The 144,179-nt window shown below is 40.8% G+C and overlaps 2 protein-coding genes across 6 annotated transcripts; both read right to left on the reverse strand.

Annotated features, from left to right (window-relative positions):
• Window positions 1-11,672: 11,672 nt before the first annotated feature.
• Window positions 11,673-90,173, reverse strand: LOC108117568 (homeotic protein antennapedia). Of its 5 annotated transcripts, none has more exons than XM_017230075.2 (6): window positions 90,087-90,173; window positions 25,739-25,977; window positions 24,893-25,674; window positions 24,352-24,390; window positions 23,991-24,216; window positions 11,673-13,410 (listed from the first exon to the last, which is right to left on the reverse strand). In XM_017230075.2, the coding sequence occupies exons 3-6, from the start codon at window positions 25,517-25,519 to the stop codon at window positions 13,160-13,162; spliced, it is 1,143 nt and encodes a 380-aa protein (XP_017085564.1). In that variant the 5' UTR covers window positions 25,520-25,674; window positions 25,739-25,977; window positions 90,087-90,173; the 3' UTR covers window positions 11,673-13,159. The 5 variants fall into 5 exon arrangements, with proteins under 5 accessions (XP_017085564.1, XP_041675368.1, XP_017085565.1 ...); XM_041819434.1 differs by lacking the exon at window positions 90,087-90,173 and adding an exon at window positions 47,974-48,289 and having other exon boundaries at window positions 24,003-24,216; XM_017230076.2 differs by lacking the exon at window positions 90,087-90,173 and adding an exon at window positions 47,974-48,289.
• LOC121530405 lies at window positions 76,328-76,478 on the reverse strand. Its single transcript, XM_041819437.1, has one exon. The coding sequence runs from the start codon at window positions 76,476-76,478 to the stop codon at window positions 76,380-76,382; it is 99 nt and encodes a 32-aa protein (XP_041675371.1). The 3' UTR covers window positions 76,328-76,379.
• Window positions 90,174-144,179: the final 54,006 nt, after the last annotated feature.

Genomic DNA, 144,179 nt, shown 5'->3' on the forward strand with positions numbered 1-144,179 from the left:
CAGCGAATAATTGGTTACATTCTGGCCATTCACCGACTCTGCAACATTAATGCAAATGGGGGGAGGGCTGGGGCTGCACTGGCTTCGTGCCGTACGAAATTGTTGCACATTTGCATAATTATGGCAATTATCAATATATATTCATTAGTGTGAGTCCGATGCTTAAATTTAATTCGCTTTTAATTAGCCCCATAACAATTACGCTCGACCAGTTTCGGGGCAACAAGTCGTTTCATTGTGTTTTTAAGTGCCTGCGTTTACATATAATTTGCAAAAACATTGATTATGTGAGAGAGCGAACGAGAAACACACTAATTTAAATTAATAATTAGGCAAGAAATGCTTACTAGAGGCAGCTTTAAAGTAAGTCTCCTGAATGAAGATTGATTAAACAAGTTTTCATGTACCCATAAGTCAAACTTACTTCTCAACTAGTTTATTAATGATAAATGAAATAAGTTAAGTTATATTTAAACTAACAAATGCTTGTCTAACTTCGACATAACTTGCTTTAACATTCATTTTAGTTACTCCTCACAAACTTAAATACTTTATTTAAATACCAAAAATGAAAAATGAAACAAGCGATCTACCTTATCTGACCAACTCAGTAGCCTTTGTTTTAGGCCACCGGGTAAATTCAAGATTTATTCATTTAGCTCTTATTCAAATCACCTGGATTTGTTTTGTAATTAAAATTAAAACGCAGTAGAAGGGCGGCGAGGCAGCCAGAGAACCCAAAATCAGCCATTGACCCCACGCAGCTGGGAAAAGGCGATGGGAAAACTGGTTTTCCAACTCATTTGAGCCTGCTCAGTCCGGCAGGCAGGCGATAAATTTTCTACCTGTCAATAGATGAGCGGCTACCTTAATGGCATCCCAGCGATAAACCGGCAGAGGCCTTTGATTGCGAGAGACCAGCTTTCTCCCTTCTCGCTCTTCCAAAATGGCTGGCCAGATGCACTTGCCGGCCGCCACTTAAAAGGCAGTTTTCCATAATCGCTGGAATTATTTAGCAACAAAAAAGGGAAAGAAGAGAAAATGACTTGGGCGAATTAGGGCCGAAAACACGCACTAAATGGGGAGTTGCATATCAAGTATGGCCTGTACAGTGGGTAATGGCTGTGTCAACAGGCAGCCGGACGGCCCCAAGCCTGCCAATGAAGTCATTAAAATTTCACCCTTATTATGGCTTTTAAAGTGATTGCAAAATGAGCTGGAGAGAGGTGGTTCGCCGATGAAACGTCTTCATTAAACATGCATCAAATTCGCGATTAAGTAAAAAGTGCACGCACATTTTCCGTATGAAATAATCAACCTTCCTCCCTTTCCCTATTTTTACTCTCATCAGCCCCGTCTACGGAAGGTGCAAGGAAGCAATTTCCTGTAATTGCCACCATTCTTGTTAATCACACTTGTATGAGACCATATATGTTGCAAGCAGCCCATCCAGAAGCCGGGGCATCCAAGTGCAACAGGCCAAATCGTTTTCTCTCCGCTGCCTTCTAAATTCGCGATGAAATATTTATGAGCTGCTCGAAATGCACACACCTGAGCTGGGGCTGGGGCTCTGAGAGTCAGTCCGAAAGACCGTAATTGGGGTCCTCCTTGGCCAGATCCCAATACTTCCGTTACGCGACTCAAAGCGATCGATTTAGCAGATCCAAATAGTATGGAATTAGTCCAAAGTGGGCCATCAAAAGCTCGCTCATCAGCATTGGGCCGTTTAACTTTTTTTGGCCGAAAATAACTTATACAATTTAGCCATAAATTGCTTAAAAAGTCTTCATATTTTTAGGCAAGTTATAATTTTAATAATTTATTGACAGCGAAAAGTGTTACAGTTGCAAGGCCTTCAGCCAAGTTTAACACAAAGTATATAGCAGAGTAAGTCTAAGAAAGAGAAGAAAAGGTAGTTTAACTTGTTTTAAATATTAATTAACAAAAAAGGAGTTAGCTCTTAAGCAATTAACGCCAAACACTTTAGTCGCAAAAGAAGGCCGAAATGTCTTTCCCCAAAAACCATTTTCCTCGAACATCTATCAAGTTGATGCTTCAACTTTTACCACAATTTGTCCATTTGGCAGACTCATAATCAAGCGACTTCCTTTGGTGGCGCTCAAAGGCGTCGCCATTAATTACTCCAATCAAAAGATTCCTTTTTCTCCACATCTACTGCCAAGTTAATCTGCGTTTTAGCTCAGTTTGGCCTTTTTGCATTCACAATTTCCCTCCGTAATTTGCCACAATTAACGACTGATCAGCAATTAAAGTTGCATTACCAGCGACGGGCTTTGGAGTCGCGAGAGAGCGGCACCTGCGGATTGGCTGGATGCGTGGATAATGTATGCCATGTCTCGGCCGATCCATCAGTTGGCCGGCCATATATGCGGTGGGTCGTGATTGCCTCTGATTGCCGCTGCAGCATCAAAAACGAGTTAAGGCCACCACCGCGGAGTATTTGGTATTTGGTGGACTTTTCGCAGTTTCTAATGATGATGACAGAGCCGCTGGCCTCGTCGGATGTCATCAAACTCGCAATCCACCAAATGACGGAGTGGAGGTCAAATCGAGGTCCATTCGGGCTAAAGATTGGGTTATCTTAAGGAGTGGCACTACTGTAGTAGTTAACAACTTTGCTAGCCTTTTGTTTACCTTTTGCAATATTTATTAAAAACTAAAGTAAAGTTTTTCGACTAACAAACTAGAAGAAGCCGTTTTAAAGAACCCAAATCTAAGTCCTAAAGACTTCTCTCAAGTTTAGTTTTCCATTGTGGCAACCACATGTTGCTGTCCCCACTTAGCATATTAAAAAGCAAGTTCACCCTGCTGCCAAATCCCGTATGCAACTCCTTCGCCGGCAGCCAAGATTTATGGAATTTAATTTCCTGAGCTGCCTTTCCTGCCCGGCCAGCCGTGGAAAGTGGAGTCTGGTGGGGCCTTGTACAGTGTTCAGAGGGTGTCAGCAGTGTAAACAAGGATGCAACGGATGCGTGGCCATGTGAAGAGTGACACGTAATATTCGCAGCAAGCCACAGGCTGCTGCTGCTGCTGCTGCTACTTTTGCAGCTACTTCTGCTGTCGGCACATCTGCAGTCGGAAAACTGAGGAAAACGGGAAAATGAGGAATGGCCCCGGGAGCAGGGACGACCCAATAACATTAGGCCAACGGCAGTAGCAATATTACCAACTGTTACCTAGGGCGGAGGCTCGGAAAGGGCCAAGGAGAGGGGAGGGGTTACCAGGAAGACAGTGAAAGTGAAAGTGCGCCTAGCCAGGTCGCGATGGCAGGCAAATTTCATGCACCATTGCGTGACAGGCAGCGACCCAGCGTGGGAGGGAAAAAGTGTGCCTGGAAGCGGCAGGACATCGTTTCTCCACCGCAGGAAAAGTTTGTCGTTTTTCGAGAATGTTTCGAATTGAATTTGCTGATATAAGGAAGGTAAGTACATTAAGAATTAAATTTACTTTAAATATTAACAAATTTTAAGACTATCTTTGTTAAAAGTATTTACTGAAGAGGCATCTGAGATCGATTAATATATTCATGGTTCTTTATGATCTGTTTCGAATCCTTCATAAATGTAACAGATACTTACAATCTTATAATAGATCTTTTCAAGATATTTGTTAATAAAAATAAACAATGCAATCTTCTTTTATGAACTCAAAACTCTTAACAATGAATTTAAAGTCATTTTATGACGAGACAAGTAATAGATTCAAGTTGGTTCCTCCGTTTTTTCTCCCTGCACCGCCCCTGCTACTGCCGTTGTCCTTGCTGTCGTCCTCTCCTCGTTAATGCCACACACGAAAGAAAAGGGGAAAGACTCGCGAGGAAGGGCAAAGGATGTGGGAAGGGCAGGGCAGGGAATAATATATGAGTGCACTCACTCAAACTGACTAAATTCCCTGTCCCACTCGCCTGGTTTTCCCTCGTTTCCCTCCCCCCACCTCACCAACCAGCCCCACCAAAAAATACGAAATAAAAAACCAAACCGAACTGAACTGAACCGAACCGAAAAATGTTTGCTCTTGATCGATTGCCGTTGAACCGTAGCGGAGGCAACGCACGCGTAACAAATGCAATCCTCCTTAAAAGCAGAAATGTGTCACACGTTGGCGATACACTCCGCCCAAGGAAGGGGGCCCTCCCCTCCTGTAATGGCTGAATCCTTTCATTGCAACTCCTCGACTCCTACTCCCACTCTGCCACCCCTTGCTCGGCTTTTTTCTCGCCCCATTGTCGCCGTTGTTGCTGATGTGTCCTGGCAGATCCTTTTGTTGCCCTTTTACTATAAACTTTTTGTCCCGAGCTTTTGTTCCAGTAGCTTTCTCTTCAGCTTCTTCTGCTTGTGCAGAAAACAAAGATAAATTGGTTAATTTCCCCCACCCCGCCCAGTCAGACATCAATCGATGTTCTCTCCCCATCTCCATCTCGCTACCATGGCTGCCATCTCCCTCGCTCTGGTAATGGACTTGGCTGAGCTTACGCATTATTCTATTTCCCAGGATGTTTTCGCAGTTTTTCCACAGTTTTTCTTCTAAGAGCTCTTGGGAGAGACTCTGCCCATTGGCAGTTCGATAAGCTAAGACAAAGATCTGTTTTTGAGATCGATAAAGGATCAACGCCTTTATGGGACTTACTCTTAAGGTGTACTTATCATCATAACCAAGAACAGAATATAAACTAAATACTTTATATAACATTATGCCTCAAATATAGCAGCAATGTCTACCTTTATTGTCCTCATTTCCTTAATTTTCCTGATAATAAGTTTACAGTCTAATCCCCTTAAGACTTTCTTTAATATTTCTCATGGAAAGATTCTTAATTATTATTAAGTCATCTTAATCGGTATCCAATAGTAAACGCTACCCCTTTCCCAAATTTCCTTTTAATAAAATGAGTACCAAGTCAGAAAAAGTCAAATCAGTTGTAATGAAAAGTCAATAACCCACTTCGAGATGGTACTTATCAATGAGCTGCAAGTTGCAAGATGTATTACAATCCATAATCGTTGCCAGTTACGATGGCAATCCGTCACTCTGTGGCAGAAGTGGCAGAAGGAAAACTCCGCAGAAAAGCAGAGTGTGTTCATCAGGGTCAAAGGTCAGCGGAATAATATGGATATCTCTCAGAATAGAGCAGCCAGGCACCTCGATTTCTGTATGGCCCTATATCCCTCACTAACCATAAATGAAGATTTCCCGAAATCAGCTACCGTTGCTCTTCCTGGTTCCTGGAACCCTCCCCCACATCTCCTCCATCTCCTTGATCCTACATTCCACCTCCTAGAACAAAAAGCGGGAAAAGGAAAAACACAGAAAGCGAAACGAAAACTGAAATACGGCTGCATCATTAAATTTAATATGATACTCATTTAATGAAATTGTTGCCGATTTGTTTTGAAAATACACGCGCTTGCTCCGCACTCCGCACTCCGCACTCCCGCTCCTTGCCCCCTTCTTCACCCAGCTCCTTGGGGCTTGATGCCTCCTTCGAAGAAACATAGTGAGGGCGTCAAGTCCGTGCCCCACTTTTCCCCTCCCAATCCTAAGGTCAGGCTTCAGCTTCAGCTTCAGCTCGAGAATCAGTTTCAGTTTTTGTTTTCGGTTCCACTGCTCGTGCCAAATGCGGGCGGCAGTCTCGGGGGCGTGGCCGGGAGAGTGCAATATTGCGAACATGGCCGGATAATGACGACAACGCCATAGCCATTGACGCCGACGTGGGTTCGGAAGGAAATATGCACTGGCCGCAGGCTGAGGACGAGTGAGAAAAGGCAGCACAGGGACAGGTACACTGCTAGTAAGAGGTTCTGTCATAAATATTGCTGAGCTAGACAAGTATTATAGGGTGAAAATATGTTAAATTAAATTAAAAACTTAAGTTTTTTATTCACAGAATGTATTTAAAATAGAAGAAGTTCAAGGAACCACCTTTTAACATCATTTTTTGGATGAAAGTATCAGTTAAGTTAATTTTATAATACAACTTTATATTCTGGAATTAGAAGGGTAAATTTTAAAAGCCAAAAGATAAAATGTAAGTATAGTTTAAGAAATAGTAATATTGTTTTGATATTTGAGCTTCTAGTAGGCTTCGTTGTCTTAACAAGATTCGGTTTTCAAAGGAATTTAATAGTAAAATATTCCAAGAACTTGGTTTCCTTTTTTTTATATAAATAATTATTTTATAACTATTATTAATTTGTTGAAAGAAAGCAAGTAGATGCTAGAAAACTACAATATTATTACCTATTCTTCGCCCAATTAATCCATTAACTCATAAACATTTATTAAACAATTATAAGGATAAAAACATTCTACATCACGTTGTCTTAGAAATTTCTCTACACATTTCCTTTCCAGTTCGACTTTCTTTCAGTGCCTTCTGGGATCGTAGTTAGTGGCAAAAATCATTCTAATGACAGCAAAACGTAAAAAGCTCTGAAAGTGTTAAGTGGTTCCTCATTAAACTTTATGTACTGCCCTGCTCTCCGCCGACCGTTCGGTTTGGTTCAGCTCAGTCCGCTCCTGGGCCGTTCCTCAAATTGTTTTTGTGTGCGGGGGAGGAGGTGGGACTGTGGGATGGGGCTTAAACGATTGCCCGACCAGCGTCATTAGCACTTTTAACCGCATATTAAATTTAGTAAAGCCTTGATTAATGGGTTCGCACTTCATTTTTGTGCATTTGACCAGCTCCAGGTTCCTGCTTCCGCATCTGAATCTGAAACTGTATCTGTATCTGTAGCTGGGGATATACCCAACCAGCTACCGAAAATCTTATCTTTCAATGAGTCGCCGAGACAAATGACACGTGATTTTATTTGATTTACTTACATCTGCAGCTCAATTTTCAGTTTGACTTCTGGCGAGTCGAGTGAGTGAGTCGAGTATCTCTTTCTCCGGCTTTTTGTCGCTGGCCTTTCTTATGGCCAACAGTTCCAGATACAGTTACAGATACAGTTGCCTGCTTCTTCATTCGGGCCATTATCCGAAATGATTCGATCATTAGCGACGTCGTTCCTGGTCGCAGTCGCAGTCGCAGTCGCAGTCGGGATTGCTGTGTTCTTTCGGCATTACGGGTAATTACTGGAATGTTGTGACAACATTTCCCTGCCTTGTCTTCAAATTACTTAATTTTAATGGCCAGCCATATCGCACGAAAAGATTGAGACGTATAGGGAAATTTATACACTCCGTTGTAGGCGGTAAGCTCTTTCCTTCCCCTCCTTCCTTTCATTTTATGAACTCAACAGTTGGTGGCGGTAATTGAAATCGAAAGCTCAATAAATTCTTTTCGGTTTTATGGGGAGATAGTATTTAGGATTGCTGTTCAGAATGAAAATAAGGAGAATGCCAAAAGGATCAGGGTGCTGCTCTAAGAATTCCTTTGATGGTTTTCAAGAAAAATAAAATATTTGTAAAATTAAACTGAAGACAATTTATTTCCGGAAATTCATTTTAAAGTATATGTAAGAAGAGCAAATATCTAATGTCTTTAACGCTTCAACTAAATCTAAACCTACATTTTATAACGAATTTATGTTTATCAACTTAAATTTGTACCCTTAGCCAGAATAATTAACTTAATAAATTTATATTTTAAAACCCAAATATTAAAAATGTTTATTCATATAAGAAATATATAAAAATCAGTATTCTGTAATCCTTGTAAAAGCTATTTTTGATAATAAGTGACTACCTAGAGCTGGCTTCGAAAATATTATTTCGGTTAATCACAGGTTAGACATGAATTTGCTCAGCTACTTTATTTGCAATTTCTAAGTTCCATTTGATTTATAAATAAAATATTTTCCAAGGAATATATTTTATTGTTTTCATCTTTCATTGATAAAAGACATTTAGTATTTGAATTTCAAAGAAAAAAATAGTTTTTTTATAATCAGTCTCAAAGCTGTGGTCTTAGGCAAACGCATACTAAAGGGCGTGCTTAGGCTAAAGTTCCTTGCATACCCTTCAACTTGCAAGCCTCGAATTTTTCTTTTTAAAAAATAAAAAAATAATAGAAATAAAATATTTTCATTTCGAATAGTAAATAAAAAAATTAACCCTCTGCCTTCACTTGTTTACTTTTCTGTCCGTTCCGCCGGCGGCAAGTGGACACCGACTCTTTCGGGTCGCCGGCAAATGGTTGCCCCTACACAAGCACATGGCACTCACACAGGCACACACGCTCCCATAACAACAGCAACAATAGGAGCTGTCAAAACGGCGGCCATATTGAAAGTCAGTCAAGTATTTCGAAACTCGGGGGCGGAGCCAATCGACGCGCAGGCGCATCGGGCAAGTGCGCGTGCGAGCGAGGCGACAAGTGTGTGCGTGCAGAGTGCGTCGCGTGTGGAGCGGCCATGCCACCGTTATTTCTGTATCGCTGTATTGCTGGCCAAGATGGTGTGGTGTGGAGCGGCTTGCCCATCGACGTCGCATGCGCATCGCACGGCAGAGAAGGAGGAACTGCCCAGGTCCGCTCGAGGGTCCGGGTTTCAGGTCCGGGTCGCGAGTTCTCGAACTCGAATTCGAACTCGAACCTTCGCTGGTGTGGGTGCGCTCTCTCTCAGGTAGATGTCAATGTAGTGGTGAGAGGTTACATTGGTATTAGTGCGATCTTCGAATTTTCGCAGTTCGAAATTGATTTCGAATTCGGCTCAAAACCGGACTTGGCTTCGACGCTCGGTCTTGGACCCATAACTGGTTTGCTCTGGGCCGCAGTTTACCTGCCTGCTGTTCGGGCATCTCTGGATCAGTGAGTGTGTGTGAGCGCGCTGCTGGGTCCAAAGGCGACTCCAATTTCCCCGGCATAACCACTGCATTCGGTTAGGCGGTTGCCCGAATCGCTTTTTGGGAGTTAATATTCTATTAGGAGCTCATTTGCCTGATTGCCAGCCAGGATGTGTAATGGCTTTTTTGCGCAATTGAATCCGGCACTGGGAACCGGGCAATTCGAGTTTGTTTTCCACTTCTAATTATCGATGGCCCTTGCCATGATTTATGTGCCTTGATGGACGGATCGATGGCTGGATCGATGGTAGATCGATTGATGGATTGTGTGAACCCTCGGAGACCAAGCACTTGTCCGCGCTGTCTTCATTATTAGCTCGAGTGGATTTCTGACATCTTGCTTTGTTTCCAACAAACTCTCAACCGGTCTCAATTTGCTTTCCGTAATTAATGATTTATCTCAGTTTTTTTGAAGTGTTGTCTTAATTCCAGCGAAGTGATTATTGATAGTTTCTCCATGGCACTCACTCGATCCGAGAGTGTGAGATGTCTCAAGTGACTTGGCATCCATCTCGGATTGGCCCTAGGCAGCTGGCTGGCTCGATCGCCGAATGTTGCACTTTCCTTGTTTACAGATGGCGGAGGTTACTGCCGGATTCAATTTCAGACATTTACATCATTCTTTTTGGCCACTTGCTACGGATCGTTTGAGTATTATTTTCTTACTTTGAAGACCTTGTTGATGGTCAAAGTAACCCGTGTTAATTAATTCAAACGTTTTTTAATAAAATCGCTTGATTGCCTTCTCTTTGGTAGCTTAATCATCTTCTTATGTACATATTTTAGCTTGGATGGTTTTATTTTCTAATATTGAAGGTTTTCTAACTTAAATTATTTTAGTAATTATATGTAAAAGTGCAAGCTAACTTGCTCTTCTGAAAAACTTTTGAGAAATCAAACATTTTTGTCGGGTACAAACATAAATTTATTGATACAAAATCCAATTAAAATAATAATGCAATTTCGTTATGTTGAAGGTTGTTGATATAAATTTATAAAAATCAAATAAAAATGTATCTTTAAACTACAATATTTTCCTTATGGGCTTATACTACGTAACATTATTAATCAATTTGTTAAAACAATTTATAAATTGAGTCTTATTCGTGTACAAAAACTTAAACTTAATAAATCAGTAGATTAATTTTGTGAACAAATTGCCTGATAATCTTTCAAAAATATTACAAAATGCTTGCTTTATTTCGCCAAACTTATATCTTTATCCCAACAGTATGGATAATTTAGTCGAAATTACAAAACAGTCCCTCGAAAATATCTCTGCAATAAGCCATTCAACTCATTATCACACCCCATCGAATATGAGACTCACAGCATAGGTATGTACACCATTCTGGCTATATATCTGAACGATCTGGGCACTAGGTTGGATTCATAATGAAAATTCTATTTGAGGCCAAGTAGGAACCATTTTAATTAACTTCAGCAGACCGAAAACCAAATAGGAACTCAAACTTGGCAGAAAATGTTGTGGGAATATGGAGAGAGGGAGATGCGTCCTCGCGATGTCGCTGGTTCGGCCGTGGAAAAGGAATTTTCACATTCGCATCCGTGAGTCCAAATTGGCAGCTGCTCAAATCTGGGGCTATTTATGTCAACTAGGGATGTGCCTCGTGATTGCGGCAAACACCTCGGCCTGGATGTTGACATCTACAGCAGCAGAAAACCCAATATTCTGAATCCGAATTACTCATGTGATTCTGTGACACAAACGTGACTGACCACATTCACTGCATTTCGCGCTTACAAATGGCCAGCGATTATGGCAACAATGAGTATTCAATTTGTTCGAGCTCCTGACTGGCCCAGAGATCGGCTTGAGCCGCGTTGAGGCCAGTTTATGCGGGTGGAGCAGCTGCTGATCGTGGTCTTTGGGTCCGGGGGTCTCAGGTGTCTGGCTTGGCCATTGGCCATTGGTCAGGGCTTTGTTAATGCCACTTGATTAATCGCTTATTATGATGTCAGATTAATAAGATCGTTTTCAAAAATGGTCCGTGTTCGAGGCCTGCGAAAAAAGCGAATGTTTAGTCAATGATTCCACGTGAAATTGTTATGTCAATGCAGTGCTCACCCTCTGACGTAATCAGTGGCCTCAGAAAGTCTCTTTGCGAAAGGGGAAGAACCTGAAAGTAAGTTAAGAAGATTAACTGAATGCTTAAATGAATATCTGAAGGAAAACTTACCTTGTTAGGTAGTAACTTGAGACATAGATGGCCCACTGCAAAGATCGCCCATCCCAGGAAAAACACTCGAAATTAAATTTTTAAATACTATATTTTTATTATAAATATTACAAATAAAAACAAAATCTCATTTGTAATTTAATTATAATTTTCTTTATGCTTTTCGCTTTGCCTGGCAGCCCCTCCACTGCCTCTCCTTCGTCTGTTTACACTAAAGTTTAAATTTTATTTACAACAAATTGTTTAGCTTCCACATTTCGTTTCGATTTCGCACAAATGTTTTTTCGAGTGTATTTAATGTTTTGTTTTGTTTTTCTCTCAAATATATATATATATACTTTTATCAACGCTTTCGAATTTTGTTTCTTGTGAATTTCTACATTCTATGTTTATGTTTTTTCCAATTTTCTTTTTGTTTTATAATTTTCCGAATCGAAACTTAAATAGTTAGTTTCTTACAGAATGAGGCCGAAAGTTACGTATCTGGATTGAGTTGAATTCCGCTCTCAAGGTTGTTTTAGCCAATTCTTGGTTAGGTTTTTCGTTTTCGATTTCTCTTGACTATTTTCTTCTATTGCAAATCACAAATCCTTTCACCTGGGATGGGGGAACGGGGAGGTTGGGTAGGGTTGGGTAGGGAATTTACAAACGAAACGCTCTATAAAGTTACATGCTTTATATTGGGCTGGTTTAATTATATATATCTACATATAAACATATGATGCCTTATAGTTCTGCTTCCCTCTCGTCCTGCTCTAGCTTTCTCCTTCGTTCCTTTGACTTTGGTATATGGATTTCCACGGACGGCGTGGAAATTGAGTTTGAGTTACGTACATACATTTATATAGTTAGTGTTAGGCGAATATTCATATAGAAATCGTTCGGTTCTGCGCTCAAAGGGGATTCCCCTCGCAGCATCCTCGTCTAATAATGCATTTCAATTTACTACTTTACAGGGTTTTATTCGATTTTCGATTCATTACTTTCTATACATATCTTTGTGTTGCTCTTTTAACAATTTAAACTCTCGCTCCTCACCTGCCAATTCATGTTTCGGTATACTTTATATCCTTTTCGACCTAACTTTACTTTTGCAAGAACCAAAAATTGCACAAGAAATTAAAAATAAAAGAAATAGTGGTTAACCCAAGTTGGTTGACCTTCTCTTAAGAGTTTTATAAAGTTTAATTTGCCGTCGAGTTTTACATCAATCCTCTGCGATTCCTTTCCGTTTATATTTAAGCTTCTGCCAGTTAATAGTTTTGTTTTCGTTTTTATTGTATGTTTACTTTAAGCAACGTTATTCCGTGGTTTTGGTATCTCTTTGTCTAAACTTGCGACACTCTCTTAGCAGCAAGGTTCTCTATTATCATTCGTGTTCAGTGTTATCTGGTATTTATGGTTTCTCGAACCAACATGCAATGGATTTTGACGCCACTTGGTGTTTTTTTTTTGGATTTTTATTTTATAGTTTTGCGCTAGGATTGCTACAAACATTGATTTAGTTTAGGTTTAGGGTTTAGGGGTATGCTGGGGTGTATATATAAGTTAATCGTACAGTACTTATGACGCGTAGAACTAATGTTATCGTGTATATAGTATATATGCTTCATATATATTTACTTTATATATACGCCTTGCCTTTAGCTTTACTTGGTATCATGTATAGTTAACCATATATTATGTATATATATGCGTTATAGTTAAATATAGCTTATTTAGATCTGAGGTCACATGAGTTGGTTTTGTTTGAGTTTTACGCTTTACTTGTATCTTTACCATTATCTTTATCGTATCTTTACCTTTATCTTTATCTTTATCTTTATCTTTATCTTTATCTTTACCGTACGTTTATCTTAGTTCGCCTTCTCCGCCGGCCTTTCGTGTACAATTAAATAATAAGTAGAAAATAATAACAATTAACTAAGTTGCAGGCAGAGTTCTCAGCTCCGCTCTTTGTTTAGTTTAGTTTAGTTTGAGTTTACTTTAGTCCACGCGAAGTTCAACGGATTGGATAGGTAATAGATTGGATAGTCCTCTGGGATCGAAGTAAATTCTTTGCGCTCTCCTCCGAACTAACGTAAATTGTATTTAGATAGAAATTTCATTTAACTGCTGCTGCTCCTGATCGGGCTGCTGATCCGGCACCTGATCTACTGCGGACTGTTGGGTGGCGTGATCTCGTCGCCCTCGCCTCCGGATCCCGGCTCGCCCTTCGTCTTGTTCTCCTTCTTCCACTTCATGCGGCGGTTCTGGAACCATATCTTTATCTGGCGCTCCGTGAGGCACAGGGCGTGGGCGATCTCGATCCTCCGCCGGCGGGTCAAGTAGCGATTGAAGTGGAACTCCTTCTCCAGCTCCAGGGTCTGGTACCGGGTGTACGTCTGCCTTCCGCGTTTGCGTTCTGTTGGGCCCAAAGAAAAGTACAAATTTTCACAATTAAAATCAATGCAACGCTTCACCTTCCACCAAATCAACAACAACAACAAGTTCTACTGTATCTACAGGTCCACTACAATGCATACAACAACAAGAGCTGGAATAAGAATATATATCTTGTATCTTTTTGTTCTTCTTCTCTCCACCCGGAGAATCCCGGATGAGGGATCGGGGATTGAGGAATTGAGGGAGTGGGGGAACTCAAAACCACATGAAGCAAGGCGCTGGGACTCTGAAACTGAGGCTGATTAAAAGACAACCTTACCGAATTCGGATATTTGTACTTGTCAAAAAAAGAGAAGAAACAGGGCCCACAACAGGTCTGTGACGAGGGGCGGCGGCCAAAGGGGTCTCTCCCTCCCTACTCGGTCGGCCATCCCGATAGGAACTCTGGGTTTAATTTTCAGGGTATACACTTTCTAAGGGGTCGAAAGACTTTGGGAGGGTCTTTAATGTAACGACTTTTGAAAGGATTTTAGAGGTGCATAAAATTACTCTTTCTAGTTTGGGTTCAAAGTCAAAGTAACAGTAGTGTGTATTTTAAGAGGACTTCTTAGGTTAAATCTTTTGAAACAACAAAATCTTTGTTTCCCTTTCGATCTTTGTACAGCATACAATTTTATAATATTTTAAATCTTTATAGTTTAGAAAAGGGTATCTAACTATCGACAATGTTCCTCATTTTTGTGTTCATTTGTGGATTAAACTCGGCGGAGATTTCATGGACATCAAGCGGCGAGCAGACAAGGTAACTAATTATGCCCCAATGCGGTCTGTCCGCTCTTCTGTCCGTCCGCTCGTCTGATTGTCCGTAAAGCGGAGAGGTATCATGCCCGTGATTCAGGCAAGTGCAGTTTCACCTTCGAGCCCCTCAGCCTATACGCCCCCCTTCGGTCGGTAGCTGGGCATAACTGTAAAATAATTCGGAATAATTACGAAGGCTGCCCCCGCCCCAGCCACCTCCACCGCCAAGCCACTCCATTTCGAAAGCAACCAACCAAATGAGTTCGGCGCCTAATGACACTTACTATAATTATAATTTCGGTAATGACAGCAGCAGAAAAAGAGCGGAGTGAAAATGCCGGGAAAAATATGTCAAATATAATACGCAGCAGCAAATATTGTAATTGTCGATGGCGAAGGTGGGCAATGGGTAATTGAAATGGGTTGGTAGCGTGAGAAGCCATTTTCGGGTGGAGTTTTCCCGGCCACGTCTTGAGTGCTTTTCTCTGTTGCCTATGTTTTATTTTAGGGTTTGGAAAATGTCCGGCCGGAAATTGGAAGGCGGCCACAGCAGCATTGGCATTGCGGTGGCTTTTGACCAACCACGCCAAGCGGCAATCAGTGGAAGTTCCCTCATACCTCGTTCCTCGCCTCAAAACCCCCCTCCCCCTTGAGGTGGGCAGTCTTAACTATTTTTTAATAACATCTTCAGCATTTGTCTTGCTCAACTCGCTCGTCCGATTTTTTCATTTTTAATATTTTATGTATTTTTTGTGTCTGCCATCTTTTGGCTCGAGGTCATTACATCATAAGCTCTTTTATGTATTTTTCCTCTTCGTTTTTTGTACTTTTTTTTGTATTTTGTGCGGCATCCATTAAGGCGCGCGAATCCAAATCGTATAGAACCGGAGGAGGGGGTGGTGGCTATGTGCTGGCTGTGAAGGGAAAGGGGAAGGGGAGGGAATGCCGCACAGCGGTGGTCAGAGCAGCTACCTTCTTTTAAATGACACGGCTGATGCCATGTCTATAACCCGAGGCGTTCGCATTTAATCATCATCAGTTAGACGAGTCGCTGTGCCGGCAAAAAATCTTGAAAGATTTGTGGCAAAAAGCGTGCGTGGTCATCCCCCTCTCTCTGGACCATCCTTCGCCAGTCTGCGAAGAATCCACGGGGGGAAGTCCAAAGAGTTGGGTATTAGGAGCGGATTAAGAGCGGAATAAATGGGCTGGACTTTCACCCGAGATGATGGATAACGAAGTGGGAGGGGAGTTCTATATCTTATTAATAACAGTTTGCAAGCTAAATGCAATCCATATAGAAGGGGTTTGAAGGGGTAAACAGTATTTCGCTTAATTAGCTTAATTAAATTCACATCGCACTAATTAAAAATCCTATATAAATAAAAGGCCAGTCATTATCACTCATTTCAAACAGACCAAAGGCCATTGTAATTCCAGTAGTTGCTCCCATTTGATTGCCATCTTGTTCCCTTTCTGGAACACTGTCCACACATTTCCATTTCCATTTGCATTTGCATTTACACTCCCCTTTGAAGTTTTGCTGATGATTAGCAGCACAAAGCTGTGTGTCTGCCCCTCATGCATTGCAAATAAATGATTATTTTAATTGATGAAAACACCTACAAGTAATGCATACGAGAGTGGGGTCTTTGGGGATGGGCAGGGGACGGGTTACGCTGAAAGAGGGGCGTGCATTGGCAATTTAAGAGCGGGCGCTCGCTGAAATTTGTTTTTAATGATGCCTTTGCACATTTCATGTTGCCATCACTCAGAAAACATAAAAAACCGGAGGCAAGAAGGAGAAGAAGTACTTGCTTGTCTTAGATACACTTTTTATGCGCGAGCGTTGATCAATTGGGGCGCCCTCTTCTGGACAGGAGCTTCGAATCGAGCGCTGGGAAATTATTATAAACGCATTAATGGCGCTCTGACGAGTAGAAGAGAGGGCGGGGCAGGGGGAAATGGGGCCCAAGGTATCAGCAACAGAAATATAATAAAGGTGAAACAATTAATATGAAAAAGAGTAGCGATACATGTGAAGTACCAAAGGCAAGACCTTTTCAGGTTCTCTCTTCACCGCTCCCCTGCCACGCCCCCACCCTGCTGCCCCTCTACCGGCCATACATCTAAAGTGGCTGAGTGGTTGACTGACGAACCGAGTGGACCGGGGGCATTAATGCTTTTTGATATGAAAGCGTATTGTAATTAAATTGCGATTAGGCCACCATTTTAACCATTTTACTCGTTTATTACACTGCTCCGGCTCCATAATGGATTTTATTTCATTTTCTTCCCCTATCAGCCCCCTCTCTCCGCCCCACCCCTTGCGGCACACACAATTACATTAGTGCTATTGGCTGTCCGTGTGCGAGAGTGTGTTGGTTAACGTTTAAAGGAAATCATTAAAATAATTGCCAACAACATTTTATGGAATTCGTTGAAGCAGGAAAAAATTAAAAATAAAAAGCATTATTTAATAGCTCGAAAAAATTCTATTTTATAATGCCCATAATGAATTATTATATTGGCAGAGATTGCTTCTCCATCGCACACGAGTCCCGTCGAGCGGAACTAAAACAATGGCCAGCATCGTGAGGGAAAGTTCAGAAAGTGCGAAATGAATTTCTAGAGGGAAGGTGGGGAAAATAATGGGACTCTAGGCCTGATGGCAAGCCAGTTTTGCTGTAATCAAATGATTAATTCATCTTTAAAGGGTAGGAAAATCTGTTTCATTAGCCTGGCTAAGCTACTAACCTTGTTTGCAGCATCAATATCTTAAACTCTAATCCATTTCCAATCGAATTACCATAGACATAGCCCTTTTCTTAGCAGTATCAAACTGACATCACTGCTTATGACCTCCAAAATTAGAAGACTTGGCCCCGGGTTAAGGCCGCAGCCATTCCCAACTGCAGCTGGGTGGTCGCTGCAGCCGTCGCAGTCTTCTTGGCCGAAAAGCCGCTCGTCATGCAACAAATACAAAAATGCATTTAGCCACAAACAAAACGAAACGTAAACAAGTACAAGCCGGCGAGCGGGCGAGCGGGCAAAAAAAAGCTCACATCAAATGCGAGTAAATGTTTTTTTAATTGCGGAAATTACAGACAAACGCAGGCCGCCGCAACAAAAGCTGGAAAATGATTATTATTTATGATCGTAAGTTGATAAATTTTTCATCCAGCTGAAGAGTGTTCGTGTGTGGCATTTAGTGCTGGAAAAAAGGCGGACAAACACCGCTGGTTGATGTCACTTCATTCTCTGCTAGCTCTCCGCTGTTCTGCTGCGAATCTGCCAACTCATTCGATGACTTTGTGCTAAATAAGCAGTGGGCTAAGAGAGAGGAAGGGTGGGTGCCGAAAAGTTTTCCTCCCATTTGATTGTTTTGCATATTTGACGTATTTTTGCCGTCACCAACTTTCCACTTGCTGTTTTCACAACCTTCGGGGAGTTGGCCAGAAAATGGAACGTCAAAAAATGTAACGGCAGAAGGGAGCAGGAATAAATATAGCCCGAAATCCTTCTGAGGTTTGATGTCTTTGACTGCCCCGCCAGCAATTTCTCTTTTTCCTCCCTTTTTTTTAATTAAGTCCAAGAATTTTGGTTTTTATTTCCGGAGGTAAGAGCCACAATTAAATATTGCCATTGACCATTTGATCATTTGTTGGCCTTCTTTTTTATAATTTTCATCTGGCTGCCCTTTTCCATCTGGCTGTAATCTCAGGAGACTTCAGAGCGTTTTTAATTTGGGACTTGTTAAGCACTTAAGAGGGTTAAAAATCGACAAAAGTTGACAAAAAAAAATGGAGCCCAAAAATCGGAGTGGAAAGAAGAGCGGAAAGCATCGCCAAGGAGTTGACTAGGGGCTTAAAAATGCATTCATTTTATGGCACCGAAAGGGGGGGGGAGGAGGGGACTTTAAACTTTATTTAGTTATCGCTTAAACAAAAGCAGAACGCGAACCGGAGGGGAAAACGAGGGAAACTATGCGCGCCATCTGATTGTTGTTGCGGGCTCTTCTTTCTTTCGGTCGCTCCGCTTTCTTACCACCGTTTCGGTGCTCTGCACTGGGAAAAACCTGATTACATAATTGAAAATATCAAGTATTAAAAAATAATAATCGGTAGTTACTTTTTGAAATGACTTTAAGCTGATAGAAACTTAAAAGAAATACCATTTTTAAGTTATTATCTAATGCTGATCTACAAGAGATTTTAATATTTAAATTTTACTTTATTTATTTTTAATATATAATAAATTTGAATGATTTTTCTTTTTTTTAATTAACGACCAAATATTAAGTAATTATGTTTTTCCCAGTGCCTGCCCTCCGTTCCCCCATTTTGGATGCTCACTGTGGCCATGGCTACCCATGTCAAAATATTTGACAGCTGACTAAAACACGCTATGCGAGGGACGCGAAAGAGAGAGCAGGCATTCAGTCAGGCTCATATCAAGTATCCCTGAGCAGCCGAAATGTCTCTCCCCGTCTCTCTCATGGCCTCTCTTTCCCGCTCTCCGTCTCGCTTTCTCCAATGGCCGCTGGCTGGCAGCCATTGAAACATGTGGCTGACATTGACGACGACGTCGACAGCGGCAGTGGGAGAGAGGGAAGACAGGAGAGAGAGCGATAGATGCTGGAGAGGAAGTCCTAGTCGAAGCTAAGTTGGTATGGGTAATGGCAACTATAATGAAAGCAAATTATGAAACACATCTCAAAAGGAAACTTAGTTAAAATTAAGTTGGATAAAAGTAATGCAAAGTTCATTTTAAAGTTTACAGTTTTTGATGTCTTAAGAAATAACATAACTGAAAACAGAAAAACATTCATTAAACCTTCATCTAAAGAAAACATAATATTACTTTAACTACTCAACTATGGATTGGCATTCTTCATTGCTATCAAAATATATATATATTTATATCGATTTTTTCTACAAATCCATAAACTAAACAATGAACATAAATGCTCCTTCCAAATAAATCCATACTTAGTGTTATCTTTGATGTAAATTCATCGAATTTAAAGCTTTTCATAGAATTACCTTTAAGGCAACCCTCCACCCTGCCAAAACTCTTTAAACTACCATTATCCCTAATTGATATTATTGCAGCAAGCCTATGAGAAGCAGCTCTCCTTTGCATAACCTCAAATTAATAATTCCTAACTAGTTTCGGATGTTCCTGCATTCCCCACTCGCCATCAGATACATTTTTAAAGGAATCCCAAACGCCGAAGCGCGGAGGAGGACCGCAGGAGGCCCGAAAGGTTGGCGCGGGACGACGAGAGCTTCCTCACTTCATTGCTGCATGAATAATATTCGTAATTTGTCAAAAGGTTGGCCAAATCCCAAAATACAAAAACAGCAGCGGCCCAAACAGAAGATGAACGAAAAAATGGAATCCGAAAACAGAGCTGCGATTGAGCCACAAGGCCCCCGGATGCCTCTCCCATGTCCAGAACTCCAGAACTGACCCATCTCCGAGTGCCGAGGCCCCCAAGGACCTTTGGCGAGCTGTTGCCATTATTTTGCGCTCCTCAGCTGGCCACAAGCCCAGGGGCGGAGGCGTGGAGAAAGGGGGGTGGCTCTGCCGAAATAAAAGCGAAATTTCCTCTTCGCATTTGCTGCGCTTTATTAAACTTTTCCACCCAACACCACAGAATGTTTGCGGGTGTGTGTGGTTGTGGGTTGGTGGGTGTGGGGCTGTGGGGCTGTGGAAATCCCCAAAGTTCCTGTGTCATTTTTTGTGCTTCACGTTGCTCAAATTTTTTGACAGACCCTGTCAGAGGGGTGAGTTTTCCTTACATATATATGTACGTTTTCGTATATATTTAGAAAAAATCTTCACGCATTTGGCAAATTATCTTTTGATCCGTCCGCTTAAATTGCCAGCAGCAAAAAAATCAAGAAAAAGTTGTGGTCCAGCGATTTGGACTTTCGAATACCTTGTACTCCTCCTTGTCAGACTTATTGGGGGATGTATATAGAAGATCGCATAGGGATGTGCGTTTCTATATATATTTATGAAGTGGTTTTACCCTAATATCTATATTTACAGGTAAAAGGTGGACTAACGTGCCAAAGAACATCAATAAACTTAAAAACTTACTGGAAAATTATACTTACTAACCGACCTATTCGATAAACATTCCAAATAAATGACTTAAACTTTCAAAGATTCCAAGTAAAAACCTTTTAAAAAATACAAAATAGCCCCTGAAACTCCACAAGTACGAATATAGGGTATGAGAATCCTGAGGAATGGCTGAGGAAAATACGTTAACACAATTTCACTTTGGGTGGACACATCTAAGCCGGGCCAATCGTCTGCCTAAGTAGTTGTCCTCCGCCCACCGCCCGCTGTCGCTCTTGTGCCATCGAAAAGTAGTTTGCGCGCAAATCCTCAAGTTAAGCAAAACTCTCCAGGACATTAAGTGCAGCGCCAACAGACAACAAAGTCCAAGGATGGCAAAGTTTCCTTCGAGCCCCTCGCTTTCCTCGGATCGCTGGAAACTGCCAAACGGATGATGGCCGGGATCAACGTTTTACCAAAGCCAGGGCAAAAGTTTTTCCAGCAGACAACGTGCAACTTTTTGGCCAGCGGGAAGTTCTTTTCATTGTCTTGAACCCCACTGACAGCTTCCAAGGGGCAGAGGAGTGGAAACTGTCGCTTATAATGCGCACAATGAAGTGCACTTTTCCTACTCCTGCCCAGCCCAGCCACTGGCTGCCCAGAATTGAAAAGTGCTCAGCTTTGGCTCCGCTGGCATAAATATTTCCATTTTATGTAAGCGAGAGATTTCCCAGGCAATCAGAGTGAATCACAATGAGCGGCCCTGACAGCGCCAATAAAAAATGCATTTATTCGGGTAAAACGAAACTGCAGTTTTGGTGGGCAAAGCAGGAAGTTTTCTAGTTTTGATAGGCAACCCGCTAATTTAACAACTAACATAAGCAAAAACCATTTTAAGAATGTGCTTAGCTTTTAATATCTGCAAATTATCACAAAAGCGAAGTACTCCATGTGGCATTCCTACTCCCTGCATAAGCCACCAACTTTGTGGGGCATTTGTTTTCCGTGTGTAAATGAGTACGGAGGAGGCCAGGCAAACACTTGTTGCAAGAATTTGTTGACTGTCGCTTAAATTTATGACCCCAAAACTCGAGGACCGCAAAAAGAGCCAGCAGCATCCGAAGGATTTGGCTTGGACTGCAAGTTTTCCTCCTCGCCCCACCAGCAAATTATCAAATGGCAGCCCGACAGCAAGGGGAAAGGCGAGGAAAGCGGCGGAAATCGAGTTGAACTTGGTAAATATCAAAACAACATTAAGGCAGGAGAGCCCAGCTGAAGGGCCAAAAAGGGGGCTCCAAGCCCCATTGTGCTGACTGCCATCCATGAGTTACAACTTAATTGAAACGGAGTTTCGTTTTCCCTGCACTTTTTTCTCCTTTTTCCAGCATCGAAAGAGACCCCGAAGTGACTCTTCTCGCCTTGCCCAGTCACGATCGGAACCTTTGTGGCACCTTTATCTTTTATTTGTTCGCCTTGGTTGTTGCCTAATGCACGCTTGAAAAATGTCCAGGCGTTAAGTAGTTGCAATCGAGTTACAGTGGACGAGTTGAGATATGGAAGGAGGTTTAGGCAGTCTGCGTAAATATTCAAATGGCATGTTTTAAAGATTTGGCTTTAGGAAAGTTTATACTTTGTAAATTAGTAGCATGATTTTTATGTTACTAAGCGCCACCTCCTTTTCCCGCTTTGTTTTAAACAAATGACTAAGTGGTACCTTTTAATCCTAGACCAAACCTGCTCTTGCCCATCCCTCAATGTAAACCTCTTCCATTTGGCAAACGCCTCAGGCCTTTGAGCAATTTTCGATTATTTGTCCCACTGTCTCCGACTATTTATGGGCTATGCAAAATGCAGAAGAGAGGACGGGCTGGGCAGGCCCAGGGAAAGACTAAAAAACCTAAGCAGAAATAAACTCGTATGCATTTAATCATCGTAACTTAAGCTCGGGGATCATGTTGTGGCACAGTGAGAATGCCGCAGTTGCCGCCGCGGGAGATGCGGACCGAGCTTTGGGCCAACTCCAGCTTTAATTCTGCTGCCAGCAGCCAGCAGCCAGCAGCCCAACCCCTCTGCTCATCCTCTCTGACCGCTTCATTTTTAATAAAGAAAAGAAGTAAAAAATCCAGCAGAAAATATATAATAAGAGAAAAGAGGGGAAAACTTCATGTCACCGTGGCCTGGCGGTTGCCTGGCTGCTCTTCATTTTTTAAGGCGCGTACTTTTTGCTTGAGTTTTTTTCTTCGGTTACTTTTTGCACCGCTGCAGAGGCGTAGAGGGAGGGGATTAAGACGACGGAGTGGCCACTGCGGAGTGGTGCTATGAATGGAGCCTCGGCGTGTTCTGGAGATTAATAAATTGATGGCATCCATTGCACATAACGTGTAACTAATGGCGCTCATCAATTCTGCTTTACATCTCAATCTGGCTTTGGCGAAAAAGCGAAAAAATACAGCCGGCAACAAACAAAAAACCACAACAGGATCGGGAGTTGGGGATATGGATGGGGAGAGCTGCTTGGATTTGGTAATGACCCAGGAGCAGGTCAGCTGGCGGATAGCGGATGGCTGATGGCGGAAGGTGGAAGGCGGATGGAATGAAAAGGACCAACCACTTGAGGCCAGCTCTCACTTTCTCCCGGGGAAAAGTGAAAGGCCAACGGAATTCTATATTTGGAAGGGCCTCGCCTCCGCATCCTTACAGCAATTTCCCTCGAAAGGCGGACGAAAACTAACCCCGCTTATGCAACATCCTTTGAGGCTAAAGCCGAACCACATGCAGTCTGTGTGTGCTCTACTTTCTAGCTCTCATTAGTTACGCCTCGGGTTTTTGGCAAACCTTTTCCTGACAGGATTCGGGTCTATTGTCAATTTGCATTAGCTGCCAGGACCGCCTTCTGTGCTGAGATCTCTTGGGCAAGCGGAACCCGAGGAGCACCTCTTCCGCCACCTCTTTCGTCTACCACCTTTCATCTGCCTGCATTCATCGATTTTGGGACTTGGGAAATTCGCAAATTTGAAAGAATGTCAGGTATCGGGATGTCTTTGCAGATGGATTACGGCTAATGTCGAGCAATTGGCCAAGGCAATAAAGTGAAATTGCCGGGACGTGTCAAGGTCGTCGTCGTGAGGCAAATGTCAACACGTTCAAAAATATTGTGCAGAAAGAGTTTAGGAATATTCAGAATTTTAAAATATATTCAAAAACTAAAAATAAAAACATCCCTCAATGAAATATTTTGATTTTATCTAGCAGTTTAAATATTATAAATAAAATATTTGTATATTCTATCATTTTACTGACTTTAAATATGTGATTACCTGTTATTTTTAATAAAAAATAAATAAATCAATTTAATTTTAATTTGTTAAATAAATTTTGTAAGACTTAAAGACTTGACTTGAAAAATTTTTAAATTAAAAGGACGGCTACTTTATCTCACTGCTTGTCGACTTTGCTCAGGCAACTGCTTGCTCGTCGATCTGTTAGTAAGCAGTAAACACATATACAAGCAGTTTTAACTGCTTGTGGACTGCTTCGATTTACGATATTCGCTGTAAAAGTTCTAAAAATAAAATCTAAAATAACAGCTCTTGCCGTTGTATGCACTCAATTACGTTTCTAATGGGAACTACGATCAACGCTTTACGGGGGACTAACTACAGCAACCCACTACGATAAGAAGAAGAAAAATTCCACTTAATACGTTTCGTGGAATTGTCGATCACTTTCCTTGACACTTACCAAACTGACTTCGCATCCAGGGATACAGTGGAGACGGCATCCCCGAGGACTGCGAGTTCGGGTTTTGGGAAGGGGGCGTGTGTTGGCCAGGATGTCCTTGGTGCATCTGGGGCGGGCCCTGGCCCTGGTGCATCATGCCTTGCGGTGGTGCTCCCACCGGCGGTACTCCCGTCTGCTGCTGGTACATGCCCATGTTGTGATGGTTCTGATGGACCTGTTAAGGGTTAATGCTCAGATTAGTTATATAATTTTATTAACAAGGGGAACTTCGAACCATCCACCACTGCGAGGGGGTTAGTCCTTGTGTCTTTGGGTGTTGGAGACAAGCGGAATGCGGACTTGATCTTACCTCTGTCACGTCGGGAACTCCCACGTCCGTGTAGCCCAACTGCGGGTGCGAGCAGCGAAAGCGAAGGTGAAAGAGATGGGAAAAGCGTTAAGTGGTTGGCGAAATATGCAGGTGGGTTAAGGAGTTCTAAGTACGGTTAACTTGAAGAAGTATATAAACTAATAAGGAATAGCTTAAAGTAAACTAATAAGAATGTATAAGAACTAGCAATGAAGGCTTGATAAAGAAAACTTTTAACTTAATAATAAAATTTCCTACTGTAATCTCTTGAGGTGTTAGCAAGGTGTGTTTAAAATAAACCTAAGTATCTATAAAAAGCTTAAATTTGGCTTATAATCATAGTAAGTATCTTTTAAAACCCTTTTTAAATAAATATTAAAACAGAAAGTATAAAGAATATATTGTTATCATAAACCATTATTTCTTATGATGGATGATGGTTATCCTTAAGCGTCAAAAGATGTTCATTCTACCAAAGCACTTTGCAACCTTGCCCCTTAACCTTACTACCAAAGCAACCATTAAAAGGATCCCTTCTCACCTGCGCCTGCGGATGACCCATGTGGTGGGGCAGCGACATCTGGGCGTTCATGTGGTGGCCGGACATTTGATCCACCAGCGGAGGCGATCCGCCCTCAGGAACCATGCCCAGACCGCCGACGGCCGCCTGCAACTTGCAGCTGGCGTAGACCACTGGCTGCTGCTGTTGCTGCTGCGGATGTGTCACCTGTTGCGTAACCTGCGGCAGCTGCTGCTGCAGTTGCTGTTGCGGGGCCTGCTGCGCCTGCTGCTGCTGCTGGTTCTGCGAGGGCTGTTGCTGCTGCTGCTGTTGCTGCTGGGGCACGCCCAACTGGCCGTTGGTCTGGGCCTGGGGCATGACCCCGCCCACCTGGCTGGAGGGGCTGTCCGGGCGGGAGTAGACCTGGTGCTGCTGCTGCTGCTGGTCCATTCCCTGGCCGTTGTAGTAGGGCATGCGGTCGTAGGGCGGGAAGCGCGGGTAGGGCATGTTGCCCTGGTGATTCGCGTTCTGGCTGTAGTGGTGCATCTGCTGGGCATCCAGGTCGGTGACCCCGTTGCCCGGGTAGTGGCCATGGTGCATGTCCGCCCCCATGTACGAGTTGGTGAAGTACGAGGTCATGCTCTCGCAGTTGTTTGTACTCATCGTCATCGTGGCAGCTTCCTCAGCGTCAGCTGATCCCGCCGCGAGTCCTGATCCTGGAGTGAACGTGATCGTGACTGTGACTCTGCTTAGTGGCTAGTGACTGTGGTGCTCCTGCCTCCTGTCTCCGTGCTTTTAGCTACTTTCCGTATATACAAAGTAAACTGGAATATAGAATGTAGTGATTATAGTTAATAAATCGGGGGATATATCTTACTCCTTACCCACCTAAATAACCTTTGAACCTTAAGTACAATGTACAGTTGCGTAGCCTAGTCTTAGTTAGTGTGTAGTCGTGGTGTGAGGTATAAAATGATTTCCGCTTTGCTGTTCCTCTGTTGCTGTCTTGGCCAAAAGTGACGAAATTAACCTTTTCGATTTGCTAGAAAATCCCTCTCCTTGGTGTGCTTTGATCCTTACGTAGCCTTATCCTCTAGTTGGTATTCCTCAATTTTGATTTTGAAACTCTGCAATGGGAATGGCGAAATTTCGGGTTATTGCTGGTCTTCTCAGCTCAAAGTTTGGGTTTAAAGTGACGTTTGTAGTGTCTGATTTCACATGTTCAGAGAGCTGGGAGCTGGGAACTGGGAGCTGGGAGCAACATGTGGAGTCCGGTGACAAATGGCTTATCGTATGCATGGCCAAGTTCTTAAAAATGTGCCAAGAAGTCGGATTTTGGGAATTGGGAGGGTTTGTGGGGTGATTCGATACGCATTTACTTTTAAGTTCGCCGACTATAGTCAAGATCAGTTTCCTATTATCATGTTATATAAGTTTTTTACATGCTATAAAGTATTTTATGCAAACCTGGCAACTCTTCCATAGCAGAAATTCCGCAAAGCCAAGCCAAGATGACAATGCCCCCCTGGTAACTTTCGTAATCCTCAAACCAAGGATCTTCCACTGGCATGCGAGTGAACCACCCTCCACCCCCCTTGACAAGTTGACAACATTCATTGAATTTATGAATATGAAATCAATTGTGTTATCCCCTTTTGACCTGACATCCTTCCGGTCAAAGTGATTTAATTTCCTGGCTCATTATCACGAGTCTCTGACCTCATAAATCACAAAATTTCCCTCTCCAGCGCCGCCTTGGATAATCCAGACGGACAGACACAGGCAGAGAGAGGGAGATGGCGACACACGTTCCCTGCCAAGCCATGCATATTCACATGTCTGTCCTGCTCTGGCCGAGCCAGAGTCTGTGGTGATGGTGACAACCCTGCCGAAAATCCCCAACTAACTAACGTTAACTTGCTGTCGGAAATGAAACTTCCCCGACTTGCACAAAGCATGAAACCCCAAACAACAACAACAACAACTACAACGAAAGAGGGAATAATAATAAAATAAACGGAACGGTAAACTTTAAAATATTTCTGTCTTGTCTCTCCCTCTCCCTCTCGCTCTCGCTTTGCATTGTGTTCGTCCTCCTGCCGCTCTTCCTCTTCTACCCCCACCACCAGCACTCTCCTGGCATTTCCCTCTTTTGTTAACGAAATAATTTTCTTGCCTCCGACGCTGCCAAAGCCAAAAGCTTCCCTTTCAATTACACATTTCCCAATGATGGCGATTGAGCGGGACTTTCGGGATGGGCAAAATGGCGCGAAAGGACAATGGCAGCGGCGGAAGGAAGCCTGCTTTCTCGTTTGCGTGTGTGTGTGTGTGTGTTGAGTGCTCTGTTGGTTAGTGTGTGCGTGTGTGTGCCAGTCGAGGGCCAAACGGATGCTGGCAAATCGCTGGACTGTGCCCCGATCTCTGCCTATATCAGACATGTGGGTGGCCATGGCCGTGGGCGGAAAAGCCAGTGAGTGCCAGTGCCTTGGGGTAGGCAAAGAAACCCACTCAAGCACAAGCGAGATGATAATAATGTCTGATGTGTGTTTTGTCTGTTCTTCCTGTTTTTGCCGCTGCCACTGCCTCTGCGGTTGCGGAGTGGGGCAAGTGCCTGCTCACTGTATGATTTATGTTCGTCTGATGTGATTTATTCAAGCGGAGAAATTGCTCAAATTTGATTTGCCATAACAGATTTAGCCGCACTTTAATTGCAAATGTCTTTGGAATCATATTATATTGATGTTAGCTTTGGTTCTTAATTTTCATTAAAACCCATAATAAGATATTAATGTGTGATATATCTTCTATCTAATAAATTTCTAATTTTTGTTCCTTTATAATATGCAATGCAATAAAACGCCACCTATCGCTAATTCAGGGAACTAACAGCACTACATGTCAAATGTCAAAAGTTCGTCAAATTTGACAGCCCAAAAGTATGCCATGAAATTAGATTATAGGCGGCGCCACCTTACAGAATATCAGCGAACTGTCAGTTGCGTCATTGAAGTTGACGGCTGGTCACAGTGGTGTCCAAATTATATATAAAAAATGATTTGATAGGCCTAATAAAATTTAAAAGTCTATGCAAAAGAAAAGAATAATACAACATTTGACTTAAAAATATATATTAGTAAAAAATAGTTTGGCTAAAATATGTTATGGAATAATATTTCGGATATTTTTTAGGTTTATCTTTTCAATAAATAAATATTTATAGTTTCACTGAATTTCTTTAGGATCGAATGGTTTTGCTTGAAAACAATAATCTCTCATAATAAACTCATCTAACATAGTATCTAAATTTATTTAAGCTCTTTTACCACGTTTCATCCCACTGTGCAATGGCATTTCCCATGCATTCAGGTTCAGCCAAGACATGAACCATAGTTTTAAGCCCAGCCCACTTAGCCACGCACACATTCGCACTGGACACACTCCCGCACGCACACACACACACACATAAAGTGCGCATGCCATATGGGCAGTCCCGTTACCAGTTTTAAGCCACACACCTCGACAGCTGATTGCACAACCGAAAACCGACCAAAAGCAGATCCGTCGGCGAAACAGAGGGCCATCGGACGGGTTATCCATCACTCAGTGCGGAGATTTTACCCAGAATACGGTTAATGAGCACATCAACACTTTCCCATCCCGCTCATCCACTCCCACGCATGCGCCGTCCCTGTCTAACCAACGGAAGAGGAATCGAAATGAACAAAAATGAAATGAAATGAATGACTTCTTTCTTCGGCCATCAACTTCAGCTTCAGCCATTTTGATTTACGACTTCGAGGGAAACTGCGACTGCTCTGCCGTCGCGTGGCTATACTTAGGGAAGAGAAACTAGAGATTTCGATATTTACGGAAATTTCCTAAATATCAAAAATACTTTTAGCCTAAACGGTGCTTTTTGAGATTATAAAAGAAAGCCCAAATATAAAAATAAATCTACACGTCTGCCTGCATGGAACTACCTCTTTATTATATTTTTAATATAAATTTCAAGTTTGAAAGGTTTAATATTTGCATTTAAGCAACTTGAAGGCTTTTAGTAAGTAACTGTTGCTAAGAAACCGAAGAGCTTAACTAGATTCTCAAAATACAGAAACTGAAAGACAGTTCTTAATAAATTTAAGAAGTTTAAGGTTTTTCTCTTTTTGAAATATTTCTTAACTCTGTCAAACTGTACTTAGTTATTGTTGTATTATTAGTATAGTCATTCAAATAATATTATATTTCGGTAAGTGCTGTCCTAAGACCTGTCCTAAGATACTAATTTACATTTTTTAGTTCCGTTATCTGAATACCTTTAAAATAAACCCAACCTACTCAAAATGAACTAAAATGGCAAATCTTTTACACTTTTTCTGCTACCATTTTCCTTTTAGTTAATTCTCAACCGTTAGACGAAGGCGTCGCCCGTCAACTGTCAGTTAATGTTCTCGTTCTGGTTGTTCCTGCTGCTGCCTCCGCTTCGGCTGCTCCCGTTGCCTCTGCCACAACCGCTGCCTGAGTTGCCATTGCTATTGTTGTCGGCATCATTTGAAGAAGGGCGTTCGAGAGGAAGCGGCAACGGTAAACTTATAGCCAGTTAGTGCGTCTCATCTTCAGGTGGGATCAGGAGGGGGAGGAGTGGGAGGTGCTGGGTGGATGTCTCTCAATTAAACCAAGTGGAGAGGAGCGTTCTGCTCGGCTGCGCCAACCTCTGCCGGGGGCTTAAATTGCTGCTTTGCATTTTATTTAAATAATAATTGGCTTGACTAAGTTTTCGCAGCGGTGAAAATGTGAAAATGTGTAGAAGGGGAAGCTGGTGGGAATGGGCGAAAGGTGGAACGCATATAGTTGGCCTTAAAAAGCCGTCAAGTTGTAAGAGAATCTTCACTCCAATTAGGAAAAATCACACCAGAAACTCTAAAGAATGTGCAAATTTAATTAGCTGCGCTCTTTAGAAATGAGGCCAGAATAAATCAAAGATACTATCAAATCCCATAACCAATTAGAGATGAAAATGATTGCCATGTTTTCCTCTATCACCATGGTTCAGAATATATGTTTTCCACTTTTCACCCAAACAAACATTTCCCAAATGACCTTGAAATCAGGCGTACTCAATCCGTCTTCTGCGTAGAATATATTTCAATATAATCACCTGAAGAGGAAGACCCGAAGCACGTGCTCTTTAGGGGGGGCCGAAAATGCCAGAAGAGTTTATTGTGCCATCAACTAAAAGAGCAAATAAAATTTTATTACCACTATAAATTTCAGGCACTTGAAGCGGCGCACCAAAAACAGAGGCAAGCGCAGAACAACAACAAGAGAAAAGCCTGAAAAAAACCCTACAAAAATGCTGCAGAGGCGCAGCTAACAAAATTTAAAGGGGCTATTAATAAGTATAAGTATGTGGTAACAGAAATATCTTCGATTCAGCTCTTAGGGGTTTTAAGGATCCTTAATTTATAAAGAAGATTGATAATCACTTCCCTCAGCCCCTCTTCTACGCCGCCTCTGCCTTGCAGGCCTTGGTCAGGTTCTGGCTCAGCCTGCAGGAGGATAAACCCACGCGATTTGGCGACGGCGGCCAGACAGAGACGCCAAGACCAAGAAGTAGAGGAAGGAAAGGAAACCGGCGACACGGATGAAGGGGGATTGGAGGAAGGGAGGGGGCCTTTAAGGAGCGGTGGCAATCGATGACGAGGGGGCTGCGAGGACGGAGGCCTGCATTTTTCTCACATTTATCTTACTGCGAGTGCTGCGTTTTATTGCGATTGGAAATTGAGCTTGTCAACGCGGCAGCGGGCAACGCTTGGCTAGTCATTGAAACCAGGGGAGTGGGAAGGGGTTCCTCGAGAGGGGTACGAGCTGAAGGGACAGCTGGTCGAGTTTTTGGGTTCCCGGTTCCCGGTTCTCAGTTCTCAGTTCCCAGAGATAATAATAAAAATGTCAGGCTTTGACGATTCTCCTTGTCTTTGCCGTCGGTCCATGAATACAGTGCTGCACTCGGAAAAGCGGAAGAAACTTGAGTTAATATAAGCAGCTAATAGAAAACTGTTAGATAAAACTTTAAATTGGGTTTCTTATGCATGAAATATAAGCACTTCCTCCTTGATAAACAAGGAACTACTTCTTAGAGAGCGCATTGAATACATCTTTATCTTTAAGATACATTTCTTCTGAAAGATATTTCTAAACTGAGAATATTAAGCCGAGAATGTATTCCTTAAACCATCTTTCTTGCAGTGCTGCTTCCACTCCTTTTCCTGACAGTTTTCGTTTTCCTTTTTTGTTGCATTTAAATTTTGGCCATGATCATGGCCAAGTGGCAGAATAAGGCATTTTCCTGGCCATTTAATTGGCGCATATTTAGCATTTACTAATGGACATGAGGCACAGTGTGAAGGCACCTGCCCCAAGTCAGCGACTCCCGGGGGAATAAGAAACCAAAGGGGGAGGGGCAGGAAGAGGTTCGGCCAGACAGTAAACACACACAGAAATGGACAATGACAAGAGCTGATAATAAATCTAATTGACACATTTGCAATGGTTGACTCCCCGTCTGCAAGTCCGCTGAGAGATCTGGCGAGGATCTGGATCCCAGATCCGAGATGCAATTAAAACTGCAACTGCATTGCTAATGATCGTGGCAACTCCAGCTCTCTTTCACCATCGCAATTGTGAATTGTTGTGTCGGAAAAAGCTGGAACAACAACTTGACAATCTACACGCACACACGAAATACATAAATTGCCGCGATCATATCGAATCATCGATCAATCGGGCGCTGCGGACGGCCATCGATGGTCCGTTCCTGCCGCGATAACGCCGCAGGACCTCAACCGCCGCTGTCTGCTGCTGTCCACACTCGGGCCACTCGGAGCACTCAGAGCTCTCAGGCCACTGAAAGCTCTCGAAGATTCGCTGCCACTGACATCCATCCATGTTGGACTTCATCTGTTGCCGTTGATTGGCAGCCAAACGGCGGAGAAAAAAGCTAGTGGAAATTGATTGGCAAAATGAAACATGGCCAACACATTGGGCTCATGTTTGCGATGGCAAAAATGCCTTCATTACAACGCGCAATGCGTAAAACGCAGGCCACGCATGCGCATTGCCTTCGCCTGCTTGGATGCTTGGAAACTTGGTTGCTCCGATGGTCTGATGCTCAGTTGCAGACTCCTCACGCAGATCCCGAGACACGCGATCCGATCCTTTGGACCCAATCCGCGGACTGCACTATCTCCGTTTGTCACCGGAGGAGCAGAGGCCCTCGTTAAGTGCAGTTGGCTTTGAAATATATTGTGGCCCAATTGAATTGTTAAGTGCCTGGCCTTCGGACCGGGTTGCGTGTGAAAATTATAATTTCCTGACCAGTTTCAGTTCCAGCTCCAGCTCCAGCAGCGGCTGACCCCGGCAAAAAGTACAACAAATAAACTACATTGTATGTAAGGAAAAACACAGAAAAACACAACAAAACTCAGAAAAACACAGAAAACCAGCACAGCAATGTTGTCAACAATTTGCAAAGGTTTTTTATGTGGCTGCGGTATCGCAATCAACCCCGCGTAGAAACATTTAAGTGGAAGGTAACTAAATTTCATTTTATGACCACTGCCCGAACCAAAACCAACAACGTTGCGCCACGAAAATAAATAGTTTTTAGCGCGGAAAGTGAAATTAGTTGGATCATAGCCAGGGGGAAAGAGTTGAAAAGGTTACCGAAATCGGTAGTTAGCAAGGCGCAAAATGCCGATTTCTCTCTCTGATTTCTCCTCGAATGTTTTCAGGGAAAACCTTCGGCCAGAACCTGTCCTAAGAGAGACCCTGCTGATTTTGGGTTCACGAAAGCCAGCGGGTGTCAAAGGTGAAAGTTGCAATTGTTGCATAAGGACTGCCGCAGATGATGCAACACACACACACACGGCAAGGTCCTTGGTCAGGTAATCGCCATAAAACCTACAGAGTTCCCAATCTCCCTGCCTTGAGCCCAGCAAAGAAAATAGAGCAATTAACCTGGCCTACGTGCTCGCCGTTTGGACCAGGCCAAGTCGCAGGCTAGTCCGCAATTTGCTTAATTGCCTGTTAGTGGCAGAGATTATCTGGACTTGGCTTTCTAGCAAAAATCAGGGACTTCCCTTCGATCAATTGCCTGGAAATGTCGCAAAGTCAACACGTAATTGTCCCGCCCTAATTGAGGCCAAAAAGCTTTAATTAATCAATTATCTGGCAATCTATGGAACGTAAAGTTCATTTGGTTGAGAGGTTGGTTGGTAATCTAACTTATCTATCTCGTCTATAGCATTTAGGTTCTTAGTTCTACAGTTCCTAGAACTATATATATGTATATCGAATCGAAATATAAAGTTTCTGATATCTTTCCCTTGCGGTCTTAACCTCCTTTCGATTATCTGCCGTCGCATTAGCAGTGTCATCTTCATCTGCTGCCATGTGCTCCCGTTTCATACTTTATTTACTTATTCAAATCGTTGAGACTTTCCCCCTCTGACCCAATCCCCTTTCCCTACTTCTCCTCTCTATCCCTAACCCAGCCCTCTGCCGGGGACACAGCATTCAACTTTGCCGCCTGACACTTTTCTGACAGCGACAAAAACTTTTGTTCTATTTTCCGCAACAGAAGCCGGCGACGAGAAAACCCTCGACAGCCAGGCAAAGCAGGCAACATTGCAAAAATGCTAAAACAAAAGGCTGGAAAAAATCTATATGTACGAGCATAAGACGTATCACCCCCCAACTCGTGGCGAATGTCATGACAGGCTCAGTGACTTCGGGACCGACCCGGCAACCAACTGAATTGCTGACTAACAGCCTGTCGCGAAATATGAGTCCATTTCAGCAAAAGAGATACCGCAGTGGAGTGTACTGGAAACTGGGTACTGGATACTGGATACGGTGGGTAATGGCTAAGAAGGTCGTCATTTATAGGGTCTTTATTTAAGTTTCGAGATCTTGAAAGTAAATGGATCTTCCACGCTGAAAATCAAGAAAACTCTTGAGGTACCTTAACTGTTACGACTTCATTCCGTATATCAAGAGGGACCTAAAAACTGTATATATTCTATATAGAAAACAATCCATTTTCTTAAAAACATTTCAAGAACTTTAACTAAGAATATCAGAAAGCAACTTGCCATTCTTAGTACGAGCAATACCGCCTTTGAAAGGGCTGCCTGGTGACAATCATGATGTTGCCCCAGAGTCTGTCCTGTAATCCTGTGCCTGCACGTGCTTAAATACTTTGGCATTACCCACCGCCCACTGTCAGTCCACCCTCAAGCGCCCCCCTTTACGCTCTCCGCCCATGGAAGTCTTCAGGATGTGACACAAAATGCCGCCATCGTCGCTGGCTGTCATCATTGTCTGCTTTAAAGATTACACAAAATATTTGTAAAAATACAAAACAGAACAAGCGGGGCCGCTGTCGAGGGGGCGGGCGGGAAAATAAACTCACAGCTTTACAAAAATAACAACTGCGGAGGCAGAGCCACCACAGCGGGAAAAAAGAAGAAAATCAAAGGAAAAACAACGCAGCAAAACGAAAACGAGGAATACACGAAAAAATTTACAAAATATTTTCCACTTCAACGAAATGGAAAACGCGACCGCCCCAGTAGCCGCCACCTTCTACTGCATAGCTTCTGCCTGCCTTGAGTTGACTTGGCTTTTGTCTGCCCATTCTACCATTTCCCATTTTCCATTTCCACATCTCCCATCCCCCTAATCCCTATCTCTCCACTGCTTTTTGGGATGTCTGGCAACGGCTCGTTGGCTCTTCTTTTTATCTGTAGTGATGGCATAACTCTGGACTCAAAAACTAGCTTAAAAGGCTATGAATTTTGTAAGAGTTACTTGGAAGTGGTTAATATTTACCGGGATTCGTGTTTTAGTAAGTCAATTGTTTGAAATTCAGACTTGCTTTTGATTTATACTTTGAGACTTACTCTATCTTATGGAAACTCTCTACTGTAATCAACATTATCTATGATTTTAGGCTTTAAAAAGTTACTCATTATATAATATATATTAATATATTTGTGTAATTATGGCGTCTTCTTTCTGTTCTTTCCTTCTTTTAAGTTTTTAATCAACTCAGAATGCAATTTATTAGAAAAGGAAACGATGGAGAACGATTTCCTTTTTTCATACCCCTTTTAAATGTTCTTCATAAATTCTTATCAAAAAGTTAAAATTAAATTTATATATTTTTTAAATCAATATTGTGCCTATAAAAAAGCCAACTAGCCAGCACTGTTTCTCACCGCTGCATCTTCAGTTTTGCCAGCGGCGCCGACTGCCAACGAGCGTGAAATGCCTTGGGAGCAGCGGCAGTAACAGCACCAGCAGCAGCAACAACAAGGCAGCTGCAGATGCACATAGCAACACTGAAGCAAGAAAAGCGATCCGGACAACAACAAATTGTTTAAGTGAACTTGACTGAGAAATCAGCGGGCAGGAAAAATGAGATGAGAAGGAAGACGACGATTTTCGCACAAAATGCGACAAAATGTCTACAGCAAACGAAAGTTGAGCGAATTATATAGATGAATAGCTATGGCACACATTCATATACATATATACAGATATAGATACTCGTATATAGATATATAGTCATACATATGTGACCACTCTTTTTCTCACTCTTAATTGGCAAACGAGTTTTAATTTATTTCCTTTGCGTGGTGCCTGACCCACAAAAGTGAAATCATAAACTGGGAACCTTAAGAGGGAAACGTAAAGTTTAAAATTATAAAGTTAAAGAAGATTTTGTTTCATTTTATATATTCTTCAAATAACAAAAGTTGGAAACGCCTTCGTCCTCCCACAAAAAGTCACCTAAAAAGCTAACCGAAAGTAGATAGTAATTTTCTGCCCACAGAAACTTAATGCTCATCCAGGGCTAATCCTTTTGGAGGCCACATATAAACCCCACTCATTGCCCTCGGGGGACTTTCCAACTCGTCCTCGAGTACGACTACCCATGATATGATAATTACATGGCGCCACAAAATAGAACCAAGGGAAAAGTGGAAGTGGAAATGGAAATGTGAAATTCATTTTCATTTAGCGCTGGCCGCAAACTTCAACGCGGCGGCCACTCAAAATATGAAATGGAAAATGTGTGAATATTTTATTTGCTTTCAGCCAAACTCCATTTTTGCCCTTCTCCCTCCCCCCCAGAAAGGGAGGCACATGTGGCAGCGGCAGCAGCAACAACAACTACCATGGGCCATGTCAATGTTAATTTAGTCAACGCCACAAAAAACGAAAAAAGAAGCCAAACAATTCCATTGGGCATTGTTAGCTAAGGCAACCAACCACCTACTCAACCGAAAACCAGCACCGCCACCGCCACCGGCACCGCCTGATTTCACATGTGGCTCTGTGTCAACTTTCATGAAATTAGTTGGCAACATGACGAGCTGCCAAGCAAATGTCGCCGTATCCGCCACGAACACGCCCATTCGAGGGGCGTGGCAGGGGGAGATGGCTTCCCCCCAGCACTGAGAAAATGAATAACCATTAATGGGAAAGAAGTTGGATGATTTGATGAAACTATCAAGTCTAAGCAAACATTTATATTAGTTAGAGTTAGTTAGTGAATCTTCTTAGAAACCATTTTTCTAATAATAAATGATTTAAATTAGTGGATTTTTCTCTCAGTGCTGTAGGCTGACTTTTGGCTAATGCGCAGCTGACATCGCGCCACCAACCAACACCTTGGAGCAAAGTAGTTTTCGTTGTTTGGGAACCGAAAACCAGACTGAGCCCCGGGGTCCATGGGGATTACATTCGTAACAGAGTGAGTGAGTGAGTGAGTGTTCATATAGCCATGTGCCGCACTGTACACGTGTTGCAGCAACACCGCAGCAACACGCAACTGAACGCACCGCAGCTACCAGGCTGACGGCCCTGCCTGCTAATTAAAAAAATTCCCTCACCTCGTCATAACCGCCCGCCCACGCCTCCTTCCATCACTGCTGCTGCCAGCCATTTAGTCTAATTATTACAAATGGCCGAGGGGGAAGGGCGCTATAAAAAAACAAAATTTGCACAGAGAGTTTTCACGAAAATGCACTCACAAATTCATTAAAGTAATTAAATGGCCACTCAAAGGGCGAGAAAACAACTCAGTTGTTGTTAAAACTTAATTTGGAAAACCTGTGAACAGTGGAGCAAGTTGATTCAGATAAAAACTAGAAAAATCTAACCAAATTACTTCTAAAATGCTGAAAATTTTATAGGTCTTAACCCCACAAATTGGAAAACCATACAAGTGGAACATTTTTAAAGAAAGTTTCCAGAATATATATTTGTTTATGGAAGAGTTTTTATAGTTTTGCAGGCCATAAAAGAAGCCAAGATCAGTTCCAGTTCCAACAACTTTCGACCCACTGTTCCACCGTTTGGTTCCATTGAACTTTGCCGTTGTCTCAGAAATCTGTTTTTCCTGCCTTTTAACTTTGGCGTGACAAACACTAACTACACCCTTGCCACCCCTCCTTCTCCCTCCCCCACCCACCAGGCAAACATGATTCTGTTTAATCGATAAAAGCATTTCAACTGCAATTTGGTTATCGCTTAGTGCGAACATTTAGCAGGAAGAATAAGTAGCCAAAGGGAGGGGGTGGTGGAAGTATCAGAAACTACTTCGCAGATACAATATGGCTGGCAAACAGCCCCCGCACACACAGATACAGCAGCTACAGATACAGATAGAGATAGAAATAACACAAGCTGAGATTTCAGTTCTCTCCTGTTGCCCCATGGGAAAATTCATCACCATTCGAAGGCCGAAAATGGTCTCTGGAAATGTATTTCTGTGCGTATGTGGCAGAATGAAGGTTCTAGAAACTCAAAAAGCTGAGGAAGTGATGGGAAAAAAGGAAATTTGAAGCTGACCTTATATATCTTATTAAATACTGAACTTCCCCTAACAATATTTCTCTCTGTGCAGCTAAGAATTCGTTGAGACCCATAACCAGAACTAAAACTGGCCGGGCGGCACTCGGCCGATAAGGTTAGTCCAGTTTCGGCTTGGTCCTGCTGCTGACCAGCTGCCATATGGATGAATACCAAATACTGCAGGCAGAAAAAAAAAGAACACACATTGGAGGAGGGGAAACGAAAATGGCATTAGAACATCGTAATCGCAGGCACCACAAAAACCGGGTGGATTTTTCCTCGATTTTTTCTTGTGCCATCATCCATGGCGTTTCAACGGGAAAAACAACCCCGACCAAAATGGGGTAACTCTATGCTTGTGTGTGTGTGTGATGTTGTAGGGTGGTTTTTGCTTGGCCAGGCCAAAGTTATCCCATCTCCCGGTTATTGAAGTTTTCCTTTCGCTTTTCCACACAGAGGCAGGGAAAATTGCACACGCATTTAATTACATTGTTCGGGGGTTAGGAAATGGGATTGAAAAGAGTTTACTTTACCATGAAGTGCTATTGAAAAGCCATCAGAAGGTTTACCTGGAAGAGAAGAAAGAGAAATGTTAAATTTAATCTTATTAAGTAGGGTTTAGTATATAATTTAAAGATAGTAGAGAAAACTGTAACAATTATCCGCTGCTTCAGGGTAATTTCAAGCTCAATTGGCTTTCGATTGGAGCCAATTAAATCATTGGCCAGCATTAATTAAGAACAGTCACTGGCAGACATTCGGCCAGAAACTAACTCAATTCCGATTCCAAGCTGGCCGCAACGTGTTGATTAAAAGACCATAAAAATAATAAGCAAGCGGGAAAAGAGCCGAGAAAAACACATCAGCAGCAGCAAAAGTCACAAGAGCGAAAAAAATTACTTAATTAGCTGGCCAGAAGAAGTCGAAAGGAGGCAGCGGTCCACGGCAAAAGTGTAAATTGAATGAAATATTCATGCGAAGGCCCAGACTCCTGCCTTCGGTCCCCACCAGCCAAAATTGGCAAGTGCGAATGCTGGGCCTGATGTTTTATTGAATTGAAAGTCTCATTATCACCTCGCTGCATTCTTTGAATGCATTCGCCGGGGGCCAGCGAGGGAAGGAAGCTGAGTTTCGGACCAGTCAGGCCAACGCATTTGGCAGATACTCGCAGCTAATTATCGTAATTATTGCAAATTTACAAATTGATATGAAATTGATTAGTGCCCCTTGGACGTGGATGCTGAACTGGCTGTTGGATGGCTGGATGCTGTATGTTGGATACAGGTGCTACAGGTTCCCCTTCCTTTGCAGCGAAACTGGTTTGTTATGGCCAAAAGTGTTGGCCTTAATGAAGATGCCAAAACGGGAGCTGAGAATGGGATCTGCTGGCAAATCTCTTCTAAAGTTTATGTGATATTTAGTTCATGTTGTTTGGTATTTTTTACTGTTTTCTATATAAAATATAATCCCAAGAAATCTGCAAAATCAAGTCTGAATCCCATATAACGGCACTGGGAAAATCGCTCAATTTGTCCATTCGACTGTCACATTGTTTGCCTCCATTGAGAGCCAACCGAGCCCAGTAAATTCTCATGGCGAGAACAAATTTTTCAATTAAGCCATTAATTCACTTCGCGCCACACTCACACAAACATACAGTCAGCACACAATCAAAGCCACACACACACATACACTCTATCATTCGCAGTGAGTTAAAGCTTTCATCATCGTCTTTGATCATCATGAACCGCATCCTCATCGCCGTCGTTCCTTCTGTCGCATTATTTTATTAAGCCAGCGGACCGCATATCTCGGTCTCTTTCGGTACATCTCATCCCAATTGAAATGCCGCCTCTTGCCACACCCCCCATGCCACCGCCTTTCCACTGCAAATGTTGCTTGTTGTCCACTTTTACGCAAATTTTATTCATGTTTGTCCGCCGTCTGTCCCACTGTCTCCCTCCTCGCTGCCCGCCCTTCTTGGCTTTGTCCTCTCAAGTTGGTTAAAAAGGAAAACAAATAAACAAGTTTTTGGTTTATTTTAAAATGAGAGAAGGAGAACAAGGCACAGGCACTTTTCAGAATTTTGATTTGTATTTTTATTGACGAGATTAAAGCTGTTGGTTAAAGATTTCAGCTGAGTGTGAGGAATAACTTTAATTTAAAAAGGGAAATCAAATTTTAATCATTTAATTTGAAGATATTTTGGACTGACTGCAGCTTGGATTGCATTATTGGATAATTTAAAGAAACTTTTAATAGGTGACCAGCAATAATTTAGAAAAGTTTTAAACAGCCGATCGAAAGTTTGGTTAATACTTATATTTCCAAGCTGGATGAATATTTGTTAACAGTTAGGAAGGAAAACTTTTTAGAAATACATAAAAAATAATATAAAATTAAACTTTATGAAACTGCTTTTTTTCCCAGTGTGATCATACAAATAATTCCCCAAATTTATTATATTTATAGAGATTTTTCCATCTTTTTTTAGCCCCGTTGCATTCATCATCCACCAATCGACCGCCGACCGTTACTAATTTTCAACACCTTTGCAACCAGCCGCTGCTGTTATCCCCATCTCTTTCCCTCCCCGTCCATCTATCTCCCTTGCTCTCCATATAGTCCTCTCTCTTTTCTGGCACCACTGCGGGTTGCCTTGGTTGTCGTCGTCATATCGTCATACGCCCCGTGGGTGTTCATGCAAATGGTTTACTTTTCACCTGCTTCCTTTTGGCCAAAATGCCCCGCCAGGAGAACTATATGTGTGCCTATGTATGGGTGTATATTCGGTAATACTAAGTGTGTGTGTGTGTGAGTATAGAATGGATATGCGTGCCGCTCGTTGTTGCTGTTGGTGGAAATTGCATGTTATTAGCCGCATACACGATCCCTTCCACTGATAACAAAACCATATTTTATTTATTCTGCCGATGTGGTTTACTTTGTATTTCTTTTTACTTTTTTAGTATACAAAATTTGCGCGCTTAGACATTTTATTTGCCAATAACCAGCGACCCACGAGCCACGCTCCACGTTCAAGGGGGCGGAGTTCGAGTTTCGGCCTGAACAGTGAACAGTGTCGCAGCATAATAAGAAGACATTATACCAACAACGGTGGCAGCAACAACGGTAGGAGAACAGGAGCGGCGGCAAGGCGGGGGGGGTTCTTTCAACTTTGCGTGCTAACATGCAATTTCAATGTAACCAACCGAAAATGCAAGGCGGAGAGGGCAGAGGGTGGCAGTGAGAAAGAGGCAGAGCTGTAACACGTCTATAAAGAATTGTGAATAAATTTCTGAATACTTGGCAACGGGATGTGGGGACAAACAGTGGTAAAAATTGGGAAAACTGAATGTTTTTAAGAAGTTGAAATGACTGAAAATGTTACGAGATTTAATATATATATCACATACTAAGAAAGCTTAATCAAATCTTACAAAGAGATATCCCATTCCTGCCCACTGTTCTGAGACGAAAGCAAATATTACGTATACGCCACGTGTAACGCAGACATATCAGCCAGTTGAACGGTTTTTTGTCTCGATTCCCTTGTATTTCAACGGAACCCTCTTCCCCATCCCCCATCAATATGCGTGGGTGGATAGCCTCTGGAAAATCCTAACCGTAGCCGGCAAAACTTTTCTGTTTGTTTATCATTAAGACATTTTGCACTTTACACGGTTGCCTTTATAATCTCCCCGCTGTCATATGTGGATACTATGTATATATAGAGGGGTATTTCTGTTTACATACATATCTCGGTGGGGTGTGTGTGTGTGTGTGTGCAGGATATTGGCGTCGCCTGTCGCCGTTGGCTGTTTGTGGAAAGGATTACAAGGCGGCCGCAAACAACTGCGACTGGTAGCTCGTAACTGGTAACAGGGCTAACCAAACTTCAGCCACTTCTGCTCTACACACACTCGTGTAAGTTTGGCTTCCCTCCTGCTCGCACACCTCCACCCTCTCGTTTGCTCGCTGGCTAATTACAATAATTTTTCTAATGTCGCTGCGGCATAAATTTGTAACATGACGTGGCGATAAGCATCTCTGCTCAGCGACGTAGCGGAGTTCGTCGGGCCACGAAACAACATGACAATTTCCAGAGCCTTGGAACACGAACATGGAAGACCAACATGGAGTTGGCCAACATGGACAAGGTGGCCATCAGCCGAAGAAGAAGAGCCACGGCTAGAAGCCGGGCCAGCAACAGAAACAGAGGGACAGAAACTAAAACACAGTCACAGTCGCAGAAACGTGTGCAGCGATAGACATCAGGCGGATCGCTCGGATCGTTGTCAATCAGAGGTCTCAGCGAGGCTTACACTTTCAGAAAAAGTTGGCGAAAACTGATAAGTTGACAAAGAAAGTTAACGAAAAAAACATGGCCAAGAAAAGTATATATTTTTGATGCTCATCCTCATCATGCACAACACCTTTGAGCTTTTGGTAAAAGGAAGTTAGTCGGATGAAATCGTGATCTTTAAGTTATTTAAGAAGTGGAGAAAGAATCGATATATTAAGATATGTATTATATATCTAATAAGAGTTTCCTTTTAGGCCTGTACATTTTCCCGCAGTGCTTGGCTTCATTGGAAATGCACAATAGACGCCGCTGTGGCCCAAAGACGACTATATGCAGACCGCTTGATCGGTCTACGGGCGTACCGCCCGGCTTCCCCGTCACCCGTACCGCCCGAAACGGCCGTGAGTGTTGGCAATGTGCGCCGCCGGTGGCATTTAACCGCTGTAAATGAGTTTATCTGGCGCAATCAGCAATTTTCGGTATCCGCTTTTGTGATGTCGCTGCGCATGTGCAGTTGAATGTTAATTAATTGAAATGTACTCGAACTTACAGCGAACAGCGGCGAAGAAGACAGCGCCACAACAATGCCCCTGCCCCTCCTTCCCCAACTGCCCCCCCTGAAAGCTCCCTATTGGCAATCGCGATCGCCGGGCGATAAGCAAATTGCAGGCGCTGCAGTTCAAAGGAAAACGACAATTATGCGCCGCACTCAGGTCTCGTTTTTTTTTTTGTATTTTTTGGTTGTTGTTTGTGTTTTGGTTTACTTTTTGTCGCGAATCGAAAACAAAAGCCTTGAATTGGGGCAGGAGAGTCCACGAGAAAATGGCGATCAGCTTGGGAAAGGGGAAAGAGTTCAGGGATGGCCAAATTAGCTACGAGTCAAGCCTCTCCAAAGCTCCTTCTATGAGTCACACTTCTTATTACGTTTTTATTACAGTTTATTCTTAATTAAGAGTATCAGATTAGAAAACACTTGAATCTATCTCTATTAGAATACGAAAAATCTATGACAATGTTTAAGCCCATAAACCCTCACATGTACTACTTAAATACTTCAAATGTTAATAAACTAATCATCTAAATTAACTTATTACCAATCCTAAAGCTATTTACATAAGCAATGATTGAAATTTTCCCATTTAAATCAACTTTCAGCTGGAGGAAAACTTTCAAAGAAGAAATATAAATATTCAGGGCTCAAACGGATTACATAATTCCCCTTAAGCCATGTCCTACTCCCACTTAACCCCATCCTGCCCGCAACAATAAAAACAACAACAGAAGCGGCCACATCATGGAGCCTACGTCCATTCCACGGCTAATTAAGTTATTGGCTGCACGTTGGCAACTTGTTGCGGCATTTGGTTGACATTCGAGTGCAATTGACTTAATCCCCAGTAAGCTGTTGCCCGATGTTGTTGCCGCCAGACTGCAGACTGCGGAGTGCAGCTGCAGCTGCCACTGCAACTGCCCCAAAGGTGCACTATTGTGCACTCGCCTTATTTGTACCGACAACACAACAGCAACAGCAGCAACATCCACCACAGCAAGAGCAACAACTGTTGCCACTGCAACGGCAACATGAGCCAGTGGATCCGCACTGCGTTGGCGGTTTCCCTCCGCCTTTCCCCACTCCTTGCCGGCCTTGTATGTTAATTTGTTTTGGGATCTCCTCGGCAGCGTCTAGTTGGGCGCGTGTCATCATTAACGTGGCCAAACATCCCCGCCATCTCCTCGGTGCTCCCTACTCTGGCCATTGTTGCCTGCCCTTTCACATTGTTCGTCGCCGTCGTCGTCGTCGTCGCCGACGCTTCTTGGCCAAAAGAGAGCCCAACAATGGCAGTCGATTTAATGGAAAGGCTAACACCCGCGGCAACAACAAATGCCAAAGAGATCAGGCAGCAGAGGAAACGACAGTTGCTACTGACCCAAAAATAATAGGGATACGTGTATAAAATTAAGGAGGGGCTGGCCAGGCTAAAATTGGCTAAGAAAAACTGGGAATTTGAGGAGAATCTCTTGTTACCAAATTAATAAATAAAGTGGAGTTAATTCCTACTTAACTGTGGCTTAGGAATAAATTTAAATACAGTGTTCCTTAATTAAAAATTGGGCTAATCCGCATTCAAGCTCCATTTAAATAATTATGCCAGCCCAAGAATGAGCTCTAATTTTTATACCGCACATCACCTCATCAGGGTTTACTTTTTGCTTTTTTAAGCAACCCGATCGGCCATAAAGCTGCCTCGAAACCTCTCCCACATTTGATAAATCTGCAAATCAAGAGCTTTAAATTAAGGCAAATTAATGGCAATTCGCGGGCAAGAGGAGTCGAAATCAATGGGAACTAGTTGGCCGAGTCGAAATCTGGGCCAGCCGGCAAAGAGGAGAAATAGCGAAATGTCGAACAGATCTTCCCAAGCTGCCGCCGGCGCTTTGATTAAGCGCTGTGACATTTCTATCGCTTGCTGCAGATAAACCGAGCAGAAAACACAGAAATTGAAATTGAAATTAATGCCAGATTGATGGCAATCGCCGGACGACAATCGCCTGTCTTTCCATATTAATGGACACCGAGATCTGTAGAGATTATCTGGCCATAGCCTTTGATCATTTTGGAAGCCATGCATTATTTGCATGGGACTTGGCAAAAGTGATTTTATCATAAAATAAAGTGAAGCGCATAAAATTTGTAAGCTAATTGCAATGCCAAAGTGCAGCTGACAACTGCAAATCTGAGTGCATCTGTGTGCGGCAGTTAGTTGGAGATTATCTGCGGACATGTGACAATGATAGCTTCATTAAAATGCAATTGGGGTATTAAAAAATGATTCTTCTTTCAAAATTAATCAGTTTTGTAAGGATTGCTTGGGCTTTACTCATCTTTAAAGTGTCTAAATGCATTTGCAAGATTGTAAACTAATTGCAATGCCAAACTGCAACTGACAAGTGCATGTCCCTCTCTCTCTGCATTTGGAAGATACTTTTGTTAGGGCGAGAGATTATCGGGCGACAGGTGACAATGACAGGTTCATTATAAAGCAATTAGTGGGGTTTATGGCAAAATTAATTTTTAATACAACGCGCAGCGAAAACTGCAAGTGACAGGAGTCACATGAGAGGACACAAAGGACACCCACATGGGACCCCCTTTCAAGCTCAACTTTAGCTGACAGCCTGCACTTGTCTGCCCCAGACTCTCAACTCCCTACTCAGGCATACATATAGATATATATATATATATATATCTGCCGTCTGAGTTGGAGTTGTTGGAGTGCGTGTGTTATTCAATATAACAGCATGTTGAACAGCACCAGCAACAAGCAACTGCAGCGACTCGAGAGCACGCTGCAAAATCTAACGAATATGTAAACGATATGCTAGAAAAATGTCAGTCAAACTGTCGCTTCCAACACACGCGCAGCAGCAGCAGCAACATCAGCAGCAACAACATTTAGTCACTTGATGCTTATATTGAAAATTGTTTTCTGCATTGCATTTTGCAGTAGTTGCATCCGACGTTTACTGCTACAGTGCAGTGAAAGAAAGTTGAGGAAATTCAAATGGAAATTCAATAAAATATTAAAACAAAAGTCTCGAAAAAGGGAATGTATATTGCAAGTTAGTTGGCCTTAGATGAACATACCAAAAAGTGTACTACAAAATACTTTTACTTTTTATAATCTATATTTCTATCAAAGTGGATATTATTCTACACCTTTTCCTTTCATTTTATTACAACTTGATTGTTTCATTTAATTTATTTACATTTTCCCGCAGTGCACTAATAGTTCACCTTAGTTTCGATCAGACTTACGGGCAGAACCAGCTGTAGTTGGAGCTCTGGGGCAGGCAGACGACGAGCAGAATGTAAAAAAATAACGAAAAAATAAACACATTTATGGAAATTTATTCATAGAACTTATGAAACCGATAGACAACAACAACAACAACAACAACAACTGGGGAAAAAAGCGGCTGTCTGACGGGGACCCACAAGCCGGCTTCCTCCGCCCCCTTCTCGACCCACAACTTTGCACCGTTGGTGGCTTGTGAGCCTGGTTTAGTTTCACCAAACAGTTGTCAGTTTTTTTCTTATTTTTCAGTGATTTTTTTGTCGTAGTTTTTGTAGTACTGTGTTCATGCCCCGCAGCCTTGGGCTTTCGGTTAGGGTGAGAGCTTTGTGCAACGGGAGGCGTTGAAATGATTGCCACAGCATGTTATATTTACTATATAAATATGCGCACGAGCAACAAAGAGATTGTTTTTTATCTGTCTCGGAATTGTTTGCTCAATGAAAGTGCCGGACAAATAAAGAGTGTGCTGGAAAATGCAATTTGTTGATGATTTCATAAAAGGGAAATGCAGCTAAAAAAAGGGTACACCGTTGTGGTAAATTGTTTAAGAGTATGTGAAAAGGCGTTGAATATTAACGATTCCGAGTTTATTTAATAAAGAAATTATATATCCATAATCTGAACGCCATCTAAGCTAACAAATAGATGCCAGAATAAGTTTTCAGCTCAACTACCAGCCAAATCTCAGCCCATAAGCATGACTCAGTAGTAATAAAAGCCAATTAAGTCAGTTATTAAGCTATGATTATTCCGCAAAATGTCTAAAAATATACGGCAATCGTTTAATCAAGCAGATCTTGGATTTGATAAGCTTCGGCTATGGATTTTCCGCCTCTCATTAAACGCTCGGAACATTGAAAAATTCTTGTAATTTTTCATGTTTTATTTGCACTGGCGATTAAATTAATTGTTACTTAAATACTTTGACGCCATTCAGCGGCACATCATCATTACACCACCACAAGCGAACGCTTCATTGTGCAGCTGTGAGTGTGTGTTAGTGTGTGTGTGGGGCGAACATATTCATATGCCAGTTGAGAGAAAACTAAAAAATATGCGCGAAAATATGAGCGAGAAATGATTTATGGCCATTGGCAATTGCAGTTGAGCGAGCGAGAGGGGGAGATAATGGGGGGATAAGGTCGAAAATTGGGGAATGGCAATCGCAGTCCATCTCACTCGCACTGTGTACAGCCTTCTCCGTCTGCTCTTGCTCTTTCTCTCTCTCTTATCTGCCATCGCAGACACTGCGTGCGCTAATTATTTCATATGTTTTACACATCCCTCGCTCTCGCTCTTACTGTGCTGCCCTCTCTGTTGCTCTGTAAATTAGGTGCAATTTTCATGACTTTCCCGGTTTCATTTTGTATTTTTGGCGTTTGGAGAACAACTTGTTTGATTATACGAAGCACTCGGACGGTTAAATCCGCGATTTCCGATTGCCAGGGGAACTAATTTGCTTTGTTAAACGACGACGAGCGAGCCGGGAAAGATTTATGAACTGCTTTAATGATCTAATTAAATTGCAACTAGCCGTGAATATCATTCGACGATCCCCATCCCCCTCCAGCTGCCATTATTTTCTGCCATTAATCATCTGACTGCAAGTGCCCGCTTCTATGGGAATTATTCCGATTCAGGTTCAGCCTTTGCGATTACATTGGCTTATCGACACGCGTTTATGCTAATTAATTTGATTATCAACTTCTATCTCCCCGACGTTTTGGCATATCATTGTTTTAGGCGCTTCGAAAGGGAACTTAATTGGTTTATACTGAATTCGATTTCATTAAAAGCGGTTTACTGAGTGAGGCAGTAAACTGGAATGTGGCGACAATTGAAATTATTTTGCAGTACTTAAAATAAGAGCTTTTAGGTATGCAAATTACTGATGTACTTAATTTATTCAAAAAGAGTAACAAACACAATGTTTTAAAATGTAATATTTTGTACAGAAATTCCATAAATTAAATCTGCATCAGAATGAAATCTTTCTTATATCTTAGGCTTCTATTTTAAGAATTATCAAAAGTATTTACCTTAGTTCTCTGTGATTGTTTTCGTGTCTTTTCTATCGATATATATAATTGTTGTTGTGTAAAAATCGGTGCCCAAAATATATATATATATTCATGTATATTAATATATTTATTCGTGTGTACTTCGCTCAGCTAAAATATTCATTGATGTTCCTCGCTCACTTCTCATATATATACACAATATTGTTGTTTTCCCTTCCGCTGATACTTTCCGTTAAATATATATAATATCACAATTTCTTTTTTAAAAACGTAGCCGTTTCGTGAGATTTACACTTAGATTATTTCTTAGATTTTAATATGTTGAATGCCGTTAAATATATATGTACAATCACAATTCAGGCGAACTAAGCATATTTGCGTGGAAACGATGCGAATGTTTGGAGATTGAGATTGAGTTAATATTTTTGTTTTTGTTTTTGTTTTTATTTGTTTTTTGGTTTCTGCACTCGTTTTTTGATTTTCTACTGCCGATGCTGATGCTGATGTCGATGCCGATGCCGATGCTGATGCTGATGCTGTTGCTGATGATGAACTTTTTGAACTTCTTGAGGTTTTGCAAACGATACAAAAGCAAAATTAATAGAAACCGCGCCACCACGATGGCAATCAGAACGATAAACGAAAGGACGAGAAGATGCAAACGCAAATAATTTCGATGTTGGCGCGACGCTCTGCGTTTTCTACCCATAAACCCAGAGGTATCCGTATCTCCGCTGGCTTTCATACAGGTCAAAATCGAATTCAATTTGCCGCGGACCGTCCTCCTGTCCTTATCAGCATGGGCTTCTTATCGCGGGAGACCAGGGATCCAACCCAGTACCCAGAAACCACAACCCAAGAACTCAAGACCCAGAATCAGTATCAGAATCCAAACGAAAATTGGCAATCTCGGGTGTCTCGGTGTCTCGGAGTCGTCTCCTTCGCAGCCGGAAAGTTCAATGTTGCTGCCGGGCTATCTGATAAGCCCTATTTATTGTGATAATGTGTGGGCCTGCCTGTATTATTATTGAAAAAATCAATTCTGTGCTTTATGATTGATGCTCTAGCAGCAGCATGCGCGATTTTCTGCGAATTTTCCATGTCATTTTCAGGCGGCTCCACCACGCGACACTTGGCGCCCGCTCATTTTGCGCCAAAATATTTGCGAAAAGGTCGCTTATGTCACTATTATCTGGTTCCTGTTCTTATTTGTTTTGGTTTTGGTTTTTCTTTCTCTGGCTTTGGGCTGACTCTCCTCGTCCTGAGCAGGGAGCAGCGAGAAAATAAACGGAAGAAACCGTCGACTTTACGAATTTATTTTTGTATTTCTTTGAGATTTCTTTATCTTATTTGTGTGCTGAACCGCTGGAGTGTATTTTTACGTCCGATTTTTTGGGAATTGGGGAATGAACCGAACGGAACTGAACGCGAGAAACGACGGCAGAACCGAGAACCAAGTGCGAATCGAGCGGCGGCGGCACGTCTATTTGGCACGTTCATTCATTCACAACTGAACCGCCAGTGAATCACAATGAGCCCGGCTCGTAAACATTCGACTGCCGCTGCTGTTGCCAGTTGCCTGCTCGCTGGCAACATGTTGCTGCTGTGCTTCCCGCCAGCAACACAACACCGCATCGCTGACGAATGAGCGTGCGAGGCGAGCAGAGCAGCAACATCAACAGCAGCAGCAGCAACACAGCCACCAACGAAAATGATAAATGGCGGCATTGTTATTGTGCAAACACACACACGCTCACGGCTGATGAAGGGGGGAACAGTGAAGGATGGTTGACTAGCAGCTTGTACACAACTTACTTTGTGATTTAAGGGGATCTGTCTGGTTTAGTTTATCCTGAGAGTTAGTAATGTACAAAATCAAATTAATTTATCTTCATAACTGAAGTATATTTTCAGATACTATTAATGGCGGAATGGTGCTTAGCAATTAGAAAATTATCCGCTTAGTGTAGTAATTGTTACTAAAACCATTTCTTTAAATATTTTCTTTTCGATATAAATTTATATTCAATTTCTTTAACATAGATTGTTTTAATTATTAGCTAAAAATAAATGAATTCATAAAATCATTTCGAACTATATATACCTATAAAAGAGTTTTGTTATATTGCTTACTAATAAGATTTCATTAAATTTAAAATCTATAAATCCTTTCCATCTTTATCGTATTTTTGTATTGACCTACTAAGTAATTGCTTCCAGCAAGAACCCAAAATGGTTCCTATTTACTTCCGCGTACTGTGTTCTTGGCAACTTCAGAATGTTGCTAGCGAAATGTTGCGCGCGCTTTGGCCAACTTGTTGGCCAAAATGTTGCCGGCGTGCAAATGAAGTAATAATCGAACAAATAATTACATTCAAATGGCAGAAGTTACAACTTGTGACTGGGCATTTATAAGCGAGCATAAATTAAATACACATTGAAAGCAATCAAGAAAAAATGTTTATAAATTAAAAAAAGTCGGCGGAATATAAATGATAACTAAATAATCGAGAGCTTTGCCGCTGGGAAACTCAATATATCAGATAGAAATAGAAATTCTGTGTCGTTTTTGGATTGGCGCTTTGATTTTATGCCGATAATTGCTGCCATGAATATATAATAATTCGGAGCCCACAAAGGGTGAGGAGTTGTGTTTGTTTAGTAGCCAGGAAACCCTTTTTTAGCTTTTTGTTTTTTATGGGAACAGGCTGAACTTGAATTCGTTTCTGTTGTTTTTTTCGGGCCAACATACAGCAACAACATAATCACAAAAATTACCGCCATGCATATGAAATACAAATATTCCCCCCTCTCGGAAATCCCCCTCAAAGAGCACGCACACAAAAACAACAACAATAATATATATGTAAAAAAGCGGAGAAAAAAGATTTATGGCTTTTGGCGGCGCAATTGTTGTTGCCGCTTCTATGTAGTAAAAAGTTGAGCCGCAATTGAAAGTGAAAAGCGTGGAAACGGGGAAGTCATCGAGAGTGTCGTCGTCGTCGTCGTCGTCGGTCAGTGAACGCCGTCGGCCAAGGACCTTCTCCTTACCCATTCTCCCTCTCCTTTTCCCTAGTCAGCGGTATATGGCTTCATTATGCCCGAAGGTCCTGTTTTCCGCCTGCATTCAAATCTATATCAGATTTTTCAATATCCCTTTGCATATATTTAAGCGCTAATTGCGTGAAGCCATAAATCTAAATTCTGTTTTTTACTCAGACAGAGATGGCACGACGACGACCAGGCCAGACAGAGAGGGCACGATCGTGTTGATAACTTCATTTAATGCATTTGCAACGCACCAACTAGCAACAGTTGTTGATGTCGTTCTTTTCTTGTTTTCCCTTCTTTTTTTTTTGGCTAGAAATCTTAGATCTGCCTGGAGGCTAAAGGTTCGTGCAGATGCCAGATAAAAGCGGTTAAGCTGGCCTACAGAGCGATTTATAAGGAACAATCTAGTAAACAAGCGTTTACAATACAAAGAGATAAAATGCAGTGAAAGTTATTACATATTATTAGTTTTATATTTAGTTGCTATTACGCCTTAAAGTTGGAATAGCGTTTATCTAAAAGCTTACATATTAGGAAGTACACTACTACTACTACCATATTCAATCTTATAAACTTAAGTACTATAAATCTGAAACAAAAACTATTAGAGCCTTCTTATTGATTCTCTATTGTGTTGTTAAAAGCTAATCCTGCTGTCCAATTTCCTCCTTTTCTCAACATTTTTTCATGCTCCTGTTTCACTCGCGCTAATTTAATTTATTTCGGCATCTGTTTCGAGCACATTTAACATCCATTAAGCGCGGCAATTCTCTTGATTGCACTCACATCCTTGTACACAGCCCATCCCTAATGCACTTCCCCCATCCCTATGGAAAGGGACACCCTCATGCCGCACACCATCCTGCCCCCTTTTTAGTGAATCGCCGTTCAATCAGGGCGACACTGAAGCGGGACGTCATTAGCCATATCCTGGATCCAGGAAGAAAACTGCCAGGGACAATGGCCAACAGCAACGACGTATCAAAAACAATTCTCGCCGCAAAATCCGTTGAATTGAAATTTCAACTTAGGAAAAGGGTCCACTCCCGGTGCCACCCTCTTCAAAATCCGCACACCCTCCGTCGACCCACTGATGTCAGGCCAAAAGCTGACAAAGACGAAAATCAAAATCGTTACGTGGTCCTGGCAGCTTCCACTCCAGGACTTGAAATTAGAGCCTCCCATGCAACTGCTAATGGGAGCACACAAACACTGCCTCCAACTAAGCACACGGACACATGGCCACTTTAACAGTCGGGGGGAGTTAAACAGGACACTTGAAAGTTATTACAATCTTAGTATTAAAAAAAAAATTAGATAATAATTACTTATACTTTTACATTATTTTATGAAGTACCATTTCTTCATAATCTTGAATAAAATTATTTTTAAGACTTATATAAATTTGATCATGAATCACAGTTTGGATTTCTAGTGAGCGTGCTCCTGCCTGTGGATATCCCGCATCCATATCCAGTCTAGCAGGAGGCTCAGAGCGAGAGCGAGAGGCAGGGAGCGACCGAGTTGACTGGCAAAAGATATTCCAAACTCCCATATCCGATCCACACACACACACACACTGGCACTGGCACACCCATACACCCATACAATCGCACATTCCGGCTCGCATTCGCATATGAGTATTGAACGACGAAATGAAACGCACATAAATCAAAATGGCCGGACAGCGGACCCAGCGACGGGTCGTCGGTCGACGGTCGACGGTCGTCGGTCGAGAAGGACGCTCGCTCTCCGTTTTAGACTGACAGGCGGACTCCGTTCCCGGGGTACAGGGGCGTTGGGAAAAGGGGGTGAAAACTCCAAGGGAAGGGGGAAACTTTGGGCGCACGGGAAATGAAACTGAAAAGGGAAAGGAAACGGCGTTTTGCTGTCGCTGTTCTGCCGCTGCTCTGCTAACGGTTTTTGGTGGCAAAGTGGCAAGAGGGGTGGGCTGCCAAAGGGGGTGGCGAACCGAGGGTGTGGGGCAGCAGGCGGGGGGTGGTGCGGGCATGGCTGAGTGCGCGCTGCTGAACAAATGAAATGACGACGGGTTGACTGCCTGTCAAAAGAACAAACATGGGCGCACAAGCCTCTGTCGCCGGCGCTGCCTCAGTCGGCATCGCTGCCTCGGCTAACGCCGCTGTCTTACACTGGAAAGTTAACTAGTTTTCAAATCTATATTCAATGGATCTTCTATCAATCAAATGTGACAAGAGAAATATTGTGTCAATAAATATTTGGAGGACCGCTTAAACTTTTTCGGTATCAGAAATCTGTCACTTAAAGAAGCTGTGATGTAGTTATGGGTATAAATGAATCCATTTTAAATTTAAAATTTAATAAATCTTACTTTAAAGTGCAATATAGGTTAAATAATGTACCATAATGTTATAATTTCGTTTGTTATATTTTCTTTAGTTTAATCTCACCAATAAATCTAGTAACAAAATTGAAGAAACTAAATAACTTCAATATACACCAACATTTATATGAAAACAATCATGATATTGTATATCAATAAAATATGATTGCAATATTCGTATTTCAAATATCTTTGGAGAGATGTAAATATTTTTGCAACAACTTTCCATGATAAGAACTTCTTAAAAATAACTTTTCATTAAAAAAAAAGATGACTTAATAAATGAATAGCATGTTTTGCCTAAAATTTCTCTAAGTGCAGTCGCCATAGGAAATCAAATGAAATGAAATGCACACATGACGAAACAAAAGCCAAAAAACAAAAAACACAAAACACAAAACACAAAACAGTAAACCGAAAACCGAAAAACGAAAACAGAAAACAACAGAAGCAGCAGAAGCAGCAGAATCGGCTGAAACAAAAAATTATCAACCCGAACGGCCGCTGGCAACAAACAACAACAAACAACGAAAGCAAAACAAAAGCTCGCAAATAAGCAAAAAGGAAGCCGGGAGAAGCCATCATTGTAATCATCACCAGCGGAGGGTTAAGGGTCCTGCAAGTGGGGGAGGATGTTGGGAGGCCAGCAGGAAGAGCTGGAAAGAAGAAGCAGCAGCAGCAGTAGCAGAGGCAGCAGCGGCAGCAACAGGAACTGAACAGCGGGCAGCCCCAATCCTGACAGTCCCTGTCTGTCGGTGTTTGTATCTGTGCCTGTGTGAGGGGGAGTGCGAGTTGGCGTAGGGGTTGGGAGAAGAAGTACCAGAAGAGGGAGGAAGGGGCAGAGGCCTTGTTTTGGTCACATTTGCGGCTTGGCCCTTTACCGGCTGAATATTAATTAACGCTAATAGAATTGTTAGCCATTAGAAAACATTGACTAAGCTCTAAAAGAATTTCCTCCACAACAAGGACTTCATTTTCATTATCAAAAATTGTGCACCTTTAGTTGATTTAAAAAGGAATAAATATGATTAAATTACACCCTTGATTGGTATATTTCCTAATCTTCTTAACATAACTTCTCCTAACTACAAAACACTTCCCTACCAATTTTAAAAACCAACCCGCAAGTGAGAACATAAGTCAACCGAGATGATTACATCGAATTACGAGCCGCACCTGTCATCGAATCGGCCACAAACTGCCCTACGAATAATTTCCACTGAAAAATTAAACAAATGACGGAGAAAGAATGAGAAAAACAAGCGGCGAACACGCCCCCAGTTTAAGGCTGCAAACATCAAGTGGAAATTGAAATGTTTCCATTGTAACGAATATCAATTTCGACATTTTCTAAGGACGGCGAGGAAAAAAAACAGACAAAAAGAACAGCCGAAGGACATGAGAAGCAGGGGCTGGACATGATGCCTTGTCCTGTCCCATTTCTCGTGCCTGTTCGGCCTGTTTCCCTGCTGGTGTTGGCAACGCACATGTTCCAATCTAGAGGCACAAAAACTGTACATGAAATGATTACCCCAACCGAACTGAACGGAACCGAGCCGAGCTGAACCGGGAAAAAATAGAATAGAATTTCAATTTTAGAAACGTGTTCCGGAGGGCGCAAAAAAGAAAAACTTCAAAACACGAAATGGAATTTGGTTTTCTTTTTTTCGAAACAAGGGAGCGGGCGACTTGACTTGTCTTTGCCGGATTTTTGGACACTTTCTAGTGCGTGTGTATCGGGAAATGCAAAAACAAAAAAAAAAAACACACCCCGAAAGGCCAGGAACTGAAACAGGGAAACATGGAAGCCCGGACACGGACAATGACGGATGAGTGCTGTCATTATGGCGGCGCAGCGACGAGGGCTGAAGTGTGTCTAAAATCGAGCTGACGAACTGTCACTCACTTGCTCACTCCCTTCGCCAGTCGGGAGAGATTTTGTGGCATCTGGAATGGCGTCTGTCCATCCACCAGAAAGCAGAAACCAGATACCAGATACCCAGATAGCAAATAGGGGGAGGATTTTCTTTCTCGCCTCAGATTGATTGCTCTCAAAATGGATAAGCCGAAGGCAACATGGACGCCTTAAGTTCAGCATCCCCGATTAATATTCATAAATACGGCGAGCTCGAAAGGTGCAAAACTGGCAACCGGAAAATGGAAAATGTTAATTGTGCGCCACGCACTCAAGTTGAAAGCCCAGGCAGTCGAAATGGAAGTAGAGTTTGGAGTTCTTTTTCGAAATGGAAATGGAAATGGAAATGCGTCTGCCTTAAAGTTTTCCCATTTGCTAGGCACACCAAAAAATTTACCAAATTCAAAATTTTATTCATGAGATATTCTCCGCCTCTTGGCCTGGGCTGGTCTGTTCTTTTCGGCCTTAAAACGAGGAGAACAAAAATAATTTAATTGGTTGCGCTTGAGAGACACTTGGATGGGTTGAGGTTGAACAATGCCTAATGGGTTACTCTTCTCATGGGAGTCGACTTCAGCACAGTTTTCGGGGAGATCTGATAATGTTAAAGTTATATTCAAGGAGAATATCAAGATCGAAATAGCTTACCATAACCAAAAATGGTCAAGGAAAATGTGTAGTACCTGAAATTAAAGAACAATAAATAGTTGGTTAGTTAAAGCTGATAAAAATGTGGCATTATATATATAGTATTTATTAGCAAGATGGCCGACTTTAAAACTCTTTCAAATCATCAAGAAGGAAAAGCTCTTAAATCACAGAAAATGCTTCTTAATTTGCACAAGCGAAATGCACTTAAAAATTCGTCACACGCTTACACGTGGCCCAAGGAAATTAAACAGAAAATCAAACCCCCTGAAAAACCTTTCAGAGCAACCCCTTAGCCATGTTCAGCCTAATGAATCAACGAACTGCCGAAAATCAGTTCAAGAAACTCCAACCCAAAATAGCGGGAAAAAACAACAACCGCCAAGCTGAAAATGGTCAACTTTCGGAGGAAAACTTTGGGTGGAGGAGGAGTCCTTCGTCCTTGGAGGTGGGGAATTGGCAGGAGCAGGGCCCGCGCCATACATGGGTTACAATATTTTTCAATTAGAAATTATTCTGTTGAAAGTAATTCGATTATTTTCACTCGGCAGGCGACACGACTGCCGACTGCGGACTGCCTTTGGCCGGTAGCTGTTGTCAGCATCCGTTGGGCGCAGGACTCAGGACCGAGGACTCACAGCACAGGACCTCCCCACAGAAGCGGGCAAGCGAAAAGGAAAAATATGCAGGCAAAAATGTTTGCAAACAATTTTCGATTGGCGCCGCCGGCAAAGGTAAGGGAAATATATATATTTTTCTGTTGAGTTTTCAATTTCTTTTCATTTCCCCGCTCTCTCAAAATGAATTATTTTCCCCGAAAATGGAAAATCTGCTGCTGACAAAGTTAACAGTTGCCGGATAATAATGATTTCTGCCGTCGTTTAAAAAATATACTTAAACTTGTTAAAGAGTGAGTTATGAACACTTAATCAGGCATTCCCTTCCAGGATCATACAAGGGAATCCCTCCTTGAAGTGCCTTCAATCGTAATCGCTGAACGTTGATCGCTGATCGTTCATTCGATACAAATGTCTCTGGCACTTCATAAAACAAATTTATGAACTCGGCGCTCTCGATCATTGATCTCGACATCTTCATCTTCATCTTCATCTTCATCAGGTGATCCGGATTCAGCATGAATGTGTCCCAGAAGGAAAACACTTGAAGAAAAAAAGCTAAGCTAGTTGAGAAAACTCCTCAAAATAAAACCCTTTTTGAGGCTTTTTCTTTTATTAATATTAGAAATGCAAATCATGTTAATTTTATTTCGAAATAGAAGTCTCTTAAAAGCAGGTTGTTAACTTGGAACATCTTTTCTACATATTCAAATTAATGTTATCAAAAAAATGTTATTCTTTAACAAGTCTCATATTATCTCTTAAGAAAAATCTTTAATATATATTAGATGTCTGAAATCTTTAGCAAATTATTAACCTAAAACCCTTTTCCTTCCATTACAGACTTATTTCTTCCGAGTGCACGTCTTGTTATAACTCAATTGTTTGATCCAAATTCCATGCAATTGCTCCCCTGGTTACCCATTGTATCCGCTCCTTACGTTCCCTGCCACATTCGTTGGCCAAGAGCTCCTTCGCCAACTGCCAAAGTCGGACTCTGGGCTAATGAATTTAATGCAACATTCAGCCGCCTCTGGTAGCTGTGTTTCTGTTTCTGTTTCTGTTACTTGGTTTTTGCCGACTTTTCTTAGCCATTTGTGTCTGACGTTTTTGCGCACGAGTTATGCGTATTTATGATATACGGAGTACGTTTTTCTGGGTCCACGTCTGAGAAGTCGAAGGCCTGAGGTCTGGGATCTGGGATCTGCGCATGCACAAGATGCCAACGACTATGTTGGTTAACCTGTTGCGTTGTTGTCGGTCTTTTTTGCGCCTCATTGTTAGCCGAGCCTGCCGTTGGGGACCGGTTTGTGACATTTTCTTGTAAGCCACGCACCTACAAGTCAAATTTATCTCGCTCACTGCGGAATGAAGTTGTTACAGTTTTTCCCTCCGATCTGATTCGGCTTGAGTTGATTTTTGATTTTTGATTGTCACACAATTGTGACATGAAATGACGCAATGCCCGAGTTATGCCTCCCCTCACCAATATACCATTTATGTCCCGATCTGAGATAATCAAGATTGGGTCTGGCCCGAAGGCTTATCGGATATTCTGCAAGACAAGTTCAGTCGCTGGGTTTTACAGGAATCTGTATGTATCTTTGTATCTAAATATCTTAAACATTTCATATTAAGTAGCCAACTCTGACTCATCAAACAATTTCCCATTCATAACTTGGAAGTTACCCTGAATCCTTCCTCCTTCCCTCCTAATTTGTATGAATTGCAATCCTCAAAATTGACCCCTGGCCCTCGGCCATGACCAACATGGTAATCCAATTTGGCCTGCAACTTCCTGGAACCTCGCTCTGTCCGCTCCCATTTCGAGTTCAAATCGATTCATTAAAATTGTGGCAAGGGATCGATTTTGGGCCGTGGCCAAGAGACACTCAAGACAGAAAAAAAGAGAATAAAAGAGCTGACCAGACACAAACGCCAACCCATAATCAAATCGCTGGCACATACACACAGAGTGGGTCCGAGAAGTTCGCAGCTTGTGGTAATTTTGTGGGCGTTTTTACTTAGATTAGGTCAGGGGACGTGCTTTGAATAGAGGCCCCAAACTCGGTTCTAAGACATCTAAGCCGTATCAGAATCAGAATCAGAATCTGAATCAGAATCGATGTTGTTGTCCTTCCTGTGTGCGTGCGAATCAGTTAAGCTCGTTTTATGGCCAAAAAGGGGGCAGAAGGGGCTTGGGAAGGGGCTCCAGTCGGACACATGGCCATCTCCTGTTGGCCCAATATATGCATGCGGCGCACATAAATCACTGTCAACCATAATCATTTAAAATCAATCAAAATGCGAACGCTTTGACTGCAGAATTGCCGGGAATTGGTCGAACGTGGCCAAGTCCCAGCCAGCTCGAGGTTTCAGCCAGAGTCCAGCTCCGGCTCTGGCCAACATCTCTCCTCTCATCGGACAACACACATGTGCATTAGCACCCCTGGCCCCACCATTAGCCTCCTGGTAACCCCCTCTTTGGCTCCTCCTGAAACCCCCTTTTAACCTCCTATCAAACGTCTATGATCTCGTGCAGTTGGTCAGTTCTGGCTGTCTGGTCTTCTGGTCGAGGGTTGCCTGAAGTTGAAGCGATTAGTGGCACAATCTCTCTCTCTGTCTCTCTCCATCTAGCTCCCTCTATCCCTCTCTCTCTATACCTATCCTTATCGCTCACCCACTCTTGGCAATCTTTTTCCTTTGCCCGCCCGTCAATTTTGTGCAGTTTTTACGCGTGTGTCTCAACCTGTCCGAAACGGCCTCAGCTTTTGTGAACGGCGAATGTTAGAAAATCACACACACACTCCGAGGCATTAGCATATCGAAGGCCCCCCGATAAGCCCCTCTCTGTAAGCTCCTCTCTCCAAACTGTATTCAGCCGGGGGTCCTGCTCACCCCTTTCCTGATGCCTGATGTGGCTGGTTGTTTACTGGTGTCTGGAACTGACTTTGGCCCAAACTGTGCGTCATGCATCCATCTAATGACAGGACGGCACAGTGGGGTCTAAAGGTATATATAGAAGTTAAAATTCTTTTAGAAATCCCACATATCATGAAATCACTGTGGCACAACCCTCATCTGATTTCAGTATCTAACAATACAAATCCTTTGCAATATAATTTTCAACCATAATTTTGCAATATTGACAATAGTTTTCCACCGTTCTTTGGCTTAAAATTTGCCCTCTCTTGACAGCACCAACAGCTCTCAGACTTCAAAACTCTGATGCAGTGGCGTTGCAGTCATAGACCGATCAATTTTGGGTGGGCTGCACGAAATCGCCTTATCGAGTCGATGACGCCAATCGAAGCTTAGCCAATCGCAAAATTCTTGCGATAGCAACAACGAGGCGTAAATTGCACTACAAATTATCGATAGATGGGCGATAGGCCTGAGGCAAATTAGCGGGCTAGTAAAACGCGGCGGAACGCTTATGTAAGTGCTTATCGATCCCATCTGGAGGTGTTCGCTGAGGTCGTATCTTTCCGTTTTTTTCCCCCAAGCAGATGCCAGTCAATGTTCAATGCCTTGGCACCTGTCAGTTGGAGTGTGTGAGTGGCCGAGTATCTGTGTGTCTTTCTGCCAGTGTGGGTGTGTATATATATATACATATATATTCAAAGATACATATAGCATATCGTGTGAACTGCTGCATATGTTAATGTTCCCCTGGCTGGTCGCCATCTTCCACTATTTGGTTCGCCCCTCTTTAATTTGTTTTTGTTTTTCTTGCCGGTTTCTTTGACCGAAAAGTTTTGGCCACAGTCTTAGAAAATTACAGTGGAGACTACACACAAGTTCCTATTTAATACTCCATTTTATTTTTTTGGTTTTTTGAATAATTTAACTCTAAGAAATTCTTCGAGTTTACCTTCTCGCCTTTACCTTTGTGGCTTTGCCTTTGGTTTCCCTGGCCGTGGTTTCATTTCCAGCTCCGGCGGCTTTCATAATAATAATGGCGATAAATCATAAAAATTGCACCTTTCATTCAACTCGTAGCTGGAGTCGGGGCTTTTCGGCCCTTTTCGGCCCTTTTTGGGCTCCCAGACTGAGTCTTTTCCCTCTTCCTGTCTGAGAGTCTAATGATAACTTGCCGCTAAATGTACAGGCGGCTAAGAAGGTTCATAGTCAAATTTAAAATGGTTTAAAAATAAGAACTATTAGCAGTAAAGCTATGCTAAATGAATGAGGAATTAGGAAGTACACTGTTAAATAAAGCAAAATATGTTTTAAATACAAAGAAAATGTTAAGTTTGAGTTGCAAGAAGTTGATAGAAGAAGATACAAGACCTAACCTATAACCTATCCTATACTCGTATGTTAATAAGATTGTTACCCACTTTTTATGATTTGTTAAATGCTATTTATAGATCTAGAGAAATCCATCCATCCATTTCTATAGGGAATCCAATTCAAAAGGCGACTTATTTTTAGACCTCTTCTTATCATGGCGCCTAAAGCGTGTCGGGAACTATTCCTTTTCGGGATGGCCCACAACTTTTGGGTGTTCGAAACGAAGCCGCTGGGCCAAAATTTTGGTTAACGTGTGTTCCGTGTTGTTGGTGTTCTTTCTGGCTTTTGAGTTTTGCGTGTTTTGAATAAATTTTATGCGTTTGCAGTTGACATGACATGTGCGTGCAAACATTTTTCATTCGCCCATTTTGTATGCCACGCTAGTACGTATTTCAAAATATATTCGTAATTAAATACAAAACAAAGCCGAGAGAGTCGAGAAATATTATGCTCCAAATTGGGTTTTATTGTGGCTCATATGTTGGCACACCGAAGGATAACGATCTGACGGCGGGCTCATTGCTCTAATTACAGGACTCGCGGCTCGTTCATAATCCCAGATACTGCCTGGATTCCTGTTTAGCATTGCGTGCCGGAATGTCCTTTTTATGTGTATGTATTCCTAATTGAGCGGCAATTAAGATTGTAGTGGGCGATGAGTAAGTTTAAATGCTGATTCTAAGCGGGATTAACACAAAGACTAAAAGTTAATACAATGTACTAGAGATGAGGAAGATCGTTGCATATAATCATTCCCTTTAAAATGTATTTCTCAGCCAATTTAAATAAAGTCTTCATAAATAATCGCCACCCGCTATTATTTGTCAGAATTCGCTTTCAGCCAATATACTAGAGCCGCTTCAGATTTATTATCCCGAAAACAAAGTGCCAAATCAGCCATCAACGCTGGCTGCCAAATGGATTTTCTCGGCCATGACAAGAATTTGTTTAAACAAAAACAGCCAGCAGGGAATTAGGCACTAGAAATCGTGTTTGTGTTTTAATTATGACAGAGCGGGTAAGTTGACAGTTTTAGCGTTTGGCAAGTGTCAGACTCGGGAAAGAAACTGATGTCTGTTGTTTAGAGGAAATATTTATATATGAGAAATAAACGAAATATTTTAAGTGTTTTGCAACATGTTTACGAGACAGCCGGATCGGGATACGTATTTATAAAGATTTCTCGAAAAGCTTCCCCCGAAAATAAACACAGACATTTTGAAAGGGACCGGGATTGATTTATGGCCCCAAATTGAGGAGATTCCTCCCCTCCGACGCGGCCTGGAATTATTGGAAAGGTATCAAAGTTTGGGGTCCAAGAGCCTGCCAGTTGATTTCCATTCATGGACAGCTGCAGGAAACACATGGAACTAATTTTTAATAATTATTAAAATTGCCTCAAACGCCCGCTTAACCCTCCACTGCCCCCGCTAGCTGTGCACAGAACCTTGAAATATTTATCTTGCTCTCCTTTCTTTTTCTACACAAATATTTTATGAATTCATTAAACTTTTTTTGTTTTTTGTATTCCCTTCACGTTTTTCTGTGACCTTACCTCCCCCTAGAAAATATGAAAAACCACCTGAGTTTTCCCTCAACTGTATTATTGTTTTCCGCGCTAATTAGTTGAAGTTTTCATTGTAGCTAATTAATTGTGTGACACGCTTATCTGGACTCTGAAATAAAAAGCCTGGCTCTCGGCGGAAGTGGCTTGGGATGGGGCAACCTTTTCGCTTCCGACTCTTGAACTGGCCACACCTCCGACCAGCCATCCACTTGGCCATAACAATTAAAATCCAATAAGCAGCCAATCCATGTAATTCACTTAACCAAGCTCGGAGCGCAGTTCTAAGGCCATAAAATCCGCTTTACTGCCGCCCAAGAACCTTTCGTGGAGTGCAGGGGGAGGAGGAGGGGGAGCAGGGGCCGGGCCACACATTTTATGGGCTACTGCCAGCTGCGGTCTTTGCGGCAAATGGCGAAATGATTGCTTTTTATGACCTCATAAAATTAGATACAAATCGCTTTGTCGACGTTTATCTTTTGCTCTCTATCTCCATCTCTTTCTGCCTCCTGGTTCTTCTGATTTCCCCCCTCTTCTTCCCCTTTCTTTGCCACACTTCTCTGGATAAAATGTGTGCCAAATGTTTGCTGGGTTTTCGTTTGGCCAACTGGTTAAGTAAATCATTTAACGCTTTTCCACTTTTTATGTCGATGTGAGAGGCAATTATCAAGTGCTCACTGTGGTTAGTTTTACGACCTTGACGGCTTTTCAATTTCTAAGGGATTTTTCTTTTCATTCGATTAACGATTGGGGTTTTATGACCTTATGCTTACTGGGGGTTGTGGTGATTTGAGATGATTTTAAGGATAATCTGTGGAGTTGTTACCAAAGCCTTGTAATGGAGTCATAAAAATGCAATATTTTGGTTATTGAGGATGAAAGGATGTAAGAAAAATAAATGAGAATGTGTGAATATGTCATATGTTAACCAATCATTATTATAGATAATCAAAAGCGGAAATATTTTTTGCAGATTTTGGTAAGTAGGTAAGTCAAGTAGAAGTCTTTCTACATTCTTTTATAAGGCATTTTTTTTATATATTTAAAAAGCATTACACATATGTAAAATAACGTAATTAAATGATTTTCCTAAATATATTGTTTTAAAAAGATTTTATATAAGCAGGAAAATCCAGTTTGTTACTGAAAATTAAATTATAATTTGAATCTTCTATTGCCCATTTTTGCATACTTCCCTGAGCATTCCCTTCTTACAAAAGGTCTTTATTTCAGCAGAACTTTAATTGAATTCATTACACTTAAAAAAATATCTGCATTATTAAAATGGGAAAGCCAAAAGGGAACAAACAAAAAAAAAAAGGGAAAAGAGACCGACAGCATGAGAGGGGGGACTCAAAAATAATAATAAACCGCCGCTTGAATTCGATGCAGACACGGGCGGATATTTTTTGACGTTGCCCAAGGAGAAGACATGCTGTGTGATCCCCCCTCGCTGCTACCCCTGCCACTGCCCCAACCAACCCCCGCAGTCGAGGGGCGTAAATGGTTTCGAGGCCGAAATCAACTGAAAAGGGCAGCCAGCAAAAAACGAAAGAAGGAAACCCGAAATTCTCTGACGCAGCTGGAGGGCAGAAGCAGAGAAGCAGTAACAGGAACAGGAAAAGGATGAGCATGAGGATGAGGCTGCCGGCGAGCACGAGGACGAGGACGGGCACCAGCGACACATCCTTTGTGCCAAAAGGTAGCCGCAAAACAACGGCAACAACAACAATGGTGGTTGCAATTTCCAAATGAAAACTTTTTCACTTTTTTTTTGCATACCAAAAATATGGAATAAATTGAAGAAAAATAATCCAACTCATCGCGAATTCTTGGCCAATCCGTAAGGGATTTTCGCACATTTTTCCACGGTTTTTGGTTAAAGGTGTCACAACTTTAATTTCCGCCATGGCTTCGAGGACGACAACTCTTGCCACCAGGAGAGAGATCGCACGACGACGGCAACAACAAATAAAAAACCCTTGCGACATGTTCACTTTGTATGTAAATCATCCGAGAGAGCAACAAGAACAGGATGCTGGGCGAAAGGGATGCTAACGGGGGGCAGGATGAGGAGGGGGGTGGCTTCCAGGATGCGCCGTAGGTGGCCAGCGGTATGCAGCGACCGCAGAGGGCGCCGTAAAAGCTTTTTGTGTCAACGCCATCAACGCTGAAATCAATTCAACCGCCGTCGCCAGAGGACCGAATCCACAAAAACCCTTGCTAGAAGGCACTACAAAAATTAAATAAAACTTTAAAAATTTCAATTTAATAATAAATATATATAGTTTGTTAGATCCATGAATATATTTTATAATTTGTGGTTGTTTTCGGTGTGAAAAAGAAAGCTAAAAAACCAAACAACTTAAAGAATTTTAAAAAATCATTTATCAAATTTCTAAAAATTTGTAAATTATTTTAAGGAAGAATATTGATCGGTCTAAAGTACTTTTATTTTCAATCTTTTCTGAACTCAAAGAGATACTTTTCTTTCTCACAGTGCAGCCATACCCACTGGACCATCGTCTGCTTCTGGCATTGTTGATGATGCCAAGCTGAGGTCCTGTGGACACCAACGACAACGACAACGAGCAACGGAGGACACTGTTGTGCATCTTCTCCCACCAGCCGAAGTGAACTTTCACCTACGCGTTTGACTGCACAGCAGGGGGCACCGAGCGAAAGAGATGGAGCCAAGGGCAGAGACAAAGACAGAGGCAGAGACGGACGAAAGGAAAGAGATGCCATCAGCAAGTGTCAATAGCAAAAGCGTCGGGGGAATTATGAAATATTTTATTAAAACCGAAAGGCAAATGAAAGAGGAGGATGGGAAATTGTCTGGAGAGCTCGAAGGACCGCCTAGCAAGGGTGGAAATTTTTGGTGGTAATTGTTTCTAAATGAAAGCACAAATGAAAGATGGAAAGTGGGAAGATGCTTAAATTGAAGTTATTTAATATATAAAATGGTTTCTCTTTTTAAATCAGCAATTTCCTTCTAGCTAAACTAAGTTAATGTTCTATGTGGCAACATCCTTCCCTTGGTAAGGATTTTCAAACTCGAAAGATTTGTTGTAAGTACTCCCTAAACATTACTTTAAAAGAACGAATATTTAAAGTCGCAATTTCCATTTATCAAATGAGTTTTCCTTGTCAGCAAACACAGCCATAAGCCCCGACAAATCAATAGCCATCACCAAATTAATGCCCATCCACCGAGAATCATTCAAATTGCAAACAAAATGACCAGCAAATCCCGAACTGGAAAATGTCAACGCCAATTCCAAAATGCAAAACAAACTGTCAGAGGGAAAGGATAGGGAAGAAGGACATTCAGGGGGGAGCATATAATTTATTGCTGCCATTTTCAATTATTTAATCAATAATATTAATTTTCGTATCATATTTTGTCACGGCCAATAAATGGGAAATTTGTAAAACAGAAGCCACAGGACGGACAACGACATTTCACTCATGCAACGCACACACACACACACAGGCAAGGAGAACTGCATTCATGTTCACACATTCGCACATGGAAAACCAATTGTCCTGGAACAACAGCACCCCCTCCCCATCACCCCCCACACGTTGCACATTTCATTTGCATTTTGTGCAGCGGCTGCAATTTCATTTGTCATTCCTGTCCCCCCAAACCCCTGGAAATTCCTGGGTAACCCCCAGTGAAATTAGCCACTTAAATACGCCGCCCACTCCCATTTTTCATTAGCAACAATTACTCAGAGCCCGAATGGATGGTTTGGTTGGCAATCCGCTGGACTTTTCCATCGCATCGCAAATTAAATTCAGGACGAAACTTTCACTTTAATGTTGAATGCTGAATGCCGAATGGGAAGTGTAAATGCATCCTGGCTGTATGCATTTTTCCGCTCGCTACTCGTTTTTAATCAAATTGTCAATCGCTGTCGCTCGTTGTCCTCGCCCGACTTGTAGTCCGAGTGTCCTTTGAGCCTCGAAGCGTCGATGGGGGCTCTCTGGCCCCTTATTTATGGCCAATAAACTTCAAACGTTGCATTGGAATTTTTTCATTTTCATTGCCTGCCAAGACCCACCCACCACCCCCCTTGAGTTGGGTTTGTGTTGTCTTTTCCGCCTCGAGGACAGTGTGAATTTAATTTTGTGTAAATTGCAGCAGCAGAATGAAACTGACAAAATACTTCGCAGGACTTTCAGGGCATTGGCAGGGGATGGCTGGCCAGAAGGAATTTAATCTAATTCGAGAGAAGGGAAATTACTCGAATTTACATACAGATTAGGTTTGAAATTTCTGATGAGAGTGGCTTTAATGAAAATGGAAATGGAAATGAAGGAAATGCGGGGTGTCTTCAAATCATAGTTTATATATTCTCTTTATTATTATTTTTTCTAAAATTTCCAAAAACTGAAAATATTTAAAAATATTTCCTGGCATCTGCAAGCCAAATGAAAATAAAGCCAGAAAAAATATAAATTACAAATTTCCGGACACGTTTATGCCCAAAAATTATAAACAACTTAGGAGGTCGTAAAAATTATCATTAACTTAATGACCATGGCAGTAATGAGGACACAGCCATTGACCTTGCTACAGTTAGCTGACCACACGCCTGCTTCCCACACCACTCGATCTCAGGCGAAGGAGGATTAGGGATCGGTGGTCATAAAACCCATGAACAACTTGCCCTTTCCGCTGACCTTCGCGTGGTGCCCTCTGCCCTGAATTGCATAAGATTACGCTGGGCCCGAAACTAAGGACCAAAGTCAGGCAAACTGCAGGCGTGTCCTTGCCATTTGTCCTTGCTCTGTGAGGCACCGCTGTGAAACTGTAACTGCAGCGAAGCGATTGCATAAGTTCCATTCTCTCGGCCAGTCAATGTTTTGCCTATTGATATTTTGCGAATATCCCTAAAGGACAATGCCAACTTTCTCTTTTTTTGTCCGGTCTCTAATCCGAGCTGGCCTTTTGTCCCGAACACTTTCGCCTCCAAAGGAGTTGATCCTTTGTGCCGGCGAACAAACAGGTTGCCTGTCGTTCAAAATAGGGATAGGAAGAAAGGAAGCGAGCGAGCAGGAGAAAGGCTGAGCTGCACTTGGGAAAATAAAGTACAACGTTTGGGAAATTTGAAATATTTGTCATTTGCTTACATCAAAGTAAAGGTTGTGATAGTAAAGCTAAGTTAAGCGAGTGGAAAACCCTTTCTGACTCTCAGAAATACCTTTCATCAGGATTTAAGGAATCTAATTTTCTTTTTCTAACATTCACGACATTTCTTCGAGTGCACAAATTGAGACAGATCTCAGTGTGGCTCAGTCAGCGGTCCAACGAAGATGGATTGTGTGTGAAAATCCTTTCAAATGATTTGTTTACCAACAGAGCCGCGGCTGCCTCAGCCAGTGAACCTACTCTGGAAAATCTTCCTCGGCCACTTTTCCTTCTTATTCCGGCACTGGCACTTGCACGTTCAATTTTCCACATCCACAACTCCTGCCGACTGCCTGCTGCCTGCTGCTGCCTGCTGGTGTGCCTGAGCGTTCTTATCCAGCTCTGGCAGCTGTTGCATTTTCCACGCATTTATCAGTCGATGCCATGTCCATGTCCTCCGCATCCACATCCACATCCACATCCTCATCAGCTCTCTCTGGGGCCGTGGACAACACATATTTCAATGTTCGTGACTCGATTTTTCCGCTTACGTTTTCATTTCGACCCGTCTTCGCTCTAGCTCCCCACTCTTTCGCTCTCCCCTCTAACTTGAGCGTTTTTATATTGTGCGATTTAATTTTTATTATATGCGCCTTGGTCAATCGCACACCTCTCCCCACCTCGCCTTCCCCCATCACCTTCGCCTTGGTTTATCGACAAACACTTTAGCAACGAAGCCATCATGGAATGGCAGTCTTAGATGGCCTTCCAGGGGCGTGCCAAAAGGGGGTTGGATGGAAAACGAATGCGTAGTTAAGCAGAAGGAAGTTTAGTTTGATTTTTCTTTCACCTTTTCTAGAAGTTGAAGAGTTTTTTCGGTTGATAAATAAAAGGTTAAATTTCAAACTTTTACCATTAATTGCCAGAACAATTAGTACGAAACCCCCTCTAAGCACGCCCCTGTTCCCATCTGGTGGCATTTAGATTGCCTCGTGTGTGTGTGTTTTTCTCCTTTATTTTCTCATTTTGGCAAGCTTTCGTCCGGGAAGTGAAAACATGTTTGTGCCAGGTCTGGATGTGAGCCTTCAACCCGATTCGGCGGCTATCCGTTAGGTTTCCCCCAACCTGGCATATTGCCGGGAGTTCTCCTGCAGATCGGACTGGTTTCTGGTGGACTCCTTGACCAAGAGGCTCAGTCACCATTTGTGGTGCTTGACCAAGCGAACTGTTTTAACGATGTTCACCTGCCTGTCGCGGCTTATTAAAGCCAAAAAGAACAACAAGAAATACACCCATAGTCCCGACCTAATCGCACTTGTCACTTGTGTCCACGTTTTGTCCGCCACGCCCCCTCCCAGGCCCCTTAAGTGGTCATAGCTCATAAATGCCGGCCGGGGCAATCTTCAATTCATTTACATTTTTATTCACGCAGATTAGGAGTATCGGTTAGTGTCATCTGCTTTTTGGCCCAGCAGCGTCTTTGTACGCTAAGAGCTGCCAATAAGGCAGGGGCATGCCAACAGGGGGCTTCGAGGGGGATCAGGGGCGGCATCACCTCCGACGGGCTCGCACGTTCGCCAAACTGTTGCAATGTCGCAAATTTTTATCGCACGTCTACAAGAAATTCAACGCGTGCACATTCCGCATTCAAGATGCTCACACAGCATCCAGAAAAAAGCTCGAAACAGTGGGGCTGATTAGGGAATTATGGCACAAAAATGTTAAGTAAAGAAGGAGATTAAAGTAGAAATGTTGTCTAAGGAAATCTAGCCTTAAATTGTATTCCAAAAACTAAATGTATCTCCCAACTAACTTGCTTTTGGAACTCCTTTTAAACGCCTGCATCTTTCAGATACTTTTGAACCCAAAACTGCAGCTGCCTGGCCCACGGTAAGCCCATCTCTTCAGCACGATGGTCCTCCAGCACTTTGGCAGCCTGGCTGCTCGCACTCGGCTACATCTGTCTGTCTATTTGCTGGTCCTGGTATTGGCCGAGAATCGAGAATCGAGTCTTTTGGCCAGACTGAGTTGGCAGGCTGCCTGCCTGGGAGATGATGGTCTGGATGCTGGCTGTTGGCTGTTGGATGCTGGCCTCGAGAAGGAATCGACATGGCTACAATTGACTAGCGCTTGTTTGATTGCATTCGAGCAGCAGTCGAAGAAGTCGAGGAAATCGCACCTTGGTCCGGGTCTTAGTACCATCTGTGTCTGGCAGTGCCAATGCCAATGCCAAAGCCAATACCATTGCCATTGCCATTGCCATTGCCTTGGCCATTGGCAGTGCGATTGCGATTGCCTGGAAGACGTCGGTCTGTCGGTCTGTGTCTCTGCCATTTCGCAGAAATAAAGATGTTAAACGTTTTGCTGATTCGTGTTTTATGAACTCAATTTCAATTTATAATCTCTGTTGCCACTCACTGGCTCTTTCTGCAACCAGTTTTTCGGGGCGTTTTAGCCATTGTGTTATCGCCTAGGACTACACTTGGCCAATTGGCCAAGCCCTCCTCTCTCTCTACCCCAAAAACAGCCCCCCACATTATTCTGTATCCTGTCACTCTATCTTTGGGTTACTTAGTTCGGTTCGGTTCGGTTTTCGGTTTTGGTTTTGGTTTTGGTTCTTTTGTCCGTTGCATTGTCAGGTCTGCAATTTTAATGTTGACAGAAATCAGATATAGCCAACTGCTGGAATGCTGCCTGCGCATTTAAGGTATTTGAAATGTATCCCATTCAGCTACCCATCCCAGACTCCCCCCTCTTCAAGTCCCCCCTTTGGCCTATATGTGGCTTACTTGGCGGAGGAGACAGAGATGGCATCGCCGGCTAGTCTGTCCCTGTCTTTTGGCGGGCTGGAAAGTGGTTGCGTGCTTACCTGCAATGACAAAGAGGCGAGCATAGGAAATTAGTTCAATTTGTTAGATGCATAACTGAGAGATCATATTGGGAGTGGGCGATAAGGAGTGGTTATGATGGATGGAGTGGTCTCTGGTGTCAAAGGAGGATTAAATTTTATGGTTGGACAAAGGGAGATCGGGAGATAACCGCTAGAAATATAGATTATATATATATAGCTAACAGTTGTTAGAATAAAGATTGAAACCAAAGTGAATATAAAGTAATATAATCTAAATCTATAAATGAGAAAGTCCACCATAACCAACTTGAGTTTCCTCCAATTAAACCTCAAAAATTCCCTCCCCAAATATGGAATTCCGAATGTGCCTTAACCAGAACCAAACACCCAGATATACTCCCCTTTCAAAATCGGGGAACCATCGAGAAGTCATATTTCACAGACGAAATCATTCCAATTAAGTGCAACATGTATTTTAGTGGCGCCACCGATGCCCTCGGGGGACCTTTGACATACATGGCTACCCAATGCCTCCTAGCCCCTGCCTTCCCCGGCTGCTTCTCGGGAAAACTGTGTGAAAGATGCTGCAGTTGCCAGGCAGTTGTGAAGATCTAATTTCCCCACAAGCTGCTTGTAATATCCTCTTTGGCTTGGGCCGCAAGGAAGTGCAAATACTCGCAAGGACATCATATTTACATGTGTGTGAGTGCGAGTGTGTGTGTGTGTGTGTGCGTCTTCTCCTTTGACACTTTGAAACAATTTCGTTATTTCATATTTGCTGACATCATCTAGTTGTAATGCAAAAAGCCAACTTCCCTCGTCAGAAAACGGGGATTTGAGTCCTTTGGGGTTGGGGGCGTGGCATCAGTTCGGGGGTGGTTTCCATCGCTAGTGCTTTCCCGCTCGCACTTAACTATTGACGCCGTTGACGTTGACAGTTACATTGATTTATGGTCCCGCTTGGACCTCTTTTTCGTTTTTCCTTATTTTTTTTTGGTCCTACGATAACTGAAATCTTATCCATCAGGCTGGTTTTCCCACTGCCCCTGCCCCAAAGTCCCCGCTGGCCAGGGCTTTTCCTCTAATGAATATCATTTGAGGACAATTAGTTAATTGAGTGGCTTATCCAGCCTTATCCTTTTTTTCCTTGTTTTCCCTTCTTTTTTCTAGGTGCGTATGTCTTATCAACGGGACTCCTGCCTCTCGTGTGTGTTAGCTTTTCTCGCTAACTGACCGATCCTGCGTTTTCCCTTTCCCCTCTTCCACTCCCAGGAGCATGGGGAAAATGGCCGTCGATTGCGGTAAATGCAGCACTTCCGATGCCAGCTGATGGCTGAAGGAAAAGCGCGGAAGGGGGAAAAAGGAGGCGAAAAAGTGTGTAATGAATTATTACCCTCCGATAAAAGTGCGCGTCGAGCTGTTGTTTTCTGTTGTTTTTTTTGCTGGCTGGTTTTCCACTCCCCGACTGATGCCGTTTGTCGAACGTGAAAAGCCAGCTTTGAAATGGCGTTAAAAAATATTAAAGTTGGTTAGGTAAAAGTAAAAAGGGATGCATTCCAGCTGACAAGCGATTTATATGAATTAGAAATTCAAAAGGTTCGACGGGAGAGTATTTAAATATTTGTATAATAAATAAATTTGTTATTTTCCTTGAAAGAGTTGAAGGAAGGATGTGTGATAGCGAAAGGATTAACTGATGAGTTATAAAGTGAAGTTATAAACCCGTTTTTGGAGCTCTTTCTTAAATGATTCTTCTCATAAAGAAAGTTTGCAAATGCCTTAATATAGAGTAAGTACATATAGTCAGAGACCTCCATCTCATCATAGTCCTCCTATTAACCATATTTAAATATCTACCTACGAGTATACGAGCTCAACCATAATCCTCCCCAGGGATCCCCAAAGTCCACCCATCTTCCGTTTCGGATCGTTTAACAAGCCCAGCTCCCAGCTCGAACTTACTCCTCTGCCTGCCATTTGCTAATCACTTGCAACATTCACCGCTCCAGGGTCTAGACAAACACTTCAATTAGAAAAGGCCGCTCCGGCCTCCCCCTCAGAATGGCGAGTGCCCCTCCTTGCCCCACGGCAAGAGCTCTGAGAGCTCACAAATGAATTCATTTTGTTTCGGATTCGATGAATCAGTTGGCAACATTTTTCGGTTATTTTTTTTTGCTATTGCCAATGCCTGGCCTCCACGAATCGGTGGGCGTGGCTGGAAAAAATACAAGAGAGGGCGGCAGACGATTTGCGGATGTTAAATAAAAATGTGAAATGAACAAAATACGAAACGCAGCCAAAGCATCAGAAACAAATGGACAAACGGTGCTGCACCTTTCTAGATGAAGCTGCACTTCGAGATGGTGTGCAGAGGGAGAAATATTTAGTTAGTTTTTGATTAATTTTCAGTTTTGATTAACTTTCTTTAATATACAAATTCTGAAAAATAAAACATTCAAGCAACTTTAACAATTATTTCTTCAAGTGTCCGAGGAGGGCAAGGGAAACCGGCTGAGCTAGCTGGCTGGGATTAAGTTGTGAATCGTGATCTCGGCGAGCAGCGCTGGGCAAGTGGATGGGACTGAGCTTCGGCCGCAGACTTCCAGCTGCAGTTGCAGATGAAGTTGGAGTGGGAGTTCGAGTCGAAGTCGAAGTCGAAGTCGAAGTCGGGCTTTGCGGGCTGCAACCAAAAGAGCCTTGGAGTCTGGGGCTTGCCCTGCCCGCGGTGATTAATCCACAGACCCCGCTCCACTCCTCATCCTTGAGCACTCCATGGAGGTGGAAGATTCTCAACTCTAGATACTTTCGGGGTTAAGAAGGCTGTGGACTGCGAGCAGCTGGCCCTGGCTTTGGCGATATTTAACCCGTGATTACAATGTTTGTAAATTTTTGCCTGCCTCGACTTGGCTGGCTCTTCTTCAAGATTTTTAGTTTATTTTAGTTTAGTTTCTTTTTAGCCTTCTTTTACTTTCAGCTTGCTGGCCAATTTGTTCGGGGGACTGGCGAGAGTCTGGCAAAATGAAGCTAAATTGCTGCAACATGCGGAGTGGTGCAGGGGCAGGACTTATGCTCCTGGTAGTTGAGCAATTTATTATGGCCGCAAATTGATTTTTATCTACGCTTAATCGATTGTTCCTAGGAGTGACTGGGAAATGTGCAGCGGGAAATTATTTATGTTAGTTCACACGTTGTTTTACACGTAATTTATTAACTCGCTTTTCTAGTGCAAGCTCTCTGAACTTGGGGGCCGTGTTGGGAAATCGGTTTTCCACCCCCGCCCCTTGCTTTTGGTGTGAAGGTGATTTACAATTTATTCTGCCACCCCTCCCCTCTCAAGCGACGACCATGCATGATGCGATAATTTGCGCCAGCCTGAAGTTGGCCAAAAAGATATTTATGACAGAGAAATGAGCGCCAATTGCAGCAATTACCAGCGCGTGTTTGGCCGTCGGCAATGGCAGGCCCAAACGAGTTTAGATTTAGTTAGATAGATTTAGTGCGGAGACAGGGATCTATTTGGTTGGTGTAGGGGTTTGGGGGCTAAGAGTGGTAGATGGAGTTGATTCGTTGAGAATTTGGGCCTTTGCCGTGGAGAAATTCCTTAGAAACGGGGCTTCTAGGAAGCATTTAAAGTCTCTTGATCAAGTGCAGAGGGAAGTAACTTATAAGAGGCGATAAAGTAGTATAGCTTAGACCGTTTTTCAACCGTATTTCAACCTTTTTAGGTGATTTTAATTACTTGTTAAGCTCAACCTCTGTTGAAGAAACTCCTTACCAACGGGACTTCTAGGTGGCCTTTTGAGTCTCTTGATCAAGTGCAGAAAGATGTAACTTATAGCAGGAGATTAAGTTTAAATAATACACATTACTTAGTATAGCTTAGACCACTTTTTAAACATATTTCAACCTTTTTATAAGCATTTTAATCCCTTGTTAAGCTCAACCTCTCCTTTCATTGATTCCCACAAAAGTTCTTTTTTCGAATTAAAAATTGTTATTGAAAATGTTGCTCCTGACAAGTTCAGACTCGGCCAACAAATCGATACATTTTCAATATCCGCAATTGTAACATGTAAATTCGCCGAGGGGGGTTATGTAAGTTTGGGTCTGGGTTTGGGGAGAGGGAGAGATGAGAGATGGGAGAACCGCAGAAAAGCCAGACCGCATCGTTGTGTTTTATATATTAATTTGCGAACAATCGAAAATCGACATGTGACACGCGTTCACTTGCATTTCCCCCGCCCTACAACCCCTCTTGCCCACCGCCACCGCCACTGTCTCATTTTTTCTTTTTAAATTTATGCGTTACGAATTGCATTTGCAGTTTTTTGTCCCCCTCATTGTTGTTTTGCGGCTGCTCTTGTTGTTGTAAATGCAACATCGATGAATGCGAAATGAGGCAGGCTGGAGGGATATATCCGATCGGGCGAGCGAGGGAGGGAGAGGGAAGAGAGGGATCTTCCCTTTCCCTCCGTTTGCCACAAATAATAATAATAATAATCGAGGCAATGAGGGACCCCGAGAATCGTTCCTGTAAATGTACGGACATATATACTCGTATTCCGATATACATCCATGTAACCGACCTGCATCTGTCTTTATGTCCGTCTCTGCCTCTGTCTCGTTTCCCCTCCCTCTCTACCATCCGCTCTCTGCCCGGGACATATCAAAAACAATTCCAGCTCATCAGCATCATCGTTGTCAGCCCCTTTTCCCCTATATATATATCCATATATACGTTTTTTTGCCTCCCCGACATTCGCACACGCCATAAATCAATGTTCGATTTTCCCAACAACAGCGGTGGAGGGGAAATTCGCAAGGAAAGAGAGGGAAGACGGAAGAGCGAGACGGCGACAGGCAAGGACACAGGACATTATGTTCGCGCCATGTTTAAAATTCCTTTTTTCCCGGTCTGCAGTTTTGCTTCCTTTATTTTTTTGCTTTGCTTTTCGCTTGCCTGATTTTCAATTCTCGTTTTTCAGTTTTTCAGTTTTTCAGTTTTTTTGTTATTTTCCTTTCTGCCCTCAGCGCGTGTTGCATTTCATTTCATCTCATGCGTTACACACATTTCATTGTTGTTGCATTGCTCAATTCCATTTTCGATGTGGCAGCCGCGGTGGAAATGCATTACATTTCCCTTTTTTTCGGTGACATGCGGGGCGCCACGAACAACAACGGAAAAAGCGCCGGGATGAGGGGAGCGGAAAATGCGGAGGCCAGGTATTCCTATACGGCCAGGCCAAGGAATATTTGTGGTAAATTGAACAGATTTCAGCTGTGCAAGACGCTCAATGGGAAATAGTTCTGGAAATAGCTCAGCGAAAGCGGAAAAGTGAATGGAAAATGGGAAGGAAAAACAGAAAGAAAGTTTAGCCAAGCAAGTTTACATTTTGGTTTTTAAATGACAAGTTTTGGGTATGTTTTAGTTTAAGTTTTTAGCTTTGTAAATGGTAATATTACTTTAGAAAATCTGTAAAATTGTGTAAGGTTAACTTTGGTTAAATATTAAGAAACATAAGGTGGAATGCAGCGAATCATCCAACATGATCCCCATCCATATATATATTTCTTTTTATACCCAAGTTACTTATTTGAAAATTCCCATTTAAACACAAAATACTAATTCCCAAGGCCACTTCCTAAAAACAAAAACCAGAAACGTAAACAACTTTCCCCGGGCAGCTCATCAAAATAATGCACTTCGACCCCAAAGCAAAGCGAACTGCATGAAGCCGCAGAAATTATTTATACAAAGCATTTTCGACACTTGCCGAGCGGGAAAACTTTCGCCCCAGCAGATGTTTCGAAACTTTATAGAACTTTTAATAGACCCGAAATAAAAATAAACAAAAACAGAAAAAGAAACAGAAACTAAGGAAGGGAGATTACCTGCAGTGGATTGAGCGACACTTTCCGTCGAACAGAAACCTCCGGAAAATTGATGAGTTTTTGGGAGGAAATAGAGAAATATTTTCGGCTATTTGCGATACTTTTTCCGCTTCGCCGACTTGCGCCGTAGTTTTCGCTTTTCGAGGATAATCGTGGACAGTAGCTCAACGGGAGTTATGGGGCACATGTTCGCTCGATACGGCCGAAGGGGATTGTTGACGCGGAGGGGGGCGGGCAAGGACTCAGATCCATTGGCCGTGTCAGCCGCACATTTGGCCAAAATCAATCGAACACTCTGTTTATGCTAATTCTCGTACAGGGCATCAGTGAAAACCCATTTGCCGACGGAAAATCATACGGATGATACTGAGTTATTGCTTTAACGCTTTTCCTTGCCACGTTTTTCTCCGGGAAAATTATTGCGCTCGAATCTCTCTCGACTCGACGCTGCGAAATTGCCAACTAGAGATGCCTCCAGTTTCGTTGGCCGCCTTAGGAGCCAAAACACAAAAGTATTTTCCGTATTTTCCACATTTTCCGCATTTTCTGCTCTCCTCCAAAATGGCTTCTTCCTCTTATTTGGGAGCGTTTTGGCTGGCGCTCGAAAATGCTTAACAAAAGCCCCCCAACGAAGTGACAACAACAAGGGGGCGGGCCAGTAGGGGGGTCAAATCAAGGCGTAATAAATTATATTACTTAAGAGAACGGCCCACTGGGTCAAGAGAATGAGATAAAGAGCCGGCAGTAGCCTTCCACACACATAATAATAACGCAATTTGCAACTAGCCATAAACTTTGGGTAAATGACTTCATTGCTGTGGCAACTATAACTTTATGGCTCTTTGATAGCTCTGCATGGGTGTCCAATACCAGATTCTCTTAGAGATTCTCGACATGCGCATTCGGTGGGAGTCTCTCTCCCTCCGTCTCACTTTCTCTCTTAACACCCCCTACTGAAATGCCAACAGCCTCAGCCATTTCCCGGCTGTCGAAAAGTGGAGGGATCCGCCAAAAGCAAAAACAATCACGACCAGAAGAATAACAACCCGTACTATGGAAGCCAATGGGGTGTCGAGTGGGAAAACGTTTGAGTTATAGGGGAAATATTATAGGTTTGAGATTTTGGGATATAAGAAAGATCTTCTCATAGGAATCTTATGGAAAATATATAATTAAATAAACTATCTTGGAAAGTAAGATAAGTCCTAAAATGTAAGTATAAACGAAAGGAGAGACAAACTTTCCATTTCTTCAGCTCGTTAATCGTTCTCAGGGAACATTTCTAGTGCCTCCTAATCTCTATTAAGATGATAGAAGATATATCCATTAAATGAAAATAATTTCCCAGCAATCACTTCCTGTTGGCCATCTGAAGTGCTCTTAAAAAGCCATTTGATCCCATTGTCGCTTTCAGAGATTGTCATCGGCGTCGCCAGGGCCATCATCATCTGCACATCCATTCGGCCTGGGAGTGTGCTGCATGTAGAGGCAGCTAATAAAATTAAAATGCCATATTTCAGCCGTTGATAACAATAAGTGCGCTCAAGTTGCCCCTCAGATGGGAACTCTCCTTGGTTTCAGCTTCGCCACTGCGTCTGGCGGCGAGTAGGAAATTATTTTTTGGCACGAACGCACGAACGTGCGGCCTTGCCACAAAATATTGGAGTCCTCCAGAGGGGAGGGACACGGGGCATGCAGCGTCTGTTGATATGACAAAGCAGTTGAGCTAAGAAGAAAAATACCTGTGGAAAAACAAAGCCTGCAAGGAATTTTCGTTGATATTGATTTTGGTGTCAACGCCGACGGCGCAATTCTCTCAACCGAAAATTATGAAAATTGAAAATGTGGATTTCTGGAAGGGGCTCTCTCCTCTGCTCTGCTGAAGTTTTCCTAATTTCCCAGACAAGAGCGATAGGCATCTAGCTAGACAGCAGGAAATGATTTATGCGGATCTGATTTTTATTATTGATTATTAACAAAGTGCTGGGGGGACTGCACTGGAAATGTTAACAACTTTAAGGAAAATGTTTACAGGTGGGAAATAAATTTTGATGTAAATTAGGAAAGTTAAGTTGGTTTTAGATATTTTCTTCTCTTAGTAACCTGAGTAAAATCAGTTTAATTTTCACTTTTCTTACTAATCAATATCTTTTTTTCCTGTGCATTTTCCATATCTTTGGCAGGCTAATCTATTACTTTCCTATTTATTGTTTTAAATTGAAAATATGAGAACGTCTCCTCCCATACCCCATACTCCCCCTTCACTCTTGGCTTGTAATTAAATTAAAATTCCTTTAACATGACAAGCCCGGAAAACAGACACTGGCAGAAAAGGAGTCAACAACAGGCGTCCATGTCCTGGTAATGGAAAAGCCATGTGCCTGTGTATGTGTGTGTGTTGACTGCATCTCTTGAGCTCGTTTTGTGCAAACTAAGACACGTTGTCAGCATTCATGTCACTGAAAGAGAGTGAAAGAGAGGGGCCGAGTGTGGGAGGGAAAGAGACGGGGCAGCAGAGCCCTTTCAAGTGGCTTTTGCATGCTGGCCAAAAGATTTTTCATTAAAATTTTCCCTTCCATCGCTTAATAGTTTTTCTTTAGCCAGAGAAATTCTGCATTGTAAGTGAAAAAAATGTAACATTTTCCATTTTTCGGTTTTAGGGGATGTGGATGTCAAATTTTGGAAGAGGAAAAGCTTTAAATTTTTTGATTTTTTGAAGTCTTGGGGAAACTCTAAGATTTCCTTAAAAGTGCCACAGGAAGTTAAACAGTTTGTGAAGATGTTTTGCAAGTAAAATTGAAATAAACTAAAGATGAGCAGGAAATAATCTTGCAGTTAGTTTGTAAACACAAAATATCCCTTTGTACGTTTCCCAATTTTATAAATACTTCCTGAAGGTATCCATATTGAAGCAAATCTCTTTTCAAGTCGAGTGAAACAACCCAAATTTGTAACATTTAATTAAAATTTTCCCATTTCATTGGCAACTTTTTCCAATCTAAAGTCGCACGCGTTGAAATTTCATTCCCATTCCAAAAAATATTCGTAATGGACTTCGCAGCGTTTGGACAGCGTTTAAAGATCGCACTCGCCTTTATCGTTGAGGGCGAAAGCTCCATGATGAGGCTTCAATCCGGCCAGACGCCACCCCCATCAAGGCAGGGGGCGGTGTGGTGCAGGGGGTTAGCCGGTCCGGGGGGAAACACAAAAATCTTTTTACGTCAGTTCTGCTTGTCTTGTTGCCTGGCATTTTCTTGCGTTGTTACCTTCGGAGCGGGAACAGTGCGAAATGCTTGGTTGCGTTGTTGCCCCGAACCACCCGCTCCGCCACAGCCCCTCCCTGCCGCAATTCACAACCGCCCTCTGCCGCCACTCCTTCAAGAGCTGTCACGTTGGCTAATTTCAAGCCAAGTTTTGGGTGTACTAATAAGGAATATCCAAATTTAAAGGTAACTTTTTAGATTTATTAATATTAACCAAAAGTTAGGGTAAGAAAGCCATTGAAGATTTTCAAATTTACAATTTATTATTATGGGTATTCATTAAATATAATATTCATAGAAAATCATCATTTTAATAAGCATAAATAAATGTGTTATGAGATCAAGGATACACCTATAACCATCCTAATCTTGTCATATTTACCCGAATGAGTATGAATATCTTTAAGACGTTTATCCTAAACCTTTATTTATATATAATTTAATCTCCCCAATACCAAGATATTTTTATTACACATTGATTTAGCTATATTTTGTAATTTATTGTTAACAACACTGCCTCCGTTCCGTCTGTGACTCGCCGGCAATTTCCTTTAGCGCAGAATATACAACGAAAGCGGAGCGAAAAGTTTTTGCGAAAAACGTTAAACGCAATTGTCCGTCCGTCCGTCCGCCCCTTTGTGTCTGTCCGTCTCTGTCTCGCTCCCGGTCTCTCTCCCTCTCTCTTTCTTTCTGTCTCTGTCTGTCTGTCTGTCTGGCCTGGTTCATCCTTCCGCTTACCGCCGTCCGTCCGCTTTAGGCCCCCCTTCCAATGCCCGCCCCTCGGGCAGTTTAGTGTATAACAAGTCAGCGTCAGCTGCTCCTTTCCGTTCCGATCCGCCCGCTAGAGTTCCTATGAGCATGGCCATAGCTGTAGCCATAGCTACTGCTGCCACTTTGTCGGCTGCCTCGAATACTTCCATGTTCATTTTACAAGTAAAACGGAAATGACAGTTCCGCAGCGACTCGAACATCTTTCGCTCCTCCGCTTCTCCCCCGTCTGGTTTCTCCGGTTCTCCGCTTCTCGGGTTCCCCGATTCTCTGCTTCCCGTTTATATTCCCTTTCTCCTTTCCCTACTCCCTAGATTCTCTGCTCTACAGCCATGGAAAGTGAAAGAAACCTTTCTCGCATAATAGTCTGTCAAAGTGCCGGAGTTGCTCCTGTGACGCGTAGCTCGCCACTTTCGAGCACTTAGCACTTGACAATCCGCAGAAGGAATGGAGTGAGTTACGGAAATATATATAGAAAAATTCAAAGATATATACACAGATAAATCAAGGATCAACCGGATGCCTAAAGGATAGGATCTGCTTGTCATATAAGGTTCATAAATCATATACTTCAAGCCTACACCTTCTTGAAACCATTATTAAGCAGTCCTAAACGCTTTTATTATGTCTTTTTAAGTTTAAACAACTTTTTGATGATTGTAATGTTCAAAGGCATATTTTATTTAGCTGTATCGCAAATTTCTTATAGAACGGTCGAGTATATTGCTCACAAGATTGATTTTAGTTTGTGTTTGTAAAATTTACCAGAATTTGGCGCCAGAAAGTATGCAATAATTTTAAACAACTATTCAACTTTTAACACCCAGAAAGTACAAGCTTGCTTAAAGTTAGGGTAAGGTAACCTTTTCCCTCTGTCCTCCCCCCCATCATCAGCATTACTTGAACTAATTTTCTAATTATGAGTCCAGAAATCATGTCAGACATCCTCCGCTGCTCTCTCAATCTCCATCTCGCTCTCGCTTAGATGCTGAGTGATTTATGGCTGCTGCTGGAAAAATGTCAAAATATTTGTTGGCCAGTCTCGGAGAGCCGCGTTCCCCCGATGATTTTCCCCCGCCAGTTTATTGACTTGCCTACGCAATATCGAACTTATCCAAATCACTTGGCAAACTTTGCCCTCTCTTGGCCTCTTTTTGTGCCCCTTCAGCGGCTGCTCCTCCTTCATATTCTCGTTCTTATTCTTATTCTTATTCTTATTCTTGTTTTTCCTATTGTTTGTTGGGAATTTGATTTATTTATTTATTGTTGGCTCTCCGGTTTGTATTTGTATTCGCTAATCGCCAGTGGAGCGACTGATTAGCGTAATTTTCCGGCTGCTGAGCGTTTGGATTGCTGCCTTCGATATTAATGCCAAAGTTTGGGGCTCTTTTTTGTGCATTATTATTCTGAAAACTTTGCTGATGTCGAATATAATTTCCGGATACTTTTGTATTTATAAAGTGTGGAAGGGGAGACTAGAGGGCTGTGTTACGACTTCTAAAAAGTTCAATCCAGTTAATAGGTTTCTGCAAACCATAACTTTAAATCGAATGAACACTGTTAAGTTATCCCTTATCTCTCCCCGCCACTGTGAGACACCCACACATGTTGCTCCACTTAGCTAAGCCGCTTCTCTGTGCAAGAGAGACAGCAAGCGAGTGAGTGAGACGAGAGATGAGCTAGTAAGCATTCCATGTTCATATGCTAAGCATTTCCCAGAGGCCGAACCAAAAAAAAATACACATAAGGGCAACCTCCGTTGCGATGTCAACTTCCAAGTAATTTGCAAGAGCCTGACACTTTTTCTGTTTCTGTAGTTTTGCGACTTTGATTTATGGGCCGTCGTCAAAATACAAATACTAAGAGGGCGGATATGTGACTAAGTTCTGTTCCGAATAGTAGGCGTGGCACCTCATCAGAGTGTGAAGGTCAAACTTGTTACCCGCCGAGAAAACAATTTTCTATTTCCGCAGTTTCAGTTTTCTGACACATGAAAAAGCTAACCAAAAAAAAAAAAATGAAAAAACAAAAGGTGACAAGCCAAAAGCTCCACAAAACTATGAATAAAGTGACAAACACACACACTTATACACACACGAATAAAAGTGCAAAAGAAAACGGGGAAGCGGAGATGAAACAAAAGTCCATGTTATTCTACCGAAAAAGTCAAAAAGTCAACTTCACATGCCCGAAAAAGTCCCACAAAAATAATCCCAAAAAAGTTTTTGCGCTCAAAAACATGAAAACGTTCAACACAATGACAGTGGTGGCGGAGGCGGGCGGTGGCTCAGAGGGGGCGGCTTAGTGGGAATGAGTGAAAGAGAGCGCCGACGTTGATCACAAAAAGGGAAATGTCAAAGTTCTCCTTCTGCAGTCTCCGAGGTTCTTTAAATGTTCTCGGTAACAATTTCTGTTCACTTCCTTCGACTTCTGTTTGTTGTTTTTTTTTTGGGGTTTTGTTTTTTATTCTTGGAAGCAGCGGCAAGGGAATTCCGCTCAGAAGAACGCTACTCGTTTTTAGGGATTTCTTAACTTCAGGGGATTTTTAAATACATGTCCGTTTCAGAAGGAAAGTTTCTTGCAATGATAATCCCTTATTATTATTAATTATTAATCCATCACTCCCCTTTTTTGGTTTGATTTCACAAAGAAATGTTTTGAAAATTGTAAATATAATGACCATTTGATACTAACTATCATAATCATCATAATATATTATTTTATATCTTTAATCTTTAATTTATATCTAAGTGCATAACCATACTTAGATTTCTAAAAGTAAATAAAGTCAACACCACATTGATTTTGCCTGAATTACATACTAGTCAGGGCCACTTTCCAGTAAATCCGCTCATCTTTCCACCATTTTTGTCCAACTTTTACTAAGCTTTAGTTCGAACTACTTACTGCCCTACCCAATATTCACATATTCCTACTTCTTGTCACGCTTCTGTTAACATGAAAAGGAAGTGCACGTCAAAGCTCAGACACAAACCACGAAGCGTAAAGGTGCAAGTGAAGCCAAAATAACAACATTCACTGCAATTGCCACCCAGCGCTATACAAAAACAAAAAACAACTACCACAGAGTGGAAAACGCGGCGAACAGTAATAACAATGGATTAAAGGGCATCCGAAGCCAGCAATGCGTGCCAGCGAGAATTTGTTGAACAATTTCGCCAGGGGAAACCGAACGAGAGAAAAAACCCAGCCCGGCTTGCATAAATGAATAAATGACGACTGGCAAACGGGCAAACTGGCAAACGGGCAAATGAAAAGGGAAAACTAAGTGGAAAGCGCAGAGGGGGGCTGGTGGGTGGACTTTCCGAACGCGAAAGCACAAATTACTAACAATTAAATGGCGAACAAAGTAAGCCAAGCTGAGCCAAGCCGCAATTATCACATCACTGGCTAACTGAAGACCCCAATGGAAATCCCCCCTCGGAAAGGCATGGAGAAGGAGGGAAAAAGAGGCAAGCCAACTCTAATTTATGAACTGAAGGCGCTGCACAGTGGAATTTTCGGTATTCCACAGCTCTTTTTTCTTAGACACTCTCCGGTCTTTTCACTTTACTTTCGAACCGTCTTCAAGGCGAACAGCGATTTGTAAAGATGCAGCGATAAACAGGTAATGAAAAAAAACAAAAACAAGGGGAGGAAGCCGGAATGGCCATAAAAAAGTTGTAGGCCTAAACAGGTGCTAACTGTCCGCGCGGCAAATTTTCAGCAGGCTAGCAAAGTAATAACCATAATAACCGGAGGTCTTTTTTCCGTTCTCCCTCTAAGCCACCCCTTTCCCAGGAACAGTTTTTCCCAAACAAATTGACAACGATCCAATTTCATAATGAAAATTTCTGCCGCTGTCAGCCTTCAATTGAATTGGATATAAGAAGAAAATACAGTAAAAAAAAATGAACAACAAGAGGCGGCAAAAGTTTTGCAGGCAAAAATAGTCTGGGGAGGAATATCTATATATATATACGTATAACCCCCATGAAGAAATCCAGCTGACAGGCCGTAGAAAGAGATAGCGCCAAAGAGTGAGCGAGTTCGATGGAGTTTCTCCCCCATCTGTGTTTGTTTTTGTTCCTCTTTTTCCCCTCCTTTTTTGTATAGTTATATCGAGTAAACGAAAAACAAAAACTTTTTTCCACTTGAGTAACTTAAGTGCCAATTCCATCCAAAAAGAAAAGAAAAAAAGAGAAGAGAAGAGGAGAAGAGAATATCTGAGAGACAGCAACGAAAACCAAAGCCAGCTAAAAGTTGAATTAAAGAAGCGCAAGAACAATATTTGGCAATTGAGGAATAGCGGGAACGGGGGAGTGGGCATGGGTTGAACTCGGCAGCGTAGGGTGTCCATTAAATTGATGTGAGAATCGATTGAGAGCCAACTGAAAGGCTGCTTAATGAATCTCATTGGGGGGAATTAATGGGTAGCAGTTGGAAGTGTTTAAAAGTGCATAAAGAATTACGGGGTTATAGGTAAAATATATAAAAGTATATTTTTAAGATATGAAAAAGCATTTAAAATGAGCGGTTGGTGAAAAGGTAAATAAATCTGTTGATGCTTCTTAAAATCTAAAAATTATTCATATTTTTATAATCTAAGTTATGCAATCTTTAATCTCTGTAAATTGTTTCCTTTTAACATTTAGCTTTAATGTTTTCATATTTGTATAATCAACTTTGTTAAGTTTAACAAATATTTAAAGAGGAAATTCTTGTTTTAGTTTAACTTGTGATATATTAAGTTGAAAGCATTGTAAATCAGCTATACCACATTGTTAATGTTAAAAGAGATAAATAAATTATAATAGTTAAGTTAATTTTCACGACATTTACAAAAACTCAATCGCTTTTTAATCTCTTTATAAAAACAAAATTTATAATGATTAATAACTAAAACTGAGGTCGTACCTCTGATAATTTTTGAAGTGACTCATTCTCATTTTTAAGTCATTTTCAATTAAAAATTTATGTGCAATTTAGCTAGCATCATAAAGGTTTCTTTCAAACATTATAAGAAATTTAAAATTATTTAGATTTTTATTTAAACCCACATTTACCTATCTACAAAAATGAAAGCAACTTAATTTTTCTCACAAGCTATTTTATATCCTGCTTTGCCGTCGGCAAGTTCATAAGACTTTAGTGCAAAAGCAAGTTAATAACAACACAAAACTAAACAAAATACCAAAACAAAACACCGATCGAACTTAAAAGGTGGTAAATAAATTATGTCATCGATGAGCTTGAGAGCTTTTAGCGACCTTTAATAGTTTTTCAAAGGAAAAGATGAATAATGGCCGCGAGAATCAATTTGCAAAACGAAAAAAATAACCAAAAAAGGGAGGCACACACACTCAGGCACTCAAAAACACACAGTGACACACAAACACACCACAAATACAACAATAAAGAGCGGTGAAACGGGAAGTCGGCCATGATTTGCCGTCGGCAATTTCCAAAAATCCTCGATTTCAACCATTGCGGAGCGGAGTTGCCAGTGAAGAGTGAAGAATTCGAGTGGCGGCTGCCAAATGGCAAAGACCAGAGAGAATCATTCAAACTCAAAACCAATCGAAAGAAGAGAGAATGTAATCTCTTTGAGAACAACCCCCTCTCCACAAGCAAATTGGAACAACAGCTGCTCTAAGAGAGTCCTCTCTTATCCTGTTCTTCTCTTAAGTTCAGCACACAGCTGTTGCAGCAATTTGGCGCCAAAAATATATATCCTCTCCCTGGAAGTGGAGGGCAAGCAAAAGCACCGACTGGAAATGCCTTTGACTTTCAGTCAGGACAAAACACTTTGCCTTTAGTTTTGTTTTCCTCCTCCTACCCTTTGGTTCTTTTTTCTATTTATTTTTAATCGAAATTTAATTCCATTGCCAAATCGAACGATACCGATAACTGCCCTCGCATATTGATGGCTCGCATATTGATCGAGTATTTAGACGCGATATTAACATAAATTCTTCGCTGCCGTATTTGTGGCACGCAACATAAAACTTTCGATCATTTAAGGCAACAACCGACAAGAATTAGATTTGGCTTTGGTTATTTTCGTCGTTTTGGCCCATTCGCACGTTTGACCCCCTTCAAGGCAATCGCTTTTGGCCAAACAATAGTAACGGGGTTGGGACAAAAAAGCAAATGATTTTCGCAACACTGCGAGAAATTTATTGATACTTAAAAGGGTTTGAGTTAAGAAATAAAAATCTATAATATTATAAAAATTGTTAAAATCTATAATATATATATTTATATATTTTTAAAAGAATTATAAAATTTCATTAAAAGTTCTGGACAAAATATTTTGGTCTGCGGAAATACGTATATTTATCCTTTGATAAACCTGCAGTCTTTATATTCTTAAAAAAGTATAAGAAGGCTAATATAAAACTGTCACATCAAAGTTACCTTGGGTTGAAATGTGTTTACTTCTTTTGAGGAAAATAAACTTCATAGAAAACATTGTTAAATCCAATACAACTTTGCAAAAACCGCCTGACTCACTCCTCCTAATCCTACCCAAAACAAATTGTAGAAAACCCTTTCAAGCCAATTCCCAATCAAAACGAATCCGTGAAACCTCTCAAATCAAGAGCCATAACGAAGACCTTCGCATTCCTACGCATCCGCTCCAGTATCTCGGTTTCTGTTGCTGTTTCTGTCCCCTGTCAGTTGGTTAAGATATCGATATATGTATATATATATATATCCCCATTCCCATATCGATTTCAAATTGGAAGTCCCAACTCGCTCGGCTGGCGAAACAGAAACAGAAAATAATTAAGTTCTCAAAAGATAAAAATCATGTTAGCCGCAGATCAATTAGTTGATTTTTACCATAACCCAGGCATATATCAATTTTTCGCTTGCCACAGCCTCTTCCTCGTCCTCTTCTTCTTCTTCTACGACTACGTGTTGTGCCCGAAGTGACGCCCCCACCGCCCACCTCACTCAACCCCCTCAGCTCCCTTTGGAAAAAAGTGGTCCGCTTAGTGCATAAATTTACATATGAGAATGTCTGGAAATGCTTTTTGAAGGCTGTTGAAATGTTGCTACAGCGGGGGCTCAAGGGGGTTCAGTGGGCTTAGGGGGGTTGTGGTGGCGGTGGGGGAGGGTGTCGGAGGTTTCTCCTTGGATGTAGCACCTGCTTTTTGGCCTGGAGCAAGACACTCGAGTGGCCAAGAAGGAGCCTCGAATGGAGCCTGATACTGGACATGCACATGCTCGGACGTCAGTAACTCATTTATCGCTTAACTGGAGTTGCCCCTCTGAACGCCTTTTTGGCCAGATCCAACTCTTGCAGAGAGAGAAATATAAGTAAGTCAGTTTAAGTAACTTCTTATTAAGAAATCACTAAAATAACCCTTCGTCACTATAAACCAATTTGCCATAATTTACAAGAGCAAGTTCACACTAACATTCAAGCTGATTTGCCCTGTCTTTCAAGAGCAAGGTCACACTCCCTTTTCCATGAGTTGTTAAACATCAGTTAATAAATTATTCTATTTTAATTAATACCCCACTTAATAACTTATTTTCTCGCTGTGTGCTATCAGTTTCTGTTTCGATTTCACTGGTCTTATTTTATTTTATTTTGACAACGAATTTGCATGCGCTGGAAATTGTGTTTTGAGGCTTGTTAATTTTGACTAAAGTCGCTGCAGTTACGTGCTGCGTTCGGTTCGGTTCTGTTCCCAATCCAAAATCCCCCAATCCCAGCTCCCACAGATCCCAGAGTCGGCGGCCCATTGCGTGACTGACCCAACCTGAGAGACTTACGCATGCGCGCGCTTACAAACGCCAAACTGAGTTTCACAAAAACAAAAACACGAAGTCAGTTTAAAAAACAAAACAAGAAAACTGGCAAAAAAAACAGCGAATAAAAAACCACTGGCCAGGAAAAACAAGTTAAATGTGAAACAAGAACCAAAACAAAGTGTTCGATGTTTCCGTTTCAAATTCTGTGGAAGAAGACATTTGCCAGGGCCCCAAAGTCTCGGGGTCTGTTCCATTGTGGGACCAAAACCCCGAACCCGAATCCAAGCCCCAAACTCAGGGGGCTGGGACAGTGGGACCTCGGGACGTAGACAATTGGCGCGCAAACAATTGTTCGGTTCGTTCTTTGGTTTGGCTTGGTTGGCTTTTGCTCGTTGGACATACGAAAAAATAAGAACAAGTTCGGTATTTTGCTTTAAAGCACAGCTAAGCTTAGCAGAACCTACAGACAGTGGAGTTGGTCTAGACAGTGGGTTGGATTACGGTTGCAGAAGCTAACACTTTTAGATTTTGTATCTATTTGAGAAAATTACATATATTTTCAGGAATTTATATACATATATATACATTATTTTTAAATAATCGTTTCGTGAGTAATCGTTTCTAATTTCTGGAAGTGCTTCGTTGAGTTTTGAGATCATTTTAGCTTAACATTGAAAACTTATTCATTGTTAAATGTTGAGATTTTTAAGCAATTAGTAAGTCTGTATTCAAAAAATGTGGGTTGAAACTTAATTTTAAGGTTTTTTTCAAACAATTACTAAGAAAAGCTAAAAGAAGGCTTAAGCAAGAGTTCAAGTATTGCTTTAATTATAGTTTTGATGGAAGATATAAAATAAAAAACCTATCGAATAAAATGTTTAGTTAATAAATAACTAAAGATCTATTATGTAAGCAATTATATTCATAAATCTTCTATTAATATTAAGAAAGTCAATGAATATTATATTTTTAAAACAAATTCCAACCATTAAAATCCTTGCCACTCCCATTGTACCCCTCCCAAAGCGCGATTGTGGCGCAGATAAAAGAAAGGCACTTGAGCATTACATCGGCGAAGGCAGGCAGAAGAGCATTCTCTCCTCTAAAAAGCCAAGATTTCGTTTTGGCCAGCAGAATGGGAAGAAAAAAAATCGTCGGAAAAAGTGCAAGGGAATTAACAATTCATTTTATTGTTAAGTATGCGGTAAGCCAGACCCACAAATGGGGAGTCCCAGCCTCTTTTTTAGACCAGCTTGTTAGGCCCTGTCTGCAGACTCTGTGCTGCCTTTTCCATCTCACTCTCTCCTCTATCTCTCTCCTACCAGCTGGAGCATCCTTCCTCATAGTTAATAATGCGATAATTTCATTTTCATTCAAAGCAAATCGAAGGCAGCAACAACAAAGGGGCAAGAAAAGCAAGAACAGCTACCGGATTACGAGCCATAAAAAATGGGAATAAAAGGAGGCAGCTTGTTGCTGGACTTCTTGGCGTGTTGCGACAACATGTTGCTCAGGTTTTTTCTGTTTTTTTTTTCGGGAGACATGGAGAAAAAAACCTGATGCATGCGCAAAATTTAAATTATGTTGTTTTGTCGCATGTTTGCCTCTTCTTCTTTTGGCTGCGCTTTGTCGTTGTTATTTCTTGTTGTTGTTGTTGTTTCTGTTCTTTAAGCATTATCAATGAATAAATGAAAATGTCTTTTGTCGCGGGGAAAATTGTTGTTGCCGCAGATGTTGGCATGCAACTTGCAGAACGCTTAACATCTTCTTTAAGCCGCTGTTTTATGTCACAGCCAACTGTCATTTGTACATTGAATCGGCTGAATCGCAGAGTCACAGAGTCGCAGAATCGCGGTCTCTGTCTTTTCTTCGTTGCCCGGCGATATGTTCGATTTGCATAAAATCACAGGAAGCACTTAGGATTAATAGCTAGTGGCCCGGGTGTCGTGGGTTAAACATTTGTGTAACGAAAATTGATTCAATTTGGTTCTTACCTTTTTCGATCTGCGGCTAAATTCTCGTAATCCATGTAAGTAATCCACCTTTGTTGTCCATTTACAGCTGGGTTAATCCACAATTGCCCTGCAAAAGGAGAGAAAATGCTATTTAAATTGTTGTTTGAATTCTTTTCGAGGGAAATTAACGCCTCGCTTTTTTTGACTGGCGCCATATGTGGGCGAGTAGCTGAAGCTCGCGTGTAAAATGCTAATCAATGAAAATCTTTGAAGAGTCTTTATTTCTTCTATAAATACATTTATTTCTTTTCAAAAATGTTTTCATTTTCTCTAGCTAACAAACAAAATGTATTTTATTTTCCTAAAAATACAACAAAAATTAGAGGGAATACTTATCCCACAGCAATTATTTCGAGCAACAGCTGGACGACAAAAGTATCTTTCGTTCCGTTTGGCAACTTTTGACATTTTCCCACCTTTTAATGTCACCGAGTCTGTTCGGCATACAGAACCCAGGAAAAAAGGAACGATCGGCGGCCCAAAGATCACTAACAGCCAAAGTGCCAAAGAGCCAAGAAGAACAAGGAAGCTGGCCATGGCCAAAAGAACCAAAACAGCCAAAAGAGCCAAAGACCAAGTGGCAGACTGTCAGGTTCAGTTTCAGTTAAAGTTTAAGTTTAAGTTTGGGTTCCAGGTTCTGTGATTCAGGCTCGACTTCGACTTCGGCTTCGAAGCTGCTGTCATATCCTTTTGCGGTAAGCGACTGAGAAAAAAAGCTAAGAGGTGGCAAAAAGGGGAGAGAGGGGATATTTGAGCCCGCTTCTCATTCATTTGCGCCAAATGTCATTATTGTTGCTCGTTTGTTGTTGCCCCTTTTGTGGCCGCTGCTGCTGCTGCTGTTGCTGCTGCTGCTGCTGCCTCTTTTTGTGGCATCTTCGGGTCTTTTGTAAAACTCCCTCGTTAAACAGATTATTTTCACACCCGACTTCGGTGCCTGGTTGCTGCCAATTTGGTAAGTGAATTGAATGGAATGGCCCAGAGTCTCGGCCCAGAGCAGTCTACTCCTTGCAGGCGTTAATAATGCGATTTCAATGCAGTTGAATGCACTGCGAAGAAAGCTAAGTAGACTTGCATAATCTAAGCTTAATGTTCAATTAATATGTGGGAATATTTAAGATGGGGAAAGGCTGTTTGATTTGAAGAACTTTTAAAGATGACACTAAGTTTACACATTTTGTTACCAAATATTATTACCACATATTTCCGAATATATTTACTTAGTTGAACAAAACTTTTTCCCTCTGTAAACAAAATTCAAAGACCCTCAAAGTGCGAAATGTTTTCCTTTTTGTATTTATTTGGGGAGACCTTATGAAAGCGACAGAAGGAGTGACACATGTATGCACCTGGTTTAGAAGGTTGCGGTGCCAACAATGGGCAGGCTTCGATTTGGATTCGAACCCGCTGATTGTTAATTGCGAGAGGTATGAGAAGAATTACCAGAGCTTCGGCTGCAGTTTTCCTTTTGGCCAAGTGAGATTCAGGGAACGATGGGGGAGATTAGATTAAAGATGATTATTTTTGCCAAGCTTAAAAGTAGAGATATGCAAAAAGGAAGATCTAACTTTAAAGTTGTGGCTTCTGAAAATGAAAAAAGATTTCCTGCCATTTGGGCTTAAGCCAACTTTCCCTTGAGATAACCCATAATAAAGCTGCTCCCTCTCAATCAACATAATCATCGCCTGAAGAAAGTGAACGCTGGTAAAATTTCAAGGGGTTTCCCTCCCCCAATCATTTGGCACCCAAGACCCGAAGGTATTTTGTCGCAAATCGTTTGAAATGATTTTTGCGGACACGCTCTGCCGCACGTAGCACGGCGATGAAGAGGCAAATAAACCCTTGGAATTCAAAATCATTTTATGGCATTAGAGGGGCGGAAAAAAAGACCACCTAGGCGTAACTGTGGCCAAATTCATATGCATATTTTTTGCGCTATTTGCTATTTGCGCCGTTTGTTTTGATCGCGAAAATATTTTTGCGATCGCTGCGTAATTGTTGAAAGTCAGGGAAGGCAGGGCCACCAGCTTGGGGGTTAAAGATATTTAAGGGGGAGGGGGCTGGAGGGAGTGACACGTGAATGACAGATCAGACAACCAGCTCACGCCCAACATCAGAAAACATCCATAAATATTTTTGTCATTTAGGCCCCCGGCAGCGGCACTCGCTGCGATTTATGGCCGAGAGTCGTAAAAAACCGTAAAGAGCCTTCCCCTAGCCGAGAGCATCGTAAAATTAAACAGCGAAAATAGTTTTTGGCCGCATAAGTCGTCGATTGCGATCGAAATATTTAATTAATTGGTCGATCGATGGATCGCTGGACTTGATCGTGGGTGGCCCACCCATCCCCAAATCGGAGTGCGTTCGTTTGATTTATGCAGTCAACGCGGACACATTTAATGAGCGGCATTTGAATGCGCCGTCGATGGCGAATACCGAAAACCAAATTCTGCACTTGTCGCTAAAAATAAATTGGGGGGAATCATTATTGCACAGGCTACACTTCGAGAAATAAAAGTGATTCAGAAAATGCAAGCGCCAGTCTTTGTCAATAGGTCTCAAAGTAGGCAAAAATGTTTGACTGTTAGTGACATGCCAGAAGTGTAAGCGCCATCTGACGTACGGTGGCTGAACTATGGTGAAAGCTCAGGAAGAAGGATATTTTTTATTGGTTTGCGACCCAGCTAAAGGATATAGGTCAAGCGCGTATAGGATTTTTGTCCCAGCTGAAGGATATTTGCGAAAAGCTGGGAGGATTTTTGTCTCGGCTAAAGGATATTTGGGGTTATGGGGTAAGGAAAATTGAAAAAGCCGGGAAATTGTTTGAAACGCCACCTATTCGCATGTTTCCAAAAGGCAACACTGGTTTTCCAGCGCTTTCTCTAAGGCTCTTCTAGTCCTAGTCCTGATACAGTTCTTTGCTTTGAAGGGGTTTTCCTGAAAAAGGGCCAACTTGTCGGTTTGACTAGATGCACTTTTCAAAGGATTATTCCACCAACGGCAATCCCTGGCATCATGAAGTGAACTCATACGATGTTGTTTTAAAAATAATACTAAAAATAAAGAGGGAAATGCTTTTTTTCTTTCAAAGCTAATGACAAAAAGATATACAAAACTAGAACCAAAAATATAAAATTCTTTTATGAGAGAATAAGCTGACAGTTACTAATAACATTTTCAAAGTTAAATTAATAGAACTTTCTAAAAAAATACAATAAGTAACTTTATTTCTATACATTTTTCACCCTCTTTAAGCCACACATTTCTCCTTAACTCAGCTAGCTTAAGCAATTAAAAAATAATAAATAAAAAATGCAAAGAGCTCCATAAAAATTCAAAGCGAACAAGTTGCTTTGAGCAAGTCACTTAGCCATCATCGCCATGCAAGTCAACAGTCTTCTGGCTAATAAAAATATATTAAAGATGTACAAAGGCTTGTAAATAATAATTTTTTAGACAAAAACGAACAGAACCAAATACAGGGGACCACACACAGCCACGAGATACAGACTCGGTGACGGCAGGAAAATAATAATAAATATAAAAAACAAAAAAAAAAAAAAACGAAAACAAAACAAGCAAAAACGTAAGGCAATAAAGAGTAAAGTTCCTTTTAATTTTATGACAGGGCCGACACTTAATAAACAATAATCATCATCTCAAGGGGAGATGATCTTGATCTCCGAGTGGAACTAACTCCTCGACTTCACTATATATATTTTCCATATATATATGTTTATTTTTTTGAACAAAAATAACGAGTAAATCCCAGGCGTTTATCCCATATCATACTTTTTGCTGTCGGTCTTGTGGCAACGAGATTTGCATTTTGATGAATTGCAGGCGAAAGATGGAGAGCTGAGCTGAAGTAACCTGTAAGTCATTTTCGTGACACTATCTGCTGAAATGGCAATGATGGAAATCGAGGGTAGAACTAGAGGGGGATTTCAGGGGGACAAAGTGCCAGGGCAACTTCTGGTCTCTTGTGTGACTTGAAATTTAAATTAACCTTTTGGTTGTTTCTGTTTTTTTTTTGGTTGCCTCTCCAGCTTGGGTAATTATTTTTTTCATTTTGCCAAAAAAAAAGAGGAGAAGAGAAGACCGAGTTAGCTTTGGTTGGATGTGAGTTATTGTGCAAATTAAAATGAACGATGTGTCGGTAAGGTCGCCTTTTGTTGTCGTAGCGCCAACGACACGATAAAGTTCCCCGCTCACCAGACCCTGAACCTAAACCGCAGCAAGTACTATATACCCAATGTTTCTGGCATTTTTTCTATATTTTTCGCTGTCCAAGTTTTTTGTGTTTTTCTATATCTTGTTTGGCTGTCTAGCGCGTACATGATGTGACTATGATTCGTGTTGTTCGCTCCACGCCATGAATTTGCCCTGTCCATTTGTCCATTTGTCCATTGCGGTCGTAGGCGATAAGAATCTCTCCCGGAGTTCCCAGTTCGGACCGCCGCCGCGGCGGTCCAGATGAAAAGCTTGCCCCAGCGAAATATTGACTAAATGTCCGCGGAGCTGGAGGACAGTGGGGCCAGTGTCCAACTTGACAGCGGTAAGTGATTAACTTTTTACATGACTCCGTCTTCATGGTCAGCGCTTTCTGATTCAATCTAAATTCATAAGACAAAAGCGGCAATTTCGGCGGCGCTCTTTTTTCTGGTTAGTGAGTCAGCTTAGAGAGTGCCGTTATGTGGCTGAACTAGTTGCCATTTAATCGCAGGTCGGCCATCTTGATTTATTAATTGGCCGAGTGATTGAAGGGTTAAGGGTTGCTAGGCAGAGGAACTCAGATGGGTGGAGAGTGAAGTTTAAGTTTTAAATTTGGTTTAAAATTAACCAAAAGTTTGTTAAATTTGAAAAAAAATCGCAGATGTTTAAAAAACAAATATGAATATTGTTAATTTATATAAATTTTCCTTGTTTTAAAGTTGTTCCTAATTTTCTTTTTAACTTTTCATTCCTGATTAAGAGAGAAAATTCAATCATTTCCTAGTTTTAGACATAAAAATCCATATTAAATTTCCTGAACTTGATTCTCCAAAGTTCATAGTGCCAACTTCCTCTAGCATTTCTTAGTTTTCCCTGTTCACTTTTAGTTCAACTCGAAGGTTGGCCTCTGAATTTCCATTTTCCCTGCTCTCTTTTCATTTCTCTATTTCTCCAGCTCTCAGCTCTCGGACTCAGTCTCAGTCTCACTTCAATTTCCATTTTGGGAACCAATTGAGACTTGGAATTCGCCATAAATTGCATGTGCGACAACTGTTCCTCTGACTCTGTGTGTGTGTGTGAGCCTGCCTCCTTGTGGGGGTGATGGTGTAGGTGTAGGTATGATTGAGATTGTGTGGGTGGAGTAGAGTGGAGGGGGTGGAGGGGCAGCTTGTAGAGGATACAAGCTGGAAATGCTTCTCAATGAAGTCAGTTCATTTAAGTTCAACTTATGATGCGGCAGAAATTTGCAGACAATGTTGGAAATATTTCAAACTCAATTTCGAAAGGGCGACCCCAAATGCCTCAGTGTGGGTGTTTCTCTCTATCTGTATAGGTGTACAGATGTATCTGTGTGTGAAGCTGGAAAATATGCAAACTTGGTTTGAATTTTGAATGACCTTGGCATAGAGGAAATGGCAAAAAGCATTATTTAAACTTAACAAGGCGACAACTGGGGATAACCTCACACAGATACGCACACACAGGAGGCTATTGCATGTGTATTGGTGTGTGGGAGGGAGAGGAATATATACATGTTGGCAGGGTTGATGGTTTCGGTTGAGTAGCAATTTGTGCCGAACTCAATCAGAGCACACGGCAACCCATTAGTCTCCCCACTCCCGCGGGATATTCAGCCCGAAGAAGGAGGTGTGGCTTCACACACGCATACAGCACGGGTTAAGATAATAGCAACGGAAGTTTAAAATGAACTTTCCCGTTTAAAAGTAACCAAATTAGACTATACCAATAATACAAAATAATAAAAATATTATAGATTGAAAACATTTTCTAAGGCGAATTTAAGTTTAAACTTTAAGACAAACTTTTAAAATTACAAAAAGTCTGAATTCCCTTACTTTTTACTTAAATATTTTCCTTTTTTAATCAGAAATATTTAAGATTTATTCAGCTTAATATTATCTATTAACTCAACCGCCTTAGTAAATACATTTCCTCATGTACCGGCCTCTGTCTCTGCGTGTATTTTGCTAATTTACTAGACAGAAATACGCCTTTAACCCACCTAGCTCATTCATTATATAAAACACGACGGCCAAAGGGAGTCACAGGGTGCCGTGAGAGGGTTAAGGGTAGGGGGTGGCAGGAGACAAAGGACAGGGCGACAGGTTAACTGGCAAGGCAGCTGCTGAGCCTGATTGCAGTCCTTGGCAGGAAAGGAAGTCGAAAAAGCCGCAGGACTCATCGGCGTCATCGTTGCGTCGTCCTCCCTTTGGGCTTTTGAACCCTTTTTTTTGGCTCAGCTTTTGCTGCTTCTTTCTACATACATATATATATATATATATATATGTGTGTGTGTGTGTGTATACATGTATACATGTGTGCTTCGAGGGTAGCAAAGTGGAAAAATCGTGTTAATTTCGGAAGGCACTGTGGAGACGGAGATTTCGGTGTACCCATTTTATATGAGTTTTTAATTACAGAAATTAGTTGGCTTCCGTTTGTCGCGCCCCTTTATGTTTCTCATTTTTCCCCTGTTTCCCTGTTTTCCCTGAAACTGAGGGGATTCTTTTGATATATGGCTATAAATTTGGAAACTCATATTTTAATAGCTTTTGGATTAATGAAAGAAAGAAAAGGATATTGCTGAGAGTACACAAATACAGAATTTAACAAAAGCCTTTTAGCTGTCCAATTTCTAAAGCTAACTTGACTCTTCCTCTTAGAAGAAAATACCTCTCCTATTACAGTTTTGATAAAAGTAAAAATCAGTTTTCATTATCTAACAGCTGCTACTCCAAAAGTTAAACCAAATCCCTGCAAAATGTTATATTTTTCTAGCACAACTGTTAAATTCCATTCCATTCCACTCACATATTTAAATTCAATCATAAATCGCCGAAAATTATGAAATATTTAAATGCAATTATCAGGCTCCAGCAGACACGAAACCGGAGCTTCGAAAATATGCAAAGCGCGAATGCAGTCAGAAGAGGAAAAAAAGTTTTGTCAAATCAACTTCCTTCCGTTCTCGTTGCGCAGAAAATGAAAAATATCATATGAAATTAACCCTGCCGCGGGCAGGAAAGCCACCCCAACCCCCTTGGTGAACCACCCCTGATGAAAAAAGGGTAGCTCGAAGGGCAAAGGGATGGCAGCAGGGTGGGGCGAAATGCGATGGCCGAGGCAGACAATGTGGCAACAAATTTGTATGTAAATGTATGCAAAAGTAATTAATCATAGTCGCACATGCACGCACACTCTCACACCGAGGCACTTGGCCACTGCGGACTTTACACAGACAAGCAAACTAAGAAAGAAACACACACACACACACACACACAAATGGAGATTTATACATGTGTGTATGTTTGTGAGGATGGAAATCCTGGCCGTTGGCTGAGGTGCAACTTGTTTAAAGGTTAACTTCATTTTTATTATATTATGACAGAACGGGGCGGGATTTCGGTCTGGATTTGGGTGCGAGGGAAAGTCGTACGAGCAGGGATGCCGATTGGGGGTGAATTAAAGCGGGTTAGGCGCGGAACTAACATGGTTAACCAAAGCGAATAGAATTCAATGACAAAGAGTATTAGTAGAAAGAGGGGATAGTAAATTGTGTGCTCTTTAAAAACCAACTTTCGAGGCTTAAACTAAACTAAATTAAATAAAAACTAAATATTTCTTCATATTGAGAATAGAAGTATAGTGCGTAATACAAAGTGTAAGTTAACATTAGCGAAAATCAAGCAAAATCATTTCATAGGCCTCAAATTATTAATTTTTTATGACAACTCGTTCTTCAGGTCCACAAAACATTGCATACTTTCTGGCGCTCACTTTCGGCAGATGCATCTCGGACTCTCTTGTAAGACCTTATCACTTTTCCCCTCAAAAAACAATTAAAATATATATAAAATAATAAGAAAGTACAAATAATGAAGAGCCAACCATCAAGTTTATATCTCTTTGGCTTAACATCTTCTGAATATCAATATTCTCATACGAATTCTTTTTCTATCCCCAAAACTAACTTAATTTAACTTAAATCATTTAAAAACTTTTTTTTTTATTACCCATTTCTTTTAACAAACATATTTATTTAGCAATCCATTTGCTGTTTATAGTTTAAACCCCAAATTGGAACCACTGAGACAAATGATTTGTGAAACCCGCATTTAAAAATCGTTTAGCCAGCCCAACTTGAGTTTCATCTTTCGGAAGATATCCTGGCCATACCCCCAGCCCATTTCCCTTATCCTTTTCCACTAAAAGGGTCTCAAGTGTAGTTGTGCACGTGTGTGAGTGTCTGTGTGTCCGTGGGCGATATTGAAATTTGAGACCGCAGAGGTCGACAAATCCTTTGGCCCATCGCATAACAACATGTGGCGTTGCAGGAGCATCAGCAGCCGCAGCAGCCATTCGCCTCACTCCTCCTGTGCTCCTGTGTTGGTGACTATGTCTGTGTGAGTCGTCTGTGGGGTTGGTTATATAACGATAACAGCGGCGGCCATGATACCGCCGCCGCCTGATTTTGATGCTGCCGTCGCTTAGTGCAACCCAAGCGATACCGAGCAGACAATGGCGGTGGTGGAAAATTCGAGCCAGCGACACATGTGCTTGGCTTCCATGGAGGGCAAAGGGGGATTTCAAGGGGCTGAAGTGGCACAGAGAGGTTCGTAGAGGGGAGATTCAGTGGCAAGCTGGCGTTGGCGTGGCCGCTGTGTTTTGACTTTTTTCCCTGCGCCCGTCTCTTTTTTTTGCGGCTCATAAATCATCGCTGAGACGACTCCGTGTTAAATTGGAACTTTTCCCATACTTGAATGGAATTGGGTGAAAATGTGAAATATATGTAGTTGAATGCATATTGAAAATAAGGTTTAGTAGTAAAGATTTGGAATATATTTCTAGCAGAAAGTAGGGAAAATAAGTAGGGAAAAATTCAGTTTAACTCTCAGAAAGTTAAATTAAAAGGGAGATAGATCACCTTTTTTTAAGATAATGATGTAAGTGAAAGGTTTATGATTTAAATATATGAAAAATACTGTATTTTCATATGGCAACATTGTAAAATTAAATAAAAATAATACAAAATTCACATTCAGAGCAAGGTTCTTGAGATATCTTCGGTCTTCTGTGGCGACCACAGCAAAAAGATATAATTTTCAGCATTTAATTTAAGCATGTGCGGAGCATGCAACATTTCCACTCACATGCATGCAAATCAAACACAAGCAAGCCACCAATTCCCACATTCCCCTCACCACCCTCCCTGCCCCATTGACCAACCAACGCTCCGCACAAGCCGAAAAAGCCATAATTTTCCAATTAAGCGAAAATGAGCGATTTATTTGCCATGAAATCAGTGAGAATCGCCGATAAAAATCTCTTCATTCTGTTGCACAGTTGCTCTGGCCAGCGGCCATTTGTGGGGGTGGCGAGGGTGGTTGGGGGAGAAGTGGGCAGTACCCAGCAGACGAAAGCGGAAGGCGGCGGGTGCTGCTGTGTGCAATTGTTGTTGCCTTTTTCGCTTTGGTTGCAGAAAGTGCAACGCGAAATGTTTGCCGCCGTTGCAATTATTTATTATGCCCAGAGTTCGAGGGAGCCGGAGATGTGGAATTTTCAGGGGGAAAAGGTGTCGGAATAAAGACAGGGACGTAGGAAGGGGCATATAGTTTTCGAAAGGTCAGCAATGCTGAGTGATGGTCAAAGTAATGTGAAAACAATTATCAATACATGGCATTTGTTAAGCAGTCCCCTTTTAAAATCTCCTGCCTACGCCCCTGTTCAAGTGGGTGTTTTTGCAGCAGCAGCTGCTGTGGGTGGGTTCGAACTGTTGACGCTGTGGCTGCGGATGACGATGTGGATGTGGATGTGAATGTGGTTGTAGATGTGCCTGTGTCTGAGCCACTTAACCCCAAAAGGGGTCGGATGAGCAGGGGACCAGCAACATTGTCTACTTTTTATCCGCCACCCCCCCACCTTTCTTTCAACCCAGAATTGCAAGTCTGTGGCTCTGATATTGCAGTGCTTTTTTCCGACACGTTTTCAGTTGCATCTTTTTATATGCGTCTGCAATTTGAAGTGGAAAATTGCTGAATATGCGACAGACTATATGAAAATACGCAAAAAAGTTGAAGGAATAAATAACAAAAAAGCATTGCATACTTTGCGGGAAAGCCAGAACGAGCAAAAAGTTTAAGTTTTCCTTTAAAAAAACAATAAAAAACATTCAATTAACTACAGAAATATATGAATTTAAAATCAAGCTATAACGTGTTCTAAGGAGTAAATAATTTACCAGAATTACATAGAAATATTTCAGATTAGATCCATTAACACCCCCATTTAAGGCCTGGCCTGCAACACCTCGAAAAATGCTTTGGCAACAATCTGCAACCTGAAGTTGCATGTCCGAAAAGGGACATGGCTATTTAGCACCTGTGAGCCGCACTTAATTAAAAATGCAATATTTGTGTTGCTTTTTTTCGGCCACACGCCAACACCTTGAAACAAGCCGAGACTTTGATGTGGCGTAGCGTGTCCATAGACCTTGCCTCGTTTTGTTGCACTCACTGTATTTAGCATTTTGCTCAACTGACTAATTCAATTGTGCGAGCAAGCCAGACCCTCTATTCCCCTCCACTCCCCTCCCTCTGTATTCCAATTTAACCCATGGAATTGCTTCGTTTATCAACAACTTTTCACTCGCTCACTCGTCTGCCACTTCCGCTTTTTTCTTCCTCCTCTTTTTTTCGGTGGTGGCAAGGGGCAAACGAAAGGGGTGGCCCAGGTGCCAAATGCAATTTGTGTTGCATTTTTAATTCATGGGTAATTTCCCCACAAAACTAGTCTGGAAAATATGTTCAACTTGCTGAAGTTCAAGTTGCTCGTTGTGGTTGGTGTTGAGTGTTATGAAGGGCAGGGATGTGGGTTTATATAAGATATCTATATAATAATTATATGATTATATCAGCAAAAATATCTTTATTATTTTGATTTACACTTAAATCGAAGCTTAAACTTTGACACTCTCCCTGTAGATACTTTGAAACCCTAAACCCTCCCATATAGTACGTATTTCTTGTAAAATATCTACCAAAAACTTAGCAAAAATATTGTTCACTATGAAAAAGAATTTATCTTATTCACTGGAATGTCAAAAAAGGTCACTGCTCCCAGCCGGGAATGCCCTCCGTTCTGCGATTGCAGCCTGAGAGTGCATTTGCATTGGCGCCAGTTGCAAAAAATATATGGACCGGGATTGCTTTCTGGGGCTGGGGGATCGACAATTTTTCGGACACACGCATTTCGCAGAGTGGAGTCTACAGGTTCGAGTCCTCGAACCAGGACCAGGCCATAAATTAAACGCATTTTCCACACAAACACACACAGACCCACGGCTGAAAGAGCGGGAAATGCAGGGCGGCGTGAAGTGAACTCCACAAAATTTCCATTTTCGTTTTATTTTCTGTTAATTTGCCCAGGGCAAAAATATAAAAAAAAAAGAAGAAATGAGGAAATGCAGAGCGCCAAATGCAGAAATTTATGAAAAATTAATTTTGAAAATCGTTAATTGAGTGTTTATGGCGCTGCACAGACACAGAGATATGCTGGGGATATGATAGGGAATTTTTAAGCGCATAAATATGCAAGCAAATTAAATGTGAGAGATTTATGATTGGCCTTAAATTATTTTTAAAAATATAATTACTAAGCTTTGGTGTTTGCTTCGAAGAGAGAGAAGGGGAAAAGCCCAACGAAATCCAAGCCCAAACAATAAAGTGCTCAAATCAAATGTCAGTCAGCCAGCCGAGTTCAATTTGCATAGGCAGCTAAATCATTTTGTCGTGTCTTTCGAGTGTTAGTGAGCAGTGAATGTGCGCCGAACAAGAGCAAACAATATTTCTCACATAAATTCACACTTTAACCAATTTGCATGCAATCTGCGGGGGTGCAACAACTTTTGCCCAACTGTCTGGGGGTGGGGGCGGGTGGAAAACTCTCTGCATTTTGCGCATGATTGCCGAGGCAATGGGGGAGAAATGGGGGAGAAACTGCGGGGGTTGCCTCACTCATTTCTACTGCATTCAGTGCGAACTTTTTGCATATTTAAATGGCTTTGGTCTGGCAGCCAGCAAACTGCACGAGTGACTGAATGAGTTTGAATGAACTCCCTGTACGAGTACAGTAAAAAAAAATACAAACAAACAAACAAACACAACAGAAACCAAAACAAAACAAAACAAAACTCTTTGGCTGTGCCCCACGTTGCGGCAGAGTTTTTCACTTCCCGGTTCTCTGGACATCGTCACCAGCAACAAAATCGAGAACATTTCAACGCAACCGAAAAGGGGGTTTTCTTTTTTTGGAAAGGGGGCGGGCTAGTCGGCGAAATGGGGTAACAAACTGGGGGATATATGCTTGGGTGTATTTCAGGAAATGTATATGCAACCGAATGGAAGGAAACAGAGAGGTACAGTGGTTGGAAAAATGGTTTTAAGGTTTTGGAAAAAGGAATAAAAGCATTCTTAAAATAAGAAATGAGAGCCTATATCTTAACTATACTTTTTGAGATAGTCCCATTACCGTTTTTAACCTACTTTTTAATACTAATAAAGTAAAAAAAGCGAATAAACGAGTGAAGTTAAAGTTAGTAGAAGTTAGGTCCACTAAATATGGTGGATAAATTGAAGCTTTAAGGAAATAATTCCTAAAGTATATTCAAGTATGACAAATCATAGAATAACATAGAAATATCGATTTAGTTGGCAATGGTAACTTTTCTAGAAACAGATAGGTATACCAGTTTAAAAATGGATCAAAAGTACAACATTTCAGTATTTCTTCCTTTTGTGAAAATATTGGTGTTAAAGTGTAAGAAGTTCAACGTTTCTACTTTCATATACCGTTGTTTCATTTCCATTTGTACTAGAGAGAGAGGTGGGACCTCTGTTTTACTCTCATACTAAGTTCACTGTCCCGCAAGTCACCAAAAAAAAAAATAATTCCTATAAAGATATATAAATCAACTTTCGAACTACTGTTCCTGCCAAAGGCAAGGGCATTGCATTCGCCCGCTGGCTCGAGGGCTTCACTGTTGTACTATACGAGTACGCAGACATATATCCTTTTCAGGCAGGACAACCTACTAACCAGGCTAAAGTACCCACCACCCACCACCCTACATCCTTTTAGGCCTTCCCCTTGCCGGTTCAGCTGCACTTTGCCATTGTACGAACTTAAATCAAAAGGTGACTAAACGAGAATTTCCTTTTTAAATTAATAAACTCGGCCAGTCGGCTGACGTTTGCCTTTGCTGGCCTAAGTAGAAGTTGGTTTGGCTTAGTTTGGCACTGGCTTTTGGCTTCTGGCTTCTGCCCAGTTGCTGCTGCTTTTGGGCCCAAAGGCGTCTCAAACTTACCCGTTAACTGCACTCATAAATTCAGTTTTTGGTGGCAAAGTTTTCTGACATTCCGCTTTAGTTTTTTTGTTGTTGCTGGCCAAAAACTTTTTCAGTTTGCATTGGTTTTTAAAAATAAATATATAAAAATATATATTTTTTATTTTTATATTTTTTATTTGATAATTAGTTGACAAATCATTAGGTGCAGATACTTGCGAACGGAACTCACCTGAAACGAGGGCAGATAAAGGCAATGATTTATTAATTATAATTTTTAAACAAACTATTGATTTATGCTGAATTAATGAACTAACTAATTTATGACTCTGGCTGGTCAATTATTCAAATACAATCGATGGGTAATTAAGAACGGGCCAATATTAAGACGACTATGAATCGAATATGATTATTAATAGGGTCTGAATCAGAGTTTACATCGGGAAAAAGGAAGAAAAACTGTTTTAAAATTGTTTAAAAATCCTTTAAATTAGTTTTTAGCCCCGCAGTTCTTTAGTTTTTGCAGCTTTCTTCTTAATGCATACTTTCTTACTCTTAGCTCGGCCTTTCTTACATAATTTTAATTGCAAAATAATGCAAAAACTATCTTTGGAACACATTTTCCTTCTGCATTTCCCATCGACGAGAATGAACTCACAATTTATTCCTTGACTGTCGGCGGAACATTTGCAGTTCAACTACCCCCAATCAGATGGCCGTAGATTGTTGGCCAGGATACGGGTAGGCAGGACCACACACTGGCCCGCCAGCTGATAAATATCACCCTCCTCGCACGAGAAAGAGATGGCCAGATGGGGGGGCCAGAAAGAGAGAGGGCGATTCCAAGGAATGCCAAACGGAATGCTGCCCGAAGCCAGGCCAAAGGGCAGCGCACATGTCCTGGGCCCAAAGTGTTTTAATTATAAAAATGAGATATCGCCGAGCTGGTGCGCAGACATATCTTCGATATATACCCATATAGCTGGGTGTCCTCCAACCCTTCGGATAGTTGGCCAAACTATGCGAAACGCGTGGCAGTTGCACGAGCCTTCTGTTTGCCCACAAGGGAAACGGCAACAACAGCGGGGAAAACAAACGGAAGGAAGCGCATGTTGACTGAGTCCTAGTCCTGCGTCCTCGTCCTCATTCTTATACTCGTTACCATTCCCATTCCCATTCCCATTTCCATTCCCATTCCCGGACTTATCGGACCCAAATGCAGCGTATCTTATCACAGACAATTTAAATGCGAGGAGGGTTAGGGTTAGGGTTGCACGTCGAAGGACTGGCCAAGGAACTGCTAACTCCAGCCAACATTTGGTATTTACTCATTCATGCGTGGAACTAGCTTTGGCTCTTTGATAAGGAGTCTTAGATAGCGTTACACTCAAAGAAATGGTGGAGTAATTAGTCATGTACGCCCTTAAATCCTTCAAGTTAATGAAAACATAAAAGTTCTTGAGAATCATCTTAGTTTTCCTATTAAAAGAACTCCCCCCCCGACTAGTTTTCCTTTCAGCTGGCCATTCATTTTCCCTCTCACAAAAGATCTCATCTCGGCAGCCTTATTAGTTTCAGACCAAGAACTCATCGCATTGTAAACTAAAATTAATTCTCGAAGAAAATAAATTTAAATGAAGTTGCCAAGTTTTCCCTGACACCATTTGAATAATGACGAAAATCACAAAAGTTGAATCGCAGGACTCGGGCGAAAAGTCACCGAAAAGTAGGCAAAACGGAAGCCATAAATGAAATTAAAACAAAAGAGAGAGGGGAGAGGGGGAGTGGAGAGGAATCAGGGTGGACCCAGAGTTCAGGGTGGATCCAGGCTGGATATGGCCATGGCCATGGTATTTTCTGGTCCTCTAAGGACTGAAAATTAGGGTCACTGGGTGTGTGTCGCTCTTTTTTTTCATTTTCATTCTTTCCAAGAAGGTTTTTCGGGAAAACATTGCGTAACAGAAGCGGACAAAAGATAGCAACGGGAAGGGGGAGATAGAGATAGGGAAAAGCCAAAATATCTAGACCGAAAATTTGTTACCAAGTGGAAAATGTTGCTTCGCTTGTTGGCTTTCTTGCCTTGTTTTTGTTTTGCGGCGCCCATTTTTTTCCATTTCCAACGCCGCGGCGTTGACCAAAAAAAAGTTGGAAAAAAGGAGGAAACTTTTGCCGGTTGGCTATATATATATATATGCTTTGTTCGGACTCATTCCTTATATATATATATATATATACGATTATATATATTTGTTTTTCTGTGAGAAACTTTTGTTGTTTGTTTTTGTTTTATTCGACTGCCCGCTGTTTTTGCCATTTTTTATATTACCACGCCATTTATCATTTCCCTCTGCCAAAACACACTTCCCCAAAGCAAATGTCCCGCTCTCACACTTCGCCCCTCTCTCTCTCTCTCTTTTTATATATTTGCATATTTGGAACATTTTCGGCATTATTTACCCAGACTTCAGCAGGTAAATAAGACGATTGTCATGCGGCTTTAATTTAATTTATTAAAAAAAAGAAGCGAAAAACTCAACTCTGGCAGCAATTTTCCTGGTGATTTTCCTGGTGGGTGGTGCGTGCTTTCTTTCAGTTTGCCACTCCCCCTTCTGCCTAGCTAATGGAAATTCTAGCTGCCACTGAAATGAAAACGAAACGGGCAAAATGCCTCGAGACTGCGTTTTGTTTTCGTGTTGGGTTAACTCCGCTCTTGACATTTCCTGCTGCCAGAATCGGGCCTCCCGACTCCGGATCCGGCTCTGATTCCTGGCCTTCCTTGGGCTCCGCTCTGCGTGTTTGCATTTGACACATTTAATTCCTGACCCCCCTTTCCCCACTCCACAGCTCACTCCGCTCCCCTTTTACTTTGCGCCTGACGCTGACATGATTTATTAATTATGGGCCGAAACATGAAACGAACTTGAGTTCTTAATTTTCGACCTTTAAGAGAAGGTTTTTGGTCTGAAACTCTAATTTTTGGTTAAAAGAAAGCTTATGAAGATAAAGAAAATGCTTTCCAGAACTCAAAAGTAGATATTTATAAACTTAATTTATATTTTAAACAATAATTTCTAACAATAAGTTTATGGCGAATACAAATCTCTCTATTAGAAAACGTTTTTGTAATCAAAATACCAAAGAATCAAATCGAAATCCATTAGACTTTAGACATTAGACACAGGCTAAGCAAACACACGTGTGTTTTTCTTCTTCACATTTTCACCGACTAATGAAAAACAACGGAACCGACGGCCAACTATAGAGGCCGAAAGGAAAACAGCCAGACGACGAAGAAGAATGTTTTATTTTCGAAAAATTACATTTTGTAGAAAAACAACAAAGAGACAAGGGAAAATGCAAGGGGGTGGGGTGGGGGATGATAAAAGTGATTCAACATAGAAAACAACTTTTTGGCGCTGCACGCGGAACGCGCCAAGCGAGATAGATGGATGGCTCTGGTGCCAAGATTTATGGTTGATCAAGAATTTCCCGTACGCTGCATGCGTTTTTCCAACCCGAAAAAACTCTCCCAGCCCCCTTCTATTTTTAGATTTCCTTTTCGTTTCGGCTTTCAGTGCGATGCACCCATCTCAGTCAGCATCTTCGTGTGTTTTCCCATTTTCCGAATTGCATCCAAGCCGGGTGCGAAGAAGAGAAATGTCTCTTGGGTGTATTCATAACATGGCCGCGCCATAAATATGCCGCTTTTCCCCCCCTCCTCCGCCCTACAAGACGTCCGATGTCGGTGCAACGGGCCGCAGCCAATCGAAAATAGGAAAACGGGAAAACAGGAACGTTGGAGCGGTGGAGCGATGGAGAGGTGGAAAATCAGAAAACTGGGCGTACGCCAGTCGACGCCTTGACGGATTGGACGGATGTACTCGGCAGATGCAAAAGGTGCAGATGCAAAGTTGGAGTTCGAGATGGAGATGAAGATGCACTGCATCAAGTGGCGATCGCTGGCAATCAACTGGCAGGCCAGGCCAGTGTGCGCCTGGTTAATTGAGAAACTTGTTCCACTTGGCCGAAGATCTTTCACGGCCTGCACTTGGCCAACGAAAATAGTAAAACGAGTTGTCCCCAAAGGTGAGAGACAGTGGATGGAATGAGATCTTTTCGGCTTGTTACTGAAATAATACTTAAGGTATTAACTTGTTACTCTAACCTTAATAATTGTGATTTCTCTGATAATCAACTTTTCAAGGGTTGCCTCAAATGTATAAAATTTATGACCTTTTTATCCGATTTTTGCCAAAAATCAGTTTTGTTAAAAATTAAACTAAATACCTTGCCGAAATAAAACTAGTTTCTTATTATTATTATTATTATAGAGAATGTCTATATATATCCTCAAATCTAAAAAGCAATTCAACATTAATCTTGTTAATAATAAAAATCCAGAAAACAATTCTAAAAACAGTCTAAACTTTCTGCAGCTTTGCCTTTGCTTGATTTTATCTTTAATATTAAAAAAATAATACAAAATAAATTCATTTTAGTTTAAATTACATTCCTTTCTTGCTGATATGCCTTTGTTAAGTCCTCATACGAGAACATTCTTAAACACTATTCCCGTGGCTCTGGAAAGGCGGGACTTTTCCCCGCGGACTCTTAATAAATCACAAATGAAAAGTCTAAAAAAAAAAACGATAAACAATTTCTGATGCGCATTTCTTTGGTGCTTAAATGTAGTTGCAATCGCTTAATCGGGTTATTTATTTACTATAATTTTTAAGAACTTTTCAGGCCATTCATCCCACGGTGGCATTGGCATAATCGCGGCTCTTGTCTCGTGTCGCAGGAAGTGTTAAGCGGAATGTTTTAATAGCAGCTCAGCCATTGAGGGCTCGTCCTTTGCCACATCTACTCGGATACTATATATATATATGCAAATTACAAGAACTAAGCTAATAACACGTTCCCCCAGACAGCCGAAGTGAAACGAGTTCGCTGCAACATCTCAATTTGAGGCTGGGATTGGGGATTGGGGTTTGGGGTTTGGGGATTGTGATTGGGGATCACCACCTACAGATTCGACGATCCTCCTCCTTTTTCCCTGCTCTTTTCACGTTGTGTTTGTAGAGAAATTCATAAAAATGCAAATAAATAAAATTGAAATTAAAAGTTGTTGTGCAACAACGCCGAAAGGTGATAAATCAGGTGACAGAAATTAATTGAGTTATTCAACATTGGAAGCATCGGATATCAGACACCTGCGAGAGTGTGTAGATACTTGTCGTCGGTGCTGTTATTGGACGGAGTCCCCAGATCCGGCTGAAGCCGCACCTAAAAAAAAAGTAAGTAAAAAGACAGCCAGAGAGAATCCAGCAGAAGAAACGAAGATTTGCTTTACTTTTTGAGTTTATTTTTCACATGGCTTGTCGCTGGCTGATTTTGGATTAATTTGTTCTGCCGGCAAGCCAATCCCCACGCCCGTCTGCATTGCAGGCCCATTGCGTCACAAAAGGCAAAAACGCAAAACGCCGAGAAATACGGAACAAAATCCTCAAAAAGTAAGTATATATATATTATCGTATATATATATATGTTCAGAGAGAAGTAAAGACGACAGTCAACTCTACCTGGCCGTTCTGCTTGCGATTTTTTTCGATTTTGGCTGCAGGTTTTCGTTTTCGTTCTCGTTCTCGTTCTCGTTTTTTCTCCTTTTTGTTCTTTTTGATTTTTTGGCTCTTTGCAGCGGAATGATATATGAAGTATCTCATGGTATGACATTAACAGCACACACGAACATGTAGTTTTGTTATTTATTGAGTTTTCAGATATTTTGAAGGCATTAACATTGAAACAAATTATTATGATTACAAGATTTATGGCCGCCAGCCAGCGAGAACACACGAATAATCAACTCAGATACAGATACCAGAAATCGCCGAAAGAGACGACACCGACAATTGCCCAAAGAGAGAGAGAGAGAGGGATAGGGGGGTAACTCATTTGAATGAAATATCCCCGAAATCCCCACCTGGATCCACCTTGCCACGGACCTCCTTCCTGTCACTTGCACTCGTATCTTATCTGCCTCTTTCAGTCGCCTGCCCATCGCTTTTTGCAACTTGATGGATGGATGGAAGAGTGTTTTGGATACTCTATAAGGGGATACTTTTTGTGCTTTTTAATAATAAATTAGTTTAGATTAAAGATTGATAACCATTATGGTTGCCATTTGATTATGATTGAAATGATGGCTAAGCTTGAAAATCAATTTGAATTCCCTTTACGTTTAACTAATCTTCCTCATTAAGTTACCACATAAAGTGGTTTAAGTAGCTTAGGTTCATCATTTCCACTACTCTATTGCTCTGATTAACAAAAGTTTAATAAAGGTAAGTAAGTAATAGCTAAATAACCATCATCCCTAGCCCAATAAACTCCCTGGCACTCTTTCAAAACCACTGCTCCACCAAACTCTAGCATTTCATAGATGATTTAAATGATGGCCGATAGCGGACACTTCCCACAGAAGTTCTTCCCAGAAGCGAGAGCCCCACCGCCAGACCCATTTGTTATTGCCTTATTAACATTGATAATCTCTGGACAGTGGCCAGCTAGCCAGGCCCAGACTCAACTTGGCCAAGTTGGCTAGCATGGCCCGCTGGCTGATGACCCACGCATTGGGGCGAAATCAGAATTTGCCATCGAAGCGTAGACGCGACACTTTTTGGCCAATTGCGATTGCATTGCCGGCCGCCAATTGCATAATTGGCTAGTTGAAATGCGCAAGTGCGAGCGGTTTTTTATTGCGGATGCACTGGCAGACGATTCAGCGGCTACGATAAGGTAAGCGCCCTGTCTGGTTCTTGGTCAGGCACTTGCAAAAAATTGGTTTCATTTTATTTGGAACGTTTTCGGGATTTCTTAATGGGAAATTCAGGACTTTAATTTGGAAAGTGGGGTAAAGTGGTTTGGGAAGTACTTCTAAAGGGGCATTATTAACAAATTTCCTTAAGAAAGCATTCAAGTTTTTTAACCGAAAACCATAAAAGAGACTCAAATATGTGTTAAAATATTTAATAATTCAAAATAAATAATGAAGGATATTTTTGTTGATTTTATTATTTCTTCTCTTATTCAATTTTCAAGATTTTTCATAGAAATTTCCTTGGCTTTTCCTCCAAAAACTGTAAGAAGGCCTTCCTCTGGCTGAGACAGTTTCCTACTTTCTTTCAGTGTGGTAGTTTCTAGCTTTTCTAGGTTCTTAAGTTCTTAAGCTCTGACGTCTGGCGGCTTTCTAATCGCGTTTATTGATTCAAAGACAGCCAAGGCGGACACCTGACCGCAAATGGTTCGGGCCTGGTTTTTCTCGGGATGATGTTTGGGTGCCAATGCCGGCGGCGATGCAACTTCGCGCCGGACTTCATAATTGCCACAGGTTGACGCACATAGCACAACGCACATCGCACGTGGGGCTACGTGTTGGCATTAGGCTCTTTTTTTATCACACTTTTATTGCTTTTTTGCGCCAAACGTCTAATGCGATTCTTCATAATTTTTATGGCATTTTTTATTGCCGTTTTTTTTTACCCAGTTGTCTTCCTCCAGCCAAAATGTCTTGGCCATGGGGTGATGTTTGTTAAGGTAGTTGTTACTATTGTTGTTGTTGTTGTTGTTGTTGTTGTTGGTGGCACTTTGACTAATTGCAGTGCAGTTGCCACATGAAGTTGTTGCCGTTGCTGTCGCTGCTGTCAGTCAGCTTGTCCAAACAATTTGTCATCTTCTGTGTCACGTCACCGATGGGTGGTGGTGTGTCAGTGTGTGTGTGTGCTTGGAGGGAGGTGTGTGTATGTGCAGGTTAATTTTTATTAGATTTTCATGGAAAACCTACTTTATAGACCTGCCAGCCAGCCAGCTAGCCAGCCAGCCAGTCGCTGTGTGTCTGTGGCACATCGTTCATCACTTCCTTTGACAATTTACATGCTAATCAATCGCTGGCTCACTTTTCAAAAACAAGCAAAGCCCCAGGGCGAAAATGAGGCCCAGAGTTCCGTGATTAAGTCGTTAAAAGGGAATTTCATATTGGAGAATACATTAACTGATCAATTATTATCGAAACTCTTGATCAACTTGGGAATTCAGAACTTAAGACATCAATTATTACCAAAAGAAGTTCCAGAAAAAGAGGAAATTTACAGGAAAACTGTCTATGGTCTTTTTAAAATATTCTAAAATTTCAGTTTATGGCCATATAAAAAATATTTTAATATCAATTTATACCATTTTATACCCTCGAAAACTTAAATTTCCTGCCATCATCGCCATTTTCCTGCAGCCAATAAATATTTTGCAATCTCTCAATCTCAGTGCGATGCCTGATTCTTTCCGCCCACCAACCCGTGGCCAATCAACTTCAATTTCGCTTAACATTTCTCTCCCCTTTTCTGCTTAAAGCTCGGATATCGACCCTTGGCCGGAGGAGCTCATAAAGCTTTCGACTCGAAGGAAACCAATTTGTTCTGCCGTTTGATTTAAACGGTTTTATGGCCCGTCCTGTTGTTTTCACTCCATGTCTCAGGACTCCCTTTCGTTCGTCCTGTCTTTCAGTCTTTCAGTCTGGCTGTCTCACTGTCTGAATGTCGACGACCACGACGCGCCCTTAAGTATGCCACTCACACTCAGGGGGCAGCAAAACCCTCTCAGATGAACCCCCTTCGAAGGGCAACCCACCCGGTGGCCACCCCCTTCGACCACTTGGGACTTTGGCAAATTTGCAGCATATGCACGGATGATAAGGACAAAGGACATTTCGGTTTCGCAAGACATTTGGTCAGAATTCAAATATATATTCGGGCATATGTGTGCGGGCTACCCAAGCAGCCCTCCCTGCCCCCCTCTCTATGCTAAGCCCCTGCGTGGGGTGCGAATGGCAGCCGTAACGGTTTAATCTGTTTTAAATTATTTTCCCTTTTCGCATTTTTGGCTTATTTTTTGGGGGGGAGGTGAAGGGAGAGGTGCAAATATACCAAATGCTAATCGGATCTGGACTTGAAAAAAGATATCCCCTTTTTTCTCAGTGTAAAATGTGATTTTTGTGAAGAAGGAAATTTTCAAGAATCCCTCAAATTTTGGGCATCTGCGTCTTTTTGGGCTTTGATCAGTTTTTGTGGAGTGCGCTGCCCCTTTAATCCTCGAACAATGCTCGCTGTCTTTGTCACGCCAAACACTTGCTTTCTCCCTCTCCTGCTCACACTAACACACACACTCACACTCACACTCACACTCGCATATCCAACCGTAAAGAGTATCTGTGTGAGGGTCTCTGGTTGCCTGGCAACGCTTTGGCATCAAGATTAATTTTTAGACGAGAAAAAGGAAAGAAATAAGTCAAAATGATTAATGGGCTTTAATTTTTGTGTTGCTGTTGCTGTTGCTGTTGCTGTTCTCTTCTCCTTTCTTTGGCACATGCATTTGTATGGCCATCGGATTCGCCGTCTCTTTCCCTTTCTCTCTATCTGCTTCCCTCACTTCCCTTCCCCGTAACTCACCCCCGCCCGGAGTTTGAGTTTTCGGCTATCCGAAATAGTTTCGAAAGGTTAATGCATCATTTTTTGTTGTTTCCAACCATCTTTGGCATCCCTCTCTCTTTCCCTCACACACCAGCTGTGCGAATGCCTCATCTCTTTCACACCCCCACCTCCAACTCGCTCACACCCCTTGAGAGACGGCCATGCCGGCTGTCGGTTATTGGAAATGGGAATCGGAATGGAATTGGGATTATGGCCGCTCTTTCTGCCGCCACCTTTTGATGCTGATTACTCAGGTCATGACTAGGGGATGGATGGCTGTGGATGTGGTGGGCTTGGAATGCATCACTAGATATGGCAATATCTGGCTGTATGCTGGAAAACTGTTTGTTAAAACATATTCGATTTTTATATAGTTTAAACTTTCTATGCTTTGGCCATTCTTTATTAAATCTTCCTCTTAAAAATATTAAATAATTTGTTATATAGTTTAAAGGCATCATTCATGCCCTTTCACTCTTCATAGAATTATTCTGATTTTAAGATAAATCATACAAATATTTTCGATGCCACAAATTTAGTCTCAAATTTTAGTTTAGTGAACTCATGGATTAATAATCTGAATAACAATATACTTTAAATATTTTAAGGGAATTTTTATTCTAGAAAATATCCTTTCTGAAAGATCACCGTAAAAAGAAAGAAAAGAATGAAGAAATATCTTTAACTGAATCAATAATTTAAAGTGAAAAAAATTCTAAAAAAAATTATACAGCCTAAAAATGTGTTGTAAAAATAACAATTTAAATGAATTTTTATTATGCGGTATTTTTATATATTATATCTTCATTGTTATTAACATTTTCAATACCTATTTTGCTTGATCCCTGATCAAAATTATTTCTTTCAAAGTAACTTTTCTATTTGAAAATTTGTAAAATCAAAAATGGCATTTATCATTGTAATAAAATAACTGGGCTCTTAAAGATTAAATGAATATGTTAAATGTTATTTTCAACAAAAGAAACTAGTTAAGAAGGATAAGAATTAAACTCATAACCCAAAGTTGTTGAAAACTCACACAATGTTAGAATGCCGACAAATAGTTTGAACTTTAAACTAACATAAAATGTGAATCCTACACTAAATATTATTTTCAATGAGCTTCTTTAATCCTGTTCTTTCCATCCTGCTTTCATTAGAAACTTTTGGCCAAACGAGAGCACAAATATTGTGAATAGATTTCAGGTTAAGACGATTTCTTTTACTCGTTCATATCTATAGGGCATGGCTTGGTATTCCAGTTAACTCTTTCCTAAGATTGTTTTATTTAGTTTCTTTTTTCATTTCGTTTTTTCTTATTTTTTTTGTGTGCCCTTTTAATTGTGAAATTTCCACGAAATTTTGCGATGCGACTTTCAGTGAGTTGATTCGTGTTTTTCGAGGCTGACACGATTCAGCCAAAAGCCAGCCCGGCGACGTGGAGTTGGAGTTGAAGTTGAAGTTGAAGCTGAAGCCAAAGTCGGATTTGGACTTGGATTTCTGTTTTTTTGTTTTTTTTTTTTTCGGGGGTCCAAGTGGCAAGACCGAGATCGGGGTTGCGGTTTGGGTCAGTGAGCAATCCGGACCGCATTTGTGTCATTTTGCGACAACTTTGACATGTGTGACATTGTTTTTTCCTCAACTCTTTCCTACATTTGCTTCTCTCTCTTCCCCTTCTATATAGCTTTTATATTTCTATATATATTTGGTTTATTTTTTGCGACATTTTCGTGTTGTTTGTCGAGTTTGCTTTGCGGCTTTCAGCGCAGCAACAAAACGAATTATTTCATGTATTTTTTTGTCTTTGCCCGAGGCTTTCCGACGTTTTTGTATGCGAAACCGAGCCAGAGTTTTGCCCATGGCTAGTTAGTTTAGATACATAGATACAGATTACGTATATGTGTGTTCCAGCTTTGTTTGACTCGGATTTGCCGCCCAGCTCTTGGACAACATTTCGCAGTTCTCCTCCGTTTTCTTGACTCATTTTTTTTTAGTTTGATTTTCTGGCCATCAGCTCGTGCTGAGGTTGTATTTGCGGCACAAAGCGTTTGAAATTCAAGATGCAGATATAGAACAGATACAGCCCAGATACAAAATGTTCAAAAAAAGAAACCCAACAAATCTAGGGCGTTTCTAATTGCAAAAAACTGCATTTTTCCAAACTCATATTTGTCATATTTGTTTGGACATCTTCGAACTACCAACGGCGCCGCCACCCGCAGCTGCAATATGCAAATATTTTCCACATATGCATGTAGTTTACCACCCACTTCCTTGGGTCGCAGGCTGTTCCCTCTCTGAGTTTTCTATTATCCCAAAAGACTCTGGCCGAGTTCCTTGCCAAGGGACACTGGGCTCAAAAAATCAAGATTTATTTGGATTTTTTATGACTTATTGACTTCTTCGCAGGAATAAATCACAGAGTTTTCTCCATTGTGATGTGTTTGTGAAAATATTGGAAGTGAATGTGATTTATGGTGGAAGTGCACACGTGGTGGACCAATTCTCACGGTGGGCATAATTGAACTGGAGTATAAATAACATGCAACTGTGGGTGACCTGCTGAATAGAGGAGGTCACTGAGGGTAGTCGAAGGGGAATAGGGATTGCATATCCCTAAAGAAACTGTTTTAAAGTTCTCTCTAATGGAAATATTTCAAGGAAGGAACCTTTTTATAAGATTCCTTTAAGTGGTTTTGGGTCTTAAAGTTATGCTAAGATCTAAACATGTTTAAGCCCATGAAGGAGTACTGATTGCCTTGTTTTACCAACTAAACAGCATCTCTCAAACATTTAACTACCAAAATTCATTAGTTGCCACCCGAAAGAACCTGTTCCCGCCATCCATCTCCCATGCAGCTCTTAATCCTTTAGCACAATGCCTCGAAATCTAAGCAGAATCGCATTTGATTTATATCCAGAATCCGGAGAGAAACGAGAAGACAAACATGGAACTGCATCTCGGGCACACACAAAAATGATTTGATTTATTATGAATTTCGTTTTCAAGTTGAAAGTAAAAATCTTGAACTGCATTCGGGGCCTATGTATATAGGATTCGTTCGATTCCAGATCGACGACGACAACAATGCGAGCTCATAAATAATAATTTGAGAGAGTGCCGAACAGAACAGAACAGAGCAGAACAGGGCATGGCTATGGGTATGGCTATGGGTATTTTGTGTCTAAAAAGAAGAAGGCCGTGCCTGGGCCCGGTCTAAACTGTAAAAACAGGTAACCTTCAAGGCCCAGATACAATGGATGCAGACAGCGAGACGTGGCTGAAGCCAAAAGTCATGTACCACAGTGCGACTCCAGCGGCTTAGCGAGTCGAGTTCAAAGTCAAAGATACTCGTATAATGGACTATGGAGATGCGTTTGCCGAGATATCCGCACCAAATTGCCACTGCGAAGGACGCATATTAATTTTTATGGGCGTACAAAATGACGATTGCATAACCCAAAGCCAGGTGACTTCGACTTCCTAATGGCCGTATGATTTTTGCTGGATTGCTGGAAATCGTCAGATTTTACGACCTCGTCGGACAAGTGGCAAAAAGGAAAAGTATCATAAAAATCAGCAGGTTTTCACTTTCGGTTTCGACTTGCCATTGTTTGTTGTTGTTGTTGTTGTTGCATTTTCAAGGACATTTCGGGCATTAAAAAATGAGTTTTCTATGCGAATTTCTGGAAGGTGTTTAGGTAGTTGGTTTTCCTTTTTCTTAATGGGATTTTCCCATAATTTTGTGAATTTTCATTTCGTTTCCTGAGCCGCTTTTCGAGAGCGTTCTGGCCAGTGGTGTTTTTTTAGTTTTTCAGTTTTGAGTTTTTGCGTTCCTTGTCGCGTATCTCATTGCCATAAATCATTGTCACCCGCCTCGGCTCCGACTTCGGCTACGGCGCAATGTCACTGCGAGCGCTTCCCGCTGGGTTTCTGGCCCCCGACCCAGGACCCTCCCTGAATCCCTGCCCCTCTCGCTCTGCTCTCTGACTCTGCTTCCTACCACGAAATATATATTCTTACTATATATATGTAACAGTTTGAACCGCTGACTGCTTTTCAGCTAAAAAATAATAAAGCAAGTCTTTCTCCCTTTCTTTCGGATTGTTGTCATGGCCAAAAACCAACTGCAGTCCCTGCAAATTGCCAACCAACGAAATTGTTGACTGATTTTTGGCCATTCTTTAGCAGCTGCAGTAAAAAGGAGGAAAAGTAGGAACTCTCTTTGTGATATAAGAAGGGAAATATGAAATAGAAGTGTCATCATGAAGATATTAAGATTTCATACACTTCACACCTTAGCCTAAAATATATTCAATGAAATATTTAAGAAGTCTAAAGATTCTTAGGAGTGTAATATTAAGGAACAAACCTTGAAATTCCTTGATTCACATTTACATTTCATAAAGATATCCCAGCAGTCAACATCGAACCAATTTAATGAAATGCCCGAAGCAGTCACTTGAACGTTTTTCTTAGTCATCAAACTAAATTTAAGCTAAGATTTTTAAGAGCGATTTGCAGTTCCCTTGGTAAAACGATAAAGAAAACGCCCAAAGTCCATCACTTCCGGCGGCTTATCAAAGTTCGGTTCTCGAGGGTCTAAAAATATACAACTTTGGACCCATCTCCAGGCAAGTCGCAACCATTTTTTGACGATTTTAAAACAAAAAATTACAATTTTTGAAATGCCGTTTCAGGTCTTTTGTTTTATTTTCTCGTCCACTCTGTGTGTGAAATTTAGGTTTGAGATTTGAGCGGTTTTTGGTTTTATTTTAATTTTGGCCGGGCTTGCATATGATTAATTAGCCGCTTCGTGTCGCCATCTATCAATGGGGGCTTAAAAATATAATTTTAATTTCAAATGCAAGCCAAACAAGTTCTCTTTGTGGCCGGCTGCCTCTTTTTTCCCGCTGGCTTTGTTTTATTAACAACAATTTCGTTTGCTTTTGTTGCTTAGTTTTTTTTTCGACTTTCGGAGGTCGTGATTAATGTTTTTACAAAAGAGTTGTCGCCATTCGAATAGCGACTTATAAATCTTTCGGCGGCTTTGCCATGAGTGTGAACTTGATTGAGAATCCGTTTAAAAGGAAGTGGTTACTCATGCTTTTGGCCGAGAATAAAAATCAATAAAAATAGTAAAGATCAAGGGATATGTAAAGACTATAACAAAGTGAAAATCATATCTCTGATGGTTGGGTTTTCTCTATAAATATTTAAATGTTTTTCTCCGATTCGTTGGCCACATTTTTGCCTCTGACACTGGGCCATAAATCATAAAAGTTTTTGCCTGGCCAGAACGGAGTTTATGATTTTGTCAGCTGTGTAACATTTCCAGCTGATTAAATCGATAAATTATGAGTAAATAATTTCATTCGATGTCGGCTAAGTGATAGGATAGGGGAAAAATCCAAGCTGGCGAAAATGTGGAAATGGAAAATAAGCAGGGAAACCCTCATTAAAGCCAATCATCAGCAAAATTAGCCAGAAATCAGACTAAGTTTTTCTCTTAAATTGTTATTAAATTAAGTATAAATTTTGCAGTTTTAGCGAAGCGCAAGTGCAATGAGAAAGAGAGAGAGAGAGAGTGAGAAAGGGTAGCAGAGAAAGAGAGAGGTGGCTAGCGGTAGACAGAGAGGACGACAAATATGCAAAGGCCAGACAACTAGGACAACAACAAAGTCAGCAACAACAAGGACAATGCACTGCAACAATGGCCGCATAAATTTTCTATGCGGAGAACCCGAGAGTGTCCTGTATGGGTGTGTGTGTGTGCGTGTATGGTAGTGTGTGTGTTTGCGAGAGAAATGGCTGCCCTTTCCCACCATTCGGAAGTGAAACTATGTTGCCCAGGATATGTGCAATAATTCAAAAACGAATTCCAAGTTCAAAGCGCCCATTACTCGTGGCCAGTTAAGTTCGCAGCTCCGTTTTCAGTTTTGCAGCTTCAACTCTCGTGGAATCCTGACTCCTGAATACTGTACTGTCCCCCTGCGCTCTCTCCTACACTCTCTCCCCTTGATTTTGCAAATTTATGCAAATGGCTAATAAGCCTGTCAACAGTTTGCAGTCTGCGGGCCAAATGAGTGATGACCTGGCCGTAGCATCCGAAAAACGCCCTTTGAGTTATGAAGTGTTGAGTCTGAGCTCGCCCAAAAAACTTCTACTTTGCAAAGATGCACTTTGAGAAACGGAAGTGCTTTCTCCTTTTCTTTTTCTCTATTTAACTAAGTATTAAGCTCTTAAAACTTGCAGTTTCTTAAGAATTTGCTTAGATTTTATTTAGTAAGCCGTCGGAATGAAACCTGGTAGATATTTTCCTACTATATATTCCCTTATTAAGTATGAAGAATTTCTTAAAAATAATATTTTAAGAAATGTTTATGGTATAAAAAGATTGTTCAGTTGATTTGTTAAAAGAATATTTAAACATTAAATAGATTTAGGTAACATCTTTGTTTTGGTAAAAGTAACTAATTTGATTTTAGCTTAAGTGGGTTGGAAATAGAAACAAATTATTAATCTAGTTTAACATTAATAATGAATTTTGATATATTTTCTTTTATATTATTTAAAATTAATAACAAATTGACAGTATTAATATGATGTTTAAGGATTTGGCAGAATGAGAAACCTATTTAAGACCAATAAATCTTATTTTTTTAAAAAGGTGAGATATAAAGAAACAATTTTGAATTAATAAATTAGGAAAGTCAATAAGACTTTCCTTTTTAAAGATATGTGAGAGATGTGATTGGAACTAAATAAATTTTTAAATATATTTCGGTTCCAATTTTAAATATGCAAATGAGAAAAATAAAAAGTATTTAATATTTTAAGAGTTGGTTATCATTAAAATGTATTATTTTTTAAATTTTAGATCTTTTCTTGAGAGCTATGCCAATTTTAAAATATATTTTCTTGCCATTTGATTAGTTTTTCAATATGAAAACACTTTTTCTGTAGACTTCAAAGGTAAAGCAGTCTGCTACTAGACTTATAAAAGGGTATAGAAAAACATAAATAGTTACTATCCAATGATTAGATTCTCAAGAAAGCAATCTTAAATCTCAATCCCAAAATCTTGAAATCTTCTTACATTTTCCCTTAGTTTTTCCTCCCAGTGCAGTTTGTGGGGAAATTGAAAAGTCAAGCTCTGGCACTTACCTTTTAAATCCAATAACGAGCGCTTATCCTTCAATCCAGTTGGCTTTTCAAATTTCCCAGCTAACGCTAACGGTGCTTGCACGTGCGCCAAAATGAAAACTTTGCCCGCAGTGGAAACGAATCTTTATCTTCACCTTATTCTTTTTCCGCTTTATGTTTGTTCCTTTTTTTTTTGTTTCTTTTTCTCTGTCTACCTTTTTTTTTTATTTTTGATTAAGTTGAGTTTGAAAGCTTTAGCTTTAGCTTGTTGTTGATGTTGTTGTTGTTGCTGGTGTTTAAGATATAGATATTGCTCGATTTTGCGGGGGACTAGAAAACGTTGTTGTTCGGCTGATTTGAGTTTTTATACAGTACACGATGCGATTTTAAGAATAGATAAACACTTAGGTAGTAGGATTTGGCTTGATCAATTGGAACAGATCCATTAGTATTAGAATTATTGCACAATAAGTGGGTTAACTTCAGTCCAGACACCTGCCAGACGACGACACTTGAACATCATAAAAAACCGAAGGGCGCGCGCGAATTTACGTTTATTATTATTATTATTATTTATGTTTATTTATTATTTGAGATAATAATAATAATGACGATCTGGGCCGTGTGAAAGCCAATGTGCGACTGATTGCGGTTCTAATTTTTTACGATTATTGTTATGATTATTTTTACGGGCTTTTGTGATCTTAGCGGGCTGTCAAATTGGGATAAAAAGAGAGAGAGCGGTCGGTCGCGACGGCGGAGAGCGAGCGAATAGTTTTCAGTTTTTGCGACAGCCCCAAGATATGGCCGCTATACCGTTATAATTCTGGGATCCCTCTCGCACGAACACTCACACTCAAGCACACACACACGCACGCTTAGAGGCAATCGCACGTGGGCTAAATGAACGGTACACGGACGACTACGACGACAGCGACAACGACAACGAATCCTCGAGTGCTTTGTTGTGTGATGTTGATTTCTTTACGACTCCTATCAAACTAAACCCATAAAGCATTCAATTCAAAGCATATACATGTGAAAATCCCAGCGAGAACTCCTTATTAATCCAGCGACGTTGGCAGCGCGCAGTCGGCGGCAGCAGCGCAGTATATAAATAAAGTCTTATAAGAAACTCGTGAGCGAAAGAGAGCGTTTTATTTATGTGCCGCAACGTCGACGCAAACAGTGGCAGAGACGCTGGCAGTGGCAGTGGCAGTGGCGGCGGACAGCGACTGCAACCGCGACTGAGCAGCACTGCTCTGCTCTGGCCATAAAGTATTTTGCAAAAAGAACCGTTCTGCTCTCGTTGCCATTTGAGTGACTGAAAAAGAGAGCGAGCGACCGAGTGGGAACTGCGGACGGAGAAATGAGAACCTGAGAATTGAGAACTTGACCACATTCTCACATTCTCGCATTCATTCGCCGGAGGTCCCGGCTTGAGTTCCCTATTCGCAAAATATTGTTAGCTACGGTCTATGGAAACCGATCTTCTAGGAGAGTTTTTTACGTTTTTTAGTTCGATGAAAGATTATTTTTTGATTTGTTTTTATGGTATGTTTTAATTTTTGTTTTTCTTTTTATTGTTTTGTAGTAGTTTCTTTCTAAAAACGGTAGTTAAATATAGCCACTTATAACTTTAGTTTTACGGCCCAAAACGGCATTTTTCGATTTGTTTTAATAATTTTTTAGTTTGAATAGAGAAACGATTCTTATATCAGCTTTTACTTTACAAAAGAATTGCTCTGCCTTTGTAGTTTAAAGACTAAATTATATTAACAGTTTTACTGAGTAAGCTATAATTATAAAGTTTTCCGGGAATGAGGGCAGATTGTATATGATCATGCAACAACTATGTTCAGCAAATGGTAATCTCTAGTTTTCTACATACATTAAGTCTATAGAATTCCTATTATTTTTTAACTTCACTTTGTAATTCTTAAACCAACTCTTAGTATCTAAAAGTTAATATTAACACGGTACATAACATTATTTAGTTCAGATTGAAGGGATTAAGTGCAAGTCGAGTACAAGTACATCCCTTTTCACATCTTTTAATTTTTGGCATGCTGAGAAATACTCAGGGTTTTTTGCCTGATTTTTATGTTTTATTGTTAATATTAAATGCTCTTATTTCCCTTTATAGGTTTTCCCCTATTTACTGTTTATTTTTTAAGCTTTTTGGACTTAAATACTAACAATGTAATATAACTCGTTATTTGTGCGAGTTTAGGTTTTTTATGTATTATTTAAAAAAGATTCATACCAAAAAGGGTTTCAGAAGCCCTCAGTACACCTTCAGCTGACTCAAAAAATAAAAACATTTACATTTCTCAACTTTTGGGCTAATGAAATAAAAGATTTATGATTTTTTTTAATAGACTAGAACTAATGTTGGCTCCATAAGCAGAGCTTTTTAACAGCAATCCTGATAGTTTCTTAAGGTAAGTTCTTTATTATAAATACATAAACTGCCTTAGATTTTAAAAATATTTTAAAAAGCGATTTTTTGTCTAGTTAAACATGTAAATAATTAAAAGAGTAAATTTTCTGCAGATTTATAAATATCTTCAGAAATAACTTAAACCATTTCTTAACCCATTAAAATCAAATATATACTCTGTTAAATCGCAAATCAGTTATGTTGTTCGAAAACGATTAACCCATTGGCTTCATATTTTGACATTTTGATGGTTCATTATCGGTTAACCATCCGATAATCGGGAAAATGATGGCCGCCGTGAAATATGTACCCAAAATTATGGAACCGGGGAGTATTATGGCATCCAAACATCCACTTGCCGACGGCAAAACAATCATGGCCGAGTTTATATCGTGGAACGGCAACAACAAATCACACGCACACACACAGGCACACACATGCAGGCCATCACTCACACGCACACACTCGCAATTCACCCCAGCATCAATTCTCTCTCTCTCCCTCTCTTTCGCTCTCGCTCTCTCACAGCTGTTGTTGAGCGGCCAAAGGGAACAAAAACAACAACAGCAGTAGCAGCAGCAGCACAAGTTGGCCGACTTTTTGCTGCTGCTGCCTCTGCCACCGCCACAGCCAGCGTCGTAAACAGGGAGGAGTCCGCAACAGACGCACACTCATAAAGCATTCTCAGCTGTCGGAGAGCCCACACACACGCACACACGGCCAAACGCACAAGATGGATGGCGGCGCAAAAAGAGAGCGCGAGTGCGAGCGAGAGGAGCAGAAGCAAGTGCGAGCGAGACGGTCAGATGCGGCCGCGTTAAGTGTGACGAATGTGCCATTATTTTGCTTTATGTGTGTCGTGAGCGCGCCGCGCTGCTCTTTTTTCAATTGCCATTTCTCACATAAATTTACGCAGTCGTCGGACACGGACGCCGACAGCGCTGCCAACGTAGCTACGTTGCCGCCAGCAGAGAGCTACGTTTGAGAATTTTCGCCTCGTTTTGAGTGCGGAGAATTCACTTGGCGAAACGGCGCTGAGAATTCCAGTTGGAACTGCACGTTTGCCAGCGGCAAAAATTGTCCCCCGCTTTTCGATGGGGGTTTTTTAAGTTCTTTTTTTATATTTGTTAGCGGTTTTTATAGGTTTACAATATTGTCCGGTTTTTATTTTAATTTGTTTCAGTTCTAATCATAGGTTTGTTTTAATTAGATACTTTAAAATAGAAGACGTAGTAGCCGTACTATTAATATAGACATTAATAGAGTAGTACTGAAAATGTAAATAAGATTTCATGTTAACAAAGGTATTCATTTGTGTGTGGCTTCTGGTCTTTATAACTTTTTATGCCCTTAGATTTTATAATTCTTTAATTTTAGTTTGTTTTATAGTTTGCTTACTTGATCAGTTTTTTTTTTCCATTATATATTTATTAATTTGGCAAAAAGGCGCGTATCATACTAACCACAATAAAGTAAGTTGAAAAAGGTGTCCTATTTTTTGGGCCATACTTGGGGTGTTATTTCTGAATAACAAATAAGAATGGTTTCCTTGTTTTTATATAATTTATCATTTTGAATAACAATTTTAGCTTTTTGTATAACGAATCTGTTATATATATGCTATATATATACGAATATATGTAATAAGAATAATGTAAAATCGCAGTTCTGTGAAGAGGACGTGCTTTTTAATATTATATTGTGCTCATTTTAAATCATATATTTTTTGTCATATTTTTTACCATGATAAAATAGAGAACCATCGCCATCTGTTTTAGACCTTAGTATTTATTTATTATTTATTTATTTAGCAATTTATTTATTTAGCAAATTGTTTGTTGTGCAGAACATAAATAATAAAATAAATATACTCCTAAAAACTTGTACCATTTATTGGCTATTTTCTTTGCCTATAATTTCTAAATTAATTTATTTTTAACTCAAGATGTTTTATAGTTTTCTTACTTGATATTTTAAAACTATTTATCACACTTACATTTCTTTGTAAAAATTAGTTTTTTCCTTTACATATTTATTAATTTGGCAAAAAGTCGCGTAGCAAACTGTATATACTATCCACAATAAAGTAAACTTAAATGCATCATAAAATAACAAACCATTACCATTTATATTTAAAAACTAAAAAACTTTACCTAAGAAATTACATCTGAATTAAAATATATCTGGTTACGCTTATATCTCGTTACATATCAGAAAAATCAAAAGAAATACCCAAGCAAAACTCAAAGTTAGAAAAACAGAAAACATACCAAACTTACAAGGCATTGGAACTTATTTTGCTTTGAACTAAAATCAAAACATAAATATTTATATTTTCAAGACTAGATCCACCACAATGTGATCCATATGGTTAAATTGTAATCAAATAAATTAAAGGATTATGTAAGCGCGCCTTTGATATTTAAAAGTTGTACCGACCCCCGAAAAATTTTACACTCAATTATGTGCCGGCCATAAATATTGAGAAAACGGATGAATCGGTTTTAAAAGCATACTTGGCGCCCCACTCCGGCCTTACCACCGCCACCCATTCCAATTTGGGGCTGGGGCAAGAGGCCTGCATTGCCCCCCCTTCCTACACCACACTCCGAAAGAAAGGTTCCTTGGATGCTGGCCGTACGCATCGCTGCTCTTTGACAACTGTGCGACTCTAAATCATTCAATTCGGGTCCAGGATCAGGCCCAAAACCCGGCCCAGCGGTCTCAGCTGGAATCGAGTGTCTCCTTGCCTTTGGGTCCTTTTTCCCCGCCCCTCCCCAACTTGCACTCCGTGTTTCTGTGTGGCGTTCACCTTGGAAAATATTTTCACATGCCGCCGCCGCCGCTGCCACAGACAACTCGCCCCAAAAGCCTGCGTTTCCGCTTCGGCAAGCTGCACCAGCAACTGAAATAACACAGGAACAGTCTATCGACTGGGATGTACCATGTAAACTGGATGAACCACCAAGTATAATAAGTCTCTTTATATTTCGCAACCTTTTTGTTATTACTTTTGCATAATTTTAATAACGAAAAGGAAGATTCTTAGTACAAAAATCTAAATAATAAATAAATTATACTTGTTCCCTTTTTTCTTATAACTTCATTATGTATTTACAGTTCTTAAATATCATTCTTACTCAATGCATTTTTCCCAAAAAACAGCATTCCCAAAACATATTTTTCTACAAATTTTTAAGGGGTACAACCCCCTTTGCAGCAACAACTGGCAGAGGACAGCGCGCGTGCCGTTCAGCTGGATGGGAGGCTTCGCAAACCTGGTCCCCTATACCACCCCCGATGCCTCCATGCCTCTCGATACCTGCAGATTCCCGTTTCCAACTCCCTCCCTCGAGCGATTCCAGCAAATAAGTCAACCTGCGCCGGCAACAACAAGAGCAGCGCCAGTCCCCCCTCGAAAGTGATCGATGAAGTTGCCCGCCAAATTTACGACGTGAAACTTTGAATTGTTTCGCATGTCGCTTCGATTTTGCCATCTGCCAAAAGGCACTTCCCTGGCCCTCATGCCATATCCTTCTTCCACCTTAACCTGCACCTCATCCCTTGAGGAGGAAACTAAACCGAAAGCGAACCTTCACCTTCCATTTCTTTACTTTTTTGAACTTTAATCAGGGATTTTTGGAGTTTGTTTTTATTTAAGATGTAGGTGAAGGAGAAAACTTTGAATATTTATTTATGTTAGTTTAGATTGAAAATGAGATATATATTGTGTTTATGGAGAATGTATAATTACTTAATTAATATGGGATTTCTATCTACTTTCCGTCGGTGTTACATCATAGTTTTTATGATTTATAAATATCTTTCAAAACTATTAAAGTCTGCCTAAGCCAGAGATGGTTTTTCTCAGTGAAAAGAATGTTTTAAAAATATGATTTACTTAGCAAAGTAGTTGGGAGTTTCATTGATTTTGAAACCTTAAAGATCATTATTATTTAATTATATATTTATTTATTTATTTATTTATCTAAGGCTAACAATTAGTTAAAACTAAGAGCTAACAGAGAGCTAGCTAGCAATAGCAGCTAGGGCCTTCAGCTTGGCTTAAGTTAGAATATGACTAGTGAATGTTTGGCTTATGAGTATATACAAGATATTACTATGGATTACTATTTACATTTTATTAACAAGAAATTTGATTTAGTTAGATTTGTGAGGTGATATGGGAGTTCTTTAGGAATTTGAGGATGTTTAGGGAGTTTGTATCTGTGGGGTTAGCTATGGTGGTGATTGGATCAGGATTATTGAGGAATAAGGATATTTGCGTGGAAAGGGAGGGGCAGGAGGAAATAATGTGGTGGATGTCAATCTGGGAGATGTTGCATAATGGGCACACGTTGTTCCTTGTTCTGTCTAGGTAATTATTTAATTATATATATTTTAAACATTTCTCATTAATTCTAGATTAAACATGAACTTATTTTGACTTAATCGAACTTTTTGGTAAATCTGTCTCGCTTTTAAGATATAACAAATGCTAAATCAAATTAAGCAATGTAATAAATATGCCTCTAATAGACCATTTAACATAACAACAACTTGCTTAAATCGCTATAAAATGTCAGGAGTGATTATAATCCAACTGATGGATCGAATTCCAAACCTACAGAACAAGTTTGCAGTTTTTCCAATGTTAAGTCAGAAGTCAATGTAGTAAAATTAGCATTTTGAGGGCACTTTCCGTTGGCTGGCATGCAAGTGGATAATCAGTCAAGTCGATCAGGTGGGTCAATAAATAAAGTCGGTTTGCTATATGCCACCTACCCTCCCCTCTCTCTCTCTATTTCACAGAGACTCCACAGAAGTTACTGACTACTGACTAGACCAGAACAACAGTGAGAATCTCGAGACAGTCGTCGTCGTGGTCGGAGGTGGGACATATGTACATATGACAGCATTTTAATGGCCGTTTATCATAATTTGTCACTGGGCTCAGAAGCTAATGCTAACATCCATTGGGGGTGGTGCTTTGTACTTTGGATCCTTGACACCGCGGTGTTTGTGTGTCAAGGATATGTTGATTAAGCCGCGTTGTTGGACATATGTCTGCCCTAGAAGGACGACCTTTGGGTATACATAACTGCCTATCAAAATCGATGTCTGAAATAAAAATGTTAGAGGGGAAATATGATAAGGGAATAAAGGATAAGGGTATGGAATTTGTTTTAGATGTGTTTGATTTTCAAAATATTTTATTAATTTTCAAAAGATGTATGTTATTTCTTTATATTTTATTTAATTGGTTTCTATACAAGACTTCATAAATTAAAAATAAAAAATTGGAAAAAATTATATCTAGTTTTAAAATTTAAATAATAAATCTAGGAAATTTAAATATAACGAAGGGTAGTTTTCATATTAAACTTGCTTAACATTCAAAGCTGTTAATATCTTTTGTATTTTCCAATTATATTTCTTACATTTTTTGTACATATTTAGTTTTATATATTTAAAATTATATTTATTTCTTTATATTCCATTATTAACTAACTCTTAAATTCGATATCTACAATAAAAAGTCATTGATTGGAAATAGAAAATATAAAATAAAATAAAAATAAAAAAAAATATAAAATGATGAAAATAGAAATAGAAATAGAAAATCAAATATGTATTCCATTTTAATTCATGCTTAATTTTCTATAATTAATGGATAGATAGATAGAAAATCTGTTTATTTTATTAGAAGTAATTTAGTAGTTTAGTAGTTTAGTTTTGAGTTTATATAACTTTAGTCTTACCACAGATATATCAAGATAGAAGTTACTAGTTACTTTATTATAATCTATTTAAATCGTTTTAACAGAAATAAATCTAGTATAAAATTCTATTTCTAGGGCCCACGACTAGAGATGTAAATGATTAATTAGATTAATTCAGGTTAGTTTTGACCACAAACTGGTAAAGATTTATTAAGTGTTCTTGTACTTTATTAAACAAGTAACTGCAATTCATATCACAGAAAACATAAAAAGTAAAAGTAGATAAACAACTTAGAAAGACATTCAACATTTAAGTAATATGTGGATGTAATAAGTTCATATAATTAATTAATCTTTACATTTTAAGGCATTTCTTACATTAAAAGTATGTAGATTACAGTTTATTGATTACTCGCAGAACTCTAACCAGCACTCTTAAGAACCCATATTGATCCGATTAAAATGTTCCCTTGGCGTTCCAACAACATAATCGCCTTCTCCTAATGCTTACTATTTATATTTATTTAGCTAGTTATCAGCAAATAAATCCAGCGACCCAGGGAACTAGGCCCATTTGGGGCTCATCTAATGATATGATTATGAAAAATGCTGAAGACCCAAAGGAGCAAGAGAGAGGGCGATAAAATACGGCTAGAATACAAGCAGACTTACAAACATATACACATACATATCGGCATATACATATAGAGAGGGCCATGCAGATATATTTATGTATCTATGGGATCGAAAGCAAATGCGTGTGCGCCATTAAAATGAAAGAAGGCGGAACGCCTACAAGTTGGGTGCAAAAAGGACAGGGAGGAGCGGGGGAGGTGGTTGGGAGGTGCCCTTGGCTGTGTTTGGGGGTGGTGAAATACGATGTGGCAACACCCAGCGGCGCCACTAACATGCACGCACACAAACAGAGCTACACCCACACTTTCTCCCCCAACTTTTATTTTGTTTTTTCATTTTTTTTCGTTCCTGGTGCCTCGCACGCACGCACTCGACACATGGCGCTATCGGCGCTTCCGGTGCGTGCGTCCCCATCTGCCCAACCACCCCTCTTTCTCCCTTACCATCCAATACCGCCCCCTTTGAGGTTTTCCAGCAGGCGTGGCTGGCAAGCCCAAGGCGACTCAAGAAGCTGAAAGAGCGGCACAAAGCGGCTGTGGCACGAACAGAAGAAGCGGGAGAAGGAGAAGTAGCCGAGCAAAATAAGAATCTAAAACGCAATAACTTTGGGGTGAAAATAGCCGAAAATATCGATGGAGAAGGACAACAGCCAGGGGGAGGGGAGTCATGGTCTACTTAGAACTACAACGAATGGTAAATGCTCTATTTTTGGTTAAGGGGTTTGGGGAATATATACCCTTGAAGTTATTACATTAAATGAGTTCGAATGGGTTGAGTATAAAATACGAAGAAGAGGTAGGTTATTCGGACTGATACACGTTATAGATTTACTCGTATACAGTATTGGAAAACGGTTTATTGCTGTGTTAGTAATGGGATAAGTAAAGTTTTTCAGCACTGAGTCAATGTCTGTGTACCTTCATTCTTTAGAAAATTCTTTAAAATGATAAACTATTTTAAATTTTATTAAATTTTAAACTGTTTCTTAAAGCTTTATAAATTAATATAAGAAAAAAACTTTAAACTAACCGCTTTATCCTACTGTGACCTCGCCAGAGACTTAGAGGTTGGTTTCCAACATTTTTAAACTTAATTTCACTTTAACGTTAGTTTTGCTAATTTTTAAAAATATTCGTACATTTTGTAATAATTAAAAATATTCAAAAAATATTATATTATTTAATATTATTTTTATATATATTATTTTTAAGTTGTCTAAAATTTTGCTGAATATTTTCTGAAATATTTTCAATGATTTTTAAACAGTTTAATACAGATATTATTTTAACAGCTTTAATTAATAATTATATTCAATAAATTCACTCTTATTAAAGTTTTTTCTTTTAGCTAGTCCCATAAAATAGTTATAAAATGCTCCCTAATTTTCAATATATTACATAACACCTCTTCAAAGTGTACAAAAACAGAGAGCGAAAAAAGTTCGAGGCAAAATAAGCGCCCTGGAAAAAATGCCAAAATAGAAATAAATTCCTTTGTGTGCTCTTATCTATATGATTTGTGATTCTGGGTGTCGTCGATTGTTGTTGCTCTTCATCTTGTTGTTGCATCCGACAATGAGTGGGCGACTGGGTCAGTGGGCGGGCCAGGAATCCACCCCCTTGGGCAACAGCCTAATGGAATTCAGCCAGAAGAAACTGCTGAGGAAGCCAGACCGAGAGGAGGAAGGACTCCCCCCTTAACCGAAAGCGCAAGCTTGTATCAAAGATATTTCGCACATAAATTTGAAACTCAAGACAATCTATCTTGCGCCACCCGCACGTGAAATTCTTTTGTCCAAAAGATACAAAAAAAGAACTGAAAATTGTCCAGTCATAATGAAATATACATAAGCGAGAATTTAAACTGCAAAGAGAGAGAGAGAGAGAGAGAGTGGGACAGAAATGCCGCAAAATATAAATAATATCTCATAAGGTCGTGAAGTAACTGCCAGAGGAATAGAAATCCCCGAGTAGAAGGTGGAGTCTCTCAGGGGGGAGGGAGAGGGAGTGCAGATACAGGCATTCGTATCCGTATATTATAATAATGCGGATAAAGAGATACAATTTCATTGATATCGCCTAAAAGTCCAATATTCCAAAAGATTTATGGCCACCTTCAAGATGATCACCCCAAAAAAACCCCCTCCCCCCACTCACTAAACAGGCTCAAACGTGGCTTGACTTTTTTCCGCTTTTTTTCCATTTTTCTGTTGCCGTTGAAAAAGATTCATGTTCTTGGCCAAGATACAGCACAAAATTATCAAATACTTGCACACACCGCAGATACATACTTTTATTGTGCCGCTGCAGATTGAAAGATACAAAGATACAAAGATACAAGATACATATGCGAACATCTTGCGAAGAACAAACGATTTTTGATAAATGCCCATCATTACACTTTTCATTATGGCCATCCATTTATCACCGGCATTGTGATAAGTCCTCATTCTTGGCCAGCACTCAATCTTTGGGCCATTCTTTCCGCCAACCATTACGCTGCAAAGTATCCAATTAGAAGTGGCATAGATTAAAATTAATTCTTAGGGCATGTTGCAAAGTAAGGGGCTTGTCTGCAGAGAAAGGGAAAGATAGAGATTGGCATAATAAGTGGGAGATATTGCCTAAGTTGGATGATTTTATACATATAAAGAGAAAAAAAAACAAAAAATTTGTCTGAAATTTTTACACTTTTTAGGAACAGCTTTAATGTAAAGGTTATCATTATCATTCCATTATATAAATGTTTTCATAGTAAAAAATATTACTTATGAAATGTATCTTAAGTAAGTAGATCACTTAGGGTTAGTGGAGAGGAGGCTATCTAACTGTCGTGTTAAACGTTCACTCTGAACTCTGACAATCAGCCTTCTGGTAACCTTCAATAACACTCAAATCCTTGAAGTTAGCGAAATAACTTATCTGGGTATACACCTGGATATGTGTCCAACATGGCGAAGGCATATCGAATTTAACACTGACTAATTCTGAAGGCCTGATGGACACTGAAGGCTCAGTCTGCCCTTGGCTAGGAGTAAAAGGCCCTGCTCTACAACGCCATTCTTAACCCTATTAGGAGGGGGTAAATGCAAGTAAGAGCAAAGTTGACATCATCCAGCGGGCGCTATCAAACAATCTTCGAACTAACACAGTGGCACTATGATATGTTAGAAAGAATAACATCCAAAGAAATCTCCGTATACCGCCAGTATTAGATGAGATACCAAGGTTTAAAGCGACTTACCAAGCGAACTCATCTTAATACAGTATTAGCGACCAGAAATATACATAGTAAACAAAGTCACTTTGAAATTTGGTTTTGATTTACTTGACTGTCAGGTCCGTTGACTTCTGTTGGCTTACGTTATCTTGTTATGTAATACTAGCATACATTCAAACAATCTCGATCGAAACCTAAACCGGAAATAAACTAAGAGGAACTATTTTTGGTGACTCCTTGTTTTTTGTGTCTTTTGTGAGAACTTTAACTTAACTTATGTTGTTGTTAATTTAAAAACAATTCTAAGACTTAAACCCTTATTTGCAAGGCTTTGCAAATATGTGAGACCTAAAAGCAACCCAGAAACAAGTTCGTTTTATAAATGAATATCAAATTATTATTATTTATTGCAGGAAAACCCTAATAAAATGAATATTTTATGAAAGAAAAAGAAGTAAAATAGACAGAAATGAGATGAATTAAGATGAGTATCTTTGCAACTAGTATACAAATTTCAGAGACTTAAAAATGTCACCTGTCTGGTGTCAAAGAAAATAAATTAGTGTAATTATAAATATTTATTTGCCGGTATTTTCCAAGGTCATTAGAGATCGCCAAGACCGTGCAGCAGGCAAGCTGACCATGACCATGAAAAGCGAAAGTGCGTGATCCATTAAGACCACACCGAAAAAACAATAGATCGGGGGAAATCAAAGCGAGAGGAGAGGCTCATCAGGTGGTGGAAAAGTCAAAGGCAGACTAATTACCAAAATGCCGTAGTGCCGTCGTGTGTACGTAATAATGCATAAGGAGCGGGGCAGCTACAGTTGCCACCAATAAAATGCAATAATTGTTGCAACTGCACTTGCCTCTGGCCTTGGCCGGGTGTGTTTTGGCCCGAATTTAGTGGAGGCAAGGTCACGGCGAACTGAACGGCAACTGAACGGAACCGAACGGAACGGAAGGGAACGGCGTCGCTGCAGCAGGAATCAAGGTTAATTGTCCATTAAGGCGGGAGAAAGTGCAAGTGTCTGTGGAAATGCCACACTGCCACCACTGCCACTGCCACCACCATCGAAATTGCCATTGCAACTTAACAGAATGGCAATGTGTGTGCAAGGGTGTGTAATTTATGAGGTCATTGCGCTCATTTCGGGGTCTCGACTTAGCCTTTCAGCGGTTTGGGCCAAGTGACAAACAGTCCCCGATTTTGGTAAGGCGTATTAGAAATAATTTTGGTGGAAGCTCTACTTAATAGTTAATAGATTTCGCTTTGCTCTATTAACATGAAACTTACTGGGAATTGGGGTGAGTTTAGTGAAGTTGCACTGTGAAGGGATTTTACTAAATTCTAACAAAAAATCAAATTCAAAATGGCTGTATAATTACGTCTTTGGATCTTCTCTGCTCCTCTAGAAGTAATTTATATGTTTTGTTGATCTTTTAATACAAGATACTGAAATCCTTTTCCCATTTTCTTTTATATCCTTTTGGAATTTAAAAGTCTTAAATAGTTTAGCAAATTTGATTTCTTGATTTAGCTAAAACTAAGACTTGCACTAACTTTCCTCATTCTTACTGAATAATTCCGTTAAAAGTCTTTCTTAAACATTGTTATTTTAACTTTTTTCAAGGAAATCTACTTAACAGTTTAAAAATTCAATAGACTTTGCTTTACTCTATTAACATGCAATTTACTGGGAATTGGGGGGACTCTACCGGAGTTACACTGTGAGAATCTTAATAAGCTATGATCACCCAAAGATGTTCGGGATATAACAGGAAGATGATCTTCATGCAGTGCAACATTGTACCTATCTGCATAGTTTAACAAATATAAAGTAAGACGCTTTCAATAAGCCTTGAATATATCTTAAAATTGAGGTAAATCGATTCATAGCTTTACCAGCTTTTTTAAACTTACTTTAATGCCTTTCTCTTCGAAAATTTGTCTAAAAACTATTTGATTTATATTGATATACCCAAATCATGTGATAGTTATATATATCCCCCACTTGATCTTCCCTTCTAATGACATCAGGACATCCTTCCTCTTACTAACTCCTCGACCATTGTTCGCAGGAAATAAGGAAACCATTTAAAGTCTTGGCCTTCAAGACTGAGGCCAAATGAATGTCCATCTTCCCCCAGGCACAGCCTACACGCCATAATGAATTCAAAATCACTTCCGATTTGTCGATTGAATAAAATTACTACAATAAATTTGCACACAAACCACCCCCACCCACCCACTCACAGGCAGTCTCAAGGAGGCCAAAGGAACAGAGAGAGATCCTTGGGTAATCCCCCAACGAACTGGGGGGCAGGACAAGTGAAAAAAGATTGGCACCACTTAAAAGAAATTGCCAATGATAATGATAAAATAAACAACAACAACAACAACAGCGGAAGCACTAGAAGAAGAAGAACGGAACTTGTATCCTTCTTCCTTGATTTTCCCAAACTCAAATCAACGAAATGCCTACGAAAAGTTTTCTTTCCATTTCCATAAAAAAAAGAAACAAGAACAGAAAAACAGAAAACGAAAACAAGAAAACCGAAATAGGCAGGCGAGGAAAACAAGTTTTCTGTGGATTTTCCAAGGGGATATGGGCTTGGGGGGTGTAGAATGGAACAAAGAAAAACCGTAACCGAAACCGCATTTTCTCCGTTTCAGCGACTGTGGGTGGGTCCTCCGTTTCTGGTTTTCGGTTTGGTTTTCGGTTCCGTTCAGTTTGGCTGCCTGATTTTGATTTCCCGTATCCGACTCGATGAGTTTTGAGGTAAGATAAGGCCAAACAAACATGGTGGCTTTTCCTCGGGGGAAATCGGTTTCACTCAATTTCAAAAATGGCAAAATACACACCCTCCGAACAAGTGGCCAAGATAGAAGGGAAAACTTTTCCCCCTCATCTTGCACCATCCTCCCGGGGGATCAACAAACCTAATCGCTTATGGCGTCGAGCTGAAGAGCCAACCGGGAATCGTTCTCCAAGTGGCTTGTTTCCACTTCTATCTGCCTGCCTTCCCAGATGCAAATCGGCCAGATGTCAATCTGCAGTTCTTACTGATTGCCACTTTGATTTGGCTCCCCGCCTCCTGCCCGCCCTTAGGAAAGCTAAGGAATACCCAAACAATGGCATACAAATCTCCCTTTTTGACCAATACTCAATGGCCTGTCTGGAGTTCTGTTTGGGTTTCCTCAATTAGCTGGAAATGCCATGTTCTCCAATGGCTTGAGCTCAGGCAATTCAAAAGCATTTGCCAAATGGTGCAGGCTAAAAAATTGATAGGTAGAATACTAATCGGAAGATATTTTTAGGGCTTAGCTTAGATTTCGGTTTTCACAATAAATGATGAAGAAATTAAAACCATTTTAAGTATTCATAAAATGTTTTGCTAACGAAAAAAGATTTATAAATGTAGTTCAAAGATTTTTGTATTGAATTTCTATAAAGAAGTATATTTAAAAATATTTAAAAAATTAATTTCTAATCTACTTTAAGTTGCTAAAAAATTAAAGTAAAGTGAGAAGTTTAGTTTAAATATTTTTGTGATAATAATGATGGGACTATAAGCTAACATTATTAGTACACAAATTGCAGTTAACTAAACAGAAGTCATTAGGCCTTTTATAGGTCCTAAAACTAACTAATAAAAGTAGGACTTCGTAATCCAAAAATATAAAAATACGAGGTGTGTTCAAAAAGTAAGGTGACTCTTCAAATTTCGCGAATTTCAAATTTTTCGATTATCGAAACCTTTTAGAAGTTATACGAGGTGTGTTCAAAAGTAAGGTGACTTTTCAAATTTCAATTTTCAAATTTTTCGATTATCTTCAGTTTTGGGAACAAGAAAAAGTCACATGGGGCCAAATCCGGTGAATATGGTGGCTGAGGCATTATTGTGGTGTTGTTTTTGGCCAAAAAATCCAAATCCTTTGATCCATATTTTTCGATAGCAAAAAATCGCCGAGCTCGCAAAATAACTTGTAACTTTACGCCTCTCACAACCAAACAAAAGAGGATGTTCCATTGAAACTTGGTACAGATGTTAGGGAAGAGTGTACCAATATAACAAAACAAAAAAATCGATAATCGAAAAATTTGAAATTCGCGAAATTTGAAGAGTCACCTTACTTTTTGAACACACCTCGTACATACAAATTAATATGAGGTAATAACATAAATAACCATGTGAAACTTTTTAGTGATTTCTGAAGACTTTTGTAGCATGGTTAGCACCTTAAATAAGTTATTAGAAGAACTGCAAGCCCTAAGATCTATCAATCCGAAATGCCCAACTTGTTTGTAATTTTTCGTAAAAAAAGCTTATATCATATTCGAGTGCACATTTGCATTAGATGGGCAGAACGTGCCAGGTACCAGAATACAAAAATACATTTTTTGAATTTAATTCCCGAAATGAGCATTTGAAGTGAGCCAGCGAGCCAGGCCACGTCCCAGAGTAATTGGTCGAGGAACGCGGAACGCCGCTTCCTCCACCGCCTCCGCCCGGCGATGATATCTTTATTTATAAATTATAATTCAGCTAGAAGATCAAAGCTCACTCGAGATGCTCTGTGCGGTAGGTCTAGACGTTAGACGTTAGACGTTAGACGCTAGACTCTACACTCTATACACTAGACTTGACTGTATTTTCCTTAGTACGCAGAATTGCCAGGAAGGGGGAGGGACATAAAAATTCCAAAGCATTTGTGCAATTTGGCAGCTACAAAAAAAGCCAAAACCGAAACGTGTTAACACTGACCAAACACCAGGCGATGTGTCCAGTGAAAATCCATAAAAAGCGAACAAAGACTGCAGCCCGGAGATGTCCCGACTGCAAATCGCATTCATTTCGTTGGGATCGACTGGGTGGTTGGATTTCGTTTGGGTGCTAGGGGGGGAGGGCGGTGGGCAGGAGTAATATCCCATCAACACTGATGAGCAGATTTACATGCAAGTGCCCAAGCACAGGGCTGCAATGACTTTTGCTGTTGCCGTTGCAGTTGCAGTTGCAGTTGTCTCCGCTGCAGTTGCAGTTAAAACGGAACCCGGCGTCGTCGATGGCGACTCCACTCAGGCGACGACGACGGCGACGACGAAAACGACAACGACTTAATTAAAACGTGAGCTAAATGCAGCATGAAAATAATGAAAAACTGACCGAGTTGCAGGTGGAAATGCTGGCACAGCCCTACGCTGGCAGAGGTGTGGCTGAAAGGGGGTCATTAGTTCATTTGTGGGGATAGAAAAAAGCGAGATTATTGTTGTTTAAAAAAGAACTTTGAAAATTAAAAGAACTTTTTTGTGAGATTTTTCTTTATAATTAATATTTTGATTTTTAAGGGATAAAAAAGAAAGGGGAAAAGATCATCCCTTAAAATGAAAGTTTGCAGTATATAGATTATATATAATATAACAGCAAGATTAATTCATATTCGTGCCAAGTTAATGAAGTTCTTAAATATATTAAAAATATGACAAGAAAAAGTAATGAGAAAACAAAATGTTTATAAAACTAACAGAATAAATGCCATTTTATGCTTAAATACAGAAGGTTGGTATATAAACTCATTAAAAAAACACATTATTCAGTATAAGGAAATAGGATAAGGAAATACTATTTATTTTATATTAATTTTTGCTGTATAAAACTATCTAGTTCTATCTAATAGTAAAAAAGACAAAAATATTTATAAAAACATTTATAAAAGCCTTAAAAATAGTACAAAAAAGTCAATATTAAAACCATTTTTGGTGAACACATAAATAATTATATAAATTACCACTTAAATAATCATAGAAAAGGCAATAAAATATATTATTTTTTAATATTTTTAGCAACAAAAAGAAGTTATTAACCCCCTTTGAAAAATCCCGCACTGTCATATGGCAATCCCAGCCTTTCGGCTGAGACTCGGCCAATTGCAGTTATAATTAGTGTCAACAACCACATTACAATGCCACCAAAGGTAGCCACCCGCCCGCTCCTATCTGCAACCACCCACCATCTGCCTATCCATCTACCCATCCACCCACCTTTGCAATCAAAACCGAAACTGTCGAAACTGTCATTAACTGGAGGAACACCATATGGCAGTAGATACCCCAAATGGAAAGCGGTTGCTGACCAAAATTGGTCGACGGTTGTGAGGACACAGGCACTTTGATTAGCCAAGAACTGCAGTGGGCCCATAATAACAGCAACAGCCACAGTCATTGTTTGGGCCAAAATGCAAATGCACCAATTTGCACACTTGTCGCCGCTCGCCCTGTGATCCCATCTCATTGTTAATGCCCATCACGATCGGCATCGCTTTCGCTATAGCTACACATATATATATATACTATATCCCTCGACTTTGGGTCTGTATTAATATGGCAGTCGGCGGCAGAAACACGAATTTGATTCTTTTTATTGCACCTCCAGTCGAAGGTGCGGTCTTAAATACCAATTAGTTCCTCTCAAATGCAGTGGGATTGCTGGCAAGGAAGGGATCAGGAATAAGGTTTTGGGAGCTGGCCAGATTTAATATTCGGTTAAGTAATTCAAGGGGATTGTTTTCTATTGGCTTGTTCAGTTTTAATGGGTTAAAGGCAGGGCATACTTATTGGGATACTTGCCTAACACTTTCTCAAACTTATATTCGTTAGAAAATGGATACAAGAAGGTATAATTGATTTGGGTTATATGATACAGTCGTAGGAAGATATATAAAAAACCTTACATTTAAATTAAATCCTAAAAAAGAGGATCTTTAAATGTTCTTGAAGGGAATATAAACCCTATAACAAAATATTCAAAAGTTTTTCACAATAAAAGGAAAAGTTAGTTTAACAATTTGTCTTCTTGTTTCGAAGATAGCGTTGATGATGGGGATGATGATTATTCAGGGGTCTTATCTCGTAGATGGATGTTCCTAAAGGGATCATAATTTCACTTTACTAAATCTATTAAATTAAATAATTATGTATTTCAAAAACTTTTTTAGAGACTGTTAACGAAGTTATCAAAAGTAAGTATCCAAAACGTAAGCTACAGGAAATGGAGAAGAGCCCTATCTGCATCGGCTTTCAGCTCATTCCTAATATTACTTACAAACTTTCCTTTTAAAATCCCATATTTTAATATTAAAAGAAAGAGTAAAAATATATAGTAAAAAACATTATTAACAACCAATAAGAGAATTCAAAATGCTATTGAAAACTTTTAAAAATTGATATTAAAACCTTAAAAACCTTTTCCCAAACGATATCTAGCAGTCAACTTTACACCTCCAATCCTTAACTTCTTTTATGGTGCGACAATATCCATTAACCGTATGTGGCATAATGAACTGGCCGCACTCGGATCCCTTTGCCACCCGCAGCCAATTATGCAATGGTATTAGAACGGATTGAGGACCGGAGAAGAGCTCGAGTTCGGCTCTAAGTACATTCATTATGGGCAGCACCCAATTACTTCCATTCGTTGGTCCCGGCATTACTTTATCTGCTTTGGTATTCAAGTGTGAAGTGCCCAGGAAAATGCACACGCAATTTAAATGAGCAAAAACCCGCCCCCATGCCCAGCCCCGTTCTCTGGGGAGGAGGCGTCCTCTATCCTCTTCTTTACTCCCTCCCCCAGCCACATCTCAAGTTGAAGCGGCAAATGAGTTTTCTCTACTCTTCTGTACTCTTCTCTGTGTGTGTGAGTTTAGCTCTGTGGCTGTGTGCCCAGGCAAACCCAAAAAACACCACCCTTCCACCCACCAGCCAACACCCGCCCCCCACTTTTCCCGAACCGCACACCTTTAATCAGCATCTGCTGCTCGCATCTTCAAGTTGCCACAAAATGCTTTATTGCATTTTGTTGTGTTATATTACCCGAAAGTGCCCACAGCAGAAGAGGGGGTGGGAGTGAGGCAAGACACTGAGAGAAATTCAAAGACTTGTAAGACTTTGTTTTCTTTTTGTTGTTTTCTTTTTAGGGAACAAGAAAGTAGATATACTTGGTAGGATAAATTATATTTTACTGGATTTTACGAACTAAGAAACTTGTTTTTAATGCATTTTTAATCAAAAAGATTTGACAAGTAATAATAATATATTTTTTACACATTTTATAACCAAGCTTAACCTTAAAATGATCAGTTTAAGGGATTCGGAAAGTCACAAGCAAAAATGTTAATGATTTTATGTTATTTTTAGAATTACAATTTTGATCCTTAAGCTAAGCTATTTTATCAATTTGAAGTAAGTTCTGCCTGAAATTGATACAGTATTTGTTAATTTCTTATTTTTATAAAATATTTTAATTATTTATAGAAAATATTATAAATTTCGAGATCATTTTTCTCAGTGTTTCCTGAACGAAAAGACTAGAACGATGGCAGCGGCAATAGCAGAAGCAGGAGTAGCAGCAGCCGCAGCAGCAGCAGCAACTTGCGACCCGGACACGGATCCGGACACGGACACCAATCCGGACACGGCCAGGGAGCCGGGCCGGGCTGTCAGTCTGCTTCGGTGCCTGGGAGCTCCACCGCATTCCTTCCTTCGCGAACCCCTCGGAAATGCCCCCACCACCACTTCCACCTCCAGAAACCTCCTTTGGCCTCCTTCAGCAAAGTCGCAGAGGCAGCACAAATGTCCTTTTCTTGTTTCTGCCCCCCTCATACTCTCCCCTGTTGTTGTTGTTGTTGTTGTTGTAGCTGTTTTTCTTTTATTTTCATTTTGCTGCGTTTTCTTTTGGCATTTTTCGAAATTAGTTTTTGCTCTGTGCGAGTGGAGATGCAGGAGATGGAGACGGAGACGGAGAAAGAGACGAAGTCGAGTCGGTTTTAATATATAGCAGCCCATACATATTTATAGAGCTGCGGCACATTCATCTTCAGACCCTCGACCACCAGGCAACACCCCCTGCCCCTTCCATTCCTTCACCCGCTCAGCTGTCACCCACTTATGTTGGCATAAAGTAGGAAAAATGGTTGTTATTTTCTGCCAATGGCAACATCATCACCAGCCATTCATCCAGCATCCATTGCGGCGTCAAAGTGAAAACGGTAACATTAAAGATGCTCGCTAATTTACTGGAAAAGCTGGGATAGCACGAGCTGGATAAGGGAAAAACAAAAAGGAAATGGATGAGTTGGTATGGGAGCCTGATGAGTCCTGGCCACTTAAAAATTCTACTTGGCCACATCTGGTGCTCCAAGTTACGATTTATCTTCGGGCTCTCATCTATGGTGAGTGGCACGACGAGAGGCCTATGTCGGAATCTAGACTGACCTCCACTGACAGATGGCGCACAGTGGGGTCATTGCTTCAAATAGGTTGGCTTATATTCCAAAATTTACTTCATTTGATACTTCATTTGATTTCCTTCACCAAACTAACTGAACAGAAGAAGCTAAAGTCCTTCTACAGGTAAGTTAAAACTATTTTTTATAGTTTTTGTTAGTTTTCTAATTCTTACACTTGCAATTAATTTGTTTAATAATTGTAAAAGAATTCGGTTATAAATTCCTTTACAGATATTGCTTACTAAAAGTATAACTAAGCTTGGGATTAAAATCTTAAACTATTTCTGAAAGATACCCAACAAAAATGTTTCTTAAATAGGATTATTTATATAGAAACTGTTTCCAAGAGGTATCAAAAATATCAAGAAAACTATTTCATAACATATTTATAAGAAATAACTCAGAATATAGCAAAGAAGAATTTAAGAAATTCTTTAAGCTAACAAATTTACTCTTTAAAAATAAGTTAAAAATAACAGAAAAAAATAAAAATATTGCTAGTAATATCCAAAAATCCTAACCTTGTAATAAATAAAAAACTATCTGCTTGGCATCAAAGAAATCTAAGATGACCGAAAGTAGTTTTGACTTTCTTTAGAAAGTTAAGCAAGAACTTTTCCCCAGTTCCTTTACCGACTCTTCAAGTGCAAAAACTTAGAGTTTCGGCAATTTGCCGAACAGCGAAGAAGGATCCTTTGTGGAATTTAGATGAGGCCAACAAATAATTCATTCGCTTGATGCGGGATAAAGTCAGTCAGAGGGGTTGCAAGTGGAAAGAGAAGGGGAAGGAGAAGGGGCAGGAGAAGGGTATTAGATTGGTGGGGTGCCTGCTATATACACCTAATATCCTTTTTTCGCACTTTTCACTTGCCTTCCTTGGGCTCACGCAATTTGCTTGCCAAAGATGAGAAACAAGAAAGGAACAAAAAAAAAAAAAGGAAAACAAGGGGGGAGGGAAGCCAGTAGCAAGAAGAACAAATAAAACATTTTATATAATCTTGGGAAATATATCACACTTAGCCGGGACTTCAACTCCCCCTCGGAAAACCCCACCCTAGAAGTTTTCCTTTTCTTCTTCTTTCGTGCTTTCCTACTCTGGCCTGTTCTGTTCTTCTGTTTCTGTCCTTCCAAACGTCTGAATGTCCTCCTGTCTGTTGTTCCTTCAGGCACCATCTTGCATCTGGTGGTGGCCTTTTCGGTGGTGGCTCCTGGATGGGTACTGGGTGGCCACCGGGTGGGTGGTGGTGTTCATCTTCGCTACGTGCGAGAAAAATACCCTCGAACATATTAAATTGCGAATGCTGAAAATGCTTTATGGCTTTTCAGTTAGATTTATTTCCATTTTGTATGTTTTATTTATTTATATTCGGCTTTGCCAGCCGTTCCACCAAATGTGCCTCGCATCCCCTCGCTTTCTGTTCCTCCTTTTCGGTTTTTCCTTTTTCTTTCTCGTTTTCTTTTTCTGTTGTGGGGGTGAGTTTTCCCATGTTTTGGGTTCGTTTTCAGTTTCAGATATATATATATATTGTTGTTATTGTTGTTGCTGAGGAATGATAGCGAAACTAATCGAAAAATAATTGGATGTTTGCCCCGTTTTCTGCCTTTCGCCTTGCTTCTTGTGCCGCCTTTGCTTTCCTTTTCTATTTTGGCTCTCGAAATGGAAAAGTTCGCTTTTCCCAGCATTGGCTGGCTATTCCCAAATGCATCGTAATGTTTAAACAATTTAAAACGGACAGCATTTGGCTTTTATTTTGACAGAAGCAGCTGCGAAATGGCCAACGTCTATCGAGTTTTGGTTGGTGAAAAAGTCTTTTTAATTTATTGTTCCTTTAAGTTTGAGGGTTTTGGTTGGATTTATTTAGGATTTGCCATATTCAATATGGTTTTTTGTTTTTTTTATATAATTTTTAATGATTTCTTTTTAGTTTTTTTGGGAAATATTCTCTAATATTGCTTGAAAACTAACTTTTCTTTCTTTTAGGTTCAAGAAATCTACAGAAATAGCTATAAAATACTTAATTCCCTTCATACTTACCCTAAATGTTCGATATCTTTTAACTTTATCTAACAAATGAATAGCAAAACCCACTCATAATCTCAACAAACATAAACCGCAGATCAACATCAAACACAACGACACCAAACAAGAACAAACAACATCAATTACATCGACAACATCAAGCGAGGCCCACAGTCGATGGAAAATAATCAAAATTTATCATGGCCAGGAAAATGTCCAGCAGAGAATTTATGCATTAAGTGCAGCCAGCGGCCTCGGCGATCCATTCTCCGATTTCCATTCGCAGTTTCTCTGGAATTCGCGCAGTTTTCCCCCACTTTTAATTGAAACGAAGCAGCAGGGCTGTTGGTACACTGAAAGAAATGGTATGAGATCAAAAAAATAACAAAACTTTTATATATAAGTAATAAAGAATATGCCGGAGAAAGTAGAAGGAAGGTTGTGAAGGATCTTAGCATAGAAAGAGCCACTAAATCTTCCCATTCACTTTACAGTTTTAGTTAA

The sequence above is a fragment of the Drosophila eugracilis genome, unplaced genomic scaffold, assembly GCF_018153835.1.
Source record: "Drosophila eugracilis isolate 14026-0451.02 unplaced genomic scaffold, ASM1815383v1 contig_722, whole genome shotgun sequence".
In the NCBI taxonomy this organism is placed as follows: Eukaryota; Metazoa; Arthropoda; class Insecta; order Diptera; family Drosophilidae; genus Drosophila; species Drosophila eugracilis.

Bases quoted from the DNA above. Each gene is read 5' to 3' on its own strand.
- LOC108117568 (XM_017230075.2), bottom strand. From the start codon at position 25,519: ATGACGATGAGTACAAACAACTGCGAGAGCATGACCTCGTACTTCACC. The intron at 24,391-24,892 runs GTGAGAAGGGAT...TCGCACCCGCAG, and splicing joins TGGGTCATCCGCAGGCGCAG to TTGGGCTACACGGACGTGGG. The intron at 13,411-23,990 runs GAAAGTGATCGA...TGGGCCCAACAG, and splicing joins TCAGTTTGGTAAGTGTCAAG to AACGCAAACGCGGAAGGCAG.
- LOC121530405 (XM_041819437.1), bottom strand. From the start codon at position 76,478: ATGTGCCCCATAACTCCCGTTGAGCTACTGTCCACGATTATCCTCGAA.